The 144,179-nt window shown below is 39.3% G+C and overlaps 5 protein-coding genes across 14 annotated transcripts in view; 3 read left to right on the top strand and 2 right to left on the bottom strand.

The window, feature by feature from the left end:
- The window catches only part of LOC129720744 (uncharacterized protein DDB_G0275275), a 385,619-nt gene extending 309,400 nt beyond the window's left edge, over nt 1–76,219 (top strand). For 4 of the 5 annotated variants that reach the window (XM_055672415.1, XM_055672416.1, XM_055672414.1 and 1 more), the window contains 7 exons: nt 49,636–50,309; nt 61,653–61,848; nt 72,979–73,123; nt 73,199–73,312; nt 73,383–73,831; nt 73,898–74,070; nt 74,137–76,219. In XM_055672415.1, coding sequence (XP_055528390.1) covers nt 50,175–50,309; nt 61,653–61,848; nt 72,979–73,123; nt 73,199–73,312; nt 73,383–73,831; nt 73,898–74,070; nt 74,137–75,768 — 2,844 coding nt within the window. In that variant the 5' untranslated portion in view covers nt 49,636–50,174 and the 3' untranslated portion in view covers nt 75,769–76,219. Of the gene's footprint in view, nt 1–31,849; nt 31,958–49,635; nt 50,310–61,652; nt 61,849–72,978; nt 73,124–73,198; nt 73,313–73,382; nt 73,832–73,897; nt 74,071–74,136 lie in introns of those variants that run through there. The other variant, XM_055672418.1, reaches the window with a different exon arrangement.
- A 6,111-nt stretch (nt 76,220–82,330) lies between these two features.
- Nucleotides 82,331–87,664, bottom strand: LOC129724256 (dosage compensation regulator). Of its 2 annotated transcripts, XM_055678983.1 has the most exons (7): nt 87,523–87,664; nt 87,257–87,449; nt 86,676–87,192; nt 85,662–85,835; nt 84,052–85,589; nt 83,492–83,988; nt 82,331–83,432 (listed from the first exon to the last, which is right to left on the bottom strand). In XM_055678983.1, the coding sequence occupies exons 2-7, from the start codon at nt 87,339–87,341 to the stop codon at nt 82,473–82,475; spliced, it is 3,771 nt and encodes a 1,256-aa protein (XP_055534958.1). In that variant the 5' UTR covers nt 87,342–87,449; nt 87,523–87,664; the 3' UTR covers nt 82,331–82,472. The 2 variants fall into 2 exon arrangements, with proteins under 2 accessions (XP_055534958.1, XP_055534959.1); XM_055678984.1 differs by lacking the exons at nt 87,257–87,449; nt 87,523–87,664 and adding an exon at nt 86,168–86,243 and having other exon boundaries at nt 86,676–86,816.
- Nucleotides 87,665–93,279: 5,615 nt separating this feature from the next.
- LOC129723655 (uncharacterized protein KIAA1143 homolog) lies at nt 93,280–94,148 on the top strand. The gene is made up of 3 exons (XM_055677992.1): nt 93,280–93,512; nt 93,562–93,688; nt 93,747–94,148. The coding sequence occupies exons 1-3, from the start codon at nt 93,408–93,410 to the stop codon at nt 93,917–93,919; spliced, it is 405 nt and encodes a 134-aa protein (XP_055533967.1). The 5' UTR covers nt 93,280–93,407; the 3' UTR covers nt 93,920–94,148.
- Nucleotides 94,149–97,486: 3,338 nt separating this feature from the next.
- On the top strand, nt 97,487–135,797 carry LOC129721426 (MOG interacting and ectopic P-granules protein 1). Of its 5 annotated transcripts, none has more exons than XM_055673982.1 (9): nt 97,487–97,843; nt 98,294–98,345; nt 124,541–127,027; nt 127,097–127,336; nt 127,634–127,693; nt 127,829–128,092; nt 128,163–128,342; nt 128,402–128,762; nt 134,483–135,797. In XM_055673982.1, exons 3-9 carry the CDS (start codon nt 124,616–124,618, stop codon nt 134,485–134,487), a joined length of 3,522 nt encoding a protein of 1,173 aa, XP_055529957.1. In that variant the 5' UTR covers nt 97,487–97,843; nt 98,294–98,345; nt 124,541–124,615; the 3' UTR covers nt 134,488–135,797. The 5 variants fall into 5 exon arrangements, with proteins under 5 accessions (XP_055529957.1, XP_055529954.1, XP_055529955.1 ...); XM_055673979.1 differs by having other exon boundaries at nt 127,097–127,402; XM_055673980.1 differs by having other exon boundaries at nt 97,487–98,226; nt 127,097–127,402.
- Nucleotides 135,798–135,976: 179 nt separating this feature from the next.
- On the bottom strand, nt 135,977–142,476 carry LOC129721428 (uncharacterized). Its single transcript, XM_055673984.1, has 3 exons — nt 142,086–142,476; nt 136,552–136,632; nt 135,977–136,477 (listed from the first exon to the last, which is right to left on the bottom strand). The coding sequence occupies exons 1-3, from the start codon at nt 142,286–142,288 to the stop codon at nt 136,099–136,101; spliced, it is 663 nt and encodes a 220-aa protein (XP_055529959.1). The 5' UTR covers nt 142,289–142,476; the 3' UTR covers nt 135,977–136,098.
- Nucleotides 142,477–144,179: the final 1,703 nt, after the last annotated feature.

Raw genomic sequence — 144,179 nt, 5'->3', positions numbered from 1 at the left:
GAGAAAGACTGATGGGAAATAACTTTCAGGTAGTCTTTAAAAGACACACTGACAAAACACAAACTTTGAAGCTATAGGCAGTCAAAGACCAGTCCACAAGCAACCGAAAAAACGTCTGATCTGTAGGACAGTTCAAGACGCACTGATTTTGTTTCCTTTGTTTCCTCGATTGTTCCCTTTCGTATGTGTTTGTGTCCAATCCAAATCTTGTTGGTCCAAGTTCAGGCCGTTGAACCTGGATCCGAAGGCCCGAGGCGGATTTCTACCGCCTGAATCCTCCGTAATCTTCCAGCGGTCACCCCTGTGTAGCTACTTTATTTCACTCCAATCACGTATAAAATCTCATAGACAATATGGAAAAATATCGGTTTCGAGAGTTCCAATCAAACGATGTTTCTCTCTCGTGAGATAAACCGAACTGAAGTTCGTTTTAGAGGCCTACCTTTAGCTCATTGACCTACTAATATTCTCTACAAAACTCACAAAATTGAAATTGATTCTTTAATCGTGTTTCTTGTAAGAAACACTCATTACCCTAAGGTAATATGAGTCAATCTCGAGATATTACATTTTTACGAAAACAGTTTTAAATTTCTCAAACAATCTTTTTTTTTAAAAATGTCTATTAGCCTTCTAACCTAGAGAACAACCCAAGAAATGATTTGTAGGATTTTTTCTGGTTATTAAATTTTCTATACCTACAAAAATGCAGTCCGGTCTGTCTGCCTGTCTGTCTGATCCATTTAGGCTCGGAAACTACCGAACCGATCGACGTGAATATTTGTATGTAGAGGTTATAGGGGCCGAGAAAGGATCCTATGATGGTTTGAGACCCCTCCCTCTTCTGGAAGGGAGGGGCCCCATACAAATGAAACACAAATTTCTGCACATCTCAAAAACTAACCAAGCAAATGGAACCAAATTTGGTATGTGGATGTTTTTAGGAGTAATAAATAGGTCCATATTGATTCGACACCCCTCCCTCTTCTGGAAGGAAGGGGTTCCATACAAATGAAGCACAAATTTCTGCACATCTCGAGAACTAACCAAGTAAATAGAACCAAATTTGGTAGGTGGATATTTTTAGGGGTAACAAATATATCCATAATGGTTTGACACCCCTCCCTCATCTACAAGGGAGGGGTCCCATTCAAATGAAACACGAATTTCGCACAGCTCGAGAACCAATCAACCAAATACAACCAAATTTGGTATGTAAATGTTTTTAGAGGTAACAAATATGTCCATAACGGTTCGACTTCTCTCCCTGTGAGGGAGGGGTTCCAAACAAATGAAACACCAATTTCTGCTTATCTCGAGAACTAACCAACTAATTGGAACCAAATTCGGCAGGTGAATGTTTCTAATGGTACCAAATATATCCATAATCGTTCGACACCCCTCCCTCTTCTACAAGGGAGGGGTCCCATACAAATGAAACTCAAATTTCGCACAGCTCGAAAGCCAATCAAGCAAATATAACCTAATTTGGCAAGTGAATGTTTTTAGGTGTAACAAACATGCCCATAATACTCCGACACCTTTCCTTCTTCTGGCATGCCTCCAAATACCATTTCGAAATCCAAGATGGCGACTTTCGGTTTCTGAAATATAACGGCAAATGACCAAATACCACCCAACATGGGTATTTCCGGAATTGTTATGATGCACTGAAGCCAAAAATCGACCTCAGACAACATTTTGAATTGTAATATGGCGACTTCCGGTGTCCGGAAAACAGCATAAAGTAACCAAATACCACCCAATATGAGTATCTCTGGAACTAGAATGATGCAAGGAGCTAAAAATTGACCTCAGACACCAGTTTGAATTGTAAAATGGCATCTTCTTGGAAACAGCCGAAAATAACCGAATACTACTACATATGGATATGTCCGTAATCGAAATGATGTTAAGAAGCCAAGCATTGACCCTGGACACCATTTTGAATTCGAAGATGACCACTTTCAGTTTCTGGAAAACAACGAAAATAATTGAAATGCAAACAAAATATATTTCCGGAATAGAGGTGATGTACAAAAGCCAAAAGTCGAGGATGTTGTCATTCCGGTAAAACTAATAATTTCAAACGATATAAACAAATCGCGAATCAATGAGTTTGAAATGTTCGAAATTATTAAATTTAACACTAAAAGAGGCGGGACGAAGTATCCCGGGTCAGCCAGTAACATATAAATATCTTCTTTTTGCAGTAGTCTTGTCAGATTTTTTTATTAAATTGCCATTCATTCCCAAATTAAAAAAAAAATACGGGTTTTTCTCTCACCATTTCTATCATTGTACTTTCGCCGGCATTTTACTCTACACTGGGATCTTACACTGCACAATGGTCCAGAAACCAAATTTAGGGGAAATTTAGGTTTAGAACTCTTTGGCAATATTTAGAGAAAAACTTACTTCTACAAAAAGCGCTTTTTGAAAAATTATCAAAAATTAAGGTGACCCAAATTTTCGATGCAATCAAGTATCTAACTATTTTATATTTCTAGATAGAAGAAAAAGTTGTTTACAATGTTATAGCTCCATTATTTTGAATAACTTTTAAAAAAAAAGTTTTTCTCTATCTTCGAAAACAAACGATTTATATTGAAAAAACACATTTTGCTCTAACTTTTTTATTTCAATTTTCATCTTAACCCTCTAGTGCCCAAGTTAATTTTTAGACGGACTTCGGTAAAATCACTATGAATCATTATAAAAATTTTTTAAGTATTTATTGAAGCTTTTTAGACGTTTGACTGGAGCCTATCTGAAGGCGGCACTGGGCACTAGAGGGTTAAAACTGTTTTTCAACGACTTTTAGAGTTTTTTTAGAGAAACAATCTTGAATGCTGATATCGTGAATATCTCAATTCTCCTCAAAGTTATTAATGTTTTTCGTTAAAAAATATGCGTTTTTCATTTGTTTGCAATTCTTTTTGGGGCAAACATAAAAAAATTACTCTTGGTCTCATTTTGAAGAGCATACTTGACTCTATAAAAGTTTCAGTCCAGTCTGTCTGCCTGATCAATATAAACATGGAAACTACTGAATTGATCATCGTGAAAATTTGTGTGTAGGGGATTTTGGGGCCGAGAAAGGTTCCTATGATAGTTTGAGACCCCTCCCTCCTCTGGAAGGGAGGTGTTTCATACAAATGAAACATAAAATTCTGCACAACTCAAGAACTGATCAAGCAAACGAAACCGAATTCGATATGTGGATGTTTTTATGGATAACAAATATGTCTATATTAGCTCGACACCCCTCACTCTTCTGGAAAAGAGGGGTCCTATACAAATGAAACACAAGTTTCGCACAGGTCGAGAACTAATCAAGCAAATACAACCAAGTTTGGCATGTGAATGTTTTTAGGGGCAACAAAAATGTCTATAATAATTCGACACCCCTCTCTCTTCGGGAAGGGTTCCTACAAATAAAACTCAAATTTCTTCACAAGAACTCATCAAGTAAATGGAACCTAATTTGGCATGTGAAGGTTTTTGGGAGCAAAAAATATTCTCATGGTGGTTCGACACCCCTCCCACTTTTGAATAAGAGGGCTCTTATACAAATCAAACACCAATTTCTGAAGTGGTGTGACATTCCTCCCTACTCTGGTAGGGTAGGGAAGTCTCCCATACAAACTAAACCGATATTTCAATCAAGTTTTCCGGAAAACAGCTGTCGAAACAGATCGATACACAGGAGCCCGACTCCAGACGTCATTTTTAAATTTAAGATGTAAGCTTCCGGTTTCTAACATGGGTGTTTCCGTGACCAGAATGACGCCCTGAGGTCAGAAAATGTCTCTAAATGCCATTTTGAAATCCAAGATGGCGTATTCGGTTTCTGAAAAACAGTGGAAAGTGACCGAATACCAACCAATATGGGTTTTTTCGGAATCTTAATGATGCACTGAAGCCAAAAATCGACCTCATACAACGTTTTGAATTGTAAGATGGCAAGTTCCAGTTTCTTGAAAACAGCCAAAAATGGACGATTTTGATCCAATATAAGTATCTCCGGAACCAGAATGGTGCACAGAAGCTAAAAATCGATTACAGACACCATTCTCAATTCAAAGATAACGACTTCCGGTGTCTGGCAAACAGCCGAATATGACCAATATGGCGACTTCGCTTTTTGAGAAACAGCCTAAAGTGACCAAATACCACCCAATACGAGTATCCCTGGAGCCAGAATAATGCAAGGAGCCAAAAAATGACCTCAGGCACCATTTTGAATTGTAAGATGGCATCTTCTGGGAAACAGCCGAAAATGACCGAATACTACTCAATATGGATGTTTCCGTAATCGAGATGACCATATAAGCCAAGCATTGACTCTGGACACCCTTTGAATTCAAAGATGACCATTTTCAGTTTCTGGAAAATAACCAAAATAACTGAATATAGCCTCCCCAGCTGGTCTCGAGGTACGATGCTGACCTAACAAGCCAGTCGTCGTAGGTTCGAGTCTTGTCTCGGAAGAGACTGTTAGTGTCAGTAGGATCGTAGCGCTAGCCCCGCAATTGTCCTGTACACTTAACGGTTGGCTGCGAAGTTTGTGTATAGTAAACAGAAGGTCAAGTTCCAAATCGGAATGTAGCACCAAGGCTTTGCTTTTTAACTGAATACCACCCAATATGGGTATTTCCGGAATTGGATTGATGCCAGAAAAATAGCTGAAAATGACCGTATACATACCACCCAAAAGAGGTGATGTACAGAAGCCAAAAGTTGAGGATGTTGTCATTTCGATAAAACCAATCATTTAAAAAAATTTGTCTTTTGACTTTGATCACATCCTATGGCCGATAAATCGCAACGAATCAATGAATTTGAAGATGACACCCCGTTAGGCATATAGATGCGAGGCATACGGACGCGAGGCATAGTACGCTAGGCATAATGGACGGCAGGCATACGGACACGAGGCATATGGACGCGAGGCCGAATAGACGCAAGGCCGAATGGACGCGAGGCCGAATGGACGCGAGGCCGAATGGACGCGAGGCCGAATGGACGCGAGGCCGAATGGACGCGGGGCCGAATGGACGCGGGGCCGAATGGACGCGAGGCCGAATGGACGCGAGGCCGAATGGACGCGAGGCCGAATGGATACAAGGCCGAAAGGACACAAGGCCAAAGGGAAGTGATGTGGAATATGTTATTATCGTCATCATCTACACAGCATTCGATAACATGTATTTCGCTTCAAAGTGTCATTTAGAAAGCAATACACTCGCGGCCTTCGGCCGACTCGCTGTTCGAGCGAATGCTGTCCTTACTCGCTACCGCTCGTTCGGACTTAACTAAGGGGAGAAAACTCTGTTTGAGTAGACCTAGCAAACCAGTAAATCAGTCGTTTGGGTGCGAGAGGCCGCCGCTTCCGACGGCGGGTCGGCGGCCGGCTCGGACTGCGGAAACCACGGCGGCTTAGTGCCGCCTCGTTTCCTTGCCCTCGATTATGCGTCTTCGCCGCATGATTTCAAGAAAGGTATTATACCCAACTTAAACTCTGTAGGAATATAATAACACCTGAACTACATTATTGGATCTCATGCGATCGTACAACATCGCATTCGGCCTCGCGTCCATTCGGCCTTGCGTCCATTCGGCCTTGCGTCCATTCGGCCATGGGTCCATTCGGCCTCGCGTCCATTCGGCCTCGCGTCCATTCGGCCTCGCGTCCATTCGGCCTCGCGTCCGTTATGCCTTTTGGCAGTATGCCTCGTATCCATTATGCCTCGCATCCATTATGCCTCGCGTCTGTATGCCTAGTATACTATGCCTAACATCCATATGCCTAGCGTCCATATGCCTCGTGTCCCGTCCCCGAATTTGAAATGTTTGAAATATTTCAGTTAAACATAAAAATAGGTGGGACGAAGTTTGCCGGGTCAGTTAGCAACAAAATAAAGTGATTGGAATGTTGTCTTGAAAAACGTCATACAAAAAAAAGTATACGGGTCTAAATTTTTTACATTGTGTATTGTGCAACCTTTCCAAAAAAGCCAAAATGGTCTAAAAAAACTGCGGAAAAGTCATGTGTTTTCTATTCGAAATTATGTTTTCAGGACGATTTCGCTTGGTATCGTACTATTTCCTTTATACATAAACTCAGTTTCTTCTCTTGGAAAGCTCTTTGCCACGTAAATATAATATAGCCTATTATGAATGTTCTGCTCACTATTAACCTGAGTTAAAGTAGTTCCTACTATTGACTTAAAACGAGGAACTCAAACCGACAAACGCTATTAGATTACTAAACTATCGGATAAACGCTCATTTCCATCCCAAGTTCCGTGGCAAAAAAATCGCGCTGTCGTGCTTTTGCCAGAAGGGTAACACCAGGAAAGTGACACATTTAAAGAGCAAAACCTCCGGTTTGCCACCTGCCAGCTGTCAAGCCGGGCTTCGGTGCGGTTGCCGCATGCGGTCGCCATGTCACTAGGTGTTAAATCCCGCTAACAGCAACTGACGTTAATTTACCCCAATCAATCTCACTTTCAATGCAGCAGCGAACTCGCAACGCTGGCGGAAGCTGGATCACGAAAACCATTTTGGTGTCTCGATGAGATTGTTGGCGTTCAATTTGTTGCCACGGCTGGCGAGGGAGGCAGTTCTTCGGCAGACAAAAGACAGATCTTTGGCGGCTAGAGAAGGAGACGAAGAACCTATATTCATACCTTGTGAAACGGCACCTGCTTTTCCGGCGCGAGATCTCATGTTGTCTGCAAGGAAAAACGCTATTTTACAATTGATTCACAACAGGCAACGATTTGCAACATTTAAGACGCGATATCTGTGCCTAGCAACGCGATACACCACACGACTGCGGTTCGGAATCGGAATCGGAGGAGGGCACCAAACCTTTCCCGTCCCACATTGCAGCCGACTGCACGTTCACAATAGGGGAGTTTCAGGGGGTTGATGTTCAGTTATCTCCTCCTCAGCTCTTCCCAAGTAATTTTCAAAGAGTTTGATTAAACGCTTGGGCTTACCGCTGATAGCTTGCCGATATGGAAGGTGCTGCCGATGGGGAGGATTCCACCGTGGAAATGAATAAGAAATTTAATTTACCGCCGAAAGGGCACACTATTTGCCCTATAGCATTTCCAGAGTTTCCCTGATACGCTTTTGTATAATCTGGTTATTGACCGGATATTGGTAGGTCGAACCGATGACTTTTCGAAATTTATACCTAAACAGGTAAGACACTAAGAATTTCGTATAATTTCCATCTCTAGGTTTACTCTTAAACATCAGTGCTCTAAGTTGAACTCAGATGGCATTGCATTTGTACGAATCACCGTGAAGTTTTGCAAACAAACAGATATTTTGAAGTAAAACAAAACTTTACTCGACCAGTAGGTGGTAAATCGATTCATAAACGCCTCTTCGCCTAAGCCCGAACGCAAAAAGCGGACGTTTTTATTTTTATGACCCGAGTCAGCACAAAAGCGTTCGCAAGATCCATGATGGTCGCTAGTTCAAGAACATTCTACTTCCAAAAACAGAGGAAACCTGTCCGAGCTCGGGTGTACCGGGGTTCGTCGTCGCTGCTGGCTGGTCTGAGTGCAGTCACCACACACTGTGCCACCGTTCGTTCCGGTCGCCCAAACTTGTTTAATTTATTCACGTGTTCCTCGTGCTCCTGTTCCTCGTGAAACGAGTTGTTGACTTGCTCTTAATGTTTTCGTTCGCGGTCTTTGATTGCGAAAAATGTTGCAGTGCATTCTTACCCACTCGGTGGCTGGGCTACTGCGCAGTGGAGCAGCAAACCGTGCGAGCAGCGCAAGAGTTCTTTTTGGGGCTGGTTTTCTATCATAATTGAAGATCTCGAGCGTAACTAATCGGATACTTGTTTATTGTAGTTGAGAAATGACATGGTAGCAAAATGTTTGATATAAAAACCGGGTGCCGTTTCGGATGCATGCGAAAAGATAATGTTCTGTGCGACTAACGGTTCCCGTTTTTTTTTATTTATATTCGATTCTTTTCAAATATAATATTGTATACGTATTTGAAAGATTTGGTTTCATATTATTAGAAATATTTTGACAACCCGTGCCACTGAATAGCATTTTCACAGTAACTTTTTTCAAATTTAATATAAATAAATAATATTTCATTTTCCTAAAAAAGTTCAACAGAGGTGGAAGGAAATTAATAAGAAAAACGATAAGGACAATTGTTGTCATAGTTTTTCAACATTTTATATATTTGACATTTCTGACATTTTTAACGCTATCAAACAACTTTCTTTGCTAAGAAAATATATAAATAGCGAAAATTCATAATAAAATGCAGAATCAATGACGAAATTCAGAAATTGAGGGCTGAAATCTCAGCCTCCTCCAAATAGGAATAAATCAGTTGCGAAGTGCATTTTGCAATCTTTGCTCCTGTTTTGAAACGCATTCCGTTCTGAGAGTAAGCCTTCTCACTAACTAGAAAATATTGCAGAAATTTCAATTGCCATGCCCTGCCAATCCGTGTTCAACATGTAGCTCACACAAATTGCACCATCAGGAGACCATGTTTCGATTTTCAGCATCAAACCACATATTGTCAAGTTATAAAATTTTCAGCTTAACGGTATCCGCATACGCTGGAGAAATGAAATGGAACTCGCCCACGCACGCACTGAGCCCTCAAACACACCGCAACGAATCCTGTTTTGAGTGGATATGGGCAGTGCGTCAATAAATTTTACCGTACGACATTTTACAAATTAATTCGACCATGTGCGGCAGCACAATGTGCTCGTAAGTGGACTTTCCAGTTCTTCCTCTCGCTCAAACAGAAACCGATGGTGGTTCCGAGCAATTGCGCGCAAATGCAAAGTGCAATGACTTTGCAACTATAACATATTCAACGGCTTTGTAGCATTTTGTCATGCTGGAATGTTTTGACAGCAGCATGGTGTCAGATCATTCCAGGTGATTAAGAAAAAAAAGTAACTAGGGATCGTGTAACTGGTGTTTCGGAGTATAGAAAAGCTAAGGAAATCATAGAAGACATTTGAGCGCTGCTTATGTCGGTTGTTTAGTATGCTTTGACGCCCAATTAGTAAAATCATGGAATAGTAAAACACGCCTAGTGGGTCTATTAATGATATTATTGACATTTCCACTTCATGGGTCATAAATGTAATACCATAAATTCAATTTTACGCTTACCATTAACCAGTTGAAACTTTTTTTCACCATAAACATTGAGTCAGTATTTTTTTCAGTTTGTTTAAGTAACATATCAAAGATTTGTGCTGGCAGGCGTAATAAAATAATTTATGGTTCAGCTCAAGCGGGTTTGAAAAACTGTACAACATTCAGTTGTAACCGTATTACGGATATAACTAATCGAACGACACACTGTGAGAAAGCCATTACTTTCAGTACATACGACGAAAACTATAGCGATAACTTTAACAGGTAGCTGCGTTTTATGTTCTTGGTAAGCCCGACCAAGATTTAAGCGTGACTAAATAATTGTAGATTCCGTCTATTTTAGATTTTGATTGCCTTCAATTAAATCAAAAAGATATAATTCCTATTCAATTCATACGATATGCTGTAAAATATAACACGATCGGCGGTTTACCGTTCCAACGCTATATCCCACACTTGCTCGATCGCCACGAGCAAAAAGTGTGCAAATAATAACAGGCACCTATTTAACATCTCGTTATTGCACTGATTATGCCGAGCCTGTAATACTCATTAGCAAAGTTAAACTGCAAATATCGCTATCTTGTTTCTTCACACGACTGTCATCGTGCTTCTATACAGGCTTGGTAAAGTCTTCATCGTCGTCGTCGTCGTCGGCGTCGTCGATGTCGCCTTCGAAACCGACCAAAAGCGAACGAGATTCAATTGATTGATCGTGTACTCCGTCAGGTTAGAACACGACTAAAATGTTTGCTATTAATAGCCTAGGTATCGCAACAAGCCTTTAAAGGAATTGCAGTTGAACACAGTTTCGTCCGAGTTTCCGTTGAATGCATAGAACGAGAGGACAATTGTTTCTGCCTCAAAAAACAGCGTTTCACTTTAGCTAGCAGTGCTGTTCCATTGGCAGCATAACATGACAGCAGCACGGAGTTTGTGCGCTTGCTTATCTAAAATCAAAAATCAACAAAAAGTCATCAAACAAATAAAGTGACTGAATTAAGTTCACGATTTTCAGCTTCGCACCGCACTACGGTAACTGAAATCAACCTGAATGCAATCCGTCTGGTGCAAAAGTCACAGGTGGCACTGCGCTGCTTTTTATGTGCCAGTAGCGTACGACAACAACAATGAACGTTTGGCAGAGGCCAGCTCTCGGCGGGACCCAACCAGCCGCCTTTCCGATGCAATTAGAACTGTGAGAAAATCTGTCTACTAGTGACCTTGCGAAACACGTGAACTTTTCGCAGTATAGTCAGTGCAAGGTTTGCGTTGCCCTATGGCATCATGACGAAACCTAGCGATTGCTAATTGTTTCCTTTAGAAGTTCACTGAGGGTATAAGGTATGGAAGTCGGATTAGATAAAATCATTGAAGATTAGAAGTACAATCGTATTTTACTGAATTTTGTTGTACTAAGCCCATAGCATAACTATTGGAAGATTATTACTCGTTGGGTTGACCTATCCAAGTTGCGAGTCGATCGAGAAACACACACGCATTGTTTGTTGTTGTTGGGGTTGCTATTGGAAATACAGAAATGTTCTAATAGGTAAGTTGCTTGGAAAACTGATAGGTACACCATTCTTTTTCAAATGAATTCCTTGTATTAACTTTTCTCTTTCGTTTCTTGGTTTGTAAATGGAAGGGAGAATGAGAAGGAAGATATTGAGGTACATCAAGTCCAATTCTGGCAGAATGATAGTAGCTGAGATTAGGATAAACTATTTTATGGTATTGTTATTATTAACCCTCTAGTGCCCAAGTTAATTTTAGGTGGACTTCGAAAAAAACACTATGAATCTTCATGAACATTTTTTAAGTATTGATTGAAGCTTTGTACAGGTGTAACTGAAGACCCTCTAAAGGCACTAGAGCGTTAATAGTTTATTTTATCCATCTAACATAAAGTCTTAATGAATATAAATGTATCATTATCGTCAACGTCCTATTGTAAAACAAACAGATCTTGCTACACTCCTTGAGAAACAACTGGAACGTTAGCCAAATTAGTAGAAATCCTCAACAGAGGTAAAGGTACTTATCATCGATGTTTATCTCACAATCAGCTTATTACGATGGCATCATTCTACAAGCAATCTTCTATGCACTTCAAAACGAAATATAGTTTGAGGTCATCAGCGTATATGAGTTTACATCCATCACCAAGTAAAATACCAACGTCCCTTTAAATTGATGTAAAACGCAACGGCCCCAAATTACTTCCTTGAGGTACACCACTCCAGTTAACGAACGGTGTTGAGATATACACCCCAAATTTCTTACGAAGTGATCGGTTACACAGGAATGTCAGTGCAACTTATCTGTCAGTGGAACCAAGCAGGTTTATTTTATGCAATAGTATACGGTGCCCGCTCCTGTTGAATGCGGTTTCCAATACATCAATGTTGGTAAATTTTATCCAATAATAATTTGGTGGCCCTGAAAAGAATAAAAACGACAAATGATGTCGATTTACAGCCTATAAGTATTATCCCGAATCCGGAAATATTTATGTAAGGTGATTCCCAGATCGATGTCAACTGTTTTCCAGTTGCCAATCCACAATGTTCCAGAAACCAAGTTTAGGGGGAAATTTGGGTCTATAGTAACATTTTAGAGAAAAACTTTCTTCTACAAAGTTGTTACATATGATAAAGCGCTTATTGAAAAATTATTAAAAATTAGGGTTACCAACATTTTCGATGCAATCAAGTATCTAACTTTTTTATCTTTGTAGATAGAAGAAAAATTTGTTCTACAATGTTATAGCCCCATTTATTTTAAGTAACTTTATAAAAAAAGTTTTTCTCCATTTTTGAAAACAACCGATTTATATTGAAAAAACACATTTTACGCTCCAACATTTTTATTCCAAGTTTCATCTCAAAACTGTCTTTGAACGACTTTTAGAGCTTTTTAAGAGCAACAATTTGCAATTCTGATATCGTGAATATCTCAATTTTACTCAAAGTTATTGATATTTTTCATCAAAAGATATGCGTTTTTCATTTGTATGTCATTTTTTTTTTTGGGGCAAACATAAAAAATATCTCTTGATCTCATTTTGAAGGGCATACTTGACTCTACAAATGGAGGAATTTTTAAAAATATGTTATTTTTTTAATTTGAGAAAATTCAATTTAAAAACAAGACAAAAGTTTTAAAAACAGTCGTTTTTATGGTCACCCTATTTCGAAGTTGGTCACGCAAAGCGCTTCAATTGTGCAATCGCAGGGATGCATCTATGTTGAAAATAATCAAACCCGTATTGTTTCGTTGGGTTGTTAAGGGGATTAGCTCCGAAATAGGGTGACCATAAAAAACGGCTATATGCGATGTATTTAATTTAATGAAAATTCATAACTTTTGAACCAGTTGATCGATTTTTGATCTTTTTGGGTCAAATTAAAGGTAATTACGTCTAGTTATAAAAAAAATACCAAAAAATAAATCTGGGTGCTTTTATCTGCATGATGTATAAAATTATAGAAATTTTCGTTTTGTTTATTAATTGAATTTACTCAAATTTAGAGTCAAGTATGCCCTTCAAATTGAGACCAAGAGATATTTTTATGTTTGCCCCAAAAAGAATGGCAAGCAAATGAAAAAGGCATATTTTTTCATGGAAAATATCAATAACTTTGAGTAAAGTTGAGATATTAACGATGTCAGCATTGCAAATTGTTGCTCTTAAAAAGCTCTAAAAGTCGTACAAAGACAGTTTTTAAATGAAACTTGAAATAAAAATGTTGGAGCGTAAAATGTGTTTTTTCAATATAAATCGGTTGTTTTCAAAGATAGAGAATTTTTTTTTTACAAAGTTACTTAAGTTACTTAGGGCTATAACATTGTTGAACAAATTATTCTTCTATCCACAACGATAAATATGTTAGATACTTGATTGCATCGAAAATGTTGGTCACCCTAATTGTTGATAATTTTTCAATAAGCTCTTTATCATATGTAACAACTTTGTAGAAGAAAGTTTTTCTCTAAAATGTTGCTATAGAGCTCTAGACCCAAATTTCCCCCTGAATTTGGTTCCTGGACCATTGTGCAATCTGGCGTCTGGAGTCGGTATTCGGCCTCTGGGCATTATTCCGGTTTCGAAAATACGCAAATTGAGCAGTATTTGGCCGATTTTGCCTATTTCCTAGGAACCGGAAGTCAACATCTTGAATTTCAAAATTGCCGTTAATCAACTCCAGTTCTCATTTTTATTCTTTTCAATTTCACCACATCCTATCGTGCCGTGTCAAAAAAATACTTAAAACGAAAAAAAAAGTTTCACCACATTATTCCCTGAGTTATTTTATTAGTTTGGGATAAAAGTTATTGTTATTGATCACTATCTAATGTAACACGTGCAGGTATTCCTCGTTATAGCATAATCTTCCCTGCAACGTAACCTCTTTATTATGCAAATCGATATAACGTATTTCTTCCGCCATATAACAGAATTTTTGAATTTTAAACTAAAATGAACTTTCCGTGTAATACAGAACATCTAAAACTACTTGGATGATTAGAAATCTTTTCAAGGTAATCGGGTACAAACATTCGGTAGCAGATGAAACATGTTATATGTTTTTCAAATATGTTCGCTGCTCATGTTACTTTATAGTAAAGTTTCTGTTGTGATAAATAAAGAGGTAAATTCGAACATTAAATGTGAACAACGAAATGTACTGTACAACTGTCATGTTCAGAACATTAATGAAATTCTCTTTTCGGGTATTTTTCAAGATAAACACATGATTCGAATTAACATAACGAGTTGAAAAAAAGTTACGTTATAAAGAAGAATACCTTTGCACACAACCTTTCTGTTATTTTTTTCCTGTCGAATGGAAGCAGCTGGCAGAAGATGCAGCGTACTCTCAAATACGCCTCAGTTTATTAAGCTGTTATGTGTTGCATATTGCAAGTATGCGGCTGGAGGACAACGATAATATGTTCGTACTGACAGACATAAGAAAGAAGGTGGAATTGCTGCTGTAAAGTCGAATTTACAATCGTCCTTGGTAAGGCGTTTCATAATTTTGAATCAACTGTGATGAATACACTAAGATCTTTTTCTACGCGGCATGTTTTAAATGGGTTTTTATTTTCAAATCGCTTATTTAGAGTGTCCGATGAGTTTAGATGTAAACTCACTGATTTGGTTCAACCTTTTTATATTTTTCCTTGGTACTCAGCTCGATTTGCAGGTGGAAAAAACACTGCTATTGATTCTTTTTCGGAATAATTAAGCAGAAAGTATTAAAAACTTACAGCAAATGAACCCAAAACAGTCCTTCTCCCCTGATCCTGATGGTATTACTGCTGTACTCCTTGAAGTTTAAAATTACCGCTAGCCGCCATTTTTAATCTCTCCTTGTTGAGACATCAAGTCCCGCGCAGCTGGAAAGAATCATTGATGTTCCCGGTGTTTAAGAAAGGTGACAAACGAAATGTGGAGAAATATCGTGGGATCTCGTGTTTGTGGGCTTGCTCCAAAGTTCTTGAAGCTATAATTCACCATCATAATAATACTAAAATCTTGCGGAATCAGTTTTATCACATTTGAGTTTAAAATTGTTATTTTTGCAAAAATGTTGGTGGCAGTCAATTTATTGTCAGCCATGTAGAAAGGTTATGTTTGTGTTTGTGTGCTATGGAACCTACCGAAAGACCAGTAACTCCCGGAAATATACTATAGTTTCAGGCATACACTAAGGGCCATCTTTTGGAATGAATTCGAATTTGATTTTTTATTTTAGTAACAATGAATTTTTTACACAGAATTCTAACGTCAAAAATAGCCCACGGTCGTGTTGCATACATATCCACGTTACATATAAGGCCTACCAAAATTGAAATGTTCTATCGGGGGGTCTAGAACAATTTGTTTTCGAACATATATTTGTAATTGAAAAGCTAGTGAAATGGAAATAAATAATATGTTTCAGAAATATAGAAAGTTGTCAGGGTTTTCTGACGGTACTGAAATATTCAGGGTTGTTTTATTTATATAACAAAACAAAGCTTTACATAATATCAGATTTTTTGAAAAGGGTTAAGTGGGGTAAAAAAGACCCTCGAAAATTTGGAGTCGAAAATCAGCTTAAAACAAATAAAATGACTTTGATTACATTGATTTTGATCGATGATTTTGATTAATGATTGATTTGATTGATTTCTCCAAAAATCGACATGGTAATTCTATCCTATAAAAAATATAAAATGCCGGTTGTTAAGAGTAGCTGTCGTGGTTTCGTTATAGGATATTTGCATTTCTCTTCAAAAAATGGTGATTATTACAGCTCATTTTTGCTTGTCAACAAAACTGGACGCTGTATCTAAGCTATACGTTTCATAGAGCAGTTCAAGAGCTTTCATTTGATGTTATTAAAAAATGCGTCGTTCTAGTAACGACCGAGAAATTTTCATTATTCATACATGTTTTAAATCATTATTCAAACCCATTGTGCCAGGAGCGCAACTCCGTTTTGTATCGATGTCCCCCAATCGAGCTTAAATTTCCAGGGTTTGTTCATCCATGAAATAATTTGTACATATAAGTTTTTTGAGAAGGAGTTAGTGGGGTGAAATGCAGAGCGAGATTTAAGTTTTGAGGGCCCGGGACAGAAATTTTCGTGTGGCCACTTTTCTCAAAAAAATTAGTTGAAATGATTTAACGCTTCGCTGGAAGGTGAAGAGCAAAACAATAAAAAGGTCTCCAACCTGTATTCACGTATGGCCTAGGACCAGGGAGGCCCCTCGTGTCGAAAGGCCCGGGGCATTTGCCCCCCTTCAATCCGGACCTGGTGGAATGGCATTCCAAACTCTAATGCCCAGGTGCTGCCAAAATCAAAATGTTACTGTAACTTTGGGTAGAATGCTTCGATTTTTCTGCAATTCGGTATGCTTATTGTACCATTAGGAATGTTTGAAGTACTGGTTACTAGAGATGGTCGGGTTTGGCTTTTTTCCCCCGACCCGTACCCGAATTGAAACCCGAACCCGAAACTTTTTTTTCTGATCAAACCCGAGCCCGAAAATTTTACTTTCGGTAAACCCGAACCCGACTCGAACCCGAAGCTGTGAAACCCGAGCCCGACCCGAACCCGAAGCTGTAAAACCCGAGCCCGACCCGAGATTTTTTTTTTGAGGTCAATCTTTTAAACCAATTTCAGGCTGCCCTGAAGCTTTGACTCTCGAATGGTATTAAAATGTTAGTGATTTTTACAATTGCATGAAATTAGACATCATTATCTTATAAATATGCTTATTTGATATAGTCGGGTTTCGGGCTCTTCAACCCATATTTCAAACCCGAACCCGACCCGAACCTGTAATTTTTTTCCACCAAACCCGAATCCGACCCGTACCCGACACTTTCAAAAATTTTCAAACCCGAAACCCACCTATCTCTGCTGGCTACACAAAGCTTTGTGACCTATGTTAAGTCACTTTTCGGGTGGATCCATACAACAAAAATCAACAATGAAAGTTACTTGATAAGAAATTTGCTTCTGATATTGTGTGAAAATAATACAATTCCAGTATCAATAACAAAAATTTAAGATGTGATTGATTTTAACGGTCTTTCCCAACCGAAATTGGAACATACGAGGACTTACTTGTAAGACAAGGATCGTACCTCGAAACCAGGTGGGATGTTATAGAGCTATAGCCTGCTATAGCCAGCATTTTAAATTTAGGTACACAATGGAGTTGCGCTTCAAATGATGGCCTAAACCTTGTTATGAAAAAATCGATTTTTTTTTAAACGGTGGTTATAGCACTTTTTGAATACATCCAATAAAAGATTTAGAATTGATTTATAAAAGTTGATTTATAAAGCGTATTGTTTAAATTTAGAACCTAGTTCTGATGACAAAAGAAAAAAATCCAAAAATCACCATTTTTTTGAAGAAAAATGTAAATATCTAATTATGTAACCTCGACAGCAACTTTCAATAACCGACATTGTATATTTTTATACGATAGAATTACCATATCAATTTTCAGAGAAATCAGAGAAATTAAGCGTACAAAAAGTTATAGCTTTTTTTGTTTTTTTTTTCAGCAGTTTTTGGACTCAAAATTTTCGAGTCTTTTTTACCCCACTTTACCCTTGTCGATAAATCTAAGATCATGCTAAATATTGTTTCATTATATGAAAAAAAACAAAACTTGAAGGTTTCAACACTATCTGATCGGGCCCCCAGCACCTGAATCCCTTGATAAGTATACATAGTTCCCATTCCAGCAGCTTTTCAATTACAAAAAATGTCTGAAAAAAAATTGTTCTGGACCCGTCGATAGAACATTTTAATTTTAGTAGCATATTAAAGGGGGCACCTTGAGCTTTCGAATGACGAGTATAAGAGCGATACTATTTTTTTTTTTGGATAAGTTTCTTCTACCAGAGACACCGTAAAGGCGACATCCATAAAATATGTAACGCAAAAAAAATTTTGATCTGGTCAAAACACATACCTTTCATCGGCATAGTGTTTTTGAAAAATGGAACGAAAATTTTCTTCAAACATTCGTTCTGGTACACATCTTCACTTGAACCATGATGTATACACTAATACCTCGATATAAGGCAACCGCTATATAAGGCAACTTCGATATAACGTAACTTGATATAACGTAACTTTTACCTCGATATAACGTAACTTGTTAAAATGCATTGAAATTGAAAGTAAATGATACAGCAACTGTTTTTGGGCTATGAATTGCTTCAAAAAAATGTATGTGGTAAGTTTTGAAACCAATGAAACCAATGTGGAAATTTTCCAAAATGGGCATAAGGTTTAAAAATACTAATAGGTGATGGGAAATAGGTTTTCACCCATCCTTCAGTAACAATTCACAGTCTTGCATCAATTTAAAAAAAAATCTTTTTTGCTTGTTGAAATTTTCTCTAAACGGGCATAAAAAGGGTTTAAAAATACTGATAGCTGACGGTAAATAGGTTTTCGCGCATCTGTGAGTAACCACCACAGTCTTGCATCAATTAAAATTTTTTTTTTTTGCTTGTTAAAAATTGTCCTAAATGAGCATAAGAATGGTTTAAAAATACTGATAGGTGACGGGAAATAGGTTTTCACGCATCTTTGAGTGACATCTGGTATCAATTGAAAAAAAAATTTTTTTTTGCTCCTGAAAATATTTCTAAATGGGCATAAGAAAGGTTTAAAAATACTGATAAGTTATGGAGAATAGGTTTTCGCGCATCTGTGAGTAACCATTAACATTCTAGCATAAATATTAGAAAAAAAATTGTTTTTGCTTCGATATAACGTAACTCGATATATTGTAACAAAAATAAAAATAAAGTTGTCTTACATCGAGGTATGACTGAACAAGAAAAACGAAGTCTTTTTTTCTCCATTACCTCGGCCAATCTTTCTGCGAACTATTGTTGAGGTTTGCAGGATATTATACACAGCCGAAGCACGGTTTCGACGCCATTGTAGACAGATCTGAGCATCAAATAACTTTCTTATTGAACGTCTTAGTAGTTTGGAATTCAATATTGAATATAGATTATGTTTCCATTGAATTCTCAGCAGTCACATAAGCACTGATGGCGGTTGTCTGTAACAACCGAAATACGCATGTATCTACGGACGGTAAAAGAGGGTATTCGATCTATTGGTAGTAGAAATAAATTGATATACCAACATTCAGAACTGTGCATGCAAAAATAAAACAACAAATACTACAAGGTATACAGCCCTAGAGTTGTATGAAATGGTGACGTGGGACTAAACACTGCAATTAGGGGATTTTTTGTTACAAAATATACAGAGTCTGTAGACAGAATCAATGTGTTTGCTCAGCGACTGTACGTATTTTTATTTTCAGCCTTTCCTAAAAACCAATTTTTGAAATATATTCAACAACACTCGGAAGTATATCGTTTAAACTTGGAGATATTATGCCTGTAGTTCTATTTTTGTGCAAACAACATGTATTTGACAAAGCACAAGCATATCGTGCTTATTGAAGAAGCACCAAGAATTTCTCGTAATGCGTCAAAGTCAAAAATAACTCTATATCGTCAAAAACCAAATCTAGTATTACTTACGTTATCATAATGAATGGTTTTGTCTTATTTAACTCTGATTAAATCAAATCTATGATATGGATCTTACTTTCAAAATAATATGGAAGCCATTACAAAGGTTCATCAATTGGCAAACATAAGAAGATATTTTAAACAAAATTATTAACAAGTTCCAACAAAAATTCGTAGCAATCAACAATTACATTTTTATGTTTTGCTTGACATTTTTTTTTTTTTCATTTGCCTACAACTACATTCGCTGTATTACGAAGATAGCTAATATACGTTTATTATGATAAAGTCTAGAACAATAATATATCATCTAACAATTTTGAAATGTAAAAAGGGATTCTGAATGAATCTTAGTAAATAAACCAAAAATTCACAAGCATTCGTAGGCTCTTACTCTTCTATAATGTGTATATTTGGAAATTTACTTTTTCGATACTATCCGGTCACGATTATTTAGTGAATATCGAAGATAAAATTGAATTAATATCCTTTGCAAAAATTTACAATTCTCGTTAAGTAATTTATGGTAATCATATTAATGAGATAAACTTTCAATCACCATCAGCAGCAGCATTGCAGTTTTTCCTCGATTGCACACAAATAGAAATGTACGAACAAAAGTGTACCACTGCAATACGAATAGTACCGCTGCAGAACGAATAATACCGCTGCAGTACGAACAGAAGTGTACCGCTGAAATGTACGAATAGAAGAGTACCACTGCAATCATAGACGACGAGAGACCTGCGGCTCTTTAGTCCACTGGTACTGTTGCTTTTACCGGAATATTTTCTTTCAAGATATTATTTTTTATTAGGTTCTGCAAGCAGGTTGAGAAATTGTTCAAGAATGGGGATTGTTTCAAACTTTTCGGAAAACTTTTACCTTCGAGACATCATATTATTCTAAGCTCATGGAAGCAAAAATAAATCGACCTATTGGGACGGGGAGACTCTGTCAATTTTAATTTCGAAATTGATACAGAGAATATCACAGGCCATCCGTTCCCTTTCCATTCACGTCGTCTGTGCTAGGAATGCTCGCATGTAATTGGTTCATTGTTCGCGTAAATTTCTCATTGAGACTTTTTATCAATTTTACCGCTTAGCAATGAAACTAAAGTGATAACTAGCATACTACAAAATTCTTCCAATTTTACAGAATGCATCCCAGTATAGTAAACGAAGACGTAGTCCCACGTCAATACTGGCAAAAACGGGAGAGAGAGCTTATATATTTCTCTATGAGCGTGTTTGTTATTGAGTAAGAGAACCTTAAATAAACTAAAAATATAATCGTCACCCGTTACAATAAAATATAGCTTCATACAAATGTTAGGTTTTCTTCGGCACAGCATATTGATGATGTTTTTGTTATCACGAGAAAAAGGAATTTTTTCAGTGGCGCCATTGAGTCATTCGAATTCGTAACATATGAAGCCATTGTATGATATCTATTGGATTGTAAAAAAGAGATCACGTTGTAAATCTAACAGATATAGTAGTAAGATTTAGAGTTCAAACAGATTTTGCAGCAGATATGGGATCACTGTTTGTGTGCGCGTTTATCTATTCCTTTTGTTCTCAAACGTTGACTTTTAATTCATAGTAATAAAAGTTTATAAAGGAATTGATCGCAACTAAATTTAAAAGCTCGATTCAACTTTTCGTAACTTTGATTAATGATATTATTGAGATTTATAGTAGGAAATTAAGATAAAAAAATGAATTAAATTAAACCTTCACTGAAAATGTAAGACAATTTAAAACATAACAACTAACAAACACTAAAACTGAAAACTAGAGGCGATTGGAAACAGTTTGACATCTTCCTGTGTCTGAAAAACTGCATATTTCATCTGATCTTGCTTTCATATTATAATAACTTAGGTATAACGATGATAAAAGATTTGTTCATACCCACCCTCAAGTAGGCCTAGAGAAAATCCTACGGAAAGATGTATCATAAAATGCTTTAGTTTGCACCCCACTGGAAACGCAAGTGCAGATGGCGCAGCTTCACACCCAAAATGATCATCCGCAATAATCCATCTCCAACACCTCTATATATTATATTCAAAATGAAACTGGTCAAACCTGAACCATTCATCATTCGATGTGAATTCTTCTAAACAAGAGCGACTATTAAAAAATTGCAAATTTGTGTTTAGAAGTGACGTTGATGGTTTGATTGGGGGAACCGCTGATTGATGGCTCACCAAGCGAAACCCGTTTTATGCTTGCTTATTTCGATATCAGCTCATCCTTAGCCAAAAACTACAACAAAACCTCCTAATCCGGAATGTGTTCATATATCTTCACATCATGTATAATCAGTCATTTATGGAAGCGCACAAGCATTGAACATTTATGCGAGCCCCTGATTACTGTACGCTCCTCCGAAGTCCTTAGCCAGTTTAGATTTTTACCGTTCCGGTGCTATTTTTGGACAGTAATGTTTACTCGTTATTATTTGTCGAATCTCCAAGCATCTGACAGGCTCAAACGATATAAACTACAGTTTATATTTATTTTGTTACATTTCCCGCTAGGCCGAATTCACTCCAAAACGGTCGCACTAAATCGATGCCTGAACCGAGTACGTTGAGCCTGCAGGGCCTGCCGGCATGCTACACGACGGTGATTACTTCCGGACGCAATTATAGAGCTACTGATCTAGCGATTTCACCTGCCGTCTGAACTGGGCAACTTTTTTTTTCTCGCATCACATTTGACTTAATCAAGTTTGACAGCATCTGACGACAGAGAGTGCATCTATCGGTGCGACCGGCGACCGTTTGCTACAATATGGTGAAAAACGGCTTTGATTGATTCGCGACTTCCTCGCTTAACCTACCTAGTATTTGTTGTATAAGATTCAAAAGATCAATCTTGACTGATCGATTGCACCGTCGTCGTTTGGAAAACGGATCTAACAGTTCAGATAAAAAAGCAGAGATTACAATATGAAATCTCGAATGAAACGTTCCCTGGTAATGCAAACAACGGTGATTTATCCCACGTTTTTTGTTTTGCTGAATACGAAGGAAAGTTTTTTTGTTATGTTAACTAAGCATGAATGAAATCCATATTTCTATCAAAGTTTTGATTTTCAAGCTTAGGTGACAAAAACTAGCTAGGTTTCCCGGTGTCGTAATAGCCGTTCAGAAGTGAAAGCAGAAATCAGCCTAATATTAGGCGCAACAACAATTACCAGTGTCATCTAATCCCGTTGCAATCGTCAACAGCATTCATAATTAATTAATTCATGCTCAATAAATTGCTCGAATTGAGTTCGACCACAACCGTATCTGACAAACATTGCCAAAACAGCAGTAAACAGTAATCAGCGAGTAATTTATGAAAATACCGCAATTCATCGATTTGTTATTACGAGCGGCTGCGTCTTCAACGGTTGGAGTTTACGAAACTTGGTCACTGCAATAAACCAGATAAAAGACGTGCCCCGACAGAGTTGTTTATCTAGCGGAACTGAGTGTAATAGTTCGAATATCTTAGGAATGATAGAAGCAAAACAAACACAGTGCAGTGCGGCATGATGCGTGTAATAACCGAGCGTAACAGGTGGAGCAAGGTAAATTTTATTTCCCTAATGACGAAGTAACTAAGTGGAAATGAAATTAAAATTAATCTGTTACTGTCTTATGATGTATCAAATATGTTATCACCGTGAAACTCATAATTGACAATTATAGCCGGTACTCGAGGTAACTTTAGTTAGTTGTTGCACTGCTAGTGGCAATTCTCTCCAAGGAATATAATTTTTTTGTGAAGTGAAATCATTTCTCAAAATATTTTTTAGTGTAAAAGCAAATTTGATGATATGATGATTTAAAAAAAGAGTACAGGCGTATAATAAGTTTAATGAATTTTGATTTTGATTTTACTAAATTACTAGTAGAAAGATAAAGACATATTTTTTCATTCTAATACTGAATAGAAAAACTTTCCTAGGGGTTTATTCAAATCTTATGGTTTTTTCAACTGTTCCAAGTGGCAGTACAAGCTCCGATACTAGTAAGATTCAAAACCTCTGAGTTTTCACTCATCAATCGGACATAGTTGCTTCTCGACTGTGAATGTTATTAAATTAGTTTATTTTCATTTCAGAAACAATCAAGTTTGAAGGCGTAGAATATTACACTCTATAAAAAGTCACGCGAACGATAATACAACGCGAAGCTTTCTATTGTTTACGAATTCGTAAATACTATCCAATCGGTTCCGGTATGCGTTCATAACAGGCAAATAATTGTTTCCGAGTAACATTGAACGGTGCGAATTTGTGTCATATGAGTCATTTTAGGAGAGTCTATATAGTGCACAACTAACAGCTCAGTCTGTCTATAAAAACGTCGTCAAATTTATGTTCTTCAAAGCCTTCAAACGTCGAGAAAACGCGATTATAGAAGGAGAAGCACGTATTTTACCATGCTCAGTTCATATAGCACTTCAAAGTTAAGATATAAATAATTCTTCTATAATCAAATGCTAGACGTCATTTGTTCATAAATGCTATTTTATTATGAAAAGCACAAATTCGATTATAGCTATCTTGTTTAAGTTCTCGATCGAACGCAGGAGGTACCCGAGTAAAAAACAATCGCAAACAAAGAATTGCACTAAAAATTACGGAATAATTTCTTATATGTTTGAACAGAAAAAAAAGGAAAAAAGCAACGTCGACCTGACATGAATATTAGAATAGAATAAATTTGCTCTGACAGTGCTGTTTTACTCGTCCCTCCCACTCGAGTGGCATTGGCCTTACCGCTAACGGTACCGGTCACACATCGGTTGATCAGCTTCGCTTAGTAGCATCCAACAGCACACATCCCCGCAGCATTTAGCAGCGGTGCTATTTGCCTATATGTTTAGGCTCTATTTGCATAAAATCGCCACCGACAGCAGCGAAACATAATAATAAACATACCTACTTAGTTGTGAACAGGCCATCCCGCGCGCCGCTAATACCGATTCGGTACTAATCCGCACCCTAAACCCGCTGAACAGGGAGGTGAGCGCGAGAATAAAACAAACCTTCAGCCTGTCAGTCTGTTCTACGCGAGAAGCTCTTCGCCAATTGTGTCATGAATATTATATTTTACACATTTTTTGTGTATTTTATTTGCATTCACTAGCGGCATTCCGCTCGTCCGATCGGCGAGGTCCCGCCGGTTTGTGAATCTATTGAGGTTGAGCATACATGAACAGAGCAATGTTTACTCGCGGCAACAACCACTTCGTGAGATCTCAAAGGTAATTCTATTCAGCAGCTAAGACTGGTGTTACGAAGCCAGAAGGAATTTCCCATACAGCTTGACCTCCGCGGGAGGTTTGTACAGGTTCGGTTATTGGGAGAGTGACGCAAGCATGCTTACCGTCGTGCTAAAAGTTTCCTCTTAGTAACGCGTGTCCGAATGATTAAAATTATAGCAGTTATGTTATACTATCAGCTACTACTAACAAACGGCGCCTTTGGTGCGTTCTTATCCGACTTCAATCAGATCACTTCGAAAATCATTCTGTAAGAGCCACTACCAAATACCAAGAAAGCTTTGAATTTTCAAAGTATAAAATAGTTGGGGAAATTGTACACGAGGCAAAATTCAACGAGTAACTGATTAGTGGTAATCTTCGTAACTTTTCTTGTAAGTTATTTGTGGTTCTCCAGCAACAAACAAAATCAAGAAACACAATTCATTTTATGACATTAAATAGATTGGATGAATTATTCACAGGTTCACATTCACGGAAATTTATTGCCACGGTTTGAATAATTCAAAGGACAGTCATAACTTTTGAATTATTCAACCAAATTTTTTCTGCCAGAGAGTTTATTTTATTATTTTGATCATACATTTCAATAAAAAAAAAACTTCAATTTCTTAAACCTAATTTGAAAATATCCCAAAAACGTATTCATTCAGAACAGTAGCTCTCAAACTTTTTATGTCCGTACACCCTATGCTTTTATGTTGATTCCATTTTTTTCATATGGTGATTTGTGGAAACAGTTGACATTACATCATTGTATATTGATAATTCTTAAAATTGTTGAAATAAAAAAATGCTTCAAAAATTAACATTTATATAAACATTTGCTAACATTTCTCCACCTTGAACTTACTAACATTTCCAGAATAACGTCAAGTCTCGACAACAATTCATTCTAGGAACTCGTTTTCGTTTCAAAATTCAGTGTTTACTCTTCAATTTTCTTAACTCAAATTCAAAGACAACAACGGTAGAATTTGGAAAATGATTTATTGTTAACTTTTTGACTATAAATAACTGCTGAACTCATGTACCATCAATCCATTAATACAATTATTATTTAACATGTTGAAATTCTAAAAATACTAGGATCCAAATGACAAATGCTAAAAATTCAAAACAAATAAAAAGGTTTTCCGTTTTTCCATCCTAAACTTTTTATCAAAAATGTTGTCATTACATCAAAATTCTTCAAAAAATATCAATAAAAAAATCCACTCTATTTTTAGAAATGAAAATTTAGTATTGATTTAAAATTTTATTGGTTTAAATTCTTTTTTTTTTTACAAAAACACAGTGAAATTGACAAATTTATAATCAAAATATACTAATTTGCTGTAAGATGCAATTTAGTTTTTCAAATACAAAAAAAACATGCCTGACAACACTGCCACTCAAAATTGATATTTTTTGCATTCTTTGACTAATTTCTCAAATGTCATTCACTAGTGATATGGTGACTAAGGCAGGAAAACAGCTCAAATCCTCTACAGGTTGCGGCCCAGATGGAATTCCACCGTTAGTCTTGAAACGTTGCCTTGAACCGCTCGCAACACCGCTAGCAACTGTGTGCAATATGTCTCTATCATCTGGTGTTTTTCCTACTTCTTAGAAAGATTCTTTTGTTTTCCCCGTTTACAAAAAAAGGATGCAAGCGAACGGTTTCGAAATATTGCGGTATAGCTGCTTTAAGTGCTAATTCTAAGCTTTTTGAAATTATTGTTCTTGAAACATTATTCCAAAGGTACTCGCATTGCATTTCGCCGGAACAGCATGGCTTTATGCCTAAGAGGTCAACAACGACAAATTTAGCCACCTTCACGTCGTTTATCGTACGAGAGATAGGAAATTGACATCAGGTAGACGCTATCTATACTGATCTCTCCGCAGCATTTGAAGATGAACCACGAAATTGCACTGGCGGAGTTTGACCGTATGGGCATCGACAATAACTTGCTGGCCTGGCTACGTTCTTACCTCATCGGCCGGAATATGTCGATGAAGATCGGTGATTTTGTCTCATCGCCAATTGCTGTCTCTTCTGGAGTCCCTCAAGGCAGCCATCTCGGTCCTTTCGTTTTCCTGCTATATATGAACTATGTTCACAGCACCATCAAATGCTTCAAGCTATCGTACGCTGACGGCCTTGAGCTATACTTCGTCATAAAGGACCACGCTGACACTTCCTTCCTCCATCAGCAACCGGATGTCCCTGAACGTGTCTAAATGCTCAGTAATCTCGTTTGGCCGTACGCGTGCTCTATACCATCACAACTACTCGCTTTTTGGTACTGAGTTTATGCGTGAAACGACAGTAAAAGATCTAGGATTGCTACTTAATTCGAAGCTCAACTTTAAAGAACACATTTCGTTCATCGTTTCGAAGGCTTCTTCCCAGTTAGGGTTTATCTTGAGATTTTCCAAGCAATCCGGCGACATTTATTGCCTAGAGGCTCTATTCTGTGCTCTGGTACGTCCAATACTGGAATATGCTGCAATAATTTGGTGACCTTTTTATCAAAATGACACACAGAGGATTGAAGCCGTTCAGCGGAAGTTTGTTCGCTTTGCCCTGCGTAGGCTTCTATGGTGAGACCCCCTCAACTTACCTGGGTATGCCAATCGGTGTAAACTTATCAATTTAGAGTTGCTAGAAGCGAGGCGATATGTGGCTAAAGCTTGCTTTGTAGGCGATCTACTGCAAGAAAACATCGACTGCTATGCTCTACTTGGTCTTCTTGACATAAACACACGACGTCGCAATACTCGCTCTCATACATTCTTTCAAATCCAGCCTTCGAGAACCAATTACGGGTTAAATGAACCGATGCGTAGTATGTCTCGTGTGTTCAATCGTTGCTATTTTGTGTTTGATTTTAATGTCTCTCGTGCTAGGAATAAGAATAGCTTTAAGAGTATTTTCTGTTAATTAATCTTTAGTAATCTTAATTTTAATCTGTCATTGGGGTAGTTATTTTATCTGTTGACATATAAATAAATAAATAAATAAATTTCCTTAGAAATGCAATCTCCAGAATATCCCTTAATATAAAATAAGAGGATCTAAAACTTAAATAATCAAAACAGAAATTGTTGTAACTCGAGTTTTGTTTTACTCACAGTACCTAAAAAAATTGCGATAAATGTTTTTCATGTGAGATTTTCTCTGGAACACATTTAATTTATCAAGCTTGAATCCAAAATATACTCATTCGCCAAAAAACGCAATTAAATTTTTCTAATGCAAAAATAACATATCTGGCCACACTGCCGTTCAGTACTAACTTTCTTTAGGGATCATATATCATTTTATTTCTAGGCATCACTTTTATGTACAAAATAAAAAATTTTGTCGAAAAATTAGACGTATAACTAATTGTTAGCGTATCGTTTGAATTTCAAAAACTCGTTACTTTAAAAGTTGGATATCTCCGCGACGGCGCATCTATTGCATTTTGTGAATAGGTAGATCCTATGTAAAATTTCTCACTAAAGACAATGGTAACATCAAATTCTAGAAAAACGCAGCGTTAGTTTTCAAGCGCATAAATATCAATACTAGCAACATTGCACGCAAAATCTATTCGATTGGAAGTTCAAAAACTTTTCAAATAGTGTCTAACATTGCCTAGAGTTTCACTGTTTCTGAGATATGAAGTGTTTTTTTTTTCAAAACATGAAAAATGATGTTTTGTCGAAAGAATATGAAAGGGATACGTTTCAAAGAACATTTCACAGAAGTCACAAAAGCATAAGGTTAAAAAAATGATTTACCAAACCTCTTCAAATAAAAAGTGGATGATTAACAAAACTGAAAGTTTAGAAATATAGAAACAACACTCATCCACGCTTCTCAACAAAGACGTAGGTAACCACCAAAAATCCTAGGCATGGTAGGTCTGTCTGTCTGTCTGTCTGTCTGTCTGTCTGTCTGTCTGTCTGTCTGTCTGTCTGTCTGTCTGTCTGTCTGTCTGTCTGTCTGTCTGTCTGTCTGTCTGTCTGTCTGTCTGTCTGTCTGTCTGTCTGTCTGTCTGTCTGTCTGTCTGTCTGTCTGTCTGTCTGTCTGTCTGTCTGTCTGTCTGTCTGTCTGTCTGTCTGTCTGTCTGTCTGTCTGTCTGTCTGTCTGTCTGTCTGTCTGTCTGTCTGTCTGTCTGTCTGTCTGTCTGTCTGTCTGTCTGTCTGTCTGTCTGTCTGTCTGTCTGTCTGTCTGTCTGTCTGTCTGTCTGTCTGTCTGTCTGTCTGTCTGTCTGTCTGTCTGTCTGTCTGTCTGTCTGTCTGTCTGTCTGTCTGTCTGTCTGTCTGTCTGTCTGTCTGTCTGTCTGTCTGTCTGTCTGTCTGTCTGTCTGTCTGTCTGTCTGTCTGTCTGTCTGTCTGTCTGTCTGTCTGTCTGTCTGTCTGTCTGTCTGTCTGTCTGTCTGTCTGTCTGTCTGTCTGTCTGTCTGTCTGTCTGTCTGTCTGTCTGTCTGTCTGTCTGTCTGTCTGTCTGTCTGTCTGTCTGTCTGTCTGTCTGTCTGTCTGTCTGTCTGTCTGTCTGTCTGTCTGTCTGTCTGTCTGTCTGTCTGTCTGTCTGTCTGTCTGTCTGTCTGTCTGTCTGTCTGTCTGTCTGTCTGTCTGTCTGTCTGTCTGTCTGTCTGTCTGTCTGTCTGTCTGTCTGTCTGTCTGTCTGTCTGTCTGTCTGTCTGTCTGTCTGTCTGTCTGTCTGTCTGTCTGTCTGTCTGTCTGTCTGTCTGTCTGTCTGTCTGTCTGTCTGTCTGTCTGTCTGTCTGTCTGTCTGTCTGTCTGTCTGTCTGTCTGTCTGTCTGTCTGTCTGTCTGTCTGTCTGTCTGTCTGTCTGTCTGTCTGTCTGTCTGTCTGTCTGTCTGTCTGTCTGTCTGTCTGTCTGTCTGTCTGTCTGTCTGTCTGTCTGTCTGTCTGTCTGTCTGTCTGTCTGTCTGTCTGTCTGTCTGTCTGTCTGTCTGTCTGTCTGTCTGTCTGTCTGTCTGTCTGTCTGTCTGTCTGTCTGTCTGTCTGTCTGTCTGTCTGTCTGTCTGTCTGTCTGTCTGTCTGTCTGTCTGTCTGTCTGTCTGTCTGTCTGTCTGTCTGTCTGTCTGTCTGTCTGTCTGTCTGTCTGTCTGTCTGTCTGTCTGTCTGTCTGTCTGTCTGTCTGTCTGTCTGTCTGTCTGTCTGTCTGTCTGTCTGTCTGTCTGTCTGTCTGTCTGTCTGTCTGTCTGTCTGTCTGTCTGTCTGTCTGTCTGTCTGTCTGTCTGTCTGTCTGTCTGTCTGTCTGTCTGTCTGTCTGTCTGTCTGTCTGTCTGTCTGTCTGTCTGTCTGTCTGTCTGTCTGTCTGTCTGTCTGTCTGTCTGTCTGTCTGTCTGTCTGTCTGTCTGTCTGTCTGTCTGTCTGTCTGTCTGTCTGTCTGTCTGTCTGTCTGTCTGTCTGTCTGTCTGTCTGTCTGTCTGTCTGTCTGTCTGTCTGTCTGTCTGTCTGTCTGTCTGTCTGTCTGTCTGTCTGTCTGTCTGTCTGTCTGTCTGTCTGTCTGTCTGTCTGTCTGTCTGTCTGTCTGTCTGTCTGTCTGTCTGTCTGTCTGTCTGTCTGTCTGTCTGTCTGTCTGTCTGTCTGTCTGTCTGTCTGTCTGTCTGTCTGTCTGTCTGTCTGTCTGTCTGTCTGTCTGTCTGTCTGTCTGTCTGTCTGTCTGTCTGTCTGTCTGTCTGTCTGTCTGTCTGTCTGTCTGTCTGTCTGTCTGTCTGTCTGTCTGTCTGTCTGTCTGTCTGTCTGTCTGTCTGTCTGTCTGTCTGTCTGTCTGTCTGTCTGTCTGTCTGTCTGTCTGTCTGTCTGTCTGTCTGTCTGTCTGTCTGTCTGTCTGTCTGTCTGTCTGTCTGTCTGTCTGTCTGTCTGTCTGTCTGTCTGTCTGTCTGTCTGTCTGTCTGTCTGTCTGTCTGTCTGTCTGTCTGTCTGTCTGTCTGTCTGTCTGTCTATCTGTCTGTCTGTCTGTCTGTTCACACTAGTAATTTACTACGCTGTGTTCTTCATCTTCTTTTCATTGGTACAGTTTCTGAAATTATATTCTGCAGAATTTTATGAAATTTAGCTGCCTATTGTCAACATTTCCTTCAGTATTAATTAGATTCTGCAAACTCATTGAAGAAAGTTTATTTTTTACTTGTTCATAGTTGGCTTTATCGAATCGCAGCACTTCTCTATATTCCCAATCGCACGGAAGATCAATTTTATGAATGAAAATTAAATTTTTAATTGCTGTGCGGTAAATAAGAGGTTCAAATATTTATTTTGTTGATTTTTGACCTGGATTATTCGATGTGGGTCATAAAGTAAAAATATGACAATGCAATATAGTAATGTCTCATCCCCTCCTGGGATGTTTAGGATGAAATTCCAATTAATGAGTTTGGTTGTAAATAATACAATAATAATCTATTTCCAGTATACAAATTAACACCATTTCCAGCCTCTTCTACTTCTAGATACATCCAAAATTGATGAAATAATATTATTGTACATTATAGTACTGAAATATTCAAACTTTCGAAATTAAATTAAAAAAAAAGCAATACAATAGTTTACGCCTCAAAATGTAATTAACCAACTTGGAGCTATAACATTTATGCAAACATAACACACACAATTTGCCGAACAAGCGAAAAATGCTTGAAAGTCTGATATCATATGTTGACGTTGCCTTAAACTAAGTAGAGATGTCAAAACGTGCCAAGTATTTTAAATATAAACATCGGAGGAAAACTCAAATTTTGCGTACCGTGCTATTCTTTTTTATTTTTCAAGTCTTGACAACATTATTCTCACTCCATCCGCAGCACTCAACTGTTCAATATTTTATGTACACTAGCTCAATATTTACTAAATCACTTATGCCTCTTCAATGTGCGACTACACTTGAGCCCGGCCGAAATCTCTGCCCGAAATTGAACAACGACCACTTCAGCCAAATTACATCACCCTTCACTTCATCTTATCAAAAAACGCAAATCAAACAATCGCTCGCCACGTCCAAGCATAAGAATTCCGCCGAACAGCCACACCAACCGCGGGACTTGACCGACACAAACTGGAACCGCGCGCATTGTTGTTGTTTGCCAAAAGACACCGCCAATCTTCAGAAGAAGTTTGCTAACTTCAGACGGCCGGTCTTCGGTCCCACACAGCAGTAAAAGAATCTTCATCGCTGAATTTCAACATTTCTACCCGGTCGCGCAGTTTTCGATAGCGTTCGGTCGTGATCAGTTGTGGCATTTATTCGGTCCGCGCGCGAAGACGAATTCTTTTCTTCCTTCATTCCACAAAAGTGACTAACAAACAGTAGAAAGAAAAAATAACACCAACCAGCAAATTCTCATCCAACCATTTATCCTACCGAGAAATATATATAAAGTTACTGCAAGGTAAGCGACCCGAATGTTACCGACTACATAACTCATGGAAATATTCAATTTGAAATAAACATAAAACTCATTGCCATAAACGGTTTACATTCCTATGCAGTTCTCTACAGATTCATTTTTAATTGCCCGATAGTATGAAATGAAACCTTCATCCCTGCGGTGTTCAAATAAATAGCCGAACATATTTCAGCAAAAGTTAGTCAGCGCACTCAAAATGCGCCAAGTTTCGCACGCTCCTTTCGCGAGACCTTAGGAAAGTGCACCTTGGCCTCAGGCAGCTTCAGTGTATTTGAACAACACTGAATATTAATCTCTGACAATGGGTTCGACTTCCTTCTGGCCGTGCTGCACAGGTAATCCGATTGGCGTCCAAGACCATTCCGACCGAAGTAAATATCAATAGCTACAGTTCCGAGCATTATGTCGGCCGCATTCAGCATAAACCTCCGCGATAATTCAATCAGGCGGCTCAAAGTTTAAACACTTGCTTAACCTTCTCCGCCAGCACTTGGCTGAGTTGCTCGCATTGCTTTTTAGTTAAATTCGCACGCCGCTTTTGCCTAACTTGCGTGCTAATCAGATATATATTGCTTCAGTCGTGTTAAATTGGCAAACGGCATAAACGAAACTGCTGCGTTGGAAATAATCCTTCCCAAGGAGATGCGAACAGGGTCAATTAGCATATCCGAAACTGGTTTCGGTTGGTGAAAATGAAGATTTACAGAATATATGCGGTTAAATTCCAATTTTTATTGAGAAATATTTTCAACACCGCGCCAAACAGGTTAGCAGCGCTCTTCTAAATTGTCGTGCACGAAATAGCAGACGAAAACAAAGACGGTGACAATGGTACAGCTTAAAATCGGATTAATTTATTGAATAATTTTAAATTCTGCTCGCTGACAGGTTTAGATGCTGGTTTTTCTTGAATGCTAGAGCGATTCTACCTGCGTCATAAGGACTAAAGCTATGTTTTATAGCCATACTTACTAAAAATTCCTAGAATTGTGGATTTTCTGTGAAATCCCCTTTTTATCACAGTTTACGTAGGACTTTCAAGGTCAAACGACTTCGAAAGGTGCCATTTCGAATTTTTCTCGCATCTCATGAAATGTATTGAAGAAGGGATCAAGCATCGAAACTGTGTCAAAATCAATTAAATTTTTTAATATTTTGTCTCAATCTAATCAGGTCGAAAAGAAAACACCCTTATGAACAGTATTGAAAATTTTTACTGTTTCACTGCTTTTGTCATTTCCACAGAGATTTTCTGATTAGAACCAAAATATGTCAAAGAAACACTTCCAGCATATTGGTTCGTCGCTTACTACCTGTTGACATCCTTTATCATACGTGTGAATCAATTCAATTGGAAGGTTCTTCAATGCCCAGTACAATTCGTGGGCTTTGAAGTGAAAGTTTTGTTTTCGAAAATCGTGTAACTTCAAAGTTGTTGTAATTAGTAATTAGAAATTGTTCACGCATTGAGAATTTCGGTTTAAGGCATAATTAACTTTCTGATTTTAATTTCCAGATACTATTATTAGTTCTAATAAATATTCTTATTTCCAATTTAATTTATGTTTAGCGTACTGCATTATTCAAAGTTAATAGGTAAATAGGTGAAAAGGTTGTTACTAAATACTTGAACGGCGGTTCGACAAATTTTCTGTTGAAGGTTTAGTTTAAAAAAACACTGTTTCACCATTTTTCAAAATATTTGTATTCCAATGATTTTAAAAGGTTTAGAAAGACATTTCGAATCAAAAGGTTTATAATGACTAACTTCGTAAATGCATCTGTTTTTATTTATTTTGAACTAAAGTTTAGAAAATAAATACTAAATGTCATACTTTTATTCTTCGTTTATTTATTCTTCGTTGAAACTGGATATTATTCCAAAAGTTCAGGATGGAGTAATGTAAGACGAGTTGATACTTCAAAGATAGGTTTTTAAGATTTTTTTTTAATTGCAACTTTAAAAAAAAAGTCAAATTCTAATGATGCAATATGAAACTCCTAACGACTAACCTTCTAAATGCGTCCGTTTTGACGTAGGATTACGTCTCACGGCAAAACAGGGGTTGAAATACCAAAAAATCGAAAGCTTCTTGAAAATTGTTCACTTTCAAATGCCCAAAACTCAGTCACGTAGCTAGTATTTCTTTCATTCTCACAGCAATCGATTGGAAAACTAACTGTTTGTTTACCAAAATGCGTAAAATTGTGATTATGTGAGTCTAACAATTATGCTGTTGAAAAATGTAAAGCCTTGTTAAACACATCTTCGGCCAATTAGCACTGAAAACAAGGCCAAGTATCAGGCAAATCAATTGGTTTCAATCTAACTCAAGCTAAAAGTCAATCACAACCTTTCCTCCCAAGAAGTGCCGTTACTAAAGTATACAATTTAACTTTCTAAACGATTTGTTGTTGTTTTTGATGTTCTGCTCGCTCGAGTGCACAACGACACAGTAGTCACGTATAAAGGCTTGCATGCACAAATTTTTCTCTATGTCTATCCAATCACTGTTGCAAGAGGATAATCTACTGGAAAGTGGATCGATCGACGGCTAGCACTACTGCAATCATAACGCAAGAAACGGTGATTTCAAATAATAAATCAAATTAAATATGCCATTGGTGTTGTCACAATAGTAACAACCAGCAAGTATGTTAATTTTCTGGTCATTCCATTTACATATGAGGCGGAATGATTCTCGTTTTCTTGTTATTTCAGGCAGCATTTCTTGCAACGACTTTCACGAGATGGCGCCCACACTGCAGCAGACGATTCCACAATGGATCTTACTGATGCAAAGTACAATGATTTTAAACAATGCACATCGGTGAAATCTTTTAAAACTTTCATCAGAAATCCCAGTTGACGACTTGCACGATCAATAATATTGGCTCGATGTTGCATGAAACTGGCGGTTAAATCCATGTTACAAAATACTAAATAGCCCAATCACAGATTTCGAATTTACATCATTTAAACCAGCTCGATGATCGAAATATAATCGAATTAAGCGAGAAACAATTTTATTTATAAGATTGTTAGTGACATTTTTCTTTGATCGCTTGGAATAAATGTGAAACTGCGGTCACGCATTTCATAATCTGCAAGGTAAGAAAATTCAAATAGTTCCATGAACTTGTTTGTAGCTCTGAGAAAGACAGATTGAAATTTGTACTTGACAGGAAGAACGAAACAATTTACTTCGAGCTATTTTATTTCGTAACATCTTCAGTTTTAGTTTTAGACTCAGCATGCTTGGCTAGCTCTCCCAGCAACAGTAAAGGTACTAAAGTCTGAATTAGGCTGTTCCGCTGTTTGTGTTAGGTTCCATCTTGAGAATATGCTTGTTGACGATTCTACAGTTGACGAAAAACTAATGTACAGTCAGGACTTTTTACGCGACGGATAAGAACCTCGTTAAAAACCCAAGACGCTCATTTTTTGAAATTGTCCTTTTCTATGATCATTCAAGATCCTTCGGAGGGCGGAGGGTTTTTTCGTACTTAAATTTTTGCTCAATAAATACTCAGACGTTTTTGGTTTCCAACCCAGGTCAATTCAAAAAACCGCGTGAATATTTTTTAAATAACGCGTAAAAGACTGCGTTAATTCGAAAATCCTCCAAATCCATCCGCATCCGTGGAAAAAAACCGCGTGAAAAACCTGTCTCTACTTCACGCACAATGTTCGTCTGTTTACCTACAAACAGCGTGCAACGCAGTCCGTCCCCTTTTTCACATTCTTTCATTCTATCACTCTCGTGTCGCCGCCTGGTTGAGGCGTTAGTCCTTTCCGTAGGTATTTTAAACAATTACACGGGTTTTGCATCATAAATGAAGCAGTTTTATTCATCGTCACATCGCTATTTTATTCAATCGAATTCGCAAGCTACAATGTGTTTATTGTTTGTTTATTGTTTATTGTTGTTAATTCATCAGAAAATCACCGTCTTAATGAATGTAATTTAAATACTATCTAAACCTAACAGATGTAAATTAATTAAAATAGTCTAGCTGCGAGCAATTTTCGCTTGTAGAGAATAGATGTATTTCCAAAATCAAAAAATTGACACGTTTTGTTGAAGGTGCGTATAATCCTGGTGACTGGTTCGAAATACCCGAACACAGAACGATGGAACGGTGTTACAAACATTTCGTCGAGTGACCTGCGTTGAATTCTTCCAGGAGCGTTAAAAGAAAACTTACTCAAAAGAGCCGGGCAGTCAATTTCTCCAAGAATCACTTTAGCTGCAACCATTGCTTGCTGAATTCTTCTTCTTTTTTCAAGGGTAGCAATTCCCAACAGATTGCAACGGTGTTCATACAGTGGCAGACTTAGCCTGTCCGTCCAAGGAAATCTACGGAGTGCGAATCGAACAAAACGCTTCTGTAGCCGTTCAATCCTGTCAATCCAGGTGGTTTGAAATGGCGCCCACACTGCAGCAGACGATTCCACAATGGATCTTACTGATGCAAAGTACAATGATTTTAAACAATGCACATCGGTGAAATCTTTTAAAACTTTCATCAGAAATCCCAGTTGACGACTTGCACGATCAATAATATTGGCTCGATGTGGCCCGAAAGTCAATTTTTCGTCAAGCAGTACACCAAGGTCATTAATTTCGTTGACACGAGCTAGAGGTGTACGTCAAATTGTATAGGTAGCTTTAATCGGATTGCTACCACGATGAAACGAAATAACAGTACATTTGTTGACACTGATGATCATCAGATTTTTTTGGCACCAATCCTCATAAATATTCAATAATCTTTGCAGCTTTTGACAGTCGGATAAATCTTCAATGACCACAAAAATCTTCAAATCATCGGCATAAAACAGCTTACAACCAATTCCAAGACGAGCTGCGACATCATTGAAATATAAAACAAATAATAATGGCCCAAGGTTACTCCCTTGAGGAACACCGGATGTGTTTGTAAATCGTCGGGATGTGTTGGATCCAAGTTTAACGCTCAGGCTTCTGTCACAAAGGTATGATTGCATCCATTGAACCAGATACCCATTCTCGAGAGTTTGCCAAGTAGAATTCGATGGTCAATTTTGTCGAATGCGGCTTCAAATCCGTGTATACAGCATCAACCTGTTTTCCATTTTCAATGTTAGAGACACAATCCGAGACGAAGCAAAGCAAGTTAGTGGTCACTGAACGACCAGGATAGAAACCATGCTGATCAGTAGAAATGCTGCCTTTAGTGTGAAACAGCAGGTGGTTACTAAGAATTGATTCAAATAATTTTGAGCAGGCGCTTAGCGATGTGATGCCACGATAGTTGGTAACATCGTGTCTATTTCCTTTTTTGAATACCGGAGAAATATGCGAGCTTTTTTGAAGAGCGGGGACAAGTTAAATATTTTTGCCAGTGGTTTTGCGAGCTCATTTATGCTTCTTTTGAAGATGATAGCAGGTATACCATCAGGCCCAGGAGCATTAGATGTCTTAAGCGATTTTACCGCCTCTAGTAGCGATTCATCGGTAATCTCGGGAACATCAGCCGAAGTAGTATTCATTGGGACATCGGAAGCGGCGAGTACAGCTTCGTCAGGAGTGGCCATGGTTGTATTGTAAACACTAGAGACGTGATCAACAAATAGTTCGCATTTCGTTAGCGGCTCAATGGTTGATTTATCGCCTAAATAAATTTTTGCTGGGATTCCATCATTACTTTTTCGTTTTGTTTTAACAAATTGCCAAAATTTTTTTTTGGGTTTCGGCGGAGGTTACTTTGTATGCTAGTAGCATATTGTCTATACAGTTGTGTGTTTATTCTACGGTACGATTCGCTTGCATACTTAAAGTTGTTTCTGGTGAGTGGTGTACGAAGTTTGCGATAGTGACGTTGACAAGCGTTCAGTTCGCGCTTAAGTAACCGTAGCGTAGGATTTTCCCACTGGGGCTTCAATGGCCTACGCATAGCAGGAACATTTGCAGTTAACCACTGCAGCAGAACCTCGACAAACCTCAATACGACATCATCGATATCAGCAGTGACGAATACGCTGTTCCAGTTGTTGAAATCGATGCGCTTGAAATCTAGTCGAGGTGCGTTGTCATGCGTGCATATGGGATTTTCACTAAATAATCTTAGAGTGATATCGAGCGGTGGATGCGGAGCATCAATTTTGACGAGAGGAACAGCGGCTTCAACAACGACACACGGCTCTACATTACAGAAAATTAGATCGAAAATATTTCCCCAAGGATTGCTGATAGTATTATACTGCTGCATATTCATTGTTGCTACGCAATCTAATAAAGCAGCACTAGCACTGCTGACACCATCGTGGTTTGTTACAATAGCATGCGCATTACTCTTTCTCCACGAAATATTTGCTTGGTTAAAATCACCACAGATAAGAATAATATCATCGATCCCGGCGTACTCGAATGTCATGCGAATAGACTCAACAAAGTTCTGGACAAAGGCGTAATTGCGGCTGACATCTGGCGAAATGTATCCTGCACACAGGAACAGATTCAACCCCGTCAAAGAAATCCGAACAACAACGAGCTCAAATTCATCATTACTGTCAACACATGATGAGGCGTATTTACGATGAACAGCGATCAAAACGCCTCCACCAGACCTTTTGTTGCTGTTGATCAAGCTCCGATCGGCACGGTAAACTATATACTCGTCACCAAAGAGTTGTTCAGATGTTATGCTGTCAGTAAGATTGGTTTCAACTAATGTCACAGCATCATATTCGCAGCCGCTGTGTGATCGTGATCGTGGCAAAAGAGGTTAACTCGAAAGAAACTCAAAGTCCCGTTCATATCGTGCTGAGTATCAATCCCCGGTAGATCGAATTTATCTTAGCCTCATGAATACTAAAACCAACCGTCCTTTTAAGATCGCCCACATGCTTTCAATTGAAGCAGTAAAAATAAGCTTTTGCCTCTAATTGAAATTCAAAATTTGACATAACATTTTATCGAGCACGATTCGGACGCATCACACTGTAGTAGTACTCTAACTTCAACCAGGTTTATCATTTCTCCTCGGAAAATCACTAGCGTGTAGGAGAAGATACTGCGCAAAAAAAACATCTGCTCTCTCACTGGTGGGCAAAGCAACGCACCTGCTTTAAAAGAACAGCAAATCGTGTGTATCTAAGCAGCTTGCAGAAAACACTGCGGTAGACTCTGAAATATTTCTCCAAAGAGATAATATACTGGTGTGATTTTTCTCATACGAAAAAACATTACGCTCAATAACTACACAACAGAGCTCACTGCAGTGCTTTTACTGTGTGCCTCTTAAAATACATCAAATAAGGGGAGCTTCTAGGTAGGAAAGTAGATTGCGTTGTACTTCTGTGTGTTCTCATTAGAGTGATTAACCACTCTTGTTTCGCTCAGCTGTGGTGTAGGCAGTATGTTTTTTCTGCAAGCGGCGGAAACACAGTACAAATTAGAATAAAAAAATGTATACGCAGTGCTAATGCTGCGTAATAAATGAGCGGTGAATATTCACTCTGCTCTTTCTACATTTCGAGGAGAATAACAAGCCTGCCTTCAACATTATTTTCGTCAATTAAACAACACTTCACTTCAAAGTTTACATCATCAAATTGATTTACCCCACTCGAATGTATTTCCCGACCTATATCAAAAATACATTGACATAAAACAGGCTGTCGTAATTCTACGTTAACCTTACGGTCGTGTGTCATACATAACCTCTTCAACTATTGCAGTATTCCAAAATTAAGTTCGGAAAACTTGCGCTTTTTCTGAAAATACGCTTTTTTGTAAGCCATTCGCCATTCTCCAGCAACAACATAGATTTATTAAAATGTATGATTAATATATTCATTTTTTAACAGCAAAGAAATTGAATCAATAGCGAATGTAAATAAAACCGTAACTTTCTGAGCCACAATTATTTAAATAAAATCTATGCCAGAATGCTTACGCCCTTTTCAAAAACTACTGTTGAGTCTGAACGATATGTCCACCCGCGGGAAATACTCAGTTTGCTAAGTCAAATTCATGTACGAAATTTCATTCAAATAAAAAATGATCGATTAAATTTTTGGAAAGTTTCAGATAGTTTGGGATGGAAACGCTCTATAACGATTTGGTTTTGGCTGCGAGTAGTATAAAATTAATAACTTGAAATTGACTTCTTCAATACACAGAGTGGCAGGTAAAATTTGCTACAAAAGCCGTACACAACCGTGAGACTCAGCAGAAAAACATCAACAGCGAACTTTTGCACAATACGAAATTGCTTTATACCATCGGTCACAAGCAACTGTACGGAATAGTACGACAATTAATTTTTGGGTATACATGATAGTTAAAAATTGGTAAAAAGGCCGTACAATTAATTACCCGATATTGAATTTTATGTTCGGCTGTTCACACATTGTGAGAGGAGGAATAGGGGCATAATGAGCACCCTAACTTGGTTGCTGATTTAAGCATGGAAAACGACAATAATTTCAAGCTATCTTCAGTGCAAAACTTGAATTAACTATCTATAATTAAAGGTACACTCACAAATTGAAAAGTTTATCGTATAATGGTGAAACACACAAATTAGATTCATGCATCAAAAACTAGCAATCAGTCGATGTGTGGGGCACAATGAGCACCCCACTGGGGCATAATGAGCACCCACGGGGTGTAATGAGCACTCTTATAGAACATATCTTGAAACTGTGTAGAAGTACAAGCAATTGGCCAACGTTTGTCGCGAGATGCCGTGATACTTGGCGGCTTGTTTCGTGAATGTCCCGTTGCGCCTTATGGTGGCCAATTCTGCCTGCAGTCCCTTTTTCTGACCGATTCGGTCTCAAAGATTTTCTAAAATATGTTCGCACCATCACTGTAAACAAACACTGACTATGGAAACAGACAAACTCACAAGTGGTTTAAATTAGTTTATTTGACACGGCACGATACATTTTCTGTTTTACTGAGCCAAGTACAATTCGTATTAATTCTACGTTAGCAGGGAAAAGAGGGAGGCCTTTTTTTTATTCTCGCGGCCGACTACGAGCTAGTGGGGATTTAAGGTGAGAGGAGGGGAGATACAATTTAGATTTAAAACTATTTTGGAACTTTGTTTTCCAACTGGTAGAGCAATTGTATTCTTGTTTGTTGTGGGTTCAAAATATTTGTGTAAGCATAGATGCGGGCTCTTCGTTTCCGTGTCTTCAGCATAGCATATTTGTATCCTTAATCTGACAAATAGACAAAGAAAATTTTAAATTTTAATGTCAGCGTTTTTCAGAAAGCAGTATAGCTGTGTCATGTACTGGAGATCACCGCTTCCCAGAATGTCTCTAACGGGTACGTTCGGTTGTTTTCCTCGGGCCCGAAGGGAATCTATAAGCTCGGACCTAGCACCACAGTATTCGATACACGACCAAACAACATGCTCGATGTCATGGTAGCCATCGCCACAAACGCAGTGATTACTGTCTACAAGCCCTATACGAAAGAGATGCGTGTTTAACGTGTAGTGATTGGACATAAGTCTGGACATCACGCGAATGAAGTCCCGACCTACATCCAACCCCTTGAACCATGCTTTCGTCGATACCTTAGGAAAAATGGAATGTAGCCACCGTCCCAGTTCATCTGAGTTCCATGATGATTGCCAACTGTTGAGTGTTCTCTGACGCAAAATGCTATAAAATTCATCATAAGCAATTGGTCTTTCATAAATATCGCCATCAATAGCACCCACCTTAGCTAAAGAGTCAGCCTTTTCATTACCCGGAATCGAGCAATGAGAAGAGACCCACGCTAAGGTAACCCGGTAATTTTTATCTGTTAAGGCACTTAAAAACCGCCGTATTTTCCCCAGGAAATACGGGGTGTGCTTCACAGGCTTCATCGATCGCAGAGCCTGAATGGCACTGAGACTATCTGTGAAGATGAAGTAGTGGTCTGTGGGTAGGGTTTCGATGATTCCAAGAGAGTACTGAATAGCAGCAAGTTCTGCGACGTTTACGGAAGCAGGAGCATCGAGTTTGTAGGAGGCGGTAAAATTTTCGTGGAAAACACCGAAGCCAGTGGGCTCATCTAGATTAGATCCGTCAGTGTAAAACCTTTTATCATAACTAACATGTTTAAACTTATTGGAAAAAATCTTAGGGATCTCTTGGACAAACTCACAAGTCTACTGAGATGAATTTCACGTAAGTTTATGTGACAAGGTGTGCTCATTTCACCCAACCTAAAGGTGGCCGTTGGTGGTGGCGGGCGACTTCAACGCTTGGGCTGTTGAGTGGGGAAGTCGCTTCACGAACCAGATGGGCCAGATCTTGTTGGAGGCTTTGGCAAAGCTCAACCTAGATTTGGCCAACGTTGGGAACAAAAGTACATTTAGCAGAAATGGCGCGGAGTCGATCATCGACGTGACGTTCTCCAGCCCAGGACTGATCAAGAACTAGAGGGTAGACGATGGCTACACTAATAGCGACCTCCAGGCGGTCTGTTATAGTGTAGACAACAACGAGAGGCGGCAAGCGACGAGTAGGGCCAACACTCCTTTCGCCCGCGGGTGGAAGACATCGCATTTTGATGCCGAGGTACTTGAAGAGGCAATTAGACGAGAGCGCGTGGGGGGCAGTCGGCTTCGCCCGACGCCTGACCAACTAGTTGCTATGCTATCTCGGGCGTGCGACGCCACCATGCCTAGGACTCGCCAACCTAGGAATGGGAAGCCACCGGTCTACTGGTGGACTGACGCGATAGCGGACCTTCGCAGTGCGTGCCTCCGTGCGAGACGGAGGATGCAGCGTGCGCGAACAGACGAACAGAGGACAGAGCGCCGCGCAGCATTCAGTTCTGCCAGATCGACGCTGAAGAGTGCGATTAAGGCCAGCAAGAGGGCCTGTTTCGATAGGCTATGCGCGAGTGCCAATACGAACCCGTGGGGTGACGCCTACAGGATCGTAATGGCCAAGACCAAAGGCGCGCTGGTGCCTGCAGAGCGATCACCAGCGATGCTGGAGCGAATCATCGAGGGACTCTTTCCGCGCCACGAGCCAAGTCCTTGGCCTCCGGCGGTCGAGTCCCACGTCCGACGTTCCAGTATCTCAGACACAGACCAGGGATGGTCGGCCAACCTGCCGAGCATCCAATCCGTGGGCGACGACAGCCGTGTCGAGGTTCAGGAGGATGCAAGGGTTACGAATGAGGAACTCATCGTGATCGCCAACTCTCTAAAAGTGAGCAAGGCACCGGGACCGGATGGAATCCCTAACCTGGCAATCAGGCTGGCGATAAAAACGGCCCCCGGGCTGTTTCGAGTAGTCATGCAGAGGTGCCTGGATGGCTGCCTCTTTCCGGATAGGTGGAAGCGGCAGAAATTGGTCCTACTGCCGAAGGCTGGGAAACCACCAGGTGACCCATCGGCATATAGGCCTATCTGCCTGCTAGACACGACGGGCAAGGTACCTGAGAGGATTATCCTCAACAGACTCGTGAGGTACACAGAGGGTGTAAACGGTCTGGCAAGCAACCAGTTCGGCTTCCGGAAGGGCAGGTCCACGCTGGATGCCATCGCCTCCGTCACCAAGACGGCGGAGATAGCACTCCAGCGCAAGAGAAGGGTAATATGCTATTGCGCAATCGTCACGCTTGACGTGAAGAATGCGTTCAATAGCGCCAGTTGGGACTCCATAGCGCTCGCGCTCAGGAGCATCCACGTACCGGTGTCGCTGAACAAGATTCTGGAAAACTACTTCCAGAATCGAGTACTGGTTTACAACACAGAGGAGGATCAGAAGTGCGTCCCAATCACCGCCGAGTTTCCGCAAGGTTCAATCCTGGGTCCGGTGTTGTGGAACGTCATGTATGACGGGGTGTTGAAACTAAAGTTTCCTGTAGGGGTTGTGATCGTCGGCTTTGCAGACGACATAACGCTAGAGGTTTACGGCGAGTCGATCGAAGAGGTCGAGTTGACGGCTGCGCATTGCATAAAGAAGGTCGAGGACTGGATGCGCTCCAGGAAACTGGAGCTTGCGCACCATAAGACGGAGGTCACGGTTGTGAACAACCGTAAATCAGAGCAAAAGGCGGTGGTCAGAGTCGGAGACTGTACCATCACCTCGAAGCGATCGTTGAAGCTCTTGAGGGTTATGGTCGACGACAAGCTCACGTTCGGGAGCCACGTCGACTATGCCTGTAAGAGGGCCTCATCGGCTATTGCAGCACTACCTCGTATGATGTCCAATAGCTCAGCGGTCTATGGCAGCAAGTGAAGACTTCTTGCCAGCGTGGTTTCGTCTATACTTAGGTATGGTGGGCCAGTATGGTTCAGAGCGCTAGGTACTAACAGTTACCGCGGTAAACTGGAAGGTACCTACAGGCTCATGTGCCTGAGAGTTGTGAGTGCGTATCGGACGGTGTCATACGATGCAATCTGTGTCTTGTCCGGCATTATGCCTATCAGCATCGCCATCAAGGAGGACAGGGAGTGTTTCGACCACCGTGACACAAGAGGCATACGAGGCACCAGAAGGTCATTCTCGATGCTCCGTTGGCAGAGGGAATGGTCTAATTCCACAAAGGGCAGATGGACGTACCAACTTATACCGGAGATATCCGGCTGGGTCGGGAGGCGACATGGCGAGGTGAACTTCCACCTGACACAGATCCTGTCAGGCCATGGTTGCTTCAGGCAATATCTGCACAGGTTCGGGCACGCGGGGTCCCCCATGTGTCCCGAGTGCGTGGAAGAGGAGGAGACTGCAGAGCATGTCTTCTTCATATGCCCCCGTTTCGTAAGAGCGAGGAGCAACATGATGGCTGTGAACGGGCCTGGCACTACTCCGGACAATCTTGTCCGGAGGATGTGCGACGACCCGGACATCTGGAACGCGGCCTGTGCGGCCGCCTCTCAGATTGTCCTGGAGCTACAACGTGTGTGGCGGGTCAATCACCAACACGCCAGTGGTAGCTAACTACCAGTCTCCAGGTAGTTAGCTAGGAGGTTATAAGAGTAAAGAGGGTGCATCACGCACAAAAGCCACTTCCCGACGTAATACTTAACCGTCGTTCCGGGAAGACCAGGGCTGGAGACTGGAGGGGTTTTAGTGGGTCGGGACAGGGATCAGTAGGTGTCTGGGGGAGTGTAACTACCCCAGCATCTCTCCCCTAGTCTCATCCCCACACCCTGAGTTCTCTTCTCAGGTGTCTGTTTGCAGATTTCCCCGCCACCTTTGGCAAAAAAAAGGTGACCATTTCGCCCCTATCGAATAGGTTAAAGTTAACATGAGATTTTAACACTAATTGTAGCTTAAAATCAAAACTTCAATGATGGTGAAATTTGGGGTACGACCCATACGTCATATTGATGTGTCTACATACTTGATTGACCGTAGAAGCTTATTTTGTAGTGCGCAATAATTATAATTTTTCCAACATCCGGGAACCAATTTGATTTTTTCAAATTATCTCCATATTTTAAACAGACAAATCACTTTTGTTCTACATAAAGAGATATTGTAGTAACTACGGAAGAGTTCCGCATACCACATTGTATTAAAAAATGCGTAGTTTCGCATAAAAGAGGGATGCCTATTTCGCCCCGTGTGCTCATTATGCCCCTAATCCCCCTATCTCTAATAAAATCAAACAACTGTGCAAACCTGCACCCATGCTTGTCTTTTCTCCTAAGTAAACCTCTAGAGTGCAGGAGAACATCTTGCACTGCGAAAAAAACTGCTCTCACACTAAAGAGCAAATCAACGCACATGCTAGAAGAGAACAACAGTCGATTTTTATCTGGTGAGCTTCCTGAAAGCACCGCGGTGAAATCTGAACTCTCTCTCTTGTGAGACAATGAACTATGGTGTACTTACACGTATGGACATCATGCACAATAATTACACAGCAGAGCTATCCTCGGTACGTTTTACAGTTTGTTTGTTGAGCGTGGCAAAAGAGGAAAAGTGATTGGGAGAAAAAAAAATAGACTGCGTTGCTAGAGCCGGTCAAGTTTACTCTGGTCGAAATTGTTTTCGTGGTGTAGCTACACGAGGACTACACTTTTGCCCGGTAGGTTTTTTTTCACTACTCGCCAGTGGACTCTGCGGTGTACTTCTGCGTTTTCTCTGTAGAGTGATACACCCCTCTTGTTTCTATCAGATGTGGGATGAGCTGGAATTGTGTTTGTCTCTCTGTAAGTTGGTTGAGACACTTTGGAGTGGAGAAAGAAGCAATGTGGTAAAAGCATTTGCCACACAGGCACATACTGAAAGGGAAGTGCGCGGTGCATTTTTTCTCCGCTCTTTCCACATACTGAGGAGAATGGCAAGCATGCTTGCACCTGAATCACAAGCACTCAAATATATTTAATAATATTTAAACATTATCCAATTGTGAGAAAGAAATATATTTACAACGTTTTCAAAATCGTCGCACTGTCTTAACATTTACACTGATGATCGTTTTCAATGTAACATCAGTTTTCAGCATTTTTTCATTCCCTCTCTATCCAAAAAGTGTTAAAAAGTCTGTTTAACGTTCGACCTTTCAGTAACAAATTTGACTAATTCATGTGGCTCTGATTAGAATGAAACTTTGCACACATAGTTAATTAAAACGAGAACTTTTCTAGATTCAAAAGTAATTTTTTGACGTTGGACTAACGTCTATATCGAAGTTAGGCACCTGAATTTGAAAATCTAGTAATTCAACCGGGGAAAACCAGGGAAAAGTGGTCAGGTTTTGAGCGCTTATACATCAGTCATTTCTTTTCAGAATTTCGAGGTTTTGGCATCAACCGATCAGAAATTCTTTTACGGTTGAATTTATGTAACAAAAATAACCTATTTCTCGAGATACACTATTAAAAAATTGATAAATCACATCGATTGTCTAAATCATACCGAGCAACCAATCACCACCTCTCTTCACAAGCACAGTCGACACTAACGGATACAACCGATCTGACTTTGTAAACAGTCTCACAGCTTTCAACCAATAACGAGCTCGCTTTCGGTAGCTGCAACAGGTGTTTCAACACCGTTTTAAAATGCTTCTTTTATCATTACCACTGAACAGATTCTAAACACCAATGGCTTGATTGATAGGGGAAATATTGCGCAAGATTGTCATATAATAATTTAAATATGTTTTCGATACTTAACTAGTTAAAAGTTGTGTTAAAAGTCGTGCACATTCAACCATACACAAGCTCGCTTCTTGTTTGCTCGCGGATGGATTTTTGCTTTGGGCTATATAATAGCCTGTGTCGTCTCATAGCAGTCATTGTATAATCAGCAGCGGTGGCTGATTCCAGCGGCCAAACTGAGCTGCAGCAGAACCAGAGCGGTGGTATCAGGCAGCAGCGGCGGAGGTAGTGGGAAGCTGCATTTCTTCATTCAGTTCGGTGCTCCTTCGATCTGAGTTGGACCCCACCAGCGGTAATCCAATTCAGATATCGTTGGGTGAAAACGTTGGGTGTGTGTGCAGTGTGCACATATAGCGTATGTGCATCTGTATTGCTATGACATTTGCGATGATAGGGATGGCGCTGTTGCGTGTGTATGGCTAGCTATAGCGTGTGTAAGACACTAGCATGTGTAGCATATTATGGCTATTGCGTGTATATCTTCAGCGTGTGTACGGATAGTTATAGCTTGTGTGTGGATAGCTGCTGCGTGTGTAATGATTAGTTATAGCGTATGTATGGATAGTAATAGCACATGGTTGGATAGCTTATGCGTGTTTATAGATAGTTGTATCGGATGTATGGAAAGGAATAGCGTGTGTATGGATAGCTATAGCTACAGCGTGTGTATGAATAGTTTTAACGCGTGTTTAGATAGTTATAGCATGTGTGTGAATAACTATAGCGGGTGTTTATCGAAGATTATTATTGTCATTGAAAATATTAAAACGTCTTAACGAACACAGTTGTGAATTTGATTTTACAGCAGCGATTTTAACTTCTTCAGCCAGTCTTTATTCATCGAGGAAAAATTACTACCTATGAATGATCAACACTTATTTACTAGAAATTTGATTTAGATCAAAACGGGTTCTTTTGAGTATCATAAGTTATTGGTAAAAAGAGTTGCAAGTTTTCTCAATGAGCATTCATTAAATTTTCGTTTTTGTTTCTCGGTGCGCGGTTTTGATTTTGTTTCTCGCACACAGAGAAAGAAACAAACTTGTCGCTATCGTGAAAAATAACAAAACAATTAGAAATGCTCTAAATCACAACTGAAGAAGTTAATATATTTTCCTGTCACTCGCCCAAACCTTGATAACAACTACCGAAAAACGTGTGATTGAGCTCTTGCTATATTGAGTTATTGAACCAAACGTTTTTTTTTTTCAAATACATGAAGTTATATGCTGGGCTGGAACTAACCTAGCATGAGTTTTATCGATTAAATGTCAAACAATTTTCAAATTTAAAATTTTCGGTTGAATCGTTCTGGGCTCCAATTTCAGATAGTTTCGTAAAGTTTGCTTTTTGCTTAGATAGGAAAATTTTACCAATTCGCTCAATTAAATGATTGTCTTGGTAGTGCAGCAAACAAAGGGTTGATTCGAATATGTATGAAATGACAGCGATTAAATAAAAGATATCCATTCTTTTAGTATATATTATTATTTATAACGTTTTAACGTCTCAGCATCCAGAAATGCACTGTTAGATAAAATTGCAGCAAATACTAGAGTTGCAATTCTCTCTATTATTTGTTTTAATGGAATATAAGAATACCGTAGTCCAACGTCATGCGGTCGTGTCTTGAATACCACCCTCCTACTTTTAAAAGTCCGTATACATCTTTGCAAACATTTGAAGTTACAGCAAATTCTCTCTAGTCGGATTTTAGATATTCAAGATTTAGTCGAATTGCACGAGAAAGTAAGCTTCAAGTGCTCATTAGAGCCAACAATTAAATAACAGGTCAAGTCCACAATCAAAACTCATTTAGGAAGAAACCGAAAACTTCCACTGGGTGACCAAAAGAATTAATTGATTCGCCAATCACGAAACTATTGGACCTCAATGTCTGTACATGGGATCAACAAAGAGTTTCATCGTCCTCCGCAAAAACTAGCTTTCCCGTTGGTTGAAGGGGTACCACACAATCGACTGTCAGTTGGGAAGGTCGTTTACCTCTCTGACTCAGAGCTATTAGCACCAATTTGATCGCTGGACAGCATTAGTGTTAAAACAGGCGATAAACTTACGCTAATGGAAAAACAACTGAATTCGTAGTTGTTTCATAATAAATGCTTACCCAGTTTCAGCTGAACCTAAGAAGATATTACTGGAACCGAAAATGATGACTCAACAGCAAAATCAATCGAGTTTTTGTCATTATCATACCTAGAGTTAAGTTTTAATTTACCATACCATTTAAGATTGTTCCAATGCTAATGCCGAGGAGAAAAGCACGCTCTCATGATGTTCATTAAAATCGATTCGCTTTAGTTTGTCGTTGTTGTTATGTATTATCGTTATTTTTTAAAGCGGCCGGACGCGGCTAATGATAAACATATCAGAACGACATTTAAGTGACAATCGATAATTGTTCCTTTCAGATGATTTCTTGGATTTCTTGTGGATCATCATTATCATAAGACAAATACCTAATGACCTCAAGCCACTCATTATGTTTTCTCTTCACTCTATCATTCCAGAAAGTGCGCATCTAGGGAAATGCTAACCTAAATAAACGCTCGACTGCTCTACCTGTAGGTAGGCTTGAACCGACACTAGGTGGATCAATTTCGCGCCCGTACAAGGCCCCAAGTGCGCAGCATTGAAAGTAAAACAGTTGAGATAACAGTGTGCATCCCGTCAGCAAACTGGAAACCCGACGGAGCAACAGGTTATTTAGCAGCTGATCTTGCAAATAATGAACCATTTGATAAAGGGCTCGGAATATCGCAGTTGTTCCAATTAATTCACATTCGCAACACCCAAGCCAGCACACTTGCGAAAGAGCATTCAAGCGGACGCACCGTTGCGAGCGGTTCAGGTGTGCGCTTTATCGTGTGACCTAGTGAGAAGCTCTACCCTCCGGTAATTTTGAGTCTCGACACCAGTGCAACACTTGCTCAGTGCATCCTAGGAGGGGCAAGTGACGAAAGTGGAAGCAGAAAATCCGTTCTTATGATCGTTCAAACGGGCCAAAGTGGAAAGTTTCCCGCAGCAGCACGAAACCAGTGGCGTCAGTATGAGTACGAACTCACCCGGAACGCCGAAGAAATGTCGGCTGATACTTCAGCAGTGCCTGGCAATTCAGCTCACCAAACCGGGCAATCCACCGGAGGACTTCTGGATGTACGATAGCGGTTATACGATTTTTCAGGTTCGTTTTTAATTAGTTTACTATCAATTTTTTTTAGGTGATACTTGTTAGTGGTCCCCGTGGTTCTGTGGTTAGCGATGTCGGTCGGCTAGCTCTCCCACACGGTTGTGATATCGGGTTCGATTCCCGATCAGGTCGAGGGTCTTTTCGAGCTGGAAATTTTCTCGACTCAGCACTGGGGCACGGTGTATCGTTGTACTTATCCTACAACATGCAAAATGTGCCGAAAACAATATCGATAACGTATTCTCTCAACTAATCTAGTTGATCGAGACCGCATTAGCCCCCCAGGCTAGCGTGCGATATTGTTGTGGTTGTTAAACTCTGAGCAGAGTAGAAAACAAATATACCCATCGTTCCTCCAGCAGTGCAATTTTCAAGGTGTTGAAACCCGTTATCAGCGACATTTCATCGTTTACTTTCGCTTTTTTATTCCTGCTTACATCGAATAAGAATCTATTCCACGCTAGAGTCGTTGGTTTTTTTCTGCCGCTCTGTTTTATTAGCGTGAACAAGTTGGAGCGGAAGGCAAAACGAGATCATCTCACAGTGACGGTAAAACGTGGAAAAATAAAAGCGATTCACTTTTCTTATGGGCTGCTCCCCAACGCCGAGTAGCGCCTCTAGATCGGAATATTTATTATCACAACATGGACCGCGAGAGGACAGAATAAATTATGTAATCTCTAAAGCAATTTTTCCCATGACACCCGGGGATCTGCAGCAACTGTTCAGCAAACGACCCTCATTAAGTTTCAATCTGATGGGAGATGCATTTTTCTTTTCACATCCGTCATTAATCGTTGTCGTTTTTCCGCTTTTCTTCTGGTGTTCCGAGCTGCGTGTACAGGTCGCCATTGCAGCAGCTGCGCCCGGTCAGCGAATAAACTGTTAGGTTATTGTTCAGCTATCATTGTTGGCTGTGACAGTAAGCATGTACCGCTCTAACGCCGAGATTCTTTTCCTACGGCCTGCCTCCGAGCACTGTTAACAGTCTTTTGGTAAAACATATTTCTTACTGCTTTTTTCCATCAGTTTCACGTTCACATGAATAGCGACTACCGAACAGTCACGCATCAAAAAACGGCTGCATTTATTCGAACGTTTAAACTGATTTTTAATTAACTCGGTTACGTAGTAATGTGTGGGCCCCTGCTAAAGCCACAATTTTTTCATTAAATCCGGACGCTTGAGTGAACTTTTCTCACAACTGTCTCTCAAGCGTGATGGCATAAGTGGCGAAGGTGTAAAAATATATATCATACTAGCGAACCAGATGATGTTGTAAACACTGCTCTGCACCTGTCTCTACCACCTTCCGAAGGTATGTTACCTTCGAAGATTAGATATGATAACGCGTCACTGGGCGGACTGACGTGACGAATTTGATTAACAGTACTTGAGCATTGAAAGGCATTAATTATTCATGATTCCTCTTGCTTTTTATGCGTTTAAATGTTTGCGGATGATAAAGTAATGTAGGGGTTTCAAGGGGAAAACGCACCAGTTAACGAGAGCAGAGTATATTCTTGTTAAAGCTGAGGGATGTTATTTACTGATCAAAATATAAACACCCTTATTTATTCGTTCGAACTCGCATTTGATGCTAAACCATTATAGAGAATGCATAACACACATTTTTTAAAGTGAGTGTAATAATTTTTAAAAGTCGTCAATCGAGGCAAAATGCACCCTTGCTGGGGTAAAATGCACCGCAACAAAGGGGCAAGAAGCACCATGCAGATGCGGTAAAATGCACCCTGTCCACGAGGCAGCATGCACCACAATATTGGGGCAGTAAGGCTCATTTTGTCATCTCATTTGTCATAAAAATGGCAAAATGGTTTTCTTTGAAATTCCACACACTCGAGCGGCATGGTTTCTGCAAACACCGTTTTTTATTGTCTCTAGCACCGATCGTACTGTTCAACGGTCCATGACCGCCGATTGGATTTCCGTACAATGCTGGAAACGAGATGAAATGTAAGCAAAAAATTTGTTTACAAACAGTCCTTTTGCCCCGAGCTACGGGAAGCTTTATGCCCCGAACGTAACAAAATAATGTTTCTGGTTACATAGCGGTAATTCTCTTCGAAACTTGCCAATATTTTATCAGAAATATGTTGCTGGTGGAAAACAACAATTGAAAAGCTAAAAACACTCAATTCAGCTGAGAACAGGGTGACAAAAAAGTCCGGTCACACAGGAAAATCTCAATATTTCAAAGAATTAGAAGAAAATCTGAATCTGGCTTTCATAGCTTTATTCAGTAACTCATAAAGATACTTCACAGACGATATCTCGGAATTACACCATCTTTCTCTGATCGAACCAGCGGAAAGTCGTCGCAAGCGGCGCACACGTGCTCCATCGGCATCTCGTCCCAGATTTTCGTGATAACTCGCTTGAATTGCTCCAAATTTGTTATTTTATAGTCGTTCAGCTTCGAAATCATGTATCCCCACATGAAATAAACCAGTGGATTCAGATCCGGAGACGACGGAAGCCATTCATTCTTCGAAATGAAATCGGTCAAGTTTTCCTCACACCACGCCTGAACAACCTTTGCGGTGTGGGATGAGGCGCCATCTTGCTGGAAGCAGTAGTAATCGTCTTCAAACAATAGTTCAGCTTGAGGCAGAACATTTTTATTCAAAACCGTGTCCAGGTAGTACGCTGCGTTGATTTTGACCCCTTTATCGATAAAAATAAAAGCAGTTTACCTCTCTTGCAAATGGCTCCCCAAATCATCACTGACGTCTTATCTTGGAACCGGGAAACGTTCAGCTTGTCCGCAGCAGCTTGCTCACACTCCAAACTCGATCAGCCTTGTAGTTCTCACAGCCCTTGGTCGTCCAGATCGTGCCTTGTCATCGGTGCCTCCGGTCTCTAGGTCCGGTACACGAATTTCCGGTCGATTCCGAGCGGTTTTAGGTGTTTGAATATGTGTCCGGGTTTGTACCCTTTCACATATTCAGCGATAACAGCTGCTCTTAACTCTGCCATGGCTCACAACTCAATGTAAACAAACTGCACAGAAACGAAACTCTGCCACTTTGGGCAGCAAAGTTAACCCTTTCATTTGACATATAGATGGCACCAGAGAGATGCAACGTGTAGGCTACAGGCGACCCCAAAAAAGTGTGACCGGACTTTTTTGTCACCGTGTAGTGCATCGCTCTAGCCAGTGTTTGTCGACCATATTTCAGAAGCTCACTGAGTAGTTGTTTCTTTGTTGCTTTTTAGCCGACCATTCTCTTTCTTCATTCCCAAAAAATCAGTGACTAATATCCTGTTGTGTTTGGCCGAACACCATGATCAATTACCATATCGCCTTTGCACTCTACTGCATCGCCATTAAGGTGGTCATCGAAGTGTGGCTTCCCCCTTTCGATCACCGCATACCTACTTGTCTGTGAGTAAGATGCCGCTTGAGCTCCTGCACATATCAACTTGCATAACGTAGCCTTTGCGGGAACTGTTGAGCTTCTCGTAGAACTTCCGAGTGTCGCTTGCTTAGTACAGCTCTTTCATCGCTACGCTTTCTTGGTCATCTTGTTGGCGACTCTTCCTGCAGAGAACTGAGTTTTGGCCCGTCGAAATCGTTCTACGTTCGCTCTCGTACTATTTGCATTCGTCATCAAACCAGTCGTTTTTAGAACCCATAGGCCTTGTGTCTAGTATCGCGAATTTGTCCATTTTCTCCAGGTTTGCTCAGAAATTCTTGACGGGATGCAGCTGACGGGTTCGCCTACATCTCCTCCAACGATCGCTTCCAGTGGTCGGTCGACGCCAGATCTGGCAAGAACACCGCGTCTTTGCCTTTATGGTATTTTATGATGAACGACACAACTTCCTGCATGCACTTCAAACTTAACATTTCCCCGCCCACGGCCAGTCCAAAGCGCTCAGCCCCGTTCACGGCCAGTCCAAGGCCACAGGGTGCACGAAGTGCCCTGCCTGTCGTTACCATCCAGAAAGAGATAGGTTTCGTCTTCCATCACCACCACCACGTCGCAATTCGCCAAGAAAATCAACATGTATGTCCATGTGCGCCAGGTACTTTTCACTGTTTGGCCGGTGCAATCCTCCCGGCCATGCGCCACTTTTCCCTCGGTCTTCCTCTTCAGCATCCTTTAGAACTTCTTGTCACTCAGTGTCATCGGCCGTCCGGAAGCGGGCTTTCTTTCGATGCCCTGATTGTTGTCCAATAAATAAATTTCATCAGTACGTGTGAATGTAAACCCATGAAAAATCGACAATTTTTACCAATTTTTTTAACGCACGTTAAAATGCTTTCTTTTTGACGTGGAACTACGTCTTTGTTTACTATATTGGGATGCATTCTGTAAAATTGAAGATGAAACTGGCAAATGTTGCGTCAGATTTCAAACGTTAATAACAGCATAACCACATGATGGATAACAATAACCAATATGTTGCTGGATAGATAAAATGTAGAACAATTTTTTAGTATGCTAGTTATCACTCTAATTTCATTGCTAAGCGGTAAAATTGATAAAAAGTTTCAATGACAAATTTACGCGAACAATGAATCAATTACATGCGAGCATTCCTAGCACAGACGACGTGAATGGACACCATCCGTCCCCATCCGTAATATCGATATAAAAATTGGCAGAGCCTCTCCGTCCCAATAGGTCAATTTTTTGCTCCCATGAGCCTAGACTAATATGATGTCTCGAAGGTAAAAGTTTTCCGAAAAGTTTGAAACAATCCCCATTCCTGAACAATTTCTAAACCTGCTTTCAGATCCTAATAAAAAATTAAGTCTTGAAAGAAAATGTGCCGGTAAAAGTAACAGTACCAGTGGAGTAAAGAACCGCAGGTCTCTCGTCGTCTATGATTGCAGCGGTACTCTTCTATTCGTACATTCTAGCGGTACACTTCTATTCGTACTGCAGCGGTACTATTCGTATTGCAGTGGTACACTTTTGTTCGTACATTTCTATTCGTGCGCATTCGGGAAAACACTGCAATGCTGCTGCTGATGGTGATTGAATGTTTATCTCATAAATATGATTACCATAAATTACTCAACAAGAATTGGAAATTTTTGCAACAGATACTTATTTAACTTTATCTTCGATATTCTAAATAATCGTGACCGGATAGAATCGAAAGATTAAATTCCCAAATATACACGTTAATAGAAGGGCAAGAGCCTGCGAATGCTTGTGAATTTTTGGTTTGTCTACTAAGATTCATTCAAAATCTCTTTTTACATTTCAAAATTGTGAGATGATGTATTATTGATCTTAGCTTTACCATAATAAACGTATTTTAGCTGTCTTCGTAATACAGCGAATGTAGTTGTAGGCAAATGAAAAAGATTGTCAAACAAAAAACAAAAATGGAATCGCTGATTGCTACGATTTTTTACTGAAACTTGTTAATAATTTTGTTCAACATATCTTCTTATGTTTGCCAATTAATGAACCTTTGTAAGGGCTTCCATATTATTTTGAAAGTAAGATCCATATTATAGATTTGATTTGATCAGAGTTAAATAATACAAAACCATTCATTATGATAACGTAAGTTTTATTGGATTTGGTTTTTGAGGAGATAGAGTTATTTCTGACTTTGACGCATTACGAGAAATTCTTGGTGCTTCTTCAACAAGCACGATATGCTTGTGCCTTGTCAAATACATGTTTTTGCACTAAAAAAATACTACAGGTATAATATCGCCAAATATAAACGATATTCTTGTGAGAGTTGTTGAATATATTTCAAAAATTGATTTCCAGGGGAGCTGAAAATAAATATACGTACAGCCGCTGAGCAAACACATTGATTTTGTCTGCAGACTCTGTATATTTTGTAACAAAAAATCCCCTAATTACAGTGTTTAGTCCCACGTCACCATTTCATACAACCCTAGGGCTGTATACCTTGTAGTATTTATCTTTGTTATATATTGGCGATATCACAAAATATCCTCTGTAGTGTGAACGGGTTATTACACAGTAATAACCGTACGCAATACTACTTCCGCAATACTCATAATGGTATGCCAAGACTGTTTGTGGCTGGTCTAACAAGCCAATCGTCGTATGTCCGAGTCCCGGTTCAGAAGAAAACCATTAGGACCAATGGGAATAAAGATATAATTCCGTAACTATCATGTACAATCACAGTTTGCTTCGAAGTCTGTGTCGAATTCCCAATCATGCATGTAGTCATGTTTTTGAGTTTATTCTTTGTTTTTTTTTTTCACGAATTCCTCCTCAGTTCTCGCGACAAAATTGTTGGAGTAGATCTTACGCTTCAGGTTTGCCCAGAAATGTACGATAAGACGCAGCTGGGGGACATTAGATGGGATCGCCGACTTGGGTACCACATCGATATTCAGTCGCTCTATCTCCTCCAACGATCGCTTCGAGTAATGGGCCGCCAGATCCGGCCAGAACACCGCGTCTTATTTCTTGATGAACGACGCAACCTCCGACAGGCACTTCGTACTATAAATTTCCCCGTTGGCGGCCAGTCCGGAGCGAATGAAGAGCGGCTTTGACATCCCATTCTCGCTGAGTGTCAGCCACAGCAGTACCTCCTTGGGGAACTTGGTGAGTGAAATAAACTACACTTCGGTGCTCACTTCTTTCGTGGGAGAAGTAAAATACTAAGTGCCCTGCCAGTCGTTGCCATCCAGGGTGAGATAGGTCTCGTCGTCCACCACCACCGCCACGTCACAATTCGCCGGGAAAATCAACTTGACCCTCTTATTCAACCGGTACAACTGCGTCATTGCGTGCAGCTCCAAGGCCCCTGGACGGGACTGCAGCTTCCTAACATGTATGTTCGCAAGGTACTTTTTTATATTTGGCCGGTTCCACTGATCTCTCGGCCAAGCGCACGCAGCGATGTAGCTACATTTCCCTTGGTCTTCCTCTTTGGAGTTTTCGTCACTCAGGATCGTCGGCCGTTCGCAACCGGGCTTTCCTTTGATGCTCTTTCCAAAAGTGCCAAGATGTTGTAGATGCCGGAACGGGCGTATCCGGCGTCCAAAATGCGCTGCACGGTGTCCATTTTCGACGCGGCACTCTTCCGAACGGAGTATCGTCATTGTTTTCGCCATCACTGTTAGGGAACATCCATAAATAACGTAGCTTTTTTAGGTTTTTTTGACCCCCTCCTCCCCCATCGTAGCATTTCGTCACAAAGTCAGGACCCCCTCTAGATAATTACGTAGCTTTATAACAAATAACAAAAATTGCAAATTTTATTATCCAAAACATACCTTGAGTCATTAATGAACAAGAAAAGACAAGGAAGGAATAAAAATGACTCTGAGCAGACAAAATAGTGATAAAAAAGCAAAGTTTCATGTTTCCTACGTAGCTTGAACCCCCACCCTCCCCCTCGTCACATTTCGTCACAAAACTGCAAACCCCCCCCTCCCCCCTCAAATGCTACGTTATTTATGAATGTTCCCTTAGAGTTCGGTTGATAGAGCTGTCGATTTTTTTTTACTGACTCATGGGCTACTTCGATTGAAGTTGCATGGGTAGTTTTGGTAGTGTGCGTGAAGGTTAACCCATGAACAATCAGCAATTTTTGATCATTCTTTTAATACAAACGTGATTGCTATCACTCAACATTATACTGATTTCTCTGCAAAAAAAATTAATTAAATAAAATAGAAATTCTCCCCTCTGAATCCGGCTATGGCCGCCAGGACTGCAAGTGCCCTCAAGAATGGTTCACATGTTTCTGGGTGATATTCGAAAACTCATTTGTAATGAGTTGAGAGGATTTAAAAATAGTGTCTGGGGTCGACTTTTGGCCGCTGTGCATCATCCCGATCATTTTAGGACGTTTTATGTTTTACTTTTTGTTTCCAATGATTCCTAACAGGCCAGTCGTCGTAGTTCGAGTCTCGGCTTGGAAAAGACTTTTAGTGTCAGAGGGCCTCTTCTCTCTCACTCTGTTTGGTTGAATACAGCGGCAGTATGAAATTTTTAAACGATTTCTTGCCACAAATCGAAAGATTTTAATTTGCCTATCCGAAAAAAAATTTACGATGTATTTTGCGGTGAGAACAGTAAACGGACAATGTTTTTTATTGTAACCATTAAAAACACGGTATTTTTACTGTAAGCTTGCAAACAATTGTTGTCATTACCATGTTTCAACAACGTTTTTTGTTGCTGAATCTACCACCGACAATAATTTTACCATGAAAAACATTGTCAGTGACTTCTAAATGTATGGGAAAAACGCCTGAAAAAATGCTGTTAAGATACATAACGACCCTTCTTTTTCATGGTAAAAATGGCAAAAACGATATTTTTTATTGTTCTGGACAATGATATTTAATGTAAAATTAATGTATTTACAGTGAAAAACATAATTAAATTATGGTATAACTATGTACAATTACAGCAACTTTTAAGGTTATTATAATGTTTTTTTTCGGGTAGCTTGTTATGCCGTGGACAATGTACAAATATCGTAGTTATTAATCATAGAGAAAGTAAACACAGAGAGTCTTTCAATGTTACTTAGGGGGCCATCCACATATCACGTGGACAGATTTTTAACGATTTTGACCCCCCGATTTTGATAAATTTAAAAAAAAATGTATTGACCGTGGACATTACCCAACCCCCCCAAAGCTGTCCATGTGGTATGTGGATAGCCCCTAGGTCCTTTCAAAAAGTTACGCGAGAATTGTCCTGTTGACTGCGAAGTCTGTGTATAATAAACAGAAGGTGGAGTTCCGAATCAGAATGTGGCGCTAAGGCTCTCCTCCCTTTCCTTGCAGAGTAGAGAGGGGGGTCAAACTGTCATAGAAACATTTGTTGTAATCTGAAATCATCTTTCAAATTTTGGTTCCATTAGCTTGATTAGTTCTCGAGGTATGCAGAAATTTGGGTGTAATTTGTATTGGAGTCCTATTTGTATGGGAATCCCCCCTTCCTGAAAGGGGAAAATGTCTTAAATTCGAATGGATGTCGGAAATGTGGCGTAAATTTTACCACAAATAGCTTATTTATTTTGGGCAACAAGAAAGCAATTATTATTTTTCCAAAGAAAATCTAAAGACCTTTTAGAGTGTTGAAAGTAATTTATTCACCTTCAACCATCAATTTTTTACCTTCGAACCTAAGCGATTATTGCATTCTTCCAATTCGCGCAAGCTTTGATCTGACTTCGCACTAACACAGTTTCCCGCACAAACACAGTTTCCCGAAATCTTGAGAGGACTTTGGTTAATTGTACCATTTTGTTGTAATTGTTGCGCTATGCTTCTCGCACAACTTTTGCTCGGAACCGGTTAGAAACCTGTGTGAATTAAAACATCCACAATAGTAGATTAGCATTCGAGCTTTCACGTGTAGAAATAAAAAAAAATAGTTTATCTTCACAACACTTTCTATCTGGTAAAATGAAAAAAGAATATAATAAGCTGTTTATCAGTATTGCTAAAATAGGTAATCTGAAAAATCTGGTCACCCAAGTTCTGTCTTTTTATTCCTTGAAAAAAAAAAACATGAAATAGCGAGCCTCTGCACTACGGAAGATAGCTCATGATAGATTAATTCACTCGTTTTGATGACGTTTCAAGCTTTCCATACAGTAATTAAAACTTATACGAAACATATGATTCATACCATCAAAATTTGAACAGATGAATAATATAAAACATGCACTTGAAGATGTCAAATAAAATAAAGTTGATAAACTCTAGCACCTGTCTAAAAATAACAAACGAGGCATTCGTAGTGAACCAAAAATAAACATTGAGTCTCGAGAGCTAATTCTACAAACAACGTCGGAAGTATCACCGAAACTTCCCCTCCGTGAAGGACTCTTCCGAACTCCTGACAAAAACTGTACATCAACAAACACGACCACTGGAAGAAGATCGGCGATACGGCTTACGTTGAGGCCTTGTTTTTGGTTCCCCCAGCACTTGGTAAAATGTTTGGCTAATATTGTCATTAGGCATCACACAGGCAATCCATCTTCGATGAAATCTTCTCCAGCAAACTAGACACACTTTAAGCTAAACGATGATGCAGCCGTGCGTCGTGGTTGTGACCGTTGAAATTTATTGATTTTTCTTCATCTCTATTGTTCCCCCTTGATTTTGCAAACAAATACTTCTGCGTTGGACGTGCAAAATACAGACGCACGTTGACAGAATGCCAAACGGAGATTTCCCTCCCGAAACAGGAAAGATTTTCAGGGATGCACGTGAATGATGAAGTAAAACGATTCCTATATAGGTTTACCGGACCATGTTCAAAAAAAATGGTGTTATTACATTTTTGTCTGTCCTATTTCGAAAGAGAAATGGAACATCCCGATTCGAATTGACTGCTCTTATCTGCTACTCGAAATAATCGGATTTTGACTCACTCCCTCACAGTACGGTCTAGATGTATTACGAAAATAACGCAATGGGAGGTACCGTCAACAGCAAGGGGAACAGATCTTGATTTTATCGGAACAAGAAAATTTACTTTTACAGATTGTTGCTTGTGGTTAGAAGTCTTACTTCCGAAATGAATTTGTTGCAACCGGCGAAAAACGGTACTGCTGACAGTTGACTGATATGATAAATTAATTATACCGGAGTTGAAGCAAAAGTAGCTTCTCGAAAGTCTTAGTTTGGTTATGCTAGAGTGAATATGTTGCTGTGCAAAATGTAGTTCGGCAAAATTTACAAATTAAATAACAGATGTATTTTACCCTGATTACAACAAATGTGACCACAGTTATCAAAAGCGGTCGCAGAACCAAACTTCATTTATATTGGTAAACAGGGTACGCATAGCACAGCCGTAACTCGACTGTTAACTCTTATTTCGTTTCTCCCCCATGATTAAAACTCTAAGCATGTTCAAAACAGATGATTCATTACACTTGTCCATCCCCTTTACTTACGTTTTTAATTTATCTGTACTCACCATAGAAACAAACAAACAATGCAATTTGATATTAAATATTATATTTTCCACAGACCGACGACATTTGAATGCCAAAGCAAATATTATTTTACCGTCGTTGCAATTTTATACACTAGTAACATATGGCCACATTCTAATTTTAACATTTTGCAAGGAATTATTCAAAATCATCAATAGATTTATTTCGAATAAAATACTAGCAAAGGCTGATTTTGCTTGTCTGGTACTTGCGTTGCGAGTCGTACCATATTCTGCAAAACTCCTAGAATAGATATGTACTTATAAATTCATATCACAATCCCCCTGTAAATTTCCCAGTCCCTGCAGAGGGTAAAAAAAATCTTTCCATGGTTTGCAATCCAAACTCAAATATTTCCCTCGTCTCTATCGTTCACAGAATTTCCTTTCAGCGAACCTGCAATGCTGGTGGAATGCCCCACTGGCAGCGGCCACAAAAGTACTAAAATATCTTGGCCATATCTCGCCCGGGATGCTACTGATAACGGCCGAACCATGTGCCCTGGAAATCATCCGAAGTGCCTACGCACGCAGCGTCCTCAAACCACCGGCCACCTATCTGATAAACTCCGTAGGTAAGTAAAAGTCGTGTGTGTAATTTATTTGCATTACGACGTATATGAAAGCGTTTCCAATATATGTAGCTATCGGCTAAATCACAACGGGCAATCTTAAATACCCAGAAGGGAATTGTGACTGAAACACACGTGGAAATGTGTAATGTGTTTTTATAAGAGTTTTCATTATATTGTTTTTTTTCACCAAAATGGGAAAAGCAGGAAATATTCGAACACTTGGAGACTTGGCCAATCGTGTCCCAAGCCTACCTGAAATAGTGAAATCTAAACTCATTTACGATATTCCTAAATATGACAAGCTCTGTCGATGCTAAAGTAGTTTCACGAGTCTCATTTGATAGTGGAGAAATTATTGCTTTAAAGATGGGGGTTAATTTTTACTAATACACATCTCTACCGATAAACCGACCAGAAACAATGCCAAAGGTTGACTTGGTGATACCCGGGGCGGTGAACGACACCAAGAGTAACTTCTATGAAAATAGTTTAAAATATAAAAACTGACAATAAACACAACAGCTAACGGTGAAAACTTCATGGGAACAATGCTTGCTCAACACAAATTTCAGGGTTATGTTTATTCAGCATCGGTTGCTACTGTGCATCACTTATTCCAGATCTACTGTTCAAAGCGTTGCTGGCTTATGTTTCAAGTTTATGAAACATTTATAAAACGTGTAATTTATCAAACATTCATTCAGTAATGATTGTATTATTATATCCATTACTAGCTGACCCGGCAAACTTCGTCTAGCCCATTTTTGTGTATAATTTAAAAATTTTAAACATCCCAAATTTATTGATTCCTTGCGATTCGGCCATAGGATATGATCAAAGTCAAGAGGCAAATCGTCTGAAATGATTGGTTTTATCGAAATGACTCGACCTTTGGCTTCTGTACATACCCTTTATTCTGAAAATATCTATATTGAGTGGTATTCGATCATTTTCAGCTGTTTTTCTGGCATCAATCTAATTTCAGAAATACCCATATTGGGTGGTATTCAGTAACTTTGTTGTTTTCCAGAAACTGAAAATGGTCATCTATGAATTCAAAATAGTGTCCAGGGTCAATGCCTGGCTTCTATACATCATCTCGATTACGGAAATATCCATATTAACCCTCTAGTGCCCAGATTAGTTTTTAGACGGACTTCGAAAAAATCACTATAAAGCCTTATAAACATTTTTTAAGTCCTTATTGAAGCTTTTTAGAGGTTTGACTGAAGACCGTCTAAAGGCGGCACTGAGCACTACAGGGTTAAGTAATATTCGGCCTTTTTCGGCGGTTTTTCCGGAAGCAGAAGTGTCCATCTTGGATATCAAAATGAAATTTGGAGACAATTTCTAGCCCCTGAGCGTCATTCTGGTTTAAGAAACCCTTATATTGGGTGTTATTTGGGGTCATTTTCGGCTGTTTTCCAGACACCGGAAGTCGCCCTCTTAGAATTCAAAATGTTGTCTGAGGTCGACGTGTGGCTTCAGTGCACCATTACGATTCCGGAAATACCTGGAAGTTTCCATCTCAAATTTAAATTTGGTGTCTGGAGTTGAGTTTTGACTCCTGTGTACGACCCGATCATTGTAAGCTTCCAGAGTACGGAGGAGTATCAAACCACCATCGAAATTTATGTTTGATTTGTATAAGATCCCTCCCATCCAGAAGGGGGAGGGATGTTGAACCCTCATTAAAATATTTTTTGCCCCCAAAAACCCGCACATGCTAAATTTGGTTCCATTTACTCGATTAGTTCTGGAGTTGTGAAATAAATTGAGTTTCATTTGTAGGAAACCCCATCCTCCCAGAAGAAGGAGGGGTGTCAAACTATAATGGACATATTTTTTACCCCTAAAAATATTCACCTGCCAATTTTGGTTCCATTTACTTGGTTAGTTCTCGAGATGTGCAGAAATTTGTGTTTAATTTGTATTGAACCTCTTCCTTCCAGGAGAGGAAGGAGTGTCGAACCATTATAGACATATTTATTACATCTAAGAACATTTACATACCAAATTTGGTTGTATTTGCTTGATTGGTTTTCGAGCTGTGCGATATTTGTGGTTTGTTTGCATGGGACCCCTCCCTTATAAAAAAGAGAGGGGTGTTAAACTATTATGGGCATATTTGTTTTCCCTAGAAATATTCACCAGCCGAATTTTTGGTTCCATTTACTTGGTTAGTCCTGGAGATGTGCAGAAATTTGTGTTCCATTGGTATGAAACCTCTCCTTTTCAGAAGAGGGAGGGGTGCCGAACCAATATGGACATATTTGTTTCCCCTAAAGACATCCATATGCCGAATTTGGTTCCATTTGCTTGGTCAGTTTTCGAGATGTACAGAAATTTCTGTTTCATTTGTATGGGACCCCTCCTTTCCAGAGAAGGGAGGGGTCTCGAACTATTTTAGTCACCTTGCTCGGCCCCTAAAGTCTCTATATACGAAATTTCACATCGATCAGTTCAGTGGTTTCCAAGCCTATATGGATCAGACAGACAGAGCTGCATTTTCATTTGTTTAGATAGTTCAACTGATTACCGTGACGGTAACCACCAGTCGAGTGTACTCCTATTTGTATTTAATTTCCGATGGTAGGTTTTAATGGATGATTTAAAAATAACTGTCGAGAATCACCTGTTTTAAATTGCTGTCATATTATTGTTGTTCATTGCGCCTTCTGCGATCTCATTTCTTCGTTATATGGAAATTCTACTTTCGTGAATTCTACCATTATCCTTTGAATTTTCCTAGTTTTCTCGCCGTAACAATTTTCCTTGGACAAAGACGAACACAACAAAACAAAACCAGCTCGAATCGGACACTCCGTTGAATAGTTATGGGCGGTCGCACATATATGTAACTTTATTTTATATATAATAAGATAAGAATAAGATGTAACTTTATTTTATATATAAGATATTCCATTCCATAGTAGTCTATGGTAACAAAATGGCGTTTAGAAAAGTTGAAGAGGTGGTTTATAAGACACGACCGCAAGGTTAACGTAGAATCACGACAGCCTGTCTTATACCAATGTATTTCTTGCAATAGGTTCGGGAGTACGATCGATATGTTCTTAAATAAATGCAGGGGGCCTGCTCGTCAATCATCGAAGGGCGCCAAATGAGTAAGCGAAAAAAATGAAAACTCGAACCATAACAATAATTTGAATGCTCGGCAGTTTTAGTTGACTTTTTTTTTGTTAAACTGTTAACTAATAGAATTATCGAGTCAATAAAAATTGAGCTTGGACTTGGACTGAGTGAAAATCTTCTCTATAAGCGCTTGTCAAGCCTAGAGCCCAACTGTTTGTCGTAGATCTTAGAATCATCCAACGTTCAGTGCCTGAATATGTTCATCAACTGCTTGTTGGTCCCAATAAAGTCTTTTCGTATGCGTTAAGCTGCGATGTAGTCGCGGATAAAATTGTGTTTGGTGTTAATTTACACTCCATGTTTTGGGTCATCCTATGTAACTACGGTTGTCCATAAAGATCGTCACCACTTAAATAAATCGCAACACTAAGATTCCCGGCTATCCAAATCGTCTCAGCCACCAACGCTCAGGGTCACGTGCTTCTTGCTTAACCACGAGACTCTGTTGCCGTAAATCTGGAACAAGAAACCACTTGCTGACTAGCGGTTCACTGTGTCTGCGGTGCATCAGCACGAGCGAGCTCCAACCCCATGTCTTTTGTGATCAGTGTTGTTAGTCTCGCTCAGCATGCAACGCCTCAATTGAGATTCTCGTTGCTACCGATAACACACACTGGAGTGTTCTCCAGTCAATCTATTTCTCGTTCTTTTTCGCTTTCTTCCTCGCACGCACTCGCTCCTGACATCATATGCACACACCCGCGTCTACTCTCCTACTCGTGTGCAAAACCAGCCGAAGATAACTGTTTCAAGATGCATTGCAATGATTGCGAAGGGGCATAAAATTATTCGAATAGGGTATTGGACTACTTCAGCAGCGGGTTGCTTCAGCTAGTTTTGCATTAGATTGCTGTAAAAAAAAAATTACCAAAGCAGTCCGATACCCTACACGTTCCAGTATGCGATACTTCACAGATTCTTCGCCCCACTCTCGGTTATCGATGCACGAAGCAAAAGCGGGTAGAGGATGGAAGCATTTTCGTTTTCAAGCACTCCTCCTAGTCGAACAATTTTAGTCGAGTACTCCTATTCGCAAGCAGGAATTAGCATACTCTTTCACAGTCGCTGAGTAGCAAGACAAAAGAGTTTTTGCGTACCGGTGCACGTTAGCTGCTACTCCAGCGAGTGGATAAAGAATAAAGAGTATGTCGAAAGTGCATGCGCAAAAGACTTGAGAAGCGTAGCATATGTCTCGTTTTCAACCAGAAAGCAGGAGAAAGGTTTTGCTTGTTGCCAGGGATGCCACATACAAGGATGGAGAAAATCGTGTCGCATAACAATCATTCGGGTATCATTTCTGAACTTGCTATTCATAAGCTTTCAATCCCAGCAAACCATCGCTATTAAAAGTTACACATTCTCACGCAGGCAAGAGACAACTTATAGCAAAAAAAATAAATGGTAGCTTTCTTTGATGATTTTGTTTCAGTATTGCCTGCTTTAGGTGGAGCTAGCAATATATAGCGAGTGTTTCACGAAAGAATCGTAAACGATTGCACTCTAGCGATCGCAACGATTCTTTCAAATGTTGGTTGCTTGCAGGCGTAATTCGGCTACTCCACGTCGTGCTTTCACCGTGATATACCGCGATGATTCTTAGTGATTTCAAATATCACATGCTAATGCACCATGCTACCATTTCCGCAAGCATTGATGATACCTACTTGCTCCGTTAAGCAAACAGTTGAACGCAATCTAACGTTCATTTGGATTCATAATTTTGTATCACTGGAGATAATAGCTCAAAGATTCTCGCGATACCGTTGAATGAAAGTGAACTTGGATACAATAAATACTATCGTGTTTGTATCATTCAGTCTTCAGTGGTATTCGGAACTTTTATAAGCGAAAAACAATCAGCAGCGTTTCTATGGAAAACTTGTAAGCGAGTGGAAACAATTGAACGATACCTGATGAATCAAAGAACACATTTGCATGAAATATTGCTAGTGAGGGAAAATTTCCATGCTTGGCCACATATACAGATTTTTCTGTATTTTACAGATTTTTGACCTGAAAAAGCAATACAGAATCTGTATTACAGAATTACAGAATATTGCCAAAAATTACAGATTTTTTTTGTTATACCGACGAAGTGGAATGTGACTTGAACGAAGCGCGAAAATGAACGTTTCAAAATATTTTTCAGGATTTCTATGTAAAGTTCGTAAAACAAATTGCAAAGAGCCCGATCCTGTTGTAAAAACGGCAGCTTTAAGTAATCTTAAATCGTTCGTAGAATTGAGAAATTTAAACGATTCGATGCAACAATTCCCCAAATTCGAAACAGTAACTGACTGAAAAGGGCTGTCTAACGAATTTCGTACGCTTGAAAAAAAACATGTCCTTCGTACTTGCACTATGAACCCATGTACCGAATGAGATTCCTGGTCGAACTCAATTTTTGTGCCAATCAAGTGTCACAGCTCGCCGCAATTGGGACAGCGTTTCTTCACTTCTTTTATCGTCAACAGGTTATCGACGTATATAACAGCTAGACATTCTCGTTTTCCCTCTCGTCGATCTAGGTGCATAAACAATGGTCATGTTACGATCTCTTGAATCCAAACTTCAATAGTACTTGGTTCAGCTTCTCGTTCTAGCATTTGCCTCCTTAAGACCATGCAAGAATTTTTGTAACCGGCAAACTGTATCAGGATCCGCATCGATGTCATCAGGTACAGCCATGAAAATTGTCCCTGAAGTCCATTATGCAGAAAGGTCGTTTTCACATACATCTGATGTATAACTACTCCTCTTCTCATCACGACTGCTAGAGCGGTTCGAATCGTCGTCAGTTTGGTTACTGGTGTATAGGTTTTGTGGTAATCGAGACCAAAATATTCCTTCACGCAGACTGCAAGGGCTTAATAATACTTCTCACCATAGCAGCGGACCTTTTTTATTTATAAATATTTACTAGGCAATTGAACTATGTAGTAACAGTTAACAGTTTCAGTATTGTTGATTGTTGAAAGCAAAGTAGAAAAAAACGTCGTATTGCGGAGGTATGGTCGGAAACTCATCTTTACTACTTCAATTGAAAATGTTTGGTCTTTCTTGAAGGGACGATTGGTTTCAGTTTTCGCAAACTAGAGACATACCTGTATTACGATGCTTCTCATACTGACAGGAGATCCAAATATTACCGTTGTGGAAGGTGTTCCTCTGTCGATCCGTCCGCTTTGGAAGGCTGTAGATATTTGAAATCGTCATGTTCGCTAATTTTTTGGAGGACCTGCCGCAGCGTAAAGATTTGGTTACTCCCTCCTTCCACTCGTCCGTTAGCTCTTTCGTATCCCAGATCCTGGCCATCAGCTGATGCAAAAATAAAGCCAACCTATCCGGGCCCAACTTGATAAGCTCCCCTGCGATGTCATCTCTTCCAGCTGATTTGTTGTTTTTGAGCTGCTTGATAGCATCTTTAACTTCACTTATCGTGGGGGCGCTATGTCTCCCTCATCCGCTGTGCTGAAGAAGTCGTTTACCTTACCGTTTTGGTCCTCTGCCACTGCGCCACTCAGGTTTTCATTGTAGAGCTGCTTCCACCAGTCGATCACCCTACGTTCATCCGTCAAGATTCCTCCATCTTAATCCCGACAAATTTCAGCCTGCGCGAGATGAGTTTAGTTTCTCGTAGAATTTAAGCTCTTTCAGACGGCGCTTTTTGTCCCGGAAAAGATGGGTCTGCTGTCTTCGTTTCTGTTTGACGAGTCCTTTGCTGCAACATCATTGCCCGCGCTGCATTTTTCTTATCTAAAATCGTTTAACACTCCTCGTCGAACCAGCCGTTACGTTGATTCCTCTCGACGAATCCAACAGCACCTTCCGCTGCATTGTTAATGGCTGTTTTCACAGTACTCCAGCAGCCCTCCAGAGGGGTGTTTCGGTGAGCTCTCCCTCATGCGGAAATACTGCAAGCTCAGTAGCGACTTTTGGTGGTTTAAGTCGCTCCAGATCATACCGTGGCGGGCGACGGTAGCGGATGTTCTTGACAACCGGATGTCTTTGGCGCATTTTGATCATTAGGAGATAGGTGTCATAATCGACGTTTGCGCCACCTTCCGTCAAAACGTGATCGATTTGCGATTCGAACTGTTGTGCTGATATCCAGACGTACCAATATAAGAGGATATGCAGCGAAATCAATGAGTCGGAGGCCTTTTTCGTTCGTGAGTCGGTGTGTGCTGAACTTCAAAATCACCGATTTAAATTGCTCCTTCTGGTCGACTTAAGCGTTGAGATCTCCGATAACAATTTCGGCGTCATGTTTTGGGCAGCTATCGTATGCATGCTCTAGCTGCGAATAAAAAGCATCCTTATCGTTTTTGTTCCTTCCTAGATGTATGCTGTGAACTTCAATAATGCTAACGTTGAAGAAACGACCTCCAATCCTCAAATTGCATAACTCGTGTATGTTGCCGCAGCCCTGGTAGATGGTGTGTGTACCGATACTTCCTTCCAGTATACCTCCTGCAGCGCTACAATGTCGAACTTGCGGACCCTCAATAAGTCGGAAAGTATGAGGGTGCCTTCCAAAAAATTAAGAAACTTGCAGTCCCATGATTCGAGTTTCCAATCGTCAGTCCGTTTTCGTTGCCTAGGTCTATGTTAATTGTTCCGATCCGTATTACATGCTTCCTGTACTGTTGATATTCACGGCTGGCTTTAAAGGCCTGCCCCAACCTCCAGTCTCGCCGGAGGACCATCGTGACAGCACTGTTTAAAGTCCCACGCTGGCACCAGGACGTTGATCAGCACTTTCTAGCATGGAGAACAGACGATGTTTTGAGCCACACCATCTTGGTGAACTGACGCTCGGAATAACGAAGCATTTCTTTTGTGATCAGTGTTGTTAGTCTCGCTCAGCATGCAACGCCTCAATTGAGATTCTCGTTGCTACCGATAACACACACTGGAGTGTTCTCCAGTCAATCTATTTCTCGTTCTTTTTCGCTTTCTTCCTCGCAAGCACTCGCTCCTGACATCATATGCACACACCCGCGTCTACTCTCCTACTCGCGTGCACGACCAGCCGAAGATAACTGTTTCAAGATGCATTGCAATGATTGCGAAGGGGCATAAAATTCTTCGAATAGGGTATTAGACTACTTCAGCAGCGGGTTGCTTCAGCTAGTTTTGCATTAGATTGCTGTAAAATAAACTTACCAAAGCAGTCCGATACCCAACACGTTCCAGTATGCGATACTTCACAGTTTCTTCGCCTCACTCTCGGTTATCGATGCACGAAGCAAAACCGGGTAGAGGATGGAAGCATTTTCGTTTTCAAGCACTCCTCCTAGTCGAACAATTTTAGTCGAGTACTCCTATTCGCAAGCAGGAACTCGCATACTCTTTTACAGTCGCTGAGTAGCAAGACAAAAGAGTTTTTGCGTACCGGTGCACGTTAGCTGCTACTCTAGCGAGTGTTTAAAGAATAAAGAGTATGTCGAAAGTGCGTGTGCAAAAGACTTGAGAAGCGTAGCATATGTCTCGTTTTCAACCAGAAAGCAGGAGAAAGGTTTTGCTTGTTGCCAGGGATGCCACATATACAGATTTTTCTGTATTTTACAGATTTTTGACCTGAAAAAGCAATACAGAATCTGTTTTACAGAATTACAGAATATTGCCAAAAATTACAGATTATTTTTTGTTATACCGACGAAGTGGAATGTGACTTGAACGAAGCGCGAAAATGAACGTTTCAAAATATTTGTCAGGATTTCTATGCAAAGTTCGTATAACAAATTGCAAAGAGCCCGATCCTGTTGTAAAAACGGCAGCTTTAAGTAATCTTAAATCGTTCGTAGAATTGGAAAATTTAAACGATTCGATGCAACAATTCCCCAAATTCGTAACAGTAACTGACTGAAAAGGGCTGTCTAACGAATTTCGTACGCTTGAAAAAAACTTTTTGACCGGAAGATTCATTGAAACAAATGACTTAACTTGGTCTGAGCTGGTGAACACCACTATGGGCGGGATGGTAATTTCAAGTTTTCGTTACAGATCATTTGTGAGAATTTTGTAATAAATCCACACTCTTCTGCTTGTTTTGAACGCCTACTTCTAGTATATAGTTGAAACCAGAAATCGCATGGCCCCAAGCATTTTATCAATTAGGACAATTTGCACTAGGAATGTTACGGATATCCGCATCCGTAAATGCGGAACATCCGCATCCGCATCATACCATGCGGATATTGAAAAAACATATCGCTTCATAAAATTTTGTAGAAAAACTTTCCTTGGTGTATTCACTGCTCGCTTAAATAACTTTTGCACTGGTGAGGGACATGGTCATGTGGAATAATCAAAATAAAATACAAGGGATGCTACCATAGGCGTCAACTTTGGAAGGCCAAGGTACTTTTTGCATATTTTTTAATCTTCCACAACATTCTTGAATAAACCATTCTCCTATCTCTTAACACAGAAAAGGTTAGTTTGTTTAATTTTTAGTATAGTAAACTTTTCCTAATTTTTGACAATTTGCAATTGTTCCGAAGACATTACTAAGCTAGGATGAAGATGAAAGGTGCTATGGATTTAAGCTCCACTTTTTACCATATTGGACCACTGTGCAACGAGCGTATTTTTTCCATGTGTATAAATTAAATGATTTGTTTATGCAATATTGACTTTTTTGCTTCATCGAAGAAAAAGTTTGGCGGGCTACGTTTCACTAAATCGCTAATTTGCTAATTGGCGACACTAATTTTTAGTGGATGAGCGATTTCGTTAGTTTTCAAGTTGGTTTGGGAAACGATTATGAGTAATGTGGCCTTCAAAAGGCTAATGGCCTTGAGAATGTCTGTTTTGTTTAAACACCGTTAAATTTTATTAGTTTTGCTTGCTATGTCTCCCTTCGCGAGACGAATTAATGCCAATATCTAAGCCGTTGAGTACAGTTTCAAAATTAGAAATTTTGAAACGTTAAATGTTAAATGTTATGTTTTTTATTATTAATATATCAAATTTATTGATTTTAAAATAACAAAAAACGATAGATAGGTTTTGTTTTAAGTACAGCGATCGATCGTTTGAGTTCGGTTTGTGGTGGCTGGTGATCTGGAGATTCGTATCGCGTAGCTTACTCTCACAGGTCATAAAATCGGTGCCTACAAATCAGCTCAATGATTCGCGCTTAGGTTTTGTATCTGACGATTTATTATTTGGTTTAGATATTATTATTCGCGCGCGGGATTTGAAAATATCCGATCGTATTGCCTACCACGGCGAATCCTGATCTTTCTTACCCCATAATACTAACACAAATACCCTTGCTGTGACATCCGTAGAGATGCAAAGGTGAACTCGGTCTCATAACAACGTTTGTCGAACTAACAATCCTCTTCCTATTTTTTCCCCAACGACTGTAAGGACGTGCCGTTATTGATCTTTTTAAAGTGAGAGTTACTGAATTGTTGTACATTGAAGATGGTATAACATCCCAACAACTATCTATGTGATTCTCTGTGCAACTTCACTAGCTCAGGTCAATCACGGAGGTGCAACTACGATACGTACGATCGTCAATGCTCATGCTCATGCTCATGGTTAACTTATAATTTTTTTTTTCTGAAACTTTTTATTGCTACAACTCGTGTGGGATCCTCATGTAATTGTCCTGATTTTATATAAACGCAATTTATGAAACTTTAATAGGTAGATCATCAAACAATGAAGTTTGGAATTCACGTAAAAATTTCGAAAACATTTGCCCAAATTGAATTGTTAGCGCTTATAAAGTCACAGTTTTTAATTAACTACGCAGCTCGAATTCATCATTTCCATAAACGTAATAAAGCAGACGCAATCGATGGTAAAACACTTTATTGGATTCATCCAAGCAAGCAATTAATCGCTCTCCGTTTCGGAACCGTCTTGGGTTAAGCCACAATTAATTGTACACCAATTAACTCTACCTGCCAGTGATACCGTCCTTTTGTTTCTCTCTTTCCGCGTCTGCAGGTGACATTGACGATTGCATCGTGACGCCAATAGTGCAAACACAATTTACGCCACTAACCGAGGCACTATGCGACGTCATCATGGAGCTTACGGCCCAGGGCCAATCGGCGACTATCGAAAATATTCGAACGCGACTACGGGCAAGGTAATTGTGAATGTTATTGTTTTCGGTGCCCTAACTAAAACCCCTTACCTGTATTCTTCTTTCGATCCCCATCAGATTTACCCACATGCAGCAACCTTCGGTCGAGGTGATCTACGATACGCTTGTGCAGCTGATGCAAGAGATCAAAATCTATCAAACTTCAAAGGGTTACTTTATCGTCACGCCAGAGTAAGTCACGCAATGTTTAAAGCTTCCGCGGGGTCCGTTTAATTGCAATCGAATGTTTTTCTCTTTCTAGGAAACGACGTAGCAAATCCAAACCGATCGATTACAGCTTTGCAAGCGACGAGAGTACACCGCCTCAGAAGGAATCAAAGACACTGTTAATGAGTAGCCACGAGGCGTTGCGTAGTCTGTACGGAGAAATCTCGACTGAACGCGATGGTGACCAGACCCATCAATGCATACAAACCAACTTGGCGGATGTGATCTGCGGTGGTAATCCGAATGACAAAATCCTCTACCCGCGAAGTAATATCAGCAAGCAGAGAAGTGCGTCACTGGCAGGAAGTGCCAAAACGCTGGAACGGCGACACAGCTTGCGATTGTTTGGCTCTTCAAAAAGGTTGCAGCGTTCCGCGTCCACCCGCAGTCTGTCCAAAAACTATGCTCAGACAATATCAAAAGACAACAACCCTTCGATAGCGACCAGTTCAAGCTCGGAGAACCAGTCCAATTGTGATACAAGTATTGTGTTCATTTTGTCATGCAATAGGTTTTATCTACATTTTTGTTTGTTTTTTTTATTTGTAGAAAAACAGGCATCTTCACCATCTCTACTGTCTAGGATTTTCCGACGTAGCACCCGGTCGAAGAGTAAGTCGAAGCAGATTGAAACATATTCGGCTCAGTTTCCACCACCCGAATGGTTCAATTCGAAAACTACCCATCTACATAGCGTTGGCACACAGACTGTAGATTATTTGGTATGATAAAATTGTCTTTACTGAGAAAATTTTAACATAGCCCGTGACTGTATTTCTTCCTAACAGGAAGTCCCAATGAAATCCCGCATGATGAATTCCACATTCTACGACAGCTCGGATGTGAGTCAACGATCGCTTTCGCTACCGAGGCGACGCCATCATCGACGAAACCTTTCGAGCGAGTCCACATTCTTCATATCATCGCGCGATTGCTCACCGGTTCGACGAGGAAAATCTCCCTCTTACTATTGTGGCAGTCTACCGCGATCCATCCACTCCACACCGGCCAGTTCTGGGTACTACAAGGTATCTCGGAGTAAGCAGCTATCATCGGCAGAGAAGCTGCACAGTAACAGCCAAAATAAGATCGAAAACAAAGCTAGTCGTGTAGGTAGTGGTCCGTCCAGTATCGACAGTGGTAAGATGACCTACATAACCTCCGGACCGTCTAGTTTTGACAGCGAGAAACTTTCCTCCACGCGTACGAGCACCCACTCTAGCCTGGAGTCGCACGTTTCTGCTGCTACGGTTACCACCACAATACAGCAGACAACTACGTCCAGCTTCTTCATAGCCAACGATACAAAACCGTCGTATGTTAACTCCAACGGATCGAAAGGCACCCCGCCATCTGCGGTAACCACCACAACCACTAATGCATCGAAGAGCAACCAACACTACAAAGGGTTCGAAACAACCTTTGGGTACAATAACCAGGCCATCAACACTAGCACAAACAACCATAGCAATAGTAGCACTAATAACAATAGCAATCTAGTTAAGAACTCACTTAATGCACTTTGTAATGAAGTCATTACAAACAACAGCATTTTAGCAAACACCAACAGCAGTAACCTAAATAGGCTAGAAACAGAACTATCGAATGCGAGCAACGAAATGGACTTCAGTTCTCGGAACGATCAGCTCTCAGCTTTAAACGGAACGCTTTTAAACTTCAAACTCAATTCCGAAGCATCTGCCGATCTTCACGAGTTGAACAAATACAACAAAAACATCAACAAGCAGGACAATACTCCTATGAACAATAGCAAAACGTTGCCATCGACGCCTCCAGTACAACCGGCTAATTTTTTCTACAAAAACGTCCTCAAAAACATACAGCACGATGCTAAGAACATATGCGGCGACCTGGCCACCGATAAGGACCTAACCGGTTCGATGGGTGGAAACCTGCAGCACAACGATCACCAGTCGAATCTGCGCCGGTCGAATTCTGAAATCAAAAAACTCAACTCCACTCTCGATCTGAAGAATCAAACATGTCCCTCGGAGAAGATCAGCGGTTTGATCGTTATGAAGAAGAGCTTGTCCGTTTCCAGTGAACCGAATCTCACCAACCAGATGCAGGAAACGAACAAGATCACCATTCTGGTGAAAGACTCCGATAAACCGAACAACTCCGATCGACGATTTTCGTTTCAGAACAAGGAAGACCCAATGATCGAGGAAATGTACGACTTTCCTAGTCTCACAGATCTGAGCTTTAACTTTACGTCCCTCGCGGCTCAGAAGATTCTGCAGGGAGATGCCAGCCTGAACAGTATCGACACCCTGGTTGAGCTGAACATTAACCAGGAAAAACAGCAGACAATAATGAAGCTGAAAAACGATGCACGAACCATTGGCCAGCAAGCCCAGGAACCAAGCAAAATCGTGACTGACTTCGGAATGGTGTAATGAGGACGGAAAAGCGAAAGAATGACAATCATACAACATGAATATGTACATTGAACCGAAGTATAAGTGCCAATATTTTGAAAACAAAAAAGTATATCTGTAACAGCAACATTTATCTAAGTATTATATGTACCATTAAATAGTTGAAACCGTTAATTATTTGTATTATACTTGCTTAATTACGCGATTATAATCGCTTACCGTATCTTTATTCGATGATAATAATGAAAAGACGAACTACTTAAAACACGTTTATTACAAAGACACCGCGAACCGATGGTTCCCCGAAGCATACTCTACGGCAGTAATCCTTGCTAATTATACTGAAAGACAATTAACAGCACCCATTTACGAAAAATTGTACAATCTCGGAACTGTGTATAAAAACCTCATGTATTATTGCAAACAATAAATAAAAATAAATATTATAAATGATTTTCTAAATCACTCAGCCATGGCCATCATAGTTGATCTTTCGAGTTCAAACCCCTTTTTCCGCATAGAACGTTGAACGGTAAATGGACAAAAATTTACAGACGATAAAAACACTCCATTTTGGACCGATCCTAGATACTGATTTTTCTCCAACACGTTTTACGACACAGTTTTGTGTAATACTAATCAAGAATAAAATGGTGAATTGAATTTTCCCGACTTTCCACAACCCAGTTTTGCTAGTTTACTTTACTCTTCTTTGTTGACCGACAGACCGTTCACGAACGGATTAGACATGTCCAGCTTCTCCAGTCACCTCGTACAGATCGTGCATGCCTACCACGAAGTCGACGGCCCCTTCCTGGTTCTTTGCTGAAGTTTGACGGCTCTTTGCTGTTGATTTTGACGGCTCTTTTTCCTGGCATTCTGGCTACATGTCCAGCCCACTGGAGCCTGGCACGCTGTATTACCTTCACTATATCAGCAAGTTTGTATACCTGGTACAACTCGTAATTCATGCACTCAACTACATTCCATCTTCCAAATTACCACTCAGTATCGATCGCAGAAATTTACGCTCAAAAACTTCGGGCAATCGTAGATCAGCTACCTTCAGCGTAAATGCTTCATGTGCGTAAAGGGCCATCGAGAGGATCAGTGTCCTGTACAGTGCTGGTCTTGTTTGAGTTTGCAAACTACGGGACCTTAGCTGATTACGTAGTTTGCAGAAGGTTCTGTTCGTCGTGCACGGCTCATATAGTTGTCACATGTCACAAGCGTACCAAGATAAACAAATTCACCAACCACTTCAAATCGTTCCCCATCCATCTCCACTTACGCACCAACACCACCGGAACACCCACGCTCCCTGCCAGCTGTACTTCGTTTTGGCAGAGTTAATGCTGAGTCCCATCCTCGCTGTTCCCTCTTAAAAGATCTGAAGGCCATCTCCACTGCCCTACGGTCGATACCGATGATGTCCGCATAAACAAGGAGCATGTAAGATTTCGTAATGATCCTACCGTTTCTTTGCACGTTTACTCTTCCTACTTCAAAAGCGATGTTAAAAAGTAAGTTAGAGAGCGCATCCCCCTGCTTCAGTCCATCTTATGTTACGAACGCGACAGATATTTCGTCAGTTATCTGCATACATGATTTCGATCCCTCAAGCGTCATACGACACAGTTTAATTAGTTTCGCGGGAAACCGTGCTCCAGCATGATATGCCACTGCTCGTTTCTGTTCATTGAGTCGTATACTGCGATAAAATCTACAAGCAGATGGCGGGTCTGCAAGTTTTACTCCCGGAACTTATCAAGAATCAGTCGCAGGGTGACTATTTGATCCGGCAGGTAGAACGCCTCTGTCTAAAAACCAACCTGGTAATCGCCGACGAAAGATTCCGTTAACAATCTCAATGTGCAGAACAGGATACGAGAGAGCACTTTGTATGCGGAGTTGAGGTAATGCCTCGATAGTTGCAACAATCCTGTAGATGGCCCTTCTTGTAGATTGGGTGTATGAGGCCTTCAAACCAGTCGTTCGGCATTTGTTCATCCGCCCCGTTCCTCAGTGGTGCTTATTACGGGAGTCACTTCATGGTGAAATAAATTTCACTTCCACGCTCACTTCACTTTTTGAGACCTATTCCCGATTCCACCTCAAGTGAGGTGACAAAAATCACCTCCGTGGAGTGAGATTGGCAGTGAAGTGAAAATAAGAATAGGACAAGTGAAATGAGCGAGTTTCCCTGCTCGAAAATTTCTAAGTCCCGGAAAGTCGATTGAGCTGAAATTTTGTATGAGGACATTTTTCGACAAAAGAAACTTTTGAGCCCTACCGCTAAACGAAATTCGAAGGTCAATTTTTTCCTTACGTTCCATTGGCCGCAGCTCAAAAATTTGGAAGTCCCAGAGAGCCGATTTTTTTCAACAAAAAAAAGATTCGCCTTGTTACTGGAAAATAAACCCCATACGTATTACCGCTAGATCACAAATCAACCGATTTTTAAACTTCCCTATATTCGTGAAATCACTTCACCGTTCAAAATGGTCGTGAAATAATTCCACGCGAAACGTCGCTTTTTCCGTTTTCACTTCACTTATATGACACTCAGAATAACCCAGATTCCACGGCAGATGTCACTTTGCGACATTTTTCTCACATACGTGAGTCCCGTAATAGGACTTCATTCACTTCACTCTGATTTCACCGTAAAGTGACTCCCGTAATAAGCACCAGTATGTTCTGGTGGATCACATAGTAGAGCCGCACGCTTCCCGCTTTTAGAAGTTCGGTCGATATACCATCCTTCCCGGTAGACTCTATTTTCGGTGGCTCTTGCCTTCATGTACCTTTTTCTATTCTGACGCTTTGCCGCAATAAGCGTGCGGCTTCTAGCTCAGTTCTTCTCGTCCGTCCCGAAACTTATCGAGAGTTCCTGGTACTCAGCATCAAACCAGCCATTACGCTGTCTTTCACGCGTCATATCTACCACATCCCTCGCAGTCGTTTCAATGGTTTCGCGAGGAATACTCCACTGCCCATTTATGTATTCCACTCCTTCCTCTTGCTGTTCTGCCACGCCATCAGTTTTAACCGCTGTATGTTGAAACGCATTGTCCTCTCAGTGCAAGAATTCAGTACGTTCGACCGTGCGTGGATCTTATAAACGACGAGATAATGGACAGAGTCAATGTTTAATCCCCGAAAAGACCTAACATCAGAAACATTCGAGTCGTGCCGACCGTCAATCAGTATGTAATCGATCTGGGAGTAGGCTTCTCCATTTGGACGTATCCAGGTGTGTTTCCGAGTTTTCAAACGTGGAAAATAGGAGCAACATAAAAAATAAAAAACAGAAATAAAAAACATATGGCCATTGCTTTAGCCGCTGCAAAGTTTATCAGCTTGAGACCGTTTCCACGGTTGACGAGTAAAGGACATACCTTCCAATGACCAAACGGAAAACACGGTGCTCCCACAGACCGTTATTATAAAACAAAATGCACCAAAGAATCTGAGTACACCATTCGATTCGTTATGGCTTCCAGAATCTCTGGTCAAAATTTCAAAATCATCATACGGTACATTTTTGAGTAATACCCTTTTAAAGGTCGTAGAGTACAAAAAAGTGATATAAAACCGACGAAATACTTATTGTAAAGCACGTTTTTCAACCACCATTTTATTAAATAACTTCCAAAATAGTTTCTACACATACCAAGGGTTATATTTCGAGACATTAACAATCGGTGGAAAGATTTATTTGAAAATCCCACAGTGCACAGTGGTCTTAGTTCAAAAAATCGTGATCGTTCTAGATTTGACTGTGAAAAATTGATTTTATGTACTCAATGTCTTCAGCAAAATTGTTTTATAGAATTAGGCCTTACTTTTAGCGTTTTTGGTTTTTCGATCAATCCACCTAGCAGTATTGCTAGTAAAATTTAATGGTGAGCCGTTCGTCAGATATTCAATCAGTCTGGGGTGAATATCTCTTTTCACAAGCAAAGTAGCGCCTTGCGGTCTTCAGAAGAGTTTTTCCCAGGAAAATTTCCTGCAAATATCATATGTTGATATTTTTTTAAGAGCCAACTGGACATCTCTGTAGAAAAAGTTTTGAAAAAGTGGTTTTACCCATATAAAATCGTATGGAAGCTTTGAAAATCGGGCGCAAATCGAGCGTTTCACCGATCGATCTGAAAAGTTACACAGTTGTTATAGAACCCATAAGGGACGATCCATTAATAATGTCACGCAAAATTTGGAAAAAATTAACTCCCCCCCCCTCCCCCTTGTCGCAAGCTGTCACAACTTCCTTGACCCCCCCCCTTAATTACGTCACGTTTTTAAACCTCCCCCTTTTTTGGTAATAATTGATTGGAAATCGAGAAATTCGTTAGGAATGCAATTTTTCTTAATAAGAACGATTTTACTGAAAGAAAAACTGAAACTAAAAGGAAAAGAAGATTATAGAAGATAACTAGAAAAGGCGTTTAGTTCTAAGTCCAAGGATGCTGTTGATGGAGTCGCATATCGACGACATAGAAAGCCGAGACAGTAACTGCAGCATCATTGCTGATTTTTGAAAGATCATCAATTTTTAGCTCCTCTTCTTCAATCAATTCGCGATCCAAATCTTCTCCACATGTTACAATAGCCAAGCATTTTTATTTACATTTTGTCACAATTTTAGAATGGATTGGATTGAGAGAAATTAATGAAATTGCGCTGTCATTCATAAACGAACATGCCCGGTAAAACAGAATTAATGAACATTAGTCATCTATTTTATCTAAAGCAAATCTTAAGCAAAAAAGGGGATCGTAGAACTATAAATGAATGATGCAAATAGCTTAGCTTAGCTTAGTTCTGACTGTACATATAAATGGTTGCTACTCCGTGATGGGTTCGAGCCACTCAAGATGCACAATGAATCAACTGAAAGAACGACTGGGAGGGGTAATTCCTCCTCACTGTGCATCATTCAATGAGATAAATGAATGATGCAAATATCATAAATAGTTCTGAGTTGAACTCTGTGATTAGGTATGTGACTTTTTTATTTATTTATTTTTTGAGTTTAAATGTGATGTCACACTCAAGCTAACCCACCCTCCCCCATATGTCACAAAATGTCACAATAATTGAAACCCCCTCCCCCCTAAACGCGTGACATCATTAATGGATGGTCCCTAAGGAACACGAAAAGTGCATAGGGGCGAAAAAATAACACCATCGTTTTTTTCCCATATAACCGTGTCCCAGTCTAGTGTGCAACTCCGATGACGACTGTTACGTCGTATTTTGGGCACTCGACATAGATTAGTTTCTTTTCGACATACACACTTAGATAATATCACCGAGTACGGTAAAATGAATTACCGAGATTTCAACAGCTGAGATCTCGGTAAAAATCTCGGTAATACATCAAAATACCGAGATTCTGTAAAATCAGCAATTGACAACTTGTCAAACTTCAACGAGATTCTCGGTAATATTTTACCGGGACTCGGAAATTTCGACTGTCGAATTATTACGAAAATTTCGGTAAAAATTACTGAAGTACACATTTTGCGATTTCTAAGATAAATCCAGGAAATGATGAAAACGATCAATTATTATCCGTATAATTTTATTAATTATTATGTCAAATTATTCAACTTATTACAGCATTGGTAGAACAGGAGAGTTGTGTTGCTTCCTGGAAATAAAACCACATCCATCACTGCAACTTCCATCCTGCGAAGCGAGTCATTAACCTACAAAATTGAGTAAGGAAAGAATTAATTGTTTTCTTTTAGTATTATGTTTGCAATAAACACAAACAAGATCTGAGACATAATATTGTATACTTACTCAACATTTTAGGTTAGTCTGAATATTACAGATTTCTCCAGAATGATGATTAACCGCGAAACCTGTTCCTTTTACATCCAAACCGAAACACGAACAAAACTGATAGTGAAGCTTTCGTTATTTTGACCGTTCTATTTTTTGGAATCTCGGTAAGAGCTTTTTTGCTTCAACAAAATCTCGGTTAAATGATGTCAAGCTTCCGAGATTCGGTGATTTAGTTTACTGAACTCGGAAATTTGCTGTTTTACGGATTTTTTCGGTAAACAAATTTGCGGTATTCCGGTAAACACATTCGGCTTCCGATTTCTCAGTAATTTTGATACGGAACAACAGTAAACGAAAATGTTTTCAAGTAGTTCGGCATTTTACTTTACCGAGAAAACATTATGCAGTTAAGTGTGTAGATTAGAAGCTTTTCATAGAATTCATCTTCGACGTCATAGGATTTGTCATTTGTCGGAGCGTATGTGTTTATTAAACCGTAGTTAAAGAATTAGCCCTTTATTCTTAATACACATATCCAAGCCTGCACCGAATGACTCTTGTTTTCTGATTTCCCAACACTACGAAACCGATGCCTCGTTCCGCAATAAAACGAAAAAATTTAATGATTGTAAAGCAGAAGGTACCATTAAGAAGGTCGCTAAAGAGAGATTTATCGATCTATAAATTATTGTAATAGAGGGATTAGACTGTACTAGGTAATGTAGTTGTCCAAAGATGTCATTTTCTGATATGTACTTAAGAACAGAATAAAAACCCGCCGTTTCTGACTCATCAGATAGTTAATTTATTACTTTGTCAATAGTTGCAATCATTACAACATAGTTTCGAATTAAATTTTGGATACTTGTATCCAATAAGTTACTATGTGTCATTGTAAGTCAATAAAGAATAAACTGTTTCTCTTACCAACGTCGTTCTCCTCCACGTCCACCGCCAAAACCACCACCGCCAAAACCACCACCGCCGCCACCACTGTAGCCACCTCTACCACCGTAACCGCCGCCTCCCCCGCGATTTCCACCGTAACCCCCCCGTCCAAAGCCACCGCCGCTGCCTCCACCGTTACCGTTACCACCACTGTTGAAACCACCACCACGTCCACCTCCGAAGCGACTTCCCCCACCATTATCCGTTCGCGGGAACTTAGAGTTGGCTCGGGCTTGATCGAGCGGTGACAAACCTGTGTCGCGCTTGATTTCGAAATCCCCGGCGTCAAAGACACACAAATCCTTCACGACTTCCAGAAGATTTAGATATTTATCTTCCAACTGATTGGCATCCTCGGGACTCTCCGATATTCTTATTATAAGATCCTGCAAAACCGGCCGCAGCGTTACTATCAAAGCAGCCTGACGTGGGCTCATATCGTAATTGATCCAGTTATCGAGACGAACTACATTATCGACCCATTCGACCTTTTTGCAACCGAACAGCAGCAAATGAATCGGAGCCACCATTGACATGGATTTGCAAGCAACGGTTCTGGTACGAATTTTCTCCCCGAACACAAAGAATGGATGTGAAAATGTCACCTGCAGATTGCTACAGTTTACCGAAGTCTTATGGATCAGGGCAGCCTTCGATTCCGTAGTCAGAACTTTACGTTTCTCCTTGTGAGCGCAAACATTCGGATACAAACCGACACAGAGCAGCGACAGAACCATATCCAAACGTGGATCATCGTCGTCTTGACTAAAGCCCATCTCGACCATCGTCTCTTCTGGGAATCCTGCTTGGGACAATAATTCCAGCAGTTGCCGCTTCGCTTCGGAAATGACGCGAAGAGTAGGAAGCTGTAGACCTTTCCACTCGCAAAACTGGATTTCTGCCTCCTCGCCTCGACGACGTTTTTCACTCCACATCTAGAAAAATAAAAACACCTTAGTCATCGTATCTTTAATCAACCGTCAAATGATTTTACTCTATATGCTGTCAGCAATGCAACGTAATCTGAGTTCCGTTTTCCACTGAGTGCCTTTTGGTGAGTCATCAACCGACGTTGTCCAACGTCGAGCTGGAAAATTTCCGAAAAGGTACCAGAAAAAGCAGCTAGTGTTGCAATGGGATCGCAAACCCCGAACAGAGTACTCAGTATCATCATTTTGCCCAGCTTTGGTTCAATCGGCAAACGGGCCAATATTCTACCAAACGGCGTCAACTCTTCGGCGGCATCTAAGCACTTCATTTCTTTCAGCATTACTTCTGCCTCGATGACCGCATCCAGTGGCGGTGGTTCAATGGCTTTCGACAGAAACTGTCCAATTGAACCAAGTCGAAGTAACTTGATACTGAGGGCCAGCTCATGCAGCGGAGTACGGAACATTTCCGGAGTCATGTGTTCATCCAATTTCTCAAACCGAGCCCGCGAGCAAAGAGTGAAACACTTTCCCGGTCGAACGCGACCAGCACGACCTTTCCCTGTAAAATACGATAAACAAATAAGTAGATAATTTTACACATGTTGTTTTTTTTTTTACTTACTCTGTTCCAGGTTGGTCCGAGCTGCCCAAACAGTGGCATAGCTGGTCATGTTGTTGTGTGATGTAAACAGCTTCATTCTGGCCTTGCACACATCGATTACATACACAATATCATCAATCGTAATTGATGTTTCGGCTATGTTTGTCGCTAAAATTACCTTTCGCGTGTCCCCATAATGGGCAAACACTTTTCGCTGATCTTCCCTTGGAAGCTGAGAGTGCAACGGTAGGATTATACATTTAGAACCACTGAACTGTGGTTTCGATTGAAGATATTTCATTAGAGCGAATATCAAATTCCAACCGGGTAAAAATACCAACACAGCACCGGGAACGTTTTGGTTTTCAATATAATTAAGCAATCCTTCAATCAATTCGAATGAAACCTCAGATTCGGACATCCGTGCCATAGCGTTCTTAGTCTGGATAGAGTAACGTCTTTCGTCGATGACTTGGTTCAAATTAGATGTGTCAGTTTCACCGGTAAGTTTTAGCGTTGCGTCTCCTTCGCCAGCCTCATCGTCATCATCTTTGCCACCACGTTTACGTTTCTTGTTATCAGCCGGAGGAACAAAGTTCAACATTTGAATGCAATCCTCCAGAAAGAATTGCTCTACAGGGAATGCACTTCCTTCAACCTCAATGCAAGGGCAGTTACCAAAATATTCTGAGAACAGAGTTGTATCGATGGTGGCAGACATAAGAATCACTCGAAGATCCGGATAAGTATGCAACATATCACGAAGAACTACCAGAATGAAATCGCTGTTTACATCTCTTTCGTGAATTTCATCTACAATTACATGCGAAACACCGCGCAAACCGGCTTCCAACTTCCTCAGCAGTACTCCTATAGTACAGAACATAATCGATCCAAAGGGACGGGGTAGAGAAGATTCGAAACGCACCGAATATCCGACTGCTTCTCCCACATTCTCACAACGCTCGTTGGCAATACGCTCTGACACACTAATGGCGCTAATACGTCTAGGTTGCGTGACGCAGATGTTGCAAAGGGCACCTTGACCCGAATTTATGTAATCCTCCAGAATGTACTGTGCAATCTGAGTCGTTTTACCGCAACCAGTATTACCACGAATGAGCACCACCGGATTCTCGTTAATCGCTTCCATAATCTGACCTCGTACCTTCGCAATTGGAAGCCGTTCTCTCTCTCGCATACGTTCTTGAAGTTCCTGATCTTGTTGAATACGTTCCCGAGAGGCACTCAACAAATCGTTACTCAGTTGATCCAAAGTCGCAGTGGCCAGGTATCCCTCATCAATGTTACAGGCCACCCATGGATTCCAATTCGGCTGTGGTGGAGACCACGGAATAACCGATGCTGTTTGCTTCAAATTAATAGTCTGTGGTTTAAAATGAACATCGTCTGTCGAGTGCAACAGACTGATTGGTTCGTTGCTATCATTCTTGTACATCTGGACGGGTACAATTTCAATATCCCGCAAGCATTCCTCAATACGTTGTTCCAAGCTGGGTGAGATTCGTACTGGGAAAGGTTTCATCTGTTCTTGGCTTCTAGTTGACGGAAGAAAACGAAGAGTAAGGATGGGATAGTGGGACACGGTAAAACTTAACTGAAATACTTACTTGGCAGATTTGATGTTACCACTGTAGGCTTCAATAACACCCAAATGGAACAACTGTCGAACCAGCGAAAGCGCACAAGATTTACTTGCCGATTGCTTGTTCGAACCAGACTCTCGTCCTGTGATTGATCGACGCAACTGTTTCACAAAAATTGTCATCTCAGCCATAAAACTCCTGTGAATCGTAAAGCAAAATTTTAGATTTCAATTCGTTTATCAAACCCGACTCAATACAGTAAACAAAAGAGTACAACATGAATGACAAGCTATGAAAGCGCTATTTATCCACAGTAATTACCGCTATTTTGTTTACTAAAAAAGTGAATATGCAACGCTGAGAAAAAGTGAACTTTGCACTGAAATCTGAGATGGTATTACCAAAGGCCAGCGCTGAATTAGTTCTTCTTATCATGAGAAAAAACCTCTAACGCCGCATTTAATTAAAAAATGAAATAAAATGCCAGAAATATTTGTATTCCATAAAACTATAAAAACACCACTACTTACCGTATCGCATTGTTCTACCTCTCACGAGTACAGCTTTCGATAGTAAATAACCGTCATTGACGTTGTCATCACTTGTCTTGCAAACAATGCAAAAATAAATAATTAGAAAAGATCGCCTTGAACGGTTGCCTGAGATTTTGCAAAAACATCTGTTTTTTCAATCAGGTTTAACATCGATTCAGGAATATCCTAGCGAGCAAGAATTTTCCTCACGATATCAAACGTTTCTTCTCGAGGTTTTATCCACGGAAACCATTTCATTCGATCTTTTCGCGCCTACAAAGATGCATGTTTTTGTTTCGATTGCTGCACTCGTGACAATGCAAAAAAGTTATATAACTATTCATACATTTTAACAGTTCTGCCTCAAGAACAGTAAAATTTAAGCATAGATAATAAACACAACCAAAAATACCACATTTCTCCAAATTTCAAAAACAGAGAAATTAAGAGAAATGAAAACTACAGAAACAGAACATTGGTCTTCCATTTCTAGCAAAGTACTCACCTGGCATGATCCGGTCCAACAGCGGTGTATTTGTACTCCGGGTTTAACTTATTCAGCTGTAACCAGTGATTTAACTTAGCCTTGGCGTTTTCAATCGTCCAATTACCATGGATGCCTGCATTTACATCTAGCGATTCAGCAGATTCCATATTAGCTGCCTGCTCGGCCAGTTCCTCCTTTGTAGGAACGTATTCATTCCCCTCCCGTACGTACGGCCTATAGGCCTGGCCAAGATCGGACGGACCAAGGCCGCCTTGAAATACATTGGCCGGGTTTAGAGCCATCAGCGACGGTGGTCCTCCCGAAGCAGGAGCGTCACCCGGTCCCGCTGCGGGTGGTGCATCACAATCAGTTGGAACCTCCGAGGCAGCGATTTTGCCAACTCGGACTAAATAGTTCAGAAAATCTTTAGCCGCATTACGTTCCGAGTCTTTTTTGTTTGTGGAATTGCCGGCGCCCACGTAAGAAATCGAAGGTACACGCACTTCGCACAAGAAACGCTGTCGCTGCTTGGGACCTGAAATTTGTTTTCAAATCAAGATATATTCACTATGCTATAGTAAGGTTATAAAATCACTTACCCGTAGGTCTTACTTCAAATGCCGGAGATAAGTTATTCTTTTGACACCACTCGTAAAAGAAAGATTTTATATCTTTGGTCGCCATAATGCCGGTCAAGTTCCTTCAATGGAAAATCAATACTTGATGCAAATGTTTCTTGTTCCTAATTTTCAAGATATTTTGAATGTCCAAAGCAGAACACTTAATACACCGCTGTTGTTAGAGAAAATAAGATTATTTAGTTACAGTCTAAGGCACAAATTTTTCAAATAAAATCAAACACTACCTACGAGAAAGCCAAGCCACAATCGAACCGCACGAGAAAAAAAATCTAGGAATGTGCGATACTTTATCAATGGCGCGGGTATCGATACTTTTCTTTCGATATATCGAGTATTTGGCATCGATGCTTCAGCAACAGGGGCCTATAAACGTCAACATTTTGCCTACCAATCATAAATTCATTATGGCGGTAATATTTCATTTCAAATACTTACAAAACTTATCTTATTCGTTGAAAGTGCACATTGTACTAAAAACAAATGTTGAGCTCTTGTTTTTTTACATCTAAAACGACATTTACTCGAGAATAAGTCTACCGAAAAAATGGGACGTTTACTCTATTTCACTTGTTTTAGGACAAACCAACCAAAAAGTGGGTACCAGAATCAATGAGTGGTAGATGTAGTCAGCCTTTACACCAGAGAGACGCCGAGACACTCACCGTTAAAGCAACTGTCAACATCAAAACGGGCGAGTTGTATAATTTTGCATTGCCGTCATCCGTTTTGATGTTGACAGTTGCTTTAACGGTGAGTGTCTCGGCGTCTCTCTGGTGTATAGGCTGACTAGGTAGATGAAAAATGTATGGAGTTTGACAGCCACAAGAGCCCCCTGTTCAGCAAGCAATATTATCGGATATCGATATATTTTCATTTGATACTCGAAAAATATCGGAAGAAAATTCGCGTTGGCGGTGTTGCTGATATTTGCATGTGAAAACATGAGAAATAAGGAAGGAAATATTCTTTTGTTGTCACGCACATTATGACAATTACATACGAGATTTCCCGCAGGTGCAAAAACCCTTGAAAATCTCTTCTAACGGTCTCAACACCGTCAACACGAATTTGTGGAATTTGTGCGACGAAGAGCAAACAAAACAGCGCGATTTTTGTATCTTTCTCAAACCGTGGCTTTGAAGCATGCACACGTAAATTCGCTATCGATGAACTGAAAAGTTTACAACACAAATTGTTTTTTTGTGAAAATATTTTTTTTTATTTTTTCTACTTCTTTCATGCCCGACGAAGATAGTTTTAGCACGAAAAGATTCAGCGACTTCTTTACTTAGAAATCAGTGCCAACGGTGCTAGGAAAAAAAATTTACTTTCGGAAAACCGGTTTTTCGAGATATGCTCCGAAACTAAAAAAATTTATGAATATTTGAACAGAATTTTAATAGTCATTGGTTCAAAGTTCATAAAATTACTTTCACAAGTCATCTTTATGGTTTTGGGTGTTATGGGGATATGCCCCCGAAATATTCCTTCCAGAACAGATCCTTCTGGGGCTTTTAGTGGCCATAGAAACAATGAAATACCAATAATACATCCAATATTTTCAGAACCACGATAATCGCTCTTTCGTTTTTATGTTGATAGTTGCCTTAACGATGAGTGCTTTCTTTTCTCTAATATACAGTTTTCTCTAGCGGCGTATACAGTAGTGTGGGTTTTCCCTGACTGTCCGTGATACTTATCACTAGAATCGACAATCGTAAAATCGTCGAGAAAATGAATATTAATAAAATATGAATGATTGTCCCTAGGTTTTTCTTGTTGCAAATTTTTCATTTATATATCGTTAAATCTTTGGAGTGAGTCACAGCTACGATCCTTTCATTGTAGATAATCTCTGGACACTGTTGCGCCGGAAGGTTGGTGTTGTTATTCGAACCAACAAGCAGCATATTTTTCAACCCCTGCGTTTGTGTTTTTATGTGAATCATGACCTTCACCAATCGCATGTTGTCTTCTAGTTGATTTCCATCAACTCCCCGAAATTCAAGGAATTTACATTTGATTGATTCCATTTTAAATGAATTTACTGTTTTATCTATCACCGTTGAAAATATATGATCCATTTGAAAATTTGGAAAATTGATTATGCTTATAAACAAACCGATGCAACTCTCTCACAAGCAAAACTGCCTGATTCTCGGTTTCGTTCGTTTTCTCTTTCTGCATTTCACCCGTTTCGATATTGCGATAATATTGAAATATCGATACTTTCATTGCGATAAATTTGTTACTTGATATCGAATCGTTTCAATATATCGCGATACCAAATATCGATACCTTTGCGTCCGATTCCCATCCCTAGAAAAATCTCTATAATCCAGAGATGCCAGATGTTTTTGAAAAATGTCTGCAACTGCTCGAAAAACCGGAAACATGTACTCGAAATCCGAAAAATATCTATCCGTGATCCGAAAAAAATTCGCCGCGCAGGCAAAAGTCTGTAAAAATCTGCAAACATTTTAAGAAAATCTGCGCAAATATAAGGAGACTCTGATATAAATCTGTAGAAACCGTGGAAAAACTGCAAATATCTGCAAATCAATAAATATCTGCACACGGACGCCAAAAATCTGCGTTTTGCAGACAAATCTGCTCATTTGGTATCCCTGCTATAATCAGACCGGCGCAGAGATGCCAGATGTTTTTGGAAAATGTCTTAAATTCAGGGGGAATCTATCTGTCAAATATCGTGTAACCGTGACCAGCATATTTGGCAACAAGGCGTCCGGTTGTTTTGGTTTTTGTCGTTTTGATTGAAGTAAAATTTAGTAGAAATGTAACGTTCTTTTCTAACAAAACACTAGAAATCGCGGAAAACTTTTATTCATACTGCGTTGCGTAGTGAAATTTGGTGGCAGCCGCCTGCAATTAGCTGAAAATAATGAAGTTTCCTCGCCACACATGAAATCTTTTAAACATCATGGACCAGAGTTGATCTGCGATAACGCACACATATATGAATTTTGACAGCAGCAAATCCCCCCTGCTTAAATTGCTCGAAAATCTGAATATCTGCTTGAAATCTGAAAAAAATCTATCCGGAGCCGGAGTACTTATGTAGTGTACTATCTACTTTCAAACTTCGAAAAAATAATGTATCTCTTTTCTAACTATTAAAAAGTACGATGTTTGTTAAGGGCGAACTTTATATCAAAACGAAGTAGAATGAGGAATACGCCCTTTTTGTTGTTCAAGTTAGTAAGAGGCGAAACTCGACTTCGTCTTGATGAATGGGCGGAATCAAATACAAATACAAATAAAACCAAAACACGATCAAAACCGAAATCTTTTAACGTCGGCAATGATATCAAAAGTGACTTTTTATTGTTGTATTTAGATACTAGAACTACCGATCGAAAAAGATTTGTTTTTCGCGCTTCTGGATCCGGATTGCATCCAAGTTGCGATCGATCACACATACATAAAAGTGTCATACACGGTAAGAGTCAAAAACCCATTAATGGGTACTTCTTCAACCATTTCGCCAAAAAGTGAGCCAACCCATTTAGTGGGTAAACTCGATTTACCCATTAACGGGTATACCGATTAAACGTCAAAAACTGGATACAATTTCACTCATTTTGAGATATGAATTTTCTCAAGGAAATGGGTGAAATTTTACCCATTATAAAACAAACGGAAATTTTGTGAAATTTTTGTCAAGAAATAAAAAGTAAAAAGAGAGTGAAATCAATTATTTTTAATTTTTTGCAAAAATGAATCTTATTTATGAATACAGGAGTATTTCATCTGCTATCATCAATTGTCAGAATCGTTATTCTCTGCAACAAAGCCAATACCATACGGATAGTGAACATTCTTGACCTAATATAAAAAAATCTCACATTGTAAAATTCAATACTTGATATAACATACTCTCTACCTTACAACTTCTTATACGACGCAGTATCAAATCTCTTTTAAAGTCCTTCCATGGCAATTGTGACAAGTAATAAACAAAACAGATCGTGGAAGTAACGCGTGCGAACAAATCGACAGTAGTATCGAAGTATTTATTCACCCATTAATGGGTAAACAAACGACCCCTTTTTTCTAAGAACATGTCTTTCTAATGCGTACAATTTTACCCATTTCACATTTTTAAATTTACCCATTTTTTTGACAGCCGCATATGACAGAAAAAAATGTGTACAACAATACCCATTAATGGGTTTTCGACTCTTACCGTGTAAGTTGAAAACAGACTGAAATCAGCTAATCGCAACTGTCTCGTGGATTGCCTTTTTAGTTATTAGTAGAGTTAGTTTTATTCGTTTCTGTGTAACCTGAATAAACGTGTAATATTGTGATGAGCATGTGTGATACAGGGCTGCCAAGTATACGGATTTTTCTGTTTTATGCAGATTTTTTGACCACGATATAGAAATGAAGAATACAGAATTCATACAGAATTTTGATTTTTTATACAGATTTTTACAGAATTTCAGCTATCGATTTTTTTAAAGTTTCGGTGTGAAACTGTGGTGTTTTACAAAATGTTCGTACTAAAGCACTGGTAGCTCTGCCTCACAAATATTTTATCCGAACATCAGTTTTCAGTTTTTCGAATGCGTTTCCCGCATAACCGCCAAACTAGTCGATTCGGTTTTCAAAAGGGGATGGCTGCCCTATCTGAACTCCACACTTTTGACAGTAGGCAACATATCGGGGCTTTATTTAAAAATAAAGCCCCGAGGCAGACGCCCAGCAAAAGTTCCATATACTTATCACTTTTGTCGGGAAGACTTGTTCGAGGCGAATGACCAACACATGGTTAAAACCTCGTTATTAATATAATAAATAAATAAATAAAATAGTCGGGAAGGCTCTTCACTCATTCAACATAGAAAGAGATAGCATGTTGCCATCCCCTTGGGTTTTCACAAGCAGTTCCAAATGGAAATTTGTATCCAGCTTTCCACGAGCGGACAGTGCACGTAGCCCATTTTGACGTTTTATGTAGGTCAGAGAATTTTCAATCGCAGTAACGGAGTGAAAGACATGAAAATTTTGCAACGTAGCATAGCAACTTAAATAAACAGATTTGTTTATTATGATCCGCGCATGCGCACGAAGAAATTAAAATAACAAAACGCCCATTGTTTGTTGAAGTTGCTACGCTACGTTACGATGTTGTGATATTTTCTACTCCGTTACTGCGATTGAAAATTCCCTGACCTACAGAAAACGTCAAAAAGGGCTGCATGCACTGTCCGCCATTACCGCTCGTGGAAAGCTGGATAGGTGCGAGTAGGCTTTAAAATCTGTTTCTTCGTCCAACGTGGAACACACTTAAATTTTTTTGCCGGGTCTCGGTAATTTATTGCCGAGAACGGCACCACTGAGTGCTCGATTAAGAAAAAAATGACAGCTGTCACATACTCGGATTTTAAATATTTTGTGCCGAAATTTCAGTTTGGTGAACCCGTGAACCATGATTTACGAAAAAATGTGACAGCTGTCATTTTTTTTTCATCCGAGCACTCAGTGGTGCAGTTCTCGGCAATAAATTACCGAGACCCGGCACTAAAATTTAAGTGTGAATATTTGCGCCTAATTGTTATTGTAATTTCACTTGCGTTAACGAAAACCAACGCTTTTCTTTTGCTCTTTTATTATTTCTGTTCGACTTCTACTGGACGTCCAGCATTTAACTAAGCGGGAACTTGCTTTTCTTCGATTTCTTCTGGACATCCGATATTTGGCTAAGCGGGAAAAATACCTGATTCGAGAATACATAGGAAAAAACACGGTTATAGACCTGAGTTATCTTTCAGGATTGTTTCCCAACCTTTTAACGGTTTTAGGCGAAATTTAAGGTCCGATTCCAAGCCTAACTACCACAACCTCAAGCACTTGTAGGCACACGAATAAAATACAGAAAAATACAGATTTATTTACGAGTGCATACAGAGTTTTTAAAATAAAATCTGGCAGCTCTGGTGTGACATTTGATTGAGAGTTTATCAATTTTGTTTAAGCTGTGTATGTTTGTTTACTTGCCTGCAATAATATTTCGGTTCTCATTTGCGTCATATAATTAATTCATACACTTAGGAAAGTACTTAAGCTGTAAATACTAATTATTATGTCAAAACGTAATGTAGCATTTATTAAACCTGAAGAGCCTGATTTCCTGAAACGACTGAAAGCACAAATCGGCTACAAAGAGGGTCCGACCGTTGAAACAAAGGTAAAGTAAATTTGAAGAAGCAAACGCAAATTCAATAAGTATCTTTTAGAGACAACAAGTACAGAACCTGGATGATTCGGATGAAGAATATGATGAACGAGAAGATGAGAAACCACAGGTTGTAGTTTTAAAAGCAGGTGATTTGACAGCGGAAGAGGCCGCCAGTGCTGAAAAAGGTATCATTATCATCATTAAGACATCTAAGCGGCTCATCAAAACATTGTTTCGTTACAGAGGAAAGTGAGAAACCGGCAGATCTAAGTAAAAAAATAGTTTTTAAGTCTAGAAAGGCAAAAAAGGATGATCTTACGGAAACACCACTAAGGGAAAGACAGAAAAAAAGCCACAAAGACACCAAAAGTAAACTTTCGTTTATGGGTGATGATGATGAGGATGATGACGGGTAAGTGATGAAGAAATTAAGATTTGAAAGTATAAAATAAATGTAATTGTAAGGTACACATAACGTTATTTAAACTGTGAACAGGCCTTGCTGAAAAATTCTAGGTCACGATATTCACAATAACAATAGTTTATCAATAAATATTGCTTAATTACTCTGTGCTCTTAACCATATCAAAACTCGAACTAGAAAAAAATAGGTTTAACAAATAAAGTCCTGCTTATTTTGAAATATTCAGACGAGATTTACATTAACCTAAAAACCTAATTTGTAAGAAATCTCGCCAAACATGTGAAAAGGGCCCATGTGTCATATGGACACAATCCATTTTTTTTGTTTTTTGAATAATACATGCGAAATCTGCGCTTACCAAAAAGGTTTGTTGATAAAAGAATTTACTTCTCATCAAACAACCTTATTTGTACGGGTATATTAAGCTTGTATTCATTGAAAAACGTGAAATTGTGGCTTGTTTACATATGGTACATGGGCCCTCCAGACATGTATGGCGAGAAATTTGAGATAGTCGTTTTTGATCAATTTTGATTTCAAAATCTTTTTGTTGTGCAATTATTTATCAAACAAAAAAAAATTTCTAAAACAGCGGTTCTCAACCTTTTTTTGTCCGCGTACCTCTTGGCGATATTTTCCAGGCTTGGAATGTTCACGCAGAGTGGGGGAGAGTAGTGGTAGATCATGTTGTGGTAGTCTAGTTCGGGTTTCAAAATGAACTGTGATTTGTTTGATTGCTACAGTCATGTTTCAAGAGCAAGTTTGAACAAATAAAGTATTTTCAAAAAAATGCTCTGTCCGCCATTACTGATTATTTTTTCGCGTACCCCCTGAGGGCTCTCGCGTACCCGCAGGCGTACGCTATCGCTCGTTCGGACTAAACTAGGGGATCACCCCTACGAGTCAGTAGACCTAGGAATACGAACGATCCTATACAAAGGTAATTTCTGTGGGAGGCCTGCCCCCCGCAGTGGCCGGCGCTTCCGACGGCGGGTCGCCGGCGTACACTCGCGGCCTTCGACCATCTCGCCCTGAATCATCTAGGAAACGTGTACAAGAATCAAGTGCGTATAGATTCAAATGTTGCCGAAAATCAATTTTCCATTGCACAAATCAATTAATACTCAAACATTGAACTCTGTCACCTTATAAAGATTCGCTATTCATGAGTCCGAATTTTTCAACGATTATGATTCAAGTTACAAAAGTTTCAGTCTTTCATGTTTCAGCCTTTCGTTCATTCAGCCTTTTGGGGTTTCTGCCTTTTGTGCATTCAGCCTTTCGTTATGATACACATTTTTCAGCTTTTCGAGTTTCAGCCTTTCGGTTTCAGCCTTTTGAGTTTCAGCCTTTCGTTACTAACCCATTTTTTCAGAAACACAAAATTATTATCAAAATCAAATTTTGCCGAAGACTTCACACCGATCAAACAAACCGTTTTGGCCCTTAAAATATTTGTAATCATCCCTACCTTCCCAATGGAGCACTATGTGTATCTTGTTCTCCAACGCGACAACGCGATCTCGTGAGTGAATACTATACAATATAGCTAGGTAGGTACATATGCGTAAACCATCAAAAATCATTGCTTACTTCATGTTTGAATTATATTGATCAACTTTTAAAAAAATCTTTAGAGAATCAAACAATAAGTTGCGGGTGAAACCAACATTCACTTAAAATCCTTCGCCAATGGCCTCTGACAAAAGATTCAAACTAACGACATCCCGCTCGCCAACGAGGATTCTACTACGACTGAAGAAAAATTATAAAATAATTATGGAATAGGTACCTACTCATTGGAATAAAAAACTTACAATCACTGCAGCATTTTAAGAGCAGAGTCTTAGGTTTACTTATCATACTCATAGTGTTTGGGTGAATAATGTTGTTATTTGAGCCGTTGCGGAACAGAGTGGTCTAAAGACCGTTTTTTCGAAAATGAGTTTTTTGCATAAACCGCATCAACTCAAGAAGCTGCATTTGGGATATTAAGAAAATTTCGAAAAATCAAACTTTAAAGCTGATTTATACCGTGTTGAAATTTCGTCCGAAACAGAATCGCCATTCTGTTTCGGAACAGAGTGATCTATGTGCATAAATCGGTGTAATACTATCATGTTACCAGTAACATGTAGCATATTACATGTGATAAGTAACATGTCACTTGTGTTGTACATGTCACACGTGATATGTAACATGTTACACGTAATGTAACACTAAAAATAGAACGTGAAATATTATTGCGACTTTCACACCAAATTGGACTACCTCGAAATACACGATTATCACAGTCGAATCTCGCACACGATTTCGCAGTGTGGATGATAAGTATCGATACTAGCGATATCGAAACGCTTGACAAAAACATTTTATTATATAGACAAAAAAAAATCTCTATCATGGCTGCTACCTCGGTAGGTTAATAAGAAATCACTCCAGCAATGGTCAGTGCTTGATACCTATATATATATTAATAAAGTATACTTGAAACCGTGAGGTCTGGTATCGATACAATGACAATCGAGAAAGTATCGATACTCAGTATCACCCAATCAATCATGTAACACTTAGTTTTGTTTTAATATTCAACCTAATTTTCAACTAAAGCTGCCCATAAATATATACTTAATGTTGCAAATGAAAAATAAAACAAGCAATGAACACAAACAAACCGCCACTGCGCTACTGAGGTGTCAAATTGATAGAGCGAAATAAGAAATTGGGCAATGAATGATTATCACAGAAGTCTAAATAGTCATGCAAGGGGCAATATGTAATATGTAACATGTGTACATATAATGTTACACGTGCCATCTTAAATGTGACATGCTATATGTATCATATAACATGTAACACTAGCCATTTTATACGAGTTACCGTCATTTTCTTTGTCATATACATACCGGGTTTGTGTACATAGACCACTCTGTTCCGAAACGATTCGAGGATTCCAGTGAATATATATATGAAGTCAGAGTGGTCTATGTACATTGGTGAGACAAAATCACTTATTTCGCAAAGAAACTGTTAATTTTATGCATGCTGATGTTAAACAACTTAATAACCTTTATATTAGAACATTTTGTTTGAAAGAATCCGTTGAACAGAATTTTATTCAGAGATTTTTCGAGTGGCACATAGACCACTCTAATCTGCAACGGCTCATTTTATAGATACTATCCAATATTGTTTAATTAATTTCAATTTGTGATATTTAAAGGGGCATTTTTGATTTGAGATAATATAGGTATATTATCAATTCTTTCACATTTTTATCATGAGTAAAGCTAGTAAATTGACCCATATTGTTCTACATGAAGACCAGATATGATCCTTCCGTGAAAGCATAAAGTGATTGGAAGGGTGCTGCATAACCGTTACTGTGATTGTATGCACTTCCGGTCGATCGTACTCACGAGCCTATCGCTAAAGCTAAAAACTGCCGAAAAGCGCCACTGGATGGCGCACGTTACAAAATATCGCACTTCCTGTTTGGCTCGACGGATTTTGCAATATTCGGCAGCGCTGCCGCCCCAAACGTCAATGTACTGTCAGTCACAGACCAACACTCGTACCGTTCAGCCGTCTCTCTCGGTACACGCAAGTATACGCGCATTTTCATACATATATGAGTATCGGGAAACAGTAGTGAAGGAGCAGCTTTGACTGTGAACCGTGCATCGGACCAGGGCGAGTGAGTGAGCGAGAAGCTGACGCCATTTTATGTTTTTTGCGCTTCCACTCACGGTGTGGAAAGGGGTCTCCGTTTTCGACCGTCGCTGAGTTGAGTTGGTGTTCTGCTGTGCAGTTTTGTGAACTCCTCTCGCAGCTGGGGGATAAAAAAACGCAATTTTCCGATCGAGTACCGTTGTGAATGTGATGAAAAGTGCGGCAAAGTGAAGTTTCACGAAAGGTACGGTGTTTTCAGATGCATTTGATCGGTTTCGACCCGTTTTGGTGGGTGTTTTTGGCAAATCAAAATCGATGGGCCATTTTTTTTCTTGACGATTGTGAAAAGTCTCGGAGAAGCATGTACAACAATGATCTCTAGCTTCGGCCGAAGTTGGCGGTAGAAAGTGTCGTTGTGTGAGTGCTGGCTACTGTCAGTTTTGCGTGGAAATTCGACGATCGCACGAGTCGTGCTTGGCGGTGTGTGTTCTGATAGGGGCGAATGTTTGGCAGTAGGTCAGCGTTGGCAAATTGATTGAAATCTGTAGTGATTACCGGAGTTTGTGATTATCTTGCACAATACTTGAAGCAAACAGTAAATGTTCTCTAAGGACAGAGTTGTTTTACGTCAGTGTTTTTTGTAGATTCTGAGTGCTGTGATACCAAAATAAATTCCCTTCATTTACTATTTCAGTTAAAAAGAATTGTGGTTGGTGCTATCAATCGTCCGTAACTTGTTAAGAAATGTGAGTATTTTTGTTTTTTCTTAGCTTGTAGTTGATTGTAGTTGATTACATCAATATTCAATTTGATAGTCATATGAAAATGAGATGACATGATGTTTAAAAATAAATGTTTTGAAATGATTCATTACTTCAGGAGTACACAAAAAAAATTCATAAATTGCGGTTTGATTTCTGAACTTGTTGGGCGTTTTTAGTCCATAGTGCTTTTTTTATGGCATAGAAAGCAGGATGTGCCAAAAACGAATACATACAACTTTTCCACTGTATCAACCCTTATTTTTCAGTACTATGTTGGACTTCTCTACAAGGTTGGATGTGAATAACCGATAATAATTTGTTTATTATGTTAATCACTGATTATTTGTACAAAACATCAATTATATTTGAGCTAATTGATATTTCGTAGCCTTATTCAATGGTCCAAGATTAAGTGAGGTTCTAAGTAGTGCATCACTTTTTGTTTTCAGGCTTAAGATTGCTATATTCATGAGTAGATTTTCCCATAAATCTGCGCTTTGAGCTATCGCACTGCTCGTGCTTTGGCAACACTGCCGGACAGCATGTGCCGACGAATGAACGATTGTTGCGGGGTGGATCGCTGCCTAGCCACTGCAGGAAGGGGTTCGCCTGTTTGTGGGGAGAGTGGCGGAGTGTTGTGTAGTTTTTAAAAACAGCGCTCTGCACTGGGGCCCAGCGAGACTCCGTTTAATAAATTCAAGATGGCGACCGGGGGCAATTAAGCTGTAACCAGGTCCTAAAACAGTCCGGAATCACCGGATTTCCGGCATTCCCGGCAGATTCGCAGTGAAAACAAACCAAAACTTGTATGTGTTGACACTGATTCGGCTTTCTGTAGGGAGCTATTGGTAGTAGTGTGTTACGAGTTTGAACTCGTCCCGACCGCGGCTGCTGTTATTGCTCTCGCGTTTTCTTTCCGATTGCAGCGCACAGCTGATTATATACAAATATCACACGTTTCCCCTTGCAATTAGCTGCTGCTGAATGTTTATTTCTATCAATTAGGCAGTTTTCGATGAATTTACTCCCGCAGAATGTTCCCCAAAGGATAACACTGCAAAGGTCATCCAGAAATTGAGCCTCGTCTTGTGGAACTTTTCATTCACTAGTTTGGTAACTCGAAGTTTTCCTCAGAATCCCCTTAGTAAATATGCATTGTTTACGTTTTTTTCCTTCTATGCATGAAAACATTTGGTTTTTGTCGAGATATGCTTAATTTTTAATAGTGGAAATGGTTGAAAAATTCTTATAATGACTACCTCTCCACTCCGCTTTGTACGAATCAGCGCACAAAGAGCAGCCACATCGGAGGGCTGAGCACCAGTTTGTGAAAAATTTTCCTCCACACAGTCTATGAGTTGCTGCTGCTTTTGAGGTTAGGTTTCGAAGTACCACTACCACTACACACCACCAACCAGCCTGCGAACGAACGACCCATCCATCCATCCACAATGGCTATCTACGGGTAGTGGCAGATTGTGGGTCTGGTCGGAAGGAGCTGAAAGGAAGAACGCAGGGAGCACTAACGAAAGCAATGAAAAGGCAAAAACTGAACGATGAGGTGTTCCAGAAGAGGCAACCGTTGGCGGTGTGGAAGCGAAGGGAAAGTGACAAACGGGATGACGCATGGGGAGAGGGGTTTGTGGGCGCAATACTAGAGGAACTTACCCGCAGTAACAGACTGTTCTGCTAAGGGTAAATGCCGTAATTGAAAGTTTTCTTTGAAACCTTCACTACTTGCGCATCTTATGCTGAGATTGTCCTGATTCCTAAGTAGGATTCGATCCCGCTAAGCTAGTATTGTGCTTCTACAGGTTACCGCACGATTTGTTTAAAGCTACTTAGTGGTTAATAGTGCTGGGGTTGGCCTGTGAGGCAACCATTTCGAGACGCGTACAATAGATTACGCAACGGTTCATTTGCCTCGCGGTTATTCAGGCTGGCTCTCCTATTCAGGTGACTGTCAGCAAATTATCCTGCGTTCTATTTTTACAACCAGTTTTTATGTTAGATATGCGTTTAGATAGTAACTTTGTAATTTCAATTTGACTATCAAAAAAGTGACCACTTTTCTTGTCAAGTCAGAACATTTTGATTAGAAGAAGATTATTACTATTCAGAACATTTTGATTAGAAGAAGATTATTACTATTGCTTTTCGTTGTCAAATATTACAGCGAGAATTGGGCAAAAAATGATCCAGAAACTGAAGAAAAAGTGTAGAGGCAAAAAACGGTCGTGTAGATGATTGAGGCCAAACTGGAGAAGTAAAGTCAATTTATCCAAAGTTCAATTGAAAAATTGGTATAGAAAGACTCTATACTTGATAATTAACCTCTTTTAAATATTGTTAGAAAATTAGCACGAAATAAAAAGCGAAGCCCAGGTACTACATTTCGGTTTGCAGTTTGATCGTTTTTTTTTATTTACTAATTATAAATTCAAATTACGCAGATTTGTTTCAAAGAAAATTTTACGATGCCTCAAGATTTTACTTCTTGGAGAAGAATTAGCGATAAAATAGATATCAGCAGATTTAATCGCAAAACAAGTTTTCGGAGATTCATAAGAAGTATTGTTTATGTTTCATATATTTCAGGTGTTTAACAAATAGGATAAATGTTAAAACTTTAGCTTTTTTCAAAGTAAGGGTTTATACCCTCACGAGACTTACTCACTATATATTTCACTATGTTTTTGGCTGTTTTGCGATTTCAGCAAAGAATATTATTCTCTCCAAGAACGTACTGTTTGATGCAGGATCCTTTATCGTTTGCCATTGGGGTCTTTCCTAACAGGTTTGAAATGTCCTGTGAATGTAATATGGAAAGCTGAAGAATATATTTGAAAAAATGACCACATTGCATCAAATTATGATTGAATTGGTTCCCAAAAAAAGGGAAGGGGAAGAACTCAGGACATTGTCGTTTTTGATATAGTTCCCATGCAAAACTTCAGCTTAATCGAACTTCTGGAACACGCACCTCAAAGCGGTCAAAATTTCACTTTTTTGATCGATGACAAAAATGCGCAGGAACCGTACATGAAATGTACGGTATCCATTTTTTAAAAGTCAAATGTCTTTTTTTGCATAACACCAGATCTCGACGTTTCATGCATTTCTGAGACATTTGGGATCAAAGAAAAAAAAAAAGTTTCGGTATCGACAATTTCATGAACCTGTGCATTTTTTCTTCATCGGCCAAAAAAGTGAGAGTTTGATAGAAATTTTGGACTTTTTTGAGAAGACGAAAGTTCTGAGCCCTACTTCTATACAAAATTCGTAGGTCAAATTATTATACAAAAAAAAACAATTGTTTATCCAACTTGGAAGCTTGTATTTGTGGTTACATGGTTTTAACGTATTTAACGAAAAGGACATGGTAGTCTATCTCGTCCTCTTCGAGGACTATTTTAGTATGGAAATTGTACATAAGAAACATTCAAGTAGTTATATTACTGAAATTGAACAAGCACATAAATTTGATTGTCGTTTTGAATTTGGCATTCACATTCACAGCATCAAATTTGCTGTGCTACATACAGCATGTTATCACAGATTATCGACCCATTGGCTGACAATTAAAAACACGGTCATCCCTTCTCCCGGTGGTACACTTCCCACCCGATTTATAGAAACCACCATTCTGGGGTCACCATCCTCTGTTGCCATATTTTCAGCCATCACAATGCCATGATTATTGGCAACAGTTGATAAACGAGCGTGCAAATAGCGAACACTTCAATGGTTTTGAATTTGAAAAAAAAATCCTATCCTGGACAAACTAGCATTGAATTCACATAACTGCATAAACGTGTACGCCTAACCAAACACATACATACGCGCTTCCCGGAACATTATTATTAACAGCATCAGTAACAACGTCATTCCCCAACCCATACCGCCGTCAACATCATCGTCATCATCATCATCACCGGGCTACAATCGCCCGAAATCCTACTTAATGGTAAATCCAAGATTGACTGACTGTGGAAAGCAAACGCATTCAGCGGCAACAGTATGGCTATTTTGATGATGGCATTTTGCCCTCGTTCTTCCCAATTGTGTTACCGCTACACTACCACTACCACCTTCGTCGTTTAAACTCTACCTAGATATCCGCTACTATTGCCACTCTCCATTCCTGTGTGGACCAGTCATAATACAATCGAAACATTTGCAACATGTTTTGTAATTCATACTCATCCCAAAATCCCAACAAATATGTATTAGTAGCCGACATTGTTTTAAAGATACGTTCAATGTACAAACTTAAGACTCAACTCGGAAACGTTAAATAATTCAAGTTTTCGAATTAGAGTATTTATCGCTCAGTAAATAAAAAGCTTTTTCTATCACCAGCAATTAATTTTATGGGTAAAGAAGTCATGCGCAGACATCACAGATGGATACAATATTTTCACCTAGAATTCATTTCTATTCCGGCGTATGCGAGCCCAGGTCAAAATGATATCGTGTGATAATCATCCAAACTGATTGACCCAAAAATACGATATACTGTTGAAATCTGAATTTCGAATGTTTTTGAGATTTTTCACGACCAACAGAATAGTTGGACGCGGTAATCTTGGACCTGAATGACGTTTAGTTTTTTAAAGTCGTTCTCTGGAAAAAAATTTCAATTCAAAACTATAAACTATTATTGTTAAAAATAATAAATTATAATATGTAAATTTACTCAAATGCTGCCCCACTCAAATAAATTGGAGAAAACACCTTTAAATATATATAGGGTATCGAACGTCTTCGTCAGTGGTTTTCTTCGGCCCCCTTTTTCATAAGATTGCTGCAGAAAAACTGCCGACGTTCGATACCCTAAATGAATTTTCCAAATATCAATGAACAAATCGTAAGCAAACATAGGCATTTTTTCAAAATGGAACACAGGTTTAATTCGAAATTCGAACGCTACAATATGAAGTTTGAACATTAGATTATTTTTCCACTTTTAATAAATGTTAACTAGCATTCATGTTTTTTATTTATCGAAAGACGAGAAAACCTGGAAAAAAGAAGAGAGACCGAAAAATGGAAAAACTAGTTGTTGGTTTCAGCTAAAGTCGACACAAGCTTCGCCGCAAGATCTGCATTCAATGAAATCAAACGTGGTTAGGCGGATAAACATATTTTGCTGTTTTGTAACACATTTTGAAACACATTTGAAATGTTCGAAGGTCTCCTCTTGCGTATCCAAATCCACTTTTCACGGGAACAAGGATTGCTCAGTTTTGAACCGAACGGAAGAAACTTTGATTGCTCAAAACATCGTATACAAGGCTGGCGTCAGAGAAGTTGTGTTCAAAGTTCTAATCATAGTGTTGGACATCGGATCGGGTAGAGTCCTGAATATCCGACCAAAAGGCAAATTGGACCGAACTTTGAAGATTGAAGTTCGATTTTATTTCGGACCGAACCGAAACAGAGTTACCCGGACCGGGTAATGCTTTCAATGTTTTTGAATAAGAATTACCTTTTCCACATAGCACTTTTATTCTTTTTAAGTTATAACGATGTGAAATTGATGTCATTAAAGCAAAAATTATTTTTTCTATTTTTCGGCAGAACAATTTTTTCACAGATTTCTGAATTTTTCAGAGGATTTTGTTAGAATTTGTTGTATAATGTTTTAAAAAAGGTGGTCATATTTATCGAATTCCTAAAAAACTGTCATGATTTCATTTAGGAATATACTGAAAATGCTTTTACGCGTCTTTTTAATATGGATTTCGGAATTTTCTTGATTTATCACGCGGATTGCGGGATAAGTCGAATTTTATTCTGATTATTTTGAATGATATTCTTCTGAAGTTCTCAAGAAAATTCCTCATATCCGGAGTGATTCGCGATTAGGGCTCAACTAACAAAATGTAAACAAATGGTTTTCTTACACTATTGAGTTTGAAAAGACTTACGAAATTCATGAAAAGAATCCTTTCTTTTGTATAAATCGATAAAATTATTTAAATCAAGCTTTTAGTGAAGGGCGATAAAGCAGTTTACCCAAAACAAAAGATACTTTGAAACTAGGCCCTTTACATTGTTTTGAAGCAACGGGCTTATTTGCGAAATATTTCGTAAACAGGCGACAGTAAAGGGCGGATCAACTTTTGTTTTCCAAAAAAAAGGCGCATTTAAAGGGGCGCAACTGGAGAAAAAATAAAAACAAGGCGAAAAAAAGATGAACGTATCTCGTTATCAGAATGCTTTAAGGCGAAATAGAGGTGGGCGAATCTCGTTGTCAGAATGCTTTAAGGTGAAACGGGACGTGGTCGCGATCAACTCGAATTTTGCAATCTAATTTTTTCTTGATTTATGAAGACTACGTACATGAAACTTTGATCAATTTTTTTCACAACTGTTGCATGCCTGAAGTAGCAATTTGAGTGCTGTTTATTTAGTGGAAGCCGATTGTTTACGCTCAAACTACAGAAGTAAAAAGAACTCTAACCTCATAATTGTATAGGAAAAGACCACAATCCCGTTTCACCTTAAGGCTCATTAGAAAAAGGTTAGAAGAAAAGTGCAGATTTAAGCCATAAAATTTATGGCCACTCTACCGGGAAAAACGGGAAAAGCGGGAAAAAGACGAGAATTTCAATTCACCGGGAAAAAAAAGACGGGAAAACCGGGAAATCAGGCTTCACACCGGGAAAATCATCTTCCTGTTTGTCATCCGCTTTATTTGTGCAACTATTTCTGAGAAAATATCAAAGTGAAAATCTGAAACTTCTTGCATGACGACCTAATTGCCTTAATTCTGCTGGTTGCAAGAAAGCTGGTTGTTGTTTTCTGCCGAAGCCAAAAGCGTCTTCATAACAAAATCTACGTTCAATTAAATGAAGCTCGATCAGGCGGATAGACATATTTTGCTGTTTTGTAATATATTTTGTTTACGTATCCAACGGAACGAAATGGAAGAAACGTTGATTGCCCAAAACATCGTATAGAAGGCTATCAGCGTCGCGGAAGGCGTATTGAATGTTCTTGTGAATAGTGTTCGACATCGGACCGGGTAATGTACGAAAATTCCGGCGAAAAAGCAGGCAGGACCGAACTTTAAAGTGTAGATTTCGGTTTTTTTTTCGGCCGGATCGAGTAATGCCGAAAAAGTCCGGTTTTGTTATTCTGTGTTTGTCCTTTTGATTACTAAATCTTGTTAAGGAAAGACGTCACCTTGAAGAATTATTTGGAAGTGGTTTCTCAGATTTTTTTCTACATCGAAAACAAACTAACACAAAAGGAGAAAACTGTTCAAGTGCTTTCAAATAAAAATGTCATTGAGGTATGGAAAAAAAGATTTTTCGAAACCGTTAATGTAGTGTTCTACATGAAAATTTTTAAAACGTAACAATTTCTATTTTTATTTATAAATGAAACACATCAAGTAGTTTGCATTTCAACGTGAAATGAAAGACAAAACATGAGTATTTTTGATTTGAATGAAACTTTGCATTTGCTCTCAACTAGATGATAAATGACTTTTTCATAGATATTTGGACCATTTTGACTTAAACAATATATTTAAAAAGGGGGTTTTGGTTCTAGTAGATAAAATCATTGAAAAATTATATCTCAGAGATTTCTATATACATCATTAAAAATTTATAAATTTTTATACATCGCCGAGTAGTAGAATTACTAGACTTGGAAAAATGTACTATAATAAAGATTTAAAAATATTTAATCACAAAATACAAAAAAAAATTTTTTCTCTTAAATAAAAAATTAAATTATCCACTTTTTGCAATAGTACAATTGTTTTTTTTTCTTTCAAATTTTAATGATGTAGATGTTATTTAAAAACTTGTAAACTGGTGAAAAATTATTTTTAAATTTTTTGACAAATTATTTTTGACATATTTCAGAACTAGACGATTTTGTTAGGATGTGTTGTATACTGTTTTAAAAAAGGAGCACACATTTACCGAATTCTTTAAATAACTGGCATGATTTCCTTTGAAAATATAGGTTAAATTGCTTTTTATACAGTTTTGGCGTGGCTTTTACGCGTCTTTTCAATGCGAATTCCAGAAGTATGTGGTTTATCAAGAGGGTTTCCAGGAAAAGTTGGATTCAACTGTGATTAATTCGAATATTTTTTTCAAGTCGTTTATTAAAAGTTACGGTTGAATTCATTTTACGTAACTTGAGAGAATTTTTCATATATTCCATTGGCCCCAGTCCGACAATTCTGTAAGTCTCAGGAAAAGTCGAGGTTTTTCGAAAAAAAAAGTTTTGATATAACAACAGACGTTGCATTTCTAAGACATTCGGCATTTTTGTGAACAAAAAAAAAAAAAAAACATCTGGCATCAACAAAAAAATTCAATTTTCATGTGCATTTTTTCATTGGCCAGAAAAGTAAAATTTTGATATTGGTCAGAAAAGTAAAATTTTGATATTACAAAATTGTTTTACATTTTATCTATCCAACAACATATTGGTTATTGTTATCCATCATGTGGTTATGTTGTTATTAATATTTGAAATCTGACGCAACATTTGCCAGTTTCATTTCCAATTTTACAGAATGCATCCCAGTATAGTAAACAAAGATGTAGTCCCACATCAAAAGATTTCGACAAATTCGTGTGCATTTTTTTATCGGTCAGAAAAGTGAACTTTAATCACTTTGACTGAGGTTCTTCTTCCCAAAGTCCGTTTGAGATTAAATTTTGCATGAGGACTTTTTTCGAGACACAAAACTTAAAGTGCGTCAGGTGGATGGTCAAATTTTCTGGCACCGTAATACATAATTTGGTGTCGCTAGCCAGTGTAGAATTGCGTCAACTTACGTGGGAGTGTCGCATAGTAACTGCCCGCCTAGTTCGTCGCTTCAACGTTATGTTTACGAGAAAACTCATCTAAGTCTCTTAAAAAATGTTGGTGGCTTGGAGGCCCATAAGCTTTCATTTTTTCCTAGTTCGAGCTTTAGGGCCATACCTGTGTTGACCAGTGTTATTAACGATTTGAAAAAAAGGCGAAATTGAAAGCACAAAGTCAGCAAAAAGAAATAATTTTTAGCTTGGAAATTCAGTGCTCATTTGATGCTCATTAAATGCTATAACTTCGAATTTAATGTTCCGTCATTTCTTTGAAAAATGCTCTGTTCTACTATCTTCTATCTTTTTCTGTGTGGACTCATCACTGCGACCAGAGCTTAGATCTTTGTGATATTGCCCAGGTGTTTTCTGTATTCCGCACTTCATATTATTAGCAGTAACACTATTGAAGTAAGTGATACGGTTATCATTAATATCAGTGCTTGGGCGTCGTACACAAATTACGCAACGCTAGAAGTCTAGATTTCAGACCCCCTCCCCCTCTATGTAACGATGAGTAACGTTCGATATGACTCCCCCCCCCTAAAATCACGGAACGCTGATCAACGTGACCCCCTTCAAAGTTTTCAAATTTGAGCCAACATCGTAGTTACGTAACTGTCCCTACTACCCCCTCTCCCCTATGTAACAATATGTAACGCAAACTCAACCCCCCTCCCACCCCATCATGCGTTACGTAATTTGTGTACGACGCCTTGTGTGTAATTACCTTTCCGTTTCAAGCTTACTGCTTTACTATACCGAGCCTCTGTTCATCCTGACAATATCGCCTAATTACAATTCCCTGGAGAGTACTTTCATATGTTACTCGCACCAGTTTTATTATAATAGGGACTTATTTTTGTTAGGAAGAGAGTCAACAGGGGTACTGTAGAATCCAGATTGAAAAAAAGGTACGTGGTGGGAAGCCTGAGAATAAACCCATGCTAAGGCGACAACCATAAATACGTAACGCAAAAAAAATAATTTTTGGACCCCCACCCCCCAGATGTAACGAAACGTAACGCCAACACCAACCCCCCCATAAAAATTACGTTAGGCGTCGTACACAAATTACGTAACGCTAAAAATCTAGATTTCAGACCCCCTCCTCTGTAACGATAAGTAACGTTCGATATGACTCCCCCCCGTCAAATTACGTAACGCTGAACAACCTGACCCCCCTCAAAATTTTCAATTTCGAGCCAACTTCGTAGTTACGTAACTGACCCTACTACCCCCCCTCCCCCTATGTAACAATAAGTAACGCAGGCTCAACCCCCTCTCCCCCCTTCATGCGTTACGTAATTTGTGTACGACACCTTACGCTGTAGAAGAATTTGATTAATAAAAATGCTCGTTTTTGGAGAGTCAGATTCTATCAGATCAGATTGCGTAATAAAGCGCTTCTGTTTATTTGCGAACGATTTAGAATAAATCGCTTCTGAGGCGATTTTGTGCTTCCGGTGCTTACGTCAAAATCCCAGCCCACGGCAGAGGTGTTCGATTTAACGAACAGTACTTAAGAATTTCTTTACACATAAATAGGGGAAAGTAGGTAAAGACGGACACCCTAAGGTTTAACCTAAATAATTACTCAGGTATTGTCATTTAGATCGTAGTAATTTTTTTTTTTTCTTCATATGAAAGATCGTAGTAATCATACAAATTGAAACTTAAGATCATTTGTTGTCATAATTATTTTTGGTATTAGTGAACTTCCTCCAAGTTTTATGTGTTTTGGGTCTTCAAAAATACGACTACAAATTGCTTTTTTTTGACATGGTTGGGAAAGACGGACACATGGGGTGAGTAAGATGGACACTACGATGGTAAAGGTGGACACTTACAAAAAAGATGTAGTACGTTACGTATTCTTTTGATCTATGTGTGAAGTGATGGCCAAACACTACTCTACGTTATTACCCTCCATCTATACATCACGTGAACAGTTCGGGAGGGTGGGTTAGGATGAAGGCAATAATTCACGACCTATATGGCCTTTTCTAATTGCTAAGTGATTAATATCTGCTGGTTTCTCTCGCAGGTGTACTTTGTAAACATCTGTAGTACACAACCATATACATGTGAAAATTCTTGGAAAATCCGTGTGTCCATCTTTCCCAACCATAGTGTGTCCGTCTTGCCCGACCTGGCTGTAAATTTTTCAAACGATCATAGCTCTCTATCGGAACATCGAAAATCTGCTAGATTTTCAGTAGAGAACTGAGGAAAGACTAATTAAACACTTCACTATCGGGAGCAAATGAAAACACATTAGTTTCACGAGCTTTCCACTATTTTCCGTGGAATGAAAATTACATCAAGAAGCGCGTTCACGAAAATTTTCTTTGTTTTACTTACAAATTTGACAGTTTGCTTGCTGAAAACTGACAATGCATCTCAAAAGTATTAACACACTACAAAGAAGGTATTCGCATCACTCAACTATCGTAATACATTCTAGTTTGTGAAATATTGAGAGTGTCCATCTTACCCGCAGTGTCCGTCTTTACCTACTTTCCCCTATATTCCGTTACATATCTGTATACAATAGCTGGAAATGCTAGGTACAAAAAAACTTCTCCCATTCCGTAGGGAGGGGAGCGTTTCGCGCAAATGCGTTCAAAAACACAATTTTCCAAAAATTGTTTTGAAGCTGAAAAAACAATAGAAGCTATTGATAATAATATATTTAGTAGCTAACAGATGACATCGTTTGTGTACCATTTATCAATGTTCTGCAAGCAACTCGGTTGTAAGAAGTCGAAAAAAAATTATCTTTTTTCTTGATTAGAACAATACAAGCCCGCGTCATGAAAATCACGTTGGAGAAAAACCGGGATCTTGGTCCGGTCCATAATGGGTTAAACTTAGTTTCAAACGTACGACGACTGTGTCAGTGCAGTTTCGCCTATAGTGATTATCAGATACAAGTTCTGTAATTTTTTATTTTTATTCCTTAGAAATGGCTGACATTTTATTTTCCCCCGTAAAATCTACTGAAATAAAACTATGAAAAAAAAAGAGAAATTATAAAAAAATCCTACGTACGCGCTTTCAGTATGCAACAACAGAGCCTAATAAAACAAATTGCTTCCAATCTGTTGAAAATGAAATAATTATCCTGCACGCTGGTTTTAGAAACTTGCATTTAATGATTTTTAAATATATAGTGGAGTTGAGAGAGACTTATACCAATTAGAAAAAAGGACTCATACCGTTTAAAAGAACATCAATATAGTGCTCTTCTGCTACAATAAAATTGAAAACTTCTCTAGACCTTTTTAAAACTTCTCTAGTTTTTGGCAACACAAAAAATTCGGACGTGTTGCTGAAATCGAACAGGGTATGTATATCGACAGTTCGAAACTAAACGTCGAAATCTTATATTTGAAAAACTGTAGATTTAGCCCTGTGTGATCCTTAATTTGTCATAAGTCATCATACATCGAATTAAAGATTGCAAATTTTACAACAAAACTTGTTTTGTATTGTTTTTAGTCAATTCAATCAGTTTATATCATATATAAGAATTCATTATTGAATATTTCGCTAGAAATGCTTTCTCGAAAATCCTGGCAACTGTTATTACCAAACTCCGGACCGGACCAGAATGGAGTTAATTGGCCCGGAACTCTGATTCGTTCTGATCTTCAACCGGACCGGAACCCGGACCCAACTTTTCGTTCCAGTGTCGAACACTACTACTGGTTTTCGATTGCTCAGAGATTTCACTCGCATTTCATTGCTGGTGTTTCAATGTTAATGTTAACGACTGCAAAATTTTGTTGATGGATATAGATTATCACGCCGTGTGACAAAAATTGTTGTTGCAGGTGTGGCTCATCGCAAAGTTGAGATCATGTAGCTTCAATTTTTCTTTAACAAACTAGTACCAAAGGTCTTCGCACGTGCTGTTCATGGAGAAAAGGATATGTTGAGTATTTTTTCCGGGACTGGGTAGTATATTGATATTCCATATCAATAGCTTCTTTTATTTTTGTATTTTCAGGTGAATTTTACATGTTTAAGGCTAAGAATTACTCCATTTGTAAGAAATGCTAACCCATCAAATTTGTTTGGATTTTTTTAGACTTTCTGAAGTCTAACCACGCGTTCGGCCACTGAGGTATCTATTTCATAACTGCGCAATTTAATCCAAACTTATACATGTTTTGGAAAGACTAAGACCAACAATAATACATCTTAGAATTTTTCGCTTTGCCAAACTATTTTGAAAATTGTTAGCAACGTTGCACATTACACTATTTCCCCAATAAGTTATGTAAAACAAAATAAAATGTTTTTTTTTTCTTAAATTGCTTTATTTATATTCCTAGAAACTTCACAGCAAAAAAACAGTATTCTCGTATGAACATTCACATGTCAACTGTGTTAAACTTTGGGCTTATTAATCAAGTGTTTTGATAAAACTTTGAGTAGCAGTCGGTTCGGAGCAGTCGTTTATTAAATTGATGATACATAGATCCACTATGTGATTATTTGTATGTTAGGAAGGAGCATTACTCACTTAAAAAAAATATTAGTTAGTTTTCATAGAAGGCAAAAACATAAGGTTTAGTAACTAACTAGTACACCCTGTCGAAGTTTTTGTTATCTACTATCAAAATTGACATCTTTTTTTATAACTATGAAGTTATATGCGAGTTGTACGTGACCCTCAAGTTGTATCTAACATAGATATTTGTGAACAACATGCTCAAATAAAATAATTTTCTCTTTTTTCTTCTCCGAAAGTCAAGCTGGAATTCTGTTCTATGAATCTTAAGGTATATACTGTTGAAAATCGAATAAATATGTGGAACTTTTATGAAGGCTTAATCCTATAAGTCTCAGGACAACAAAAAATTATGCTTCTTAAAAGCTACAGTTTGCAAGAATGTCGCACCAAACACGAAAAGCCTACATCAAAAACCGTTTCTACCGTTGCTAAGTGATATGTCTTCAATCGAAGCTTCTTCGACTTTCTAGTAAAGTTTGCAAAAAATGCTATCCCCGCCGCGTACCACCACCCAGCCCGTCCCTTCGAGTGTGCTCGCTTTCAGTGTCGCCACCGCTTCCACCACGGCTTCCCACACCCGTTAGCCACTTTTCCACAAACCGTCGACCTCCGGTGCGCCGCCGTTGGTTGTTTTACTATACTGGTGCCGTTGTAGATTGGCGAACAGTTTTTCCCAACGATCGTACTTTGTGCCAATATCGGTGTGTATTCACATTCACCAACACCACTGTCGGTACGGACACACAGTTGTCGGCCAGAGAATTCCACATACATTCAAAAATCAATTCAACTAGCAGCAGAAATTCATCCCCTTGCGTGTCCGCCACCCCGCCCCTAGGAGGGTTCGTCTCTTCCTCACTACCCGCTTATCATCATCCCTTGTCGGAAATAATAGGTAAATGCTGTTTGGTGTTACTTTATGCGTTTGAAATTTTAGATCTGTCTCTTGCGATGACGGTACACCCGAAGTGATTGGAACGACTAATTACCAGAATGATTATGATTCACAATTATCGGATGATGTTGCCGCTAGCAATAACACAACATCAGAGTGGTGAAATATTTAAACGAACCACCGGCGGAATTCGCTTGCCCCCATGAATCGCGGTCAGGTGTAATTGCCGCGCTTGCACTATTTTTTCGTGATTATGTGCAGTTTTCGATTTCCCGGGTTCAGTGTTTTTCATAAGCAAGCTCTATGGTTGTTTTACTGCCGTTTAGTCATGTTTTTTCCTGCTTCTTTATTTCTTAATTTCTTCGCCAGGGTTTTCTCTGTCTCTGTCTCTGATTTCGCTTTTGCTTTCTGTTCGTGCTTTTAGTCGATGATTCCGTTTTGTGCTATGAGAGCGGCCGTTAGTTGAAAATTCCCCTGTCGTTTCGCTTCCCTTCACAGAGCCGCGCGAAGTAAATTGGATGACGTTTCGCAAGCACCAGATTTTGTCTCACATGTTTGATATCATGTTTTCTGTTAGGTGATTCTAATGGGGTACAGGTTGAGCTAGAGAGCAATCACTCTATGCCCCGCTACTTTTTTACCTACTACGAAGATCCACATTGGGTCTTCAAATCCGATCGGTTCTGGTGGTTGCCTACTAAATGTTGCTAAAACAGAAACAGGTCGGCCATTTTGGAACGCTGTAGGATTTTCCTCAGCAGCAGCGGCGGCAGTAGAACCCCCGCTTTACCCTCGCTACCCAAGTAACAGCAGTAGCAGCTGCTGTTGCCGATGTAGAACCGGGCTGCCATCTGGTGTTGTTGAAGCACAACTCGGCTCCGTAGAGAGTTGAGCCATGTTGGCAAGGGACTTTTTTTTTGTTCATGTTTCGCTCGTTCGGTACGAGTTGTGGGCGATCCCCGGATGACGTGGAACATCTGCAGAGGTGCGGCGACGGCGACGCGGACTTGCGGATGGATTGGTAGTCGGTGCGGTGTGGTAGCCGAAGATACCCGTAAGAAGGATTTTATCGATTTATTTTTCCTGGGAGTCTCTGTTCTAGAGCTATTTTATGAAACATTGATTTTGTCGGAAAATAATTTGCTTGATTAGGTTTATACTGTTGAACACTTTGTGACTTCAAATGTAGGTTCAAATGTTGTCGTTAAGCCTTGAATGGTTATTAACTAGACTCTTTTTGCCACCAATGAGCTGGAAATTGTTCAACTATAACTGCAATAGACCCTTGATAAGTATTTTTTGCATCCAACATACGAATCATCGAATCAGAAGATCATCTGATTTCTGAAACGTATTCAAAGTTAGAACCTATCTTAGGTTATAAATAGCTTAACCATCTTGATTGTCGCTTTTTTATGTTTCGCAAAATAAGTAGTTGCCGTATGAGAGCGACGAAACACTGGTGATGAAACTTTCAACACCTACGCAATTATTGCGAATTGCACATTTTTATATTATTGTGAGAAATGAATTGAACTTTGTGTTGAGATCTTTTGTACAAGCTCACTACATAAGAATATTTCAATGTAAGTTATTTCTATGAAATTTTATTAAATTGCAAAACCGACTTTCCATGTTGGAAGTATCTATTAATATAATTAATGAGTGCATGATGGTAAGTTATTATGTTGAATATAAAATTTTTTATTTTATTTAAATTATTTCCCATTTCCCATTTTTATTTGCAATCTTCCAAAATTAAAAGCACAGCTTAGAGCGGATTGAAATAACAACTGTTGTGACTACGGTCTTCAAGCAAATTTCAGAGCTTGTGAAGATACATACTTATTCAAGGTAGCCAAATCTTGACAAAATTGAAATCTTGTTATTGAAAATAGATGAACAAAAATACTGCCATCGCAGCACTTTTTTCTATTCGATCAAATAGCATTGCACAACAGTTGCAGAGAGTTGGTGACAGCAAAAAATGCAAAAAATAAAACAAATAATTTCCGTCCGTTAGCAGCGACAAGAAGCTGTGGGTCAAGTTACTTATTGCCCAACGAAAGTCAAGTACTTTCGAGGATTTTTATCTTTCTGGCTAAGTTTTAACCACTTTCGTTAATGGAATGTACTTACATAGATTTGCAAGGGAGAATAGATTGTCTTGTTTTTCTTCATTTCAAAAAATGCACCATTTCAGGAAGCGAACACAACGCTCTCACAAACGCCCATACATCCTTTGTTATTTTGAAATTTCACCAGTTAGCTCGACCATTCGATCGCTTTCCGAGAGACATTTGTATATTTTTTTATATCAAATTGAGGCGACTTTGTTATGTACGTCTTCATTTGTTATGTGATGTAATACGTGAAGTTTGGATTTTAGGCGGTTTAATAGGCAAATTTTTCAGAAAAGTCAGTTTTTACGTGGTATGTTTTTGGTGATATTTCTGTTTTCAAATCATTTATTCAAAGTGTCAGTTGAATATCCAAAACCTAATTCTGGAATATTTACTAGAGATGCTCAGTTTTGATATTTTTCAAATCCGTACCCGACCCGAACCCGATATTTCTAAATGGTTTTAAACCCGAACCTGTTTAAATCCGAAATTAATCTAACTCTAATATTCACCTAACTCCTTTTATATTTCCATCTTCATTCGCAGGGGGAATTAACTCTACACTTTAATCTTTTTCGAAAGTATTTAGTAGACTGCAAGTTTATTAAGCTTTCAGGCGTATTTCAGAATTTACGCGGTTTATTTCTACGCTGATTACGAAATTTGCGCGTCACGTATCCCCGCGTAGGGAGTGTACGCAAATGTTCACGCTTGTACACGAAAGGGGGAGGAGTAATGCTTTTTTTTCAGAAAATTAGGGACCTATAGTAAGAATTCTACAAATTTTCTGGTTTTAGAAACGTTGTCAGCTATATCTAAGATAAATCTGGAATCATATCTTTTGTGGCCTCTTCGTTTATTGGATTCTTCAGACTTGTGGAGAACTTTTCAAGAATTTTAACAAAAAAAAAAAAATGTTTTTGCCTTTAGTATTAAATACTCTATAAATCAGGCAACGGAATCAAGGCTTTTTGCATCCAAACTTAGTGTACTCTAGAATAACCATAGTAAAGAGAGGGTCATTTGTTTTATTATTGTTGAAAACGATGTAATGGTTACACGGATTATTAGCTACTAGCTGACCCGGCAAACTTCGTCCCGTCCATTTTTTCTTTATCTTGACCATTTCAAACATTTACCTTGCGATTTGTTTATAGTCTGCGATTGCATGACGATTTAGTTTTTGAATACGTTCAAACGCAAAAGACAAATTGTTTGCAATGATTGTTTTCATCGGATCGGAATGATAATATCCTCGCCTTTGGCTTCCGAACATCACCTTGTTTCTGGAAATACGAACTACCCATATTGGGTGGTATTCGGGTATTTTTTCATTCCATATCCATATTGGGTGGTATTCAGTCATTTTAGACTGTTTTCCAGAAGCCTGAAGTCGCCAGCTTAGAATTCAAAATGGTGTCCAGAATCGATTCTTCGCTTCTATGCATTATTCCGATTACGAAAATACCTTCATTGAGTGGTATTCGATCATTTTCGGCTGTTGTCTAGAAACCGAAAGTTTACGCCATGTTTACCAATCGCCATGTTTACGGAAATACCCATATTGGGTGGTATTATGTCACTTTCGGCTGTTTTTCAGAAATCGGAAGTAGTCATATTGGTTTTAAAAATGGAGGTCAATTTCAATTTCTTGGCGTCATTTCGGTTGCGGAAATGGCATAACATTTGCTACCGGAAGTCACCATCTTAGAATTGAAAATGGTGATTCGATTTTTTTTTTCTTCTGTGTATTCTGGTTCCGAAAAACCCATATGAGGTAGAAATCGATCATTTTGGGTTGTTTTTAAAAAATCACAAAAGTTGTATGCAAAGCCACGACCGCAAAAAATATTAAATCTTCAATAATTTGACAGAGGAAATTAAGGAATTTATCTGATAACACAGTTGGAAGCTGTTTTCACACTGAAAATTTGACGGCCCATATATTTCGAAGGCCAGCATTCCAAAACGTGTGTGTATTGTCAAAATACGGCAACTTTTCACTAGAGGAACTGCCGGCTAATGTACTTACTACTGATGCTGCTCGTTCCTGCACAAGCCAGCTTTTACTAGAGGAAGTGCCGCTGCACCAGCTGGCCACAATAGCGCTGCTGATACCACTGCTGCTGCTGATGCTATCCACTGCCACAGCTGCTGCTGTTATGTAAGGTTTGTTGTAGTCGCTGTCTAGAAATAATATGAGTAGTTTTGGCCGAAACAGGCTCTTATTTAAGCCAAATAGCACATTTCAAATTACTAGGTCTATAATTCTGTCGAGCATGCGCGGGAAAGCAATCATATAACGACTCGAGTGTTGTGCTCATTACCGAAGGAAAAAATAATTCAGTACGTTCTGAGACACGGAGAAGAAGTCAAATTTCTAACTGTTCCAAATTTGACATTAACTTAAGAAAAAATATTAACCCTTCAATTAGGTATTTATTTATTCTTGGCGTTATCACTGACAGTGCGAATAAGGTATTCCCTGTGATAGATAACACAGTGAAAAGCTGTTTTAACACTCAAAACGAGACGGCTCATGTATTTTGAACACAGAGACGCATTTCACTAAAGGAAGTTCCCCACTTCGTCAACGGGCCCTGCTACTACCGATGCTGATATCAGCTGCGACTGCTGCCGCTATCCGTTGCCATTGCTATCCGCTGCACTGCTGCTGCTGCTAAGGGTGTACTGCTGTTGTCGCTGTCTGGAAATAATATGAGCAGTTTTGGCTTAACAGGCTCTTGTTTAGGCCAAATAGCACATTTCAAATTACTAGATCTATAATTCTGTCGACCGTGCTTGGGAAGCAATCATATAACGACCAATCGAGGTCGAATTTTTCGTTTTGACAAGGCTTGACAATTTTCAATTGTACAATAGTTTGAATAACGAAATTACAATTTTCTGCATTTGGGAAGAATCTTAGAAGATTTTCCAAATTTTACACCCCTATGTAGCCAAGTATGTAACCGAACTTCCTGAGAGACGAAGTTCTACGTCAAAACCGGAAGTCGTCATCTCATAATCCTAACTGATATCTGAGGTCGATTTGTGGCCTCTGTGAATCGTTACAATTCCGGAAATTTCCATGTGGGGTGGTATTTGGACACTTTCAGCTGTTTTCCAGACACCGGAAGTTGCTCAACATGAGTCTATTTGTGGCATCTGGGCATCATACTGATTGTGAAAATAGTATGGTGGTACAGACCTCGTTCGGTTTTGGCACGATTTAATTTTGGTACTGTTCGATTTTGGTACATGTCCCAAAAACGAGTTGTTTTTTTTAATCATATTTTTTTACTTAATAAGTAGTTTGTTAACTTAGACCCTAGATATGACCACCTATGGACTAGTTTTAGGATTCCGAGTGAATAGAGTTGTCGCCTGATTGTTTTGGCTCAATAATCTCGTAATATCCGGAACTCAACCGGAACAGGTTCGCATGTTGCCTATGATGACAAAGACACTTGATATGACCACCCGAGTAATTATAGGCGTGGTACGCTTCTCAGTACTGCTTTGATCATTACCATTATATTACCGGAACAGTTTCCGGTCATATCTCCATAACCAGTTGACCGATTCCGGACATCCACCTCGGCAACATGAAGGACCATAATATCTCTGTTTTGGCGGTTAAAAAAAAGCAAAACCTTGGTGCTACATTCCGTATCGGAGCTCGACCTTCTGTTTACTATACACAGGCTTCGCAGCCGACTGTTAAGTGTACAGGACATTGGTGGGGCTAGCGCTACGATCCTACTGACAGTAACAGTCTCTCTAAAGCCGGGACTCGAACATACGACAACTGGCTTGTAAGACCAGTATCGTACCTCGAGACAAGCTGGGAGATTTTTGGCGGTTTGATAACCTAAATTTGTTGGAGGACAAATGAGGAAACTAAAAAATATGAATGAAAAAAAAACCGTTCGTTTTTGGCCCCTTCCTCCTCTCCTTCAAACTATGGAAGAGTGTCAAACCATCATAGAAACATTTTGTTGCCCTCAAAAACTTCAACATTTTTGGTTCCATTTGCTTCATCAGTTTCCGAGTTATGTAGAAATTAGTGTTTGATTTGTATAGAAGCCAGAAGAGGGAACGATTTCGAACCACCGTAAAAATATTTCTTGCTCCAAAAACCTTTACATGCGAAATTTAGTTACATTAACTTGATTTGTTCTTGAATTGTGCAAAAAAAATTGTTTCATCTGCATGGGACCCCTCTCTTCCACAGGAGGAAGGGGTGTTGAGCCACCATTTAAACATTTATTACCCTCAATAAACAAACACTACCACAGAAAAAAATTTGCTCCTTAAAACATCCACTCGCCAAATTCGAAGCACTCGGACAGGGTGGCCACTCTACCGGGAAAAAGCCGGGAATTTCAAATCACCGGGAAAAAAAGTCGGGAAACCGGGAAGTTAGACCTCACGCCGGGAAGTTCATCCTCCAAAATTTCTGAGGAAATGTCAACATGACACCCTTTTTTGCACGTTGACCTAACTAGCATGATTCTGCCGGTTATGGAAAAGCTGGTTGTTGGTTTCAGCCAAAGTCGACAGCGGCTTCGCAGCAAGATCTGCTTGAATAAAATCAAGCTTGGTCAGGCGGAAAAACATAGTTTACAGGTCCATTACATCTTTTGCCAGATTTTTAAAGAAAATGTTTTAACGTTCTCTTCTTGCATAACCTATCCCCTTTAACCATTGGTGTAACTACGAAGGGGCTAGGGGTGCTATAGCCCACTCTAGGTTTTCTGTAGCCCTACCTAGAGTTGATCTAATATTCTTCAGGAACGAAAAACAATGCGAACAGTAGAGCAGATATTCGGCAATTTCTTGTCGACCTCCAACTACTGCTGCAGTACCGAAATGGGATCCCACGAGAAATACAAAAAGGAAAAAAAATTGGCTATGTCGTTTTTGCATGAAACATATAGAGAATTAACTCCCCCTAATAATTTTCCTTAGTTACGGAAATGCTTCTAACGTGAACAAGGATTGCTCAGTTTTGAATCAGATGGAAGAAATTTTGATTGCTCAAAACAAAACATCGTATATCAGCGTCGCAGGAGGCGTATTGAAAATTCTTGTTAATAGTGTTCGACATCGGATCCGATAGAATCCAATTGAAAGTCAGATAGGACCTAAACTTGCTGCCTTTCTTCGATTCTCGATTTTATTTTGAACCGTACCGGACCGGAACGGAGCTACCCTGGTTGTACTTCTCGATTTTTGATATGATTTTAATCACAAGCAGCACATTTAAACTGCGAATTATTTTTTTTGCAATAGGTTTTTCTTATTCTGTGTTCGACATTTTGACTATTGGATTTTGTTAATGAAAGACGCCACCTTGGAGAGCTATTTGTTAAAGATTTTTGAGATTTATTCTGTATCAAAAACAAACAGGTGCTACACAGAAATAAGGAAAACTGTTCTAGAACCTTTGAATCAAAATGCTTTGTAAGATATAAAAAAATCAAATCCGCGAATTCTGTCCTACAAATTTAAAAACGTAATGATTTTCATTCATATTTATAATTAAAACAAATTAATTCCTAGATTTGGAAGAAATATGATATTGGAACAAAACATTTTTTTTGAATATTTTTTTTTTGTTTCAAATTATAACGATGTAAAATTGATGGCTTTTAAAAAACTTATAAGATCGAGCACAAATTATTTTTTTTAATTTTAAGTTAAGTAAAGCGGACAATGCATGTAGTTTGCGAGAATGCGAAAATGAACGGGAATAGAAGGTGTGACTTTTAGACTTAGAAAAAAATTTCCCTCGTCCAGACGGGACTTGAACCCGCAATCTCCGTTGTCTCCGGCTGTAGATATAAAAAGTCGTTATACACAGTATGCGTGAAGAGATCACTCTCTTAGTTACAGAAATAAACTCCCACAGGGCAGTGTGTGCAGTTCTTCGTGGCGTGCTGAGATACGGGAACACAATAGTAGAGGGTGATTCGACTTTGTTTTAGGGCGAGTTATACCTTTTCCAGTAGTTTAATTGGCTAAAACACCTTGCTGGAGACAACGGAGATTGCGGAGATTGCGAGCTCAAAAGTAAATTGACAGAGAAAGAAGCAGAAGGAAGCAAGAAAGCGCGGGAAGGCGAAGATTGTCAACGATTTGGAGATAAAAAGGGCGAAAATTGTGCAGCAGATAACTATGAAGGTACTTGCTAACATCCACGAACAGCTAAAACGATGAAAAAGAAATATTTTTCATAGTTTTGTAACACTATTTTTGCTACCACAAAAGATCAACACAATGCTTTATTTTTTCAATGGTCCAAATCTTACAAAAAAAAAAAACACTATTTTTGCAAGGCATAAATAAACATGTGAAAAATAATTTTTTTTTTCATATATTTTAAAAATAAAACACCGGGAAATTTTATCAAATATCATTGGGAAAACAGGGAAAAAACCGGGGAATTGAAAATTGATTTCGAGTGGCCACCCTGCACTCGCTTCCAGAGGAGAAACGAGTGTCAAACTACCACAGAAATATTGTTTGCTCCCAAAAACTTCTACTTTTCAAATTTGATTCCATTTGTTTGATAAGTGTTCTCGAGTTATGCAGAAATTTGTGTTATATTTGTATGGGCCCCTCCATTTCAGAGTAGGGAGGGGTGCCTAATCTATCACAGAAATATTTTTTGCTTCCAAAAATCTCCAAATGCCATATTTGGTTTCATTTGCTTGATTAGTTCTCGAGTTGTGCAGAAATTCGTGTTTCATTTATTTATGCCCCCGGCCCCATGTTCCCTACATATAAGTTTTCACATCAATTAGCTCAGTAGTTTCCAAGTCAATATGGATCAGACAGACAGACAAACAGGACTGAATTTTTTTATGTTTAATTACAGTCAAACCTGTTTTTGTGCGAGGGATAGGGACCGCACAAAATAAATTGCATTAACGTATATATTAGGGTGGGGAAAATGATCGATTTTCCAGAACCAAGTTTTTTTGGTTCCTTTTGGGTTCCCAAACAACCCTAAACTTACCTGAAGTCGATTGGTCTTGTCTCCGCTTGGTGCATTGCATTTCAAATTTGTATGAAAATTTATATGGGAAAACCTTCTTTTTTGCATTTACCTTTCTAGAGAGCTCAATAATGCTCTAATAATGCACTACAGTATGTTAAAGTATATTATTTTAGATGCCTAACAACTTTGTAGAAGACACAAAAGAGCTAGGATGTCCCTAAGAAGAGCTATAGCTGTTCAAAGTTGAGTATGTCGATTTAAATGCAATAAATCTTCTTTTCTGCCAACATTACCAATGTACCGGCGTCAGTAGGATTCCCATCAAAAGTAACCTGTCGTAACGAGTTTATACACTCAGCTGGATCAAGTAAACAAATTTAGGTCAATATTCCAGGCGTAGATATAATCTACAACGTGTTTCAGGGGTAACTTCTGATGGAAATCTGACTGACGCCGGTACACTGGCAGTGTTGGCAGAAAAAATGGTTTGCAACATAAATTTCGACATACTCAACTTTGAACAGCTCTAGTATTTTTTTGGCTCACCCTAGCTCTTTAGTGGCTTCGGCAAAGTTGTAAGGCACCAAAAAATCTACTGTTTGAAGTAATGAAACCTATGGTTTAAGCCATTTTTAGCTCTTTAGAATGGAAAATGCAAAAAAGTTGGTTTTTCCATACCAATCTCCATATGAATTTAAAATGCAATGCGCCAAGCGGAGACAAAACCAATCGACTTGCAATAAATTCAGGATTTCAGGAAACAGAACAAAAAAAAACTTGGTTCTGGCTTTCTGCTATCAAATTTCGTTTTTTCCATATAACGATTCCCCACCCTAGTATATATCTTACAACAACAACAACCGAAACTATAAAAAATTGTTTTACATTATTTTTTTGGCTTGGCCTAGCTAAATATTTTATCGAGAAATATTTGAAGGTATGCTGAAGATAAACAAGCGACACTTTTCCCCATCTCAATAATTTTTTTCCTCATTCGGAAACGTACGAAATAAACTTTAAATAATTTCTAGAACAGTGCGGTTATTTTGAGAGGCCGTCGCTTTCGACGGTGTGTCAACGACCGATATGGATAGTGGTTTGTTACCTCATCAGCTTCAGGTTGTCGTGCTTCCTCGTCTTCGATAGCGCGTAACTATTGTTCGCATGATTGCATATCCTAATCTATTATTTAGTTATGTATTATGAAGCCCATTTTAAATTACAAAAATATCTAGCGTCGCTCACAATTCTGCATTAAAAAATCGAAAGTCGTCGAAATTTAGTATTAAAAATAACTTATTTTAATACATTTTTCAGCTGCAGCAATAAAGTGAAAAGATTATTTGTCTAAGTTCCGTTTTTCATGAGAACGAGAAAGCATGGTAAATTGAACTGAAAAGTAGAAATTCAACAAGGGGAACGAGGCTTATCGAAATCTCCTTTCTCTTGATATAATAAGACCCTCTCTTAGAATCAACCTTGCCAGAGAGGAACGTTAGGTGTAGTCTCAGTTAAGGGAATTGTAATTGGACGATATTGGTAGGATAGAGGGAGGCTCGGTATAGTAGAGCAGTCAGCTTGAAACGAAAGGATAAACTCTCACACACAAGCACGGATAAAAATGAAAAGCATATCATTTCAATAGTGATACTGCCAATAATATGAAGTGTGGAGTACAGAAAACACCTGGGCAATATAACAATAAATCAAATGTCTCTGGTCGCAGTGATGAGTCCACACAGAGGAGATAAATGAATGATTTTAATGCATTTATTTTTGCACTGCGTTGAAACATTTTATCGTTTAGTTTAGATTTTGTTTTCCCGCTCATTTTTGCTCTATTTTTTTCAAATATTTTTAAATGAAAGTAAGTAGAGTGCGCAAATCACGATTTAACTCAAAAACGGGTCGGCAGATCGGCGTGAAAAGTTGTATGTAAGCGTTTCTAGGGCCGAAGAAGGTTTGAGCTGGTTTGAGGGGCCTCAAGAAGAGAGGGCTGCCATACAAACGAAACTCAAATTTCTACATAACTCAAGAACTAATCAAGCAAATGAAACCAAATTTGGCATGTAGAGGTCTTTGAAAGCAAGAAATATTTATATGGTGGTTTGACACCCCTTCTTTCTCTGGAAGGGAGGGGTCCCACACAAATGAAAGATAAATTCCTCGAAAATTACTCAAGTAAATGGAACCAAATTTGGCACGTAGATGTTTTTGGGAGCAAGAATTATTTATATGGTGGTTGAACATCCTTTTCTGGAAGAGAGGGGTCTCAAACAAATGAAACAAATATTTCTATATAACTCGAGAACTTATCAAGCAAAAGGAACCAAATTTGACATAAGAAAGTTCTCTCTTCTCCAAATGGAGGGGCTTCCATATAAAAGGAACATCTGAATTCCTACATAACTTTAGAACCAAGGCAAATGGAACCAAATTTGGAATTTGGGGGTTTTAAAGTACAAGAAAAGTTTCTATGATGATTTGACCCCCCTCCCCCTCCCACTACTCTGGAAGGGGTTAGTAGGTTTCACAGAAACACTTGTTTCAACCAATTTTTCTGGAAAACAGCTTGAAATTATTTTAAAAAATTTGTGCAGATTTGCATAAAATTTTCACAGATCCCTTCAAACGGAAATCTATTTCTGACATATATATTTAATATATACTAAATAAACCAATTTAAAATAGTATCGATATTTTGCATTCTAATTGCGTAACATAAAATTCTAATACCAGGAATAAAATCTAATTTACCCTTTCTTTCTCCTTACCGTTCCAGAGCCCACTTTGAGAGGTCGTTAAGCGCCACCCGCAAGTCTCTACCGCGTTCACCGTGGCGTCGTCTGTCGAGGAAATGGGTGAAGTTGGTATGGCCACCAACGAACATCCCATATCCGACGAAGTCAAGGAGAATGGCGAAATCAACGGCAACAGTGACAAGCTGGAACTGAAGGCAGTACAGCCAACAGGAGGTGACATTCCCAAAAAAGTTGCCACCCCGGCAGCGGAAGCACCCAAAGAGCGGGAGAACAAAACCAAAGCGGCTGCCGCCCCCAGCGAGGGCAGCGAGGTGGATGAGAACTCACAGACATCACGACCCATAAGTAGTAACGGCCAGTTGGAGGGGGACGAAGACGATACTTCACAGGACGCAGAAACGGAAGAAAGTCGACCGGAAACTATGCCGATTGACAGTGAAAATCAGGATACCGTGGAGTCCATGGAAGTCGATGGAGAGGAAACAGTTAGTGGGAGGAAGTCTCATAATTCTGTTCAAGACGGAAGCAAAGATCCTCTAGAGGATGAGGTTAGCGCAGAAAGATCCTTAGGACAAAAATCTAAGGTTTCTGCCGAGTCGATGGATGTTGGCGCTCCTACTAATGGTCATAGTATGATGAGTGACAACAAAAATGATGACAGTGAAATGATCGATGACGATAGTGACAAACCGGTCAGTATTAATTCGGATTCTGAAAACGAAGATGATCGGCGAGAACCAATCAAAGCAACGGTTCCAGATAGTTTGGATTGTAATTCAAAATCAAACGACACAGTGTCAATGTCTAGCAAGTCCAATGGGGACAGCTCCAAGCAGCACAACGGTGACTGTGATAATGACGTGACGATTCTTAGCGATAAGGAGGAAGATTGCGTTGTGATTGATGATGAAGATGGTGATACGAACGCTAGCAGCACGCCTAGTCAAAAGAGACCAGAAGTTGACGAGATTTCCCCGAGGAGAAGCTCTAGGGCGAGAAAAAGCATGCTGTCGCAGGATATTTCCACTATCGATGATGATGATGACATCGAGGAAATAATCGATGATCCTCTCAACATTGCTGCGGCTAAAAAACCTCGATTATCGATAAATCAATCGTTGCAGCAAAATTCATTTAAAGGGCAGTTACCGGGTACTCCAATACCACAGAAATCATTACTACCCAATACCCAGAACAGTGCCACAAAAGAGCCGACTCTGGTGATAATCGACACAAATTCACTAATGAATAGATCCAATTCTGTAATACCGAAGTCTGTCAATAGTTCATACTCATCTCTACCTACTGGCCTGTCTCCAAATAGTTCTTTTAACTCACCTCGCAGCGTTTTAAACCCGGTAGCTGCCGTAGCTTCGAATCTAATCTCGAAAACTAACCCACCACCGCTAGCTCCCGTTACTCCATTGCTGCCAGCGCTAACGGACGATATGTTTGTTTTGGAAGCACCCTCTTTCATCGTGCCGTACATCTACGAGAAACCCCCGCAGGAAAACCTCCGACTAATTGTTAATGAACTGGAGGCAAAAATTAAGGAAATACGCAAAAAACTAGAAGAAACTAACAAGGAAGAGGAAAATAGCAGTAAAGTGGAGGATGAAATCAGTCAAGATTCGGAGAAATCAGAGAAAAAATCGTCCACTTCTGCTGAACCTGAATCCGAGCAGGATAAAAAGAAAAAATCCAAGCGAAAACGAACTGATGAGGATGAGGAATGGGACGAGTTGGACACTTCCACAGATGAGGAAGCCTCTGACGAGGAGCAAAAAACTAAAGTTCTCATCAAAGAAGTTCAATCCGATATAGAAATGATCAAGGAGCACATAATAACACCCGCTTCAAAGGAGGAGCTAACCTCAACCGGCACTAGTACTCCAACTGATACAAAAAAATCTGAAAATTATTTCGAAAACCCGCTAGGAAAGTTTTTTATGAACATTGGCATAAATCTAGTACAGGAACATGTGCAGACCGATTTGCTGCGACAGCATAAAAAGAAACGTGACCGCGAAGGAAAACCATCGGTCAGCACTCAGATGGCTATCAATTCTCTTATGAAAAACTTAGAATTAAGCAAGGAGAACAACAAGCCCTTCAAATACGACATGAAACGGTGTGAGTACTGTTCGTTCAAATCAGAGTCAGCTCTTGCGATGGCGCACCACTACGAAACGCCGCACATGCGCAACTACGTGTACAAGTGCAACTTCTGTTCGTATGAAACTCGCCCGCCGCATGACATCCTGTATCACATGGAAGCAATTCACAACATCAAGGGTCGACTGGAAAAGGCAGCTATGTACCATGCGTGCCCCAACTGTCCTTTCGAGGATAACGGCAAGTCTAAATTGGCCAGGCATGCCATTGCATGTGCGAAAAAATTCCGACCGGAGGTTAACCTGAATCCACCAATTGACTGGGAACCACCGGCGAAAATACCGCGCATCAAACCCAAGCACGGCTTAGTGGGAACGGCAACGGCCTACCAAGTAAGTACAACCGAGCTTATCAACCGGTTTTGTTTGTAGGTACTGCTCAACATTTTACTGAATTTGTAGGCAATGACCGCACAACAACAGAAGAACTTAGCCCTGGCTAGTCAACGATTACAGGCCGTCAACAGCATCGCCCCGGTCAACATCAACAACATGAATGCAGCAGCTCAAGCAGCAGCACTGCAACGAGCTCGAACCACTGGACGCCCGCAGTCTATTTCTCCAGCAGCGCCTACGAATCTTCTGCGAACTGGCGTTCCCGGCAGTGTAGGCAATCTAAGAACGTCGATGTCACCCGGAATGGTAATACCCAACAACTTTCAGCTCTCAGCAGCGGCAATCGCCGCTGCCGCTAATAAGATTTTGCCGGTAATGTCCGAGTATATTTTGTCTTGTTTTAATTTGGTTTGTTGTTGGGCTCCGTTTATTAACATAAAGCTTTATAGTTGGTTTTCCCTTTGTTTTCAAGACTTTTATAACAAGGATTTTTACGGTGATTTTTTTTTGTATCGTTTGTATAAACTTTTATTCTATTATGTTGTTTTCTTTCGTTTATTTCTACCTATGCACCAAACGAAACACTCTGCACTAAAAAAAAAGAACCAAAACGCCGCTGGACGATCTCTTCTAGCGAACACTAATGCGTCGGTAACGATTCAGGTTCGTTCTTCACTAGACAATAGAAGCTTTTAGGATCTAAAACGAATGTACAATAATGAAACAGCAATAACGCTCCTTTTGTTTCAAATGTATACTCTAAGATTACTAAATCGAATTTTGTTTCTTGCGATACAGAACTCTATGGGTATGAAGCCAGGTATGAAACCCTCCCAACAACCCAGCATTTCCATCACACCCCTGCCACGACAAACCAATGCCACCAACATGGCTGTTGCGGGTGCCCTGTCAAAACTTCAAGCGGCCGGAACATCTGCGATAAAGCCAGGGCAGAGCCCAGTTGGTGCCAAGACGGCGTTCGTTGTGTGTGAAATATGCGATGGCTACATAAAAGATCTGGATCAGCTGCGCAATCACATGCAATGGATACATAAAGTCAAGGTTGGTAACTTTGAAATTTGTTAATATGTTTTTAACTAATCCAATTAACAAAATTTTATCAACTACACAGATTCACCCCAAAATGATTTACAACCGCCCCCCGCTGAATTGTCAAAAATGTCAGTACCGTTTCTTCACGGATCAAGGTCTAGAACGGCATTTACTTGGCTCTCATGGTCTTGTAACAAGCTCAATGCAAGAAGCCGCAAACAAGGGAAAAGATGCCGGACGCTGTCCAGTTTGTGGACGGGTAATTTTGTTGATAGGAACTGCTGACCAGAAATCTGACCGCATTACTCTTCTTTCTAGGTATACCAGTGGAAACTTCTGAACCACGTATCCCGGGATCACAACATGACATTAAAACCGGCCCATCTGTCGTACAAGTGTACGGTGTGTACGGCCACATTCGGCATGTACAAACAATTCGAGAGTCATGTTTATTCCGCGCACAGTACAGTCGCGAAAAAGGCTTTGGACAACAAGAAACCCGCAACAGCTGGAGCGGGTGGCAGCACCGCCGGACTTTTACCCTCACGCGGCTCCACCGGAGGAACTGATTCGCTGCTCAAACCCTTGAAGATTAACGACGAAATTACGATTATACCGCAACCGACGAGTAACAAGGGTGTCGCACCAAAAACAATTGAAATCGAAAGTCATGTTATAGGTAAGTGAGAAACTAGTCCGCTGTATTATTAATTGGGATTGTGAGGCGCCTACATGGATTGTGCGGTGCATTTATTGACTTTATAAACATGTTTTAAGTATTGATTGAAACTTTTCAGAGGTTTAACTGAAGACCGTCTAAAGGTGGCACTGGGCACTAGAGGGTTAATTGCTACGAATTTTTGACAGAGCATTCCTATGCCGATTAAACTCACTGTTTTTTTTGCGTTTTATCTATTTTTCCTGATTTTTTTCTCTCTTCAGTTTGTTGGTTCAATTAATTTCAAGTTATGCAGAAACTTCTGTTTTTAAGTAGAAGTCTCAGGAAGTTCGGCTACATAGAGATCAGGGATGCCACATGTACAGATTAATCTGTATTTTACAGATTTTTGGCCGAAAAAACGGTACAGAATCTGTATATACAGATATACAGATTTTCGTCGAAAAGTACAGATTTACAGATTTTTCGTAATTGACAACCATTTTCAAAAACAATCCATTTTTTTTTCATTAAATATTGAGCAAATTGAACATATTTTCAACTCCTCACACGTTTTAAGCTAAAAATTTGGTTTATGTACCATAAAAACTTAAAAAATAAAAATAGTTCTTTGTGTTTAAACAACACAGATTTTTTTTACAGATATTTTTGTTCCAGATACAGATGTTCAGATTTTTCCAAGGGAAAACACAGATTTAAATGTGGCAACCCTGATAGGGATGTGAAAAGAAAATCTAAAACCGAAAAAAGTGAAAAATATGTCCAATTTCAAATACTAATAAATCGGTTAGTATTCGATGGATTTCCTTCGTTCTTGCAGCAATAGATTGGAAAATCTTCAAAGGGGCCATCCACATACCACGTGGACAGATTATTAACGATTATTACCCCCCCCCTCCCCCGTGGACAAATGCCCATATAAATTCTTTTTTTTTTTTGTAAGGACCGTGGACATTCCACAACCCCCCCCCCCCCGCCCAACCTGTTCATGTGGTATGTGGATGGCCCCTAAGATTCTTCCCAAAAGAAGATAATTGTAATTTTATTATTCACACTATTGTACTATTGAATATAGTCAAGCCTTGTCAAAACGAAAAATTCGACCTCTGATTGGTCGTTATATGATTGCTTCCCAAGCACGGTTGACAGAATCATATACCTTGCAATTTAAAACATGCTATTTGGCCTATATAAGAGCCTGTTTCAGCCGAAGCCGCTCATCAATTCTTCGTCTCACACTTGGTGTGTACAGACGTGTTTGTTACAAAAACTGAAAGTTTTAGTTTACCTATCGCATTCGTTTATTTTATCTATCGCATTCGTTATACAACAGTACGTTGTCGGGTCCCAACGAAATGGGAAAAACGGGTTCCAGTAAGGAGCAAAGCAACAAGCGTCCGCGTGATACTGCTGAAAAGGATGATGGAATCGCCAAGAAGCGGTATGTTGAAAACCATCTTGATGCGAACATCACTTTGAACAGCACTGGAGACATCGATCGTACTCTACAGTCCATGATAGACGTCATCCAGGAAGCAGAGTGCCGCTACATCCCATCTGTTCCAGTGACACGTAAGTTTGCGCAAATCGACGATAACACTAAGCGCATAATTTCCTTGCGAAACTCGCTGAGAATATCAACGCACCCGCAACCCTAGGCACCGATTCTACGCTAGACAGCTGACAAAAATCGTTCAAGAACGTCTGGAGAAAGTGAAAAACAGACAGTTTGCGACCGAATTACGTAATTTGCCCAACTTGCCGTTAATAGTGAATAGTGAAACTCTGCTAACTTCCAGCGAAAAGGTTGGTGCTATCTCTCAGCATGGATATTGATATTGTGAGTGAAATCGAACCAGCTGTCAGTGAATCGATAGTTATTCTGGCGCGCACACCGAATATCTTACCACCTGATCAGCGGATAACAGTGGACGAGGTACAGAACAACATCAAATTCTCTCGGAACATGAAGGCTCCCGGATTCGACGGAGTGTTCAACCTTGTGCTCAAAAACCTTGGACCAACAGCCTTGTCTGTGGTGGAAAAAGTGTTCGCCCGATGCCTTGAATTGGCGTACTTTCCAGCAAAGTGGAAACTGGCGAAAGTGATTCCCATTTTAAAACCAGGAAAGGATCCCACATGCCCCAAAAGCTACCGTCCCATCAGTCTGCTTTCTGCCCTCAGCAAGGTATTCGAACGATGCATCTACAGCCGTATTCTGTGCAACGCAGAAGTGAACAACATATTCCTGGACGAGCAGTTCGATTTTCGCAGAGGCCATTCAACAACATATCAACTGCAGAGAACGAACGAATCAATCGGAACAAGGAGCTATCTAAAACAACTGCCATGGCCTGCCTGGACATAGAAAAAGCATTCGACAACGTGTTGAACGACGGGCTTATCTACAAGCTACAGCGCTACAATTATCCCGTTTATCTAGTGAAAATTGTGCAAAACTATCTTACGCTGCGCAAATCTCAGGTCTGTGTGCTGTGTGGCCTGTCTGACCAATACGACGTAGGAGCTGGTGTTCCACAGGGCAGCATCCTTGGTCCTGTTCTGTACAACTTATTTACATCAGATATTCCTGAACTACCCAATGGAGGCATCCTGTCGCTGTTTGCTGATGATACCGCCATTATGTACGAGGGCAGACAAATCAACCAAATAGTTAAAAAGCTGCAAACTGGGCTTAACGTCTTTGTGAATTACCTCACCTCATGGAAAATTTATGTGAATGCAGCAAAAACTCAGACAATAGTCTTTCCTCATCGGAATAGTCAACGTTTGGTGCCGACTACAAAGATTCGGTTGAACAATGTGTATATTCCCTGGTCGTCAAATGTTCGCTACCTTGATTTGACCTATGATCATAAGCTACTTTATCGCCCCCACATTGAACAAACAGTAACGAAAAGTTTAGTGCTAATGAAGAAGTTGTACCCGCTAATCAACCGAAAATCGAAATTATCCGTCGTGAATAAATTGACGGTATACAAACAGGTCATCCTGCCGATGCTCCTATACGCCTCGTCGGTCTGGAGAACCTGCGCGAGAACCCACCTGCAGAAGATTCAACGGATCCAGAACAAGTTCCTGAAAATGATCTTGAACGTGCCCTTCGGAATCCGAACATCAGAAGTGCATCAAATAGCTGGTATCGATATGACCGAAAACATAATCTCTGTACACGCTGAAAACACTAAAAACAATGCACTTAACTCTAGTGCGGTGCTCATTCGTGAGCTTTATTTATAAGTAGCTAGGTATATTTATTTGATAATTAAAACTCTAATGCCGAGCATTAAAATGTAAATCATGTACGTAGAAAAGGAAAAAGTAGTAACACTTATAGTACATTAAAAACATCAGAGTTGAAAAGTTGATAAAATTGAATCTCTCACAATGTTCAAAAAACAAATGTATAATGAAAATACCATAAGAAAAATAAAGAATATTGAATCCAAAAAAAAAAAATCCGAAGCCGCTCATAATAGTTCTAGACAGCGACAACAGCAGTCGTCCTCCCTTAGCAGCAGCACTAGCAGTGCAGTGGATACTAGCGATGTCGGAAAGCGTAGCAATGGATAGCGCACTAGTTGCAGCGGATTCCAGCAACGATAGCAGCTGGGCCAGCTGATACAGGGACAGTGGATACCAATGGCAGCGTAAAGCGGCCACAACTGTGGTATGGCTATGGATAGCGAACTAGTTGCAGGGGATCTCAGCATCGATAGCGGCTGATGCAGTGAGGCACTTTTTTTCTCTCTGTGTGGACTCATCACTGCGACCAGAGACATTTTGATCTTTTGTGATATTGCCCAGGTGTTTTCTGTATTCCGCACTTCAGATTATTGGCAGTATCACTATTGAAGTGAATGATACGCTTTATTTTATATCCGTGCTTGTGTGTGAGAGTTTACCCTTTCATTTCAAGCTTACTGCTCTACTATACCGAGCCTCTTTTCTATCCTACCAATATCGCCAAATTACAATTCCCTGAACTGAGGCTACACCTAACGCTCCTCTCTGGCCAGGTTCATTCTAAGAGGGACTTATTATGTCAAGAGGAGGGAGTCTTATCGAAACCTCGTTCCTCGTGCCAATATCGCCAATTACCATTCCCTGTAGAGGGTAAATATTTCTGAAATCAGTTTTTATTATAAGCAGGACTTATTTTGTCAAGAGGAAGGAGTCTTATCGAACCTCGTTCCTCCTACCAACACCGCGTCACAATCACAATTCCCTGAAGAGGTACTCAATACTTCACCTCTGGTCAGGTTTATTATAAGTAGGACTTATATTTTTGTCAAGAGGAAGGAGTCTTATCGAAACTTCGTTCCTCCAGCCAAGATCGCGTCATAATTACAATTCTCTGAAGAGAACTATTATACGTTACTCAGAACAGTTTTATTATAAGAGGGACTTTTTTGTTTCGATGAAAGTCAGCAAGGGTACCATAGAATTCAGCTTGAAGGAAGGGTATGTAGTAGAGAGCCTGAGAATGAACCCATATTAAAGTCCTTTGACAACCAAATGGCCTGATTCTACTAAGATTCGAAACCACGACCACTCGCTTATCAAAGCGGACTCTGTAACCTTGCGGCTACGGAGCTCTCTCAGTGAGGCACTTTAGTGAAATGCAGTCTCTGTCTCTGTGTCTCACTGTTTATTTTATCACAAGGAATATTTTATTCACACTGTCAGTGATAACGCAAAGATGTGATCGGCATCTTATCCGATACTAAAATGAACAACAAATTGTCCTTTTCAGGATGTAATAAAAACTTGATTGAAGAGATTTTCTAATGAGTTAATTCACATTTTTAAATTTGTAAAAGTTATAAATTTTACTTCATCTCCGTGTCTCAAAACGTACTTATTTATTTTTTCCTTCAGTCATGAGCACATCCGAAAAAATTTCATCTCAAAATTTAAAAATTGTCAAGCCCCAACCATGACAAGCAACTTACTATATTATTGAAAATGGTCAATCCTTGTTGAAGCGCAAAATTCGATTGATCTGATTAGTTAACGTTTATTTACTAGAAAAAATGACTGACACGCAAGCAGCCGGGTTATCTTTCTTGTAAAAGTATTCTACTTCAACCTTGCGGTCGTGGCTTTGCACACAACCCTCTTGTTATTTGTGTTTCATATAGACATGGATTGTACGGAGTTGTATAATTTTTTTATGGGAGCCAGCATTTTCAGGGGAGGAAGACATGTCATAGATACATTTCTTAAGCCTACCCAGAAATTCTTAATAATCATAAATTTTTGGAACGACACATTTGCATTAGACAGTGATAATTCTTATTTGCTGCATGTTTTAGGAAGGAAACGCAAGCTGTTGCTAGAAGATGTCGAAAGTGATGTCACAACGTTTTCGGAGAAGCTAACTATTACTGAATATGTATGCCTATTTATGAACTGTTTATCGTCGATGAAACGTCATGCAGAAACTTGTTTTTTATTACGCACTTTTTGTTGCCTGTTTATCGTTCTTATCTCTATTCGCCGTTAAAGCGTTCCAAAATTTGGCGCCCACTTACGTTACTGCTAAGTGGGAACCCCACAAAGGGACAAGGTGTTAATTGTGCAACGAAAACAAAAAAATACATAGGAATGACTCATTTTATCATTAATAACGTATAACGCTTTGTAATAAAAAGTCCTGTATAAAATATAAACTTTTCTTCCTCTCTTCATTTCAGATTGAACGTAGCTTCCGGTTTTACCATTTCACAACTAGGGCAGTTTTTACTATACCAATTACCACTTTCTGATCGGATGTATTATATAAACGAAGCGATCGGCTAAACAAAATCTACAATATTAAGCAAGCTGAAAATAAAGCGTCAAGTTCGAGCTACTTTCTTTCCATGCTCTACTTCACCCACATCCCAATTCCGATCGTCGGTCTCCCTCCCCTCTCTTGATAAACGCATCCGGATTTTTCAGCGCTGTCCAGATCTTACCGGCTACCGAAAATTCAAGCTAATCCGCTTGGTCTGATCGAAAGAGGTTGAATCCAGCAGGAATCATTAGAGAGGAAATACGTAAACAAGTTCCTATTGATCAGATGCAGTCTGTTGTGACTGACTAAAATGAATTATTTTCGGTTCAACGTAGTTCAGCGTGAAGGCTGGTTGTTGATAAATCTACAGATATAAATTGCAGTATGTCCCTTCCACACAAACACCCACCATCCGCATTCAAATGTATCATAATAGCAACCATCATAATCCGACCATTTTGATTATCTTTGAGCAACGTGTACATTATTGAACTGCAAAAGAACACTGACAACCTAAGAAATGCTGAAACTAAGCACGCGTATTTTAGGTGATTTGTTTGAATCTAACCGAAAAAGTAAACAATTCAATGCACTGATGCTTTTGGCAAAATTCAGTTGGTCACGAATGTTTCAAAGAACAAACTCTACCTTCCTTTAAATGCATCATGGCCCAAGCAAGCACGGGCGGATTTTGTGTATAATTACCAGGATGGAACAATTGAAATAAAAAGTAACTCATTCATCAAATTACTAGCACATGGGCTAACATCCTTGTATTTTGTATATTTTTGAAACTGATTAATTTATTTGTTTTTAAGAGAACATAACTAATCTAAACTTTTAGAAGGTAATGATGAGTGCGCAGTTTTGGCGACTAAGCGTATAGTGAGTATACTTAAGTTAAACGATTTTTCTTATAGAGATATAACTATAGCGTAGTACCGAATATCTTATTGTATTGAGAATGGTATGTGCGTTGAAAAAAGCAAGCAAACATATTAGGTGCGTTAGAAATTACAGAATTTAAGGCAGTACACTAACCTCATCAGACCGTTCGTAAGCTAAAAAAAGTAAAAAAAAAAAACAAGCAGAACAAATCTTGCCGATAAAAGGCAAACAGAAAAAAGTTTATGTATAAGAATTGGGACATTATTTAGAAGGTACCGCAAAAAGAAGGTAAAACTCTTTATAGTCTAAATAAACAACTGATAATAAGAAAGGAGAAATAGTAACAGTCGAACATTATTCAATTGTGAAACCCAGTATATTGTCCATCCAAGCTCAGGGCTAAAAGCTTCCACGGTGGTATTGTCTTTATTGTTTCTATTATCGCATTGTTTAGCGCATCAGTATCGCTTCGCAAACCTTGGCTGTCATCAAGGGGAAAACAACACCTTATATTAAAAACATATTGTGGAAAAAATACCCTTACTCATGTATTTTCTATGGAGAAACGAGCAACAAAAAAATAAAATCACACTTTCATCCTAATTAGACACATAAACAGACGTCATTCTGCCTATGTCGCCCTATCTAATGCACTTGCGCCAGATGGCTTATGATTTCATCTAGCGAAGTCGGTATCAGCGGATGGCTGGCCGGCGATTTGATGGGCAGGTTTGCCAAATCGGCAACACTAACGAGTTGAGCCGTATCTTCCAGACTGCTGATGTTGTGCTTGGAAAGCTCAATGTACGAGGAATTGGTTTGTGTGATGTTGACGATCGTACCGGTAAACGGGAGTGTCTGCAGCACGTCACCCAGGTCCGAAACAGCACCCAAGTTCACGGGCGCAATGCCGGTCAGTACCTGGCCTTTGACGCTGGTCGCCACTGGTAGTGGGATATTACCCAGGTTGATGTGGGACTTGTTTGAAGATGAGCCGTAGAAGGTCAGGTCAACTTGTTCTTCACTGGAAGCAAAGCAAAAAAGGCCCATTGTTGAACGAAAGGTTATAGTTAAAGTTACTAGTTTAAACGAATTTACCTGCTAGGCTCGCTGTCAGTTTCATTGTCCGGCACGTTCACCAGGATGCCAACTTCGTACACAATCGCTTTTACGACGTATCTGGAAGAAATTATAGTAAAAAAAGTTGAATATGTGCTGAAGGTGGCTATTTAAAGTGTGGACAGCGCTTCCGGAAATCTTCAATAACGCTTACAATAAGGCAATTTCACCAAAATAGCGTGTTTTAATCTTTGGTAAGTGATTCCCTAGTTTTAAAATACGCAAGACGCAAAAGTGTTTTTTTTTTAATTTTGCACATGTTCCTAGCAGATGGAGTTCATGGATCTAACAATTTAAACGAAAATTTTAAGAATGTAGACCGTCAATTATGCCAGCAACATATGGATATCCTGGTTTACTCGGAAAATTTTATAACAAACGCCTTAAAGCTTCAAGAGACCAAACCCTGATGAAGAAAAAATCAGACGATACTCTCTGAAATATTGGAAATATTACTACAAAAAAGGGGAAAAATGGTCGAATCTGAACAAACAGCCCTCAGTGATTTGAATGTTGCTTCTGAAACTTTCAACGCATTCAGAGGTAAGTTTAACTTAAAATAACGTTTTAGTATTCCAATGTTTATCTGCTTTATTACAAAATGTAGCGTAAACACGGAAGCACTATTAACTTGGGCTTAATCGGGAAATTCAGGAGCGTTATCTCGTTGAAACATTGATCAGAAATTTGAGTTGATTTGCACGTGGATATCCGAGTGGTAAGAAAGGAGCGTAAGTAAAATTGAACACTATTCGATGATATGTATTTAGTTCACTTTCATTTTAACACAGACTACTCCTGCCAGTACATCTGATCCAAAAACGTCGGTAATTGACGGTTTGAAAAACGAACTACAACAGTCTGTCTTTGAGGCAAGGATTCCTCAAAAAGTCACAGAACCAGAGCTGCCTGACGAGATTCAGAGCAACTTGCCAAGTATGCTACTATTATAGTACGCATTTTTAAAAAAGAGAATAAGGTACTGAGAATATCACTCAATAAAAAGAGAATAACATTCATTTTAAACAGGATACATACTTACTACGTACAGAGCAAGGACAATCTTGGCGAAAAACTATATAGTCGCATCAACTATATGAAACAAAATCGACCGCAAGAGGATTAAGACAAGAACATCATTCGGCGACTGTCGAATTGAAAAAAATCCAACCACCGGAAATGACTGTAAGTAATCCTTGTAAATACATGAACCATACATCGTAGAGTTAAAATTAGTAGGTGTACATATAAGGAACGGTTCCTGGAAAAAGTGTCTCCGAATCTTAGTGCTGAACGCCTGAAGACCGGTAAACCTTGGAACCGCGTCAATGATGAACCTTCGATACCAGATATGTATTTCGTACAGGGAAATGACGCGTGTATTCGAGCATCAGACAGGTAAACAACTATTAGTTACTTCTAGGAACACGTGTGAACATAATTCTGGCTGATGAACAATTAATTTATATAACATTAAAAATTGATTTTTAATTCGATTATCACAAATTTTTCTGCATTATAGGGTTAGGTGGGGCAAGATGGGTCAACGTCGTTTTTGAGCATGAAATAACTTTTTTGTGATGACTAATTTTGTATGATGCGTAATGTATTTTTGACTATGTATCACGTGTTCATAGTCTAATTTGCATTTTGCATGTTTTGAATGAAAAAAATATTTTTTCTTGTGCGATTCCCACTTTTGAAAAAAAGGTGTTCTCTCGTCGTACGCTAAGAACGCGTGAAGGTGAAGTAAACCTTCATTGCAGAAGCAGCTTTGCTCATGATGTACTAAATAATACACTTTTTAGCATAAATAAATGTAAAATGAACATACATAGGGGGAATAGGGGCATAATGAGCACCCTAACTTGGTTGCTGATTTAAGCATGGAAAACGACAAAAATTTCAAGCTGTCTTCAGTGCAAAACTTGAATTAACTATCTATAATTAAAGGTACACTATTCACAAATTGAAAAGTTTATCGCATAATGGTGAAAAACACAAATTAGATTCATGCATCAAAAACTAACAATCAGTCGATGTGTGGGGCACATTGAGCACCCCACTGGGACATAATGAGCACCCACGGGGTATATTTACACACTCTTATAGAACATATCTTGAAACTGTATAGAAGTATAAATAATGGGCCAACAATTGTCGCGAGATGCCGTGATACTTGGCGGCTTGTTTCGTGAATGTCCCGTCGCGCCTTATGGTGGCCAATTCTGCCTGCAGTCCCCTTTTTCTGACTGATTCGGTCTCAAAGATTTTCTAAAATATGTTCGCACCATCACTGTAAACAAACACTGACCATGGTGCAAGGTGTGCTCATTTCACCCCACCTAAAGGTGACCATTTTGCCCCTATCGAGTTAGTTGAAGTTAACGTGAGATTTTAATACTAATTATAGCTTAAAATCCACACTTCAATGATGGTGAAATTTGGGGTACGACCCATACGTCATATTGATGTGTCTATATACTTAATTGAGACATTAAAACGACCGTAGAAGCTTATTTTGTAGTGCGCAATAATAATAATTTTTCCAACATCCGGGAACCAAATTGATTTTTTCAAATTATTTCCATATTTTAGACAGACAAATTACTTTTGTTCTACATAAAAAGATACTGTAGTAACTACGGAAGAGTTCCAAATACCACGTTGTATTAAAAACGCGTAGTTTCGCATAAAAGAGGGGTGCCCATTTCGCCCCGTGTGCTCATTATGCCCCTAATCCCCCTATCACGATCGTGGAATAAATTAATGATTAGGACAGCATGGATCACCAAAGGTGAGGCGATGATTCGCATTGATAGCTGATTTTTCATTGTTAAAGTTTCAGCTTTATGGCTAGACTTGACGCAAGCGGTGCTGTCATTCAGGAAAAAACTTCTGTTGCTTCAATGAGTCGACAGTAGAGAAGTTCTTCAAAATGCTGCAGAAAGTAATTGTAGAGAAAAATTTACCCGCTTCGGCAGTATAACATGGACGAGGTGACCCCATATTTTTGTTATCTATGAAGGGGAGGCATTTTTCTTGCTATCCGCAAAAAGTTTATTGACATTCAAACATAATTTTGTGCTGTCTAAGAGGGTGACCCATCTTAGATGACCGAACTTGCCCCGCTTTTTTGGCAGTGCCAAAAAATAACCTTTTTTAAAAATTCTGTAAGAGCGAACCAACACTTGATTTTTATTATTTTATAGCGTAACTTCATAGAATAGATATAACATCAAAATCTCTCTCGACCTCCTGTTCATTATAAACAGACTTCGCAGCCAACTGTTAAGTGTACAGGACAATTGCGGGGCTAGCGCTACAAATCCTACTGACACTAACAGTCTCTCCCGAGCCAAGACTCGAACCAACGACGACTGGCTTGTTAGGCCAGCATCGTACCTCGAGACCAGCTGGGAAAGTGTAAGGGCACGTGCTAAATATTCCGACTGATTGCTTACGTTACTATTCGAAGGTACAAACAACGGAATTCCCTACGTTTCCACGGGGGAAAAATCTCTAAATATAAATGATAAGTGGAACATTGATCCTCTCCAGGGAATTGTAAGTGGCGATATTAGCACGGGGAATGAAGTTTCAGTGAGACTCCTTCCTTTTGACATAGTAGGTCCTTCTTAGAATAAATCTGGAAAAAGATGAACGTTAGACGAAGTCTCTTTCTCGGCTCGGTATAGTTTAGCAGTAGTAAGCTTGAAGGGAATGATAAAACCTCACACACAAGCACACAATTCATCAGCGTGTCATTAGTGATACTGTTAATACAGGTCGGACTCGATAATATATAGTCTCCAATTTTTTTTTACTATATATCATCGAATTTTATATATAATCGAATCAGAGGAAAAAATGTTTTATATTTATTTTTCATAAATGATTTGTTGCTTTCGAATGCATAAGAATTTTATTTTTGATTCATCCCCCTAAAAGTCAGAAAACACATTTCTTATATAAAAAACATGTCTTGTAGTTTTTTTTTTTTTTTTTTTATTCTCGCTTATTTTCCGTCGGTCTGGTTCCGCCACTGTTGTGGCCAATCACCGACGCCCAGGGAGGCAACTCCACACCCAGGACCCTAACTCACGACCCGTTTATTAACGGACCGGCGCCAACGGCTTTACTTCCTCATGCGATGGAAGGCGTGATCCCAGAGATTTTTCGCCTCAGAAAATCTCCCGGTGTCGGCTAGGATTGAATCTAGACCAGTTGGGTTGGTTGTGAGTGGATCACGCCACCTCACAACCATCGACACCTATGTCGGCGGTGGGATTCGTTACCAACCACACTAGGCCCCCGCTCATGTCTTGTAGTTATTCCTTATGTAATTGCAGTCAAATGTAAAGAAAAATTATTTTAAAAAATTATAAAAGTATATGTAGATTTGTCAACTTGTTTGTATTGAATTTCTCAAATTTTTAGAAATTTTTTTTTTTTTTAATTTTTTTTTATTTTTTTATTTTTACTATGGTATTTTTATTTTTTTTTTATTTTTAAATTTTTTTAAACAAATTTCAAAATTATTTTTTCTTTAATTTTTTTTTTCTATATTTTCCTCTTTTTATCAAGTGCTACGTATTTTGTAGATATTTTCTTACGATATATTAGCTTTAGATAAGTCATATTTGTAATTCAAGAAATTTTTTTTTCTTGCTTCTATATATAATCGAGTCCAAAATTATATATAATCGAATCATATATAATCGAGTCAATATATAATGGAGTCTCTATATAATCGAGTCCGACCTGTACTAAATTGACTACTAAACTTGAAAATTGTTATAACGGTTACACAGAAAAATATGTTAACCGTTGTAGGAAATGATACTGTACTGATCATTCGGCTTCACGCACGACTTAAAGTCCCCACGATCGCTCAGAATATGGTCACTGAGAAACTGACGTCTAGTTTCATGAAATATGACTAAGAGAGGAATAAAACTTAAAAACCTTGGGTAGTCGGCCGTCACCAGTCATAATGTATCCACCCATTTTACTCAACGAAACATAACTGGCAAACAAATTATGTGTTTTTGTACGAAGGTGATCAAATAAACTAAGGCATTTCAAATTTGCATGGGACAATTAAAAATAAACAATTTTGGGTTGAAAATTTAACGAATAAAATCTTCCTTGAAAGTTTGAACCTTGATGATAGTAGTCAATGTAAACGCCAAAGTATAATGTTTTGCATTTTCAGTATTTACGCCAAAAATTGATTTTTTTTTTAAACGGATATATGATTACTTTTAGTCTAAGACGGCAAACGTGATTGTATTGTGGTCAATATCTTGTACCGTTTTTGAGCGATTGAGGAAAGTAACCCGCGTAAAAAGACCTAAGTGTAAAATTTATCACTGAATCAACTCTAAAAATAAGCGAATTCGTTATAAGACCCAATCCTCATATAAATTACTGACAACCTTTAACATGCGTATAATACTGCGCTGTCCACTGCCAAAGTACACATACATTGCACACAAGGGTATACTCACAGTTCCTGATGCGTTCCGTTCGTGGAGTTTGAGTTCAGTAAATCACTGTCTACTTCACTGGAGTTTTCTTCACTGTTTGAGTTGAAAAGCGAATTCAACGGCTGTGATGTGGCATCCTTATCGAAGGGCACTGGTATGCTGTGGAGTTGCAGGAAAAACGCGCATACTGCCACAGTTAGCACAATACCGAACCTTGCAGCCATTTCTTTCGCTGTATGTAATGCAAGTTTTGCGAACACTGAAACTGCTAAATGCTTAATTTTTTTTTTTCTAAGCAAACACTCGATTTCTTCTTTGAGATCACGTCCCGGCTGCCTGGATCGACTGGCTTTGTTGGAAGGATGCTAGGGTTACTGCCGATCTCGAAGCCCCGATACGAATGACCCGTGCTAAGCTTCCACTGAATGCTTTATATTCATTTGGCGAAATGTTTAGCACCCTATGGGTGCTGTCGTTGTCGTCTTCGCTGGTGATCGCCATCCGTGCTTATCGTAAATCGTAAATCTTAGATCGGGACTCGTTATTGTGACGGATTATTTTGAGGCAGTGTGTCAATAAATGACGATGTGCGATGTGATACGTGTGGAAGGAAATAATTAGGACTCAATTATAACTGATTGGAGCACCATACAGTGATGGAAACGAAACGAATATGATGCAATCGTCGTTTATTCATCATACGTGCACTTCACGAAGTGTACAGGCCGGGACTAAATTCGAATCCTCTCAACCCATAATGAAATGATGATAGGGTGCATAGGTTACTGGGAGAAAACAAACACATGACTAGACTACATCAGCTCTGAGAAGCGATTCGATCGTTGCGTTTGTCTCTCCATAGGCCGGTAGTTGCGGGAAGAAAGGATAGCAACCGGAGAAAATTATGTCGCCTGAACAGCAGCAGAGGTGTGGTGCGGTGAGAGGGAATGTGTGGGGGAAGGAACTACTTCGGCAGTGGTTGAGTTTAAGCGAGAGTAGGAGAACATACACTGTCATTTTCTTTCTTTTTCTGACAAAAAATCATATTCATGAGTCAAAAGAATAAGGATATAACAAGTTCTGATCGCTCTCTGTAACAGAGACGAATAACTTCATATACCGAGTTGTGCACATTGAGAACCACGTATTGTGGTGTACACTAATGAATAGAAATATATCGTAAAGAGGAAAGCAAAAAGAGTGCACCAGCACCGATACTTTGTTTTTCGCATACTGACGACGATGTCAACGCATCCTAGGCTTGTTTTATATGTATTCATTAATCGCTAGAGGTGATTTTATTCCTTCGCTGGCACCATATAGCCTATCGGTTTCAAATAGCAGCCAGAACATTGTGTCAGTCGAGCAATCATTACGGGACAAAATTTCTAATTGAATCAGAAGTGTCATTCCTGCTCGCGCTTCATTCATTGATAAAAGTAAGAATCAGGATGCTGGAAAGGTGGAGCTATTGGTACAAGCGCATTAGCAACAGCAATTCAGTTAGGTTATGAATCAGTTATATATTAATTAGCACAATTTTTGACGATTTTCAAACACAGCTTCATATAATGCAAGTGTAAACTAAATTATCAAATCTATATTTGACACAAATAGCACCGAACGCGTGCTGCTTTTTTTTTTTCAAATAATAACTTGAACATGACAAATTACGAAGAAGATTCAACGGTTACAAGGTTATAATATTATGTTGTTTACATTCGTGTAATCGACTGAAGTTTGCGTGACAACGCGTTAGTACGTTAATTTCAATAAGTTTGAAATGTCATCAAAGTTAGAAGACAAAATGAAGTCATATATTTCATTGAGTTTAATCTTTACACTGTTTTTATAAAATGTATTGCTACTCGGCGTTTTTTGACGTTGGACTAACGTCTATATCGAAGTTAGGCACCTGAATTTGAAAATCTAGTAATTCAACCAAGGAAAACCAGGAAGAAGTGGTCAGGTTTTGAGCGCTTATATATCAGTCATTTCTTTTCAGAATTTCGAGGTTTTGACATCAACCGATCAGAAATTCTTTTACGGTTGAATTTATGTAACAAAAATAACCTGTTGTTCGAGATACACTATTGAAAAATTGATAAATCACAT

Source organism: Wyeomyia smithii, chromosome 2, assembly GCF_029784165.1.
Source record: "Wyeomyia smithii strain HCP4-BCI-WySm-NY-G18 chromosome 2, ASM2978416v1, whole genome shotgun sequence".
NCBI lineage: Eukaryota > Metazoa > Arthropoda > Insecta > Diptera > Culicidae > Wyeomyia > Wyeomyia smithii.
Note: the sequence above shows the minus strand (reverse complement) of the source record. Positions and strands in the feature narration are given on the sequence as shown.

Coding starts and splice junctions, on each gene's coding strand:
- LOC129724256 (XM_055678983.1), bottom strand. CDS start 87,341: ATGGCGACCAAAGATATAAAATCTTTCTTTTACGAGTGGTGTCAAAAG. Junction 87,193..87,256: donor ATTTGAAGTAAGACCTACGG/GTAAGTGATTTT, acceptor AACAAATTTCAG/GTCCCAAGCAGCGACAGCGT. Junction 85,590..85,661: donor GGTAACATCAAATCTGCCAA/GTAAGTATTTCA, acceptor TCCGTCAACTAG/AAGCCAAGAACAGATGAAAC.
- LOC129723655 (XM_055677992.1), top strand. CDS start 93,408: ATGTCAAAACGTAATGTAGCATTTATTAAACCTGAAGAGCCTGATTTC. Junction 93,513..93,561: donor GTCCGACCGTTGAAACAAAG/GTAAAGTAAATT, acceptor AGTATCTTTTAG/AGACAACAAGTACAGAACCT. Junction 93,689..93,746: donor GGCCGCCAGTGCTGAAAAAG/GTATCATTATCA, acceptor GTTTCGTTACAG/AGGAAAGTGAGAAACCGGCA.
- LOC129721426 (XM_055673979.1), top strand. CDS start 124,616: ATGGGTGAAGTTGGTATGGCCACCAACGAACATCCCATATCCGACGAA. Junction 127,028..127,096: donor GAACGGCAACGGCCTACCAA/GTAAGTACAACC, acceptor CTGAATTTGTAG/GCAATGACCGCACAACAACA. Junction 127,694..127,828: donor ATGCGTCGGTAACGATTCAG/GTTCGTTCTTCA, acceptor CTTGCGATACAG/AACTCTATGGGTATGAAGCC.
- LOC129721428 (XM_055673984.1), bottom strand. CDS start 142,288: ATGGCTGCAAGGTTCGGTATTGTGCTAACTGTGGCAGTATGCGCGTTT. Junction 136,633..142,085: donor AACGGAACGCATCAGGAACT/GTGAGTATACCC, acceptor AATTTCTTCCAG/ATACGTCGTAAAAGCGATTG. Junction 136,478..136,551: donor ACTGACAGCGAGCCTAGCAG/GTAAATTCGTTT, acceptor CTTTGCTTCCAG/TGAAGAACAAGTTGACCTGA.